The 144,179-nt window shown below is 41.5% G+C and overlaps 1 long non-coding RNA gene across 3 annotated transcripts; it reads left to right on the plus strand.

Moving 5' to 3' along the window:
* The first annotated feature begins 7,324 nt into the window (after positions 1 to 7,324).
* On the plus strand, positions 7,325 to 94,872 carry LOC126428453 (uncharacterized). 3 transcript variants are annotated; one of them, XR_007576835.1, is made up of 5 exons: positions 7,325 to 8,433; positions 20,500 to 20,624; positions 30,882 to 31,116; positions 40,098 to 40,320; positions 93,715 to 94,872. It is a non-coding gene; the product is annotated as an uncharacterized LOC126428453 (long non-coding RNA). The 3 variants fall into 3 exon arrangements; XR_007576833.1 differs by lacking the exon at positions 93,715 to 94,872 and having other exon boundaries at positions 40,098 to 41,089; XR_007576834.1 differs by lacking the exons at positions 7,325 to 8,433; positions 93,715 to 94,872 and adding an exon at positions 8,531 to 8,664 and having other exon boundaries at positions 40,098 to 41,089.
* Positions 94,873 to 144,179: the final 49,307 nt, after the last annotated feature.

Raw genomic sequence — 144,179 nt, forward strand, 5'->3', positions numbered from 1 at the left:
GTGCCTTGTTAGTCACCTGCACGATCACACGGATCTTATTAGTGACCTGCTGCTTTCGCCTCCCGTTCAGAAGAAGTACGAATTTGCTAAAGCTTGTATCGTTGAACGCCTATCCCGTCCTCCTGCTGAGTTGATCCAGCGCATTATCCACAAGGAACACATCGATGACTGTACCCTGTCACAGCTGTGGCGCCACTTACGCGCCCTTCTGGACACAGACTTTCTACCAGATGTTGCACTTTGACTACTTAAACTTCCTTCTGAGCTACAACTGCAGCTACAGTCCCATGTCTCTGAGCCCCTCGAAGCACACCTACGCATCGCCGACCATGCCTATAGCATCATTCAACACCGGTACCTCCAGCATTCGCGTCCGGTATCTGCCGCTCCCATGCATTATGCAGTAACAGAAGCCACGCCTACCCGCGGCCGTGGCAAGACACGCGTCTCGCTGTCAGCGCAAGCAATGGCCCCGCCACCCCGTGGTCGTCCGACTGCACTACCTACTTTTACGTTGCCACCACAAAGGTCACCGGAGACGGCCGAGCGAGCACCTGAGTACACTCTGGCCGCAGATCTGGCCTCCTCACTGCCCAGCCATGCTCCTGCACCGCAAGCTGGCTTTCCTTATTGCTGGTTCCACGCTAACTTTGGTGACGCGGCTCGCAACTGCAAACCCCCGTGCACTTTCCCAAACGCTTATGGCGGGCACGTCTAGGCTCCACGTCCTGCTGCGCTGCTACACGGCACCTACCGGCATCTCATCTGATGCCTGCTGCACTGTCATCTGCTTTCCACCTCTTCGTCGAGGACACCAACACCGAACATCGTTTTCTAGTGGACACTGGAGCCGACGTTAGTGTTATCCCACCCTCCCTCGCCCCTAACATAGATCCCTTATCTGCACTGTCACTGATAGTTGCTAACAATTCCCCGATTCTGGTGCTAGGTTCCTCACATCTCCTGCTCAAATTTGCCCCGGTTCAGGTTTTCCCCTGGACATTTTACGTCGCGGAAGTTGAGGCACCTGTACTGGTCCTCAGTACCCTCTCCCCTAATCTGCAAGCCAGTCGTCTGACTCACGCCTCTGGTTCGAGTGTTCCTGGTGAGTCACACCATTCCCCCCCTCAGCTCGAAGTTTCTACTGACTGTTCACTCTCTGCCCTTTCAGAATGTATCTCACATGCTGCAAACCTTTCCTCTGCTCTCTCTGCTTTCTTGCGCCAGCGTTCAGACGTCGATACGTTGCGCACTCAGAATGTCGACCTGTGTGTTCCCATTGACGAAGTCTATGCACAATTGTTGCAGACACAACAGCAGCTTCTGCAACTCTGCACACCCACTCTTGCAATCGTGGACACGCCTCCTCAGCCTGGACATTGTTCTGCAGCTGCGACCTCATTAATGGTTCGGCCAGCCTCTGCCCCTCTCCCCTCTGCCCCTCCCCCAGAGGACTTCACTGAACTTCGCCGTTTTCTAGGCATGGTGAACTTCTACAGGTGCCACCTGCCCCATGCTGCGTCTATCCAGATCCCTCTGACCAACACTCTGGCGGGTAAGGATACTAAAGGCAAACGCAAACTCGGTTTGACACTGGAGATGGCCGATTCATTCAAAAGCCTCAAAACCGCCCACTCTAAAGCTGTCACACTCGCTCACTCTGCTCCTGACGCACTGATTTCTATTACAGCTGATGCAAGCGACAATGCAATTGGCGCGGTCCTTCAGCAACATGTATAGGTTACCCCCCAAACCCTCTGTTTCTTCTCCAAGAAATTAACCAAATCTCAGTGCAAATGGTCCGCCTTCGACCGTGAACTCCTCGCCCTGTACGAGGCGGTCAAATATTTTAGAGCCCTTGGCAGACGCAATCCGTAACCCCTCACGCAATCTCCCCCCACGATGCTTCTGCCATATGGATTTCATATTCCAATATTCCACTGATGCACAATATATCCGAGGTGCTGACACTGTAGTCGCTGACTACCAGTCTCGTGTCAACATCATCACTACCCCACTTAACCTTACTGACCTGGCCCACAGGCAAACTGAAGACACCGATATTCGTGCCTTGCAACAAGACACAACCTCTTCCCTCCAACTGGAACAACATGCTTTCCCCGACACCACAGAACCGGTCTGGTGCGATGTTTCCACTGGTAGCCCCCGCCCTCTCGTACCCGCAGCTCTCCGCCGCTCTGTTTTTGATGCACTCCAGGACCTAGCTCAACTAGACATTAAAGCCTCCACCAGATTGGTCACGGAAAGGTACGTCTGGCCCAGTGTTAAACATGATTGCAGGATGTGGGCTCGCGCCTGCGTATCGTGTCAGAGAGCTAGAGTGGGCCGCCATGAACTATATCTGCCAGGCACTTTCGACATATCTAAAGGACGTCTACGACATGCCAATATTGATATTGTAGGTCCCCTCCCTCCCTCCAAGGGCTTTCGATATATCCTGTCCGTTATTGATAGGGTCACTAGATGGGTCGAGGCAGTCCCTTTGGAAGATATTTCAGCTGAGTCTATGGCTCGAGCCTTCGTTGCCACTTGGATTTCCCGATTCGGAAGCCCTACCTCACTGACCACCGACCAAGTTAGGCAGTTTGAATCACAGTTGTTCACCTCCCTCTGTTCATACTGTGGCATCAGGAAGTTTCAAACAATCGCTTATCACCCCCTGGCCAATGGACTTGTGGAGCGCTGGCACCGCATGCTTAAAGCCACACTTATGTGCCACAGTGGCTAGTGGTCTGATGCTCTCCCCCTAGGCCTCCGCACCGCATACAAAGAGGACTTCCAAGACTCCCTCGCCGAGATCCTTTACGGGGAACCCCTGGCTTTACCAGCCGAATTTGTCGAGGATACGCCGCTACCAAGCTCTTCCGAACTCCCAGCACTCGTCGAGAGCATCCGTGGGCACATCGCGCGCATCGAACCTCCCCTGCCATCTGCCCACTGTAGGCCTCGTGTGTTCATGCATAAGGAACTGGCCACATGCGAATTTATCATGTTACATGATGACACAGTACGGACAACCCTACAGCCTTCCTACACTGGCCCGTTTAAAGTCCTGTACCGAGGCCCTTCCACATTGTCGATACTTAACAATGGCAAACCTGTAACTGTTTCACTCCACCGGGTGAAACCTTCGTGGACCTTGAAGGAGCACTCTGCAAGTGACCCTGACATACACAACACCTGCTCTCCTTCCCAGGAACCCTATCATGATTTGGACGGGCCCACCACCCCTCATCCCCCTTCCTCCCCCCTTGCATCCTACAGCACGGGTTGGACCGCCACCCCGTTAGCACAGTGATTATGTCCTAGCTTCAGTCGAGCTTGCTACACCTACTCCCAAGTGTTATGCGTGTGATTTCACCATGGACAAGTGCTTTTGTTATCATCAAGTGTTCCACCCCCATCAGGCTGGCACAGGACTTGACGCACCACGGTTTCCGCACTACAAGGATTCTGTAGCGACTATCGACTCTACGAGTGATATATCTTTGCCATATCAGACTCTCTGACCCATGCGGACCTGCTGTGCGCCGCCATTTTGCTTCCCGTTCGGTTTTGTGCCGCGATTGTGTATGACTTTGTAAATATTCACGCATAATAAAGTTGTCTTCATGTATTCTGTTGTGTTATTTAATGATCGCCGCCACTCCGCGTATCAGGAGTAGCCACAAACGAATTTGAAAGCAATATTTTATCTTCAGATTCTAAAAAAAAAACCAAAAATTTTTTATCATACTTAAAATCTATGAACACTACAAATAATTCAATACCTTCTCTTGCTGACAGTATGGGTAATGTAACTGATGATGATAAACAGAAGTCCGAAATTCAAAACCTAGCTTTCAAAAACTCGGTTACGGTAGAGGACTGCAACACCATTTCCCCTTTCAAGTATCGAAGAAACACAAGGATGGCTGACATAGTGTTTAGTATATCTGGGATTGTAAAACAGTTAAGATCCTTAGATGCCAGGAAGGCATCTGGCCCAGACGGTATCCCCGTAAGATTACATGTTGACTATGCTACAAATATAGCACCATTCTTATCCATCATCTATCAGAGATTATTTGAAAAGTGGAAAGTTCCATGGGACTGGAAGAAGGCCCAGGTCATAGCAGTCTATAAAAAGGGGAGAAAATCGCATGCACATAATTACCGGCCAATTTCGCTGACATCGATTTGTTGTAGAATATTATCCATCATCTGTCGGAGATTATTTGAACCGTGGAAAGTTCCATGGGACTGGAAGAAGGTCCAGGTCATAGCAATCTATAAAAAGGGGAGAAAATCGCATGCACATAATTACCGGCCAATTTCACTGACATCGATTTGTTGTAGAATGATGGAACATATTTTGTGTTCAGACATAATGACCTTTCTAGATTCTGAGAAGCTCATCTGTCGAAACCAGCACGGTTTTAGGAAACAGCGGTCATGCGAGATACAGCTGGCCCTCTTTGTGCATGATATACAACAGGCTCTAGATACCGGCTCCCAGGTTGATGCCATGTTGCCGACCGCGGTGGTCTCGCGGTTCTAGGCGCGCAGTCCGGGACCGTGCGACTGCTACAGCTGCAGGTTCGAATCCTGTCTCGGGCATGGATGTGTGTGATGTCCTTAGGTTAGTTAGGTTTAAGTAGTTCTAAGTTCTAGGGGACTGATGACCACAGCAGTTGAGTCCCATAGTGCTCAGAGCCATTTTGATGCCATGTTTCTCGAATGTCAAAAGGCATTCGACTCAGTTCCGCACTGTTGCTTGCTCGAAAAAGTGCGCACTTACGGTCTATCCTATGACATATGTGGTTGGATAGAAAGTTTTCTAACAAGCAAGGAGCAGTATGTCGTCCTGAACGGGGTGACTTCAACAGAAACAAGCGTAACTTCAGGTGTGCCCCAGGGTAGTGTAATAGGTCCTCTGCTTTTTACGTTTGACGTAAATGAGCTGGTTGATGGTATTGGCAGCGGCATTAGACTGTTTGCTGATGATGCTGTAGTCTACAGGAAAGTAGTATCACACGAAAATTGTGAACAAATCAATGAGGATTTGCAGAAAATAAATGTGTGGTGTAATGACTAGCAGTTATCTCACAATATTAGTAAGTGTAACCTACTGCATATAACAAGGCGAAAATCCCCATTAATGTACGAGTACAAAATAAATGCCCAGTCTTTGGCAATGGTAAGATCTGTCAAGTATCTGGGTGTGACTATTCGAAATGATCTCAAATGGAATTATCAGATTACACAAGTAACGGGTAAGGCGAACTCTAGATTACGGTTTATTGGTAGAATCCTGCAGTCCTTCAGCAAAGGAAATAGCTTACAATACGTTATTTCGTCCAGTCTTAGAGTATTGCTCATCTGTATGGGACCCTTACCAGTTGTGCCTGATTCAAGATATTGAAAAGGTCCAAAGAAGAGCGGCAAGATTCGTGACTGGTACATTTAGCCACGGCGAGAGCGTTACAAGTCTCATAGAAAGTTTGAAGTGCGACACACTTGCAGATAGACGACGCGCTAAACGGAAGGGGCTGCTCACTAAATTCCGAGCATGTAGAGCATATACTATTAATACCTACTTTCAAATCGCGCAATGATCACCACTCAAAGATAAGGGAAATTAGAGGTGTTCAGACAGTCGGTTTTCCCTCGCACGATCCGCCAGTGGAACAGAGGGGCGGGGGGGGGGGGGGGGGCTGGGGAACTATGACTTTGGCGCGAATTGTGCCTTCTGCCACATACCACTTGGTGGCTCGCAGAGTATATATGTAGATGTAAGATAATTACTAGGCAGAACACCATTATGCTGCAATAAACAAACAGCACTGCCACAGGTTTTATGTCAGTTGCAGCAGTAAGATTTAGACACAGGCTCCACAAAGACTACTGCCGACAGAACGTCTTCCTTTGCAACAACATTTGAATGTACCATCCATACTTACAGGCTTGACCTTACTTGTTGACACTGTCTCATGTGTCAGCATACTCCCAGCCTGGTGTGCACTACCTATAAAGCAGATGAACATTTGTGCCTCAAAGCAGTAGACAACTCAGCGATCTGAAACTTCCTAGCAGATTAAAAATGTGTTCTGGACTGATAGTTGATCTTGGGACCTTTGCCTTGGAAGGTATAAGACGAGGCATTGGAGGATGTAAAACTGTGAGGATAGGTCATGAGTTGTACTTGGGTGTCTCAGTCGGTAGAGCACCCACCCACAAGAGGCAAAGATCCTGAGTCAAAGTCTCGCTCTGGTACACAGTTTTAATGTTCCAGGAAATCTCAAATCAGCAGACATTCCACTGCAGAGGGAAAATTTCATTCTGGAAACATCCCCCCAGGCTGTGGCTAAGCCACGTCTCTACATTATTTTTTCTTCTAGGAGTTCTAGTCTTGCAAGTTTCACAGGAGAGCTTCTGTGAAGTTCGGAAGTTTGGAGATGGTAGTGGCGGAAGTAAATCTGTGAGGATGGGTTGCTGTTCTTGTAGTTTTTGAAGCTGCGAAAGTGTACCTGCCGATCAGTGTTTTCACTTTTTTCGTAAGTAAAATAAAAAAACTACTGTAATCGAATGGAATGCAGTAGCAATTACACCACGATAACTGCGATAGAACGCTCGTGTTTCTAAATACTGCCACTTGGGAGCAGTGGCGGTTGGGAAGTGCATCAAGGAAGTACAACCAAGCTGAACTTTTTGTGGCGTGACAAAAGTTACGTCTCTTAAGTTGCGCCACTAAAAACTGGGAGTTCACACATGCAAACTGCAGTATGCCAGTGGCTGTGGCGGCACTTTTGTTGCGTGTATGGACCCGGCTTTTTGAACAACGGTAATTCATAGTAATAAATATTGAATGCAAAGGGACTACTGCGGGAAAGTGGGAGCTTTGAGTGGGGACAAACCAAAATCTAATGCAACAACCACAAAATTAAATAAATAGTAACGTATAGGAAACTTAAAAAGGACTTTTAAGGGAAGTACAGAGAAAGCAACATGGAAATCCTAAAAGAAAAGGCGCTACACAAGTATCGAAGATTCACGTAAAAACTATAATCTTGAATCGGTAACTAAACCTGAGGTATATAGTGCAGTACTAGTACAGACCGATTCCAGGGTTCTCTGTTTTCAGAGTTCTCGTAGCAGATGCGTGCAGTTCTTCGTTGTAAGATTTCTGTTTCTGGTGTTGCTTTCTGTACTACTATGAAAAATAGTAAATCTTGGGGATTGGTAAGAACAGAGTGGGATCTGTGAGGTAAGAATTGATCCAGTAGCCGACTGTAGTGAGTGTTATCGCTGGTACAAAGTTTAACTCTGAAGTTACTCTCAGTGTCTTGCTCTCGGGTACAGTGTGAAAAGAAGATTAGAATGCGAGTATTTTTGCATGAGTTATAAAAGTAATTATGTACATTTAAATGTTGTGTACGGCATTGTAAGTGAGGTACAAGCTTTACCCATATTTTTGTTCTGTACGTGCGTCTGCGAAGTGTTTGTATACCGCCATAATGAGGGAGATCAATAAGTTCGGAAGAGCAACAGAAAGAAAAACATCCCGGTTCTAGTCGCACCGGGACTGCATTTCGCGATCGTTTTAAAGACGATGAGTTGGATTGGCATTGATAGTCTCTGCTTCCTACATCGGGCAGACGCTTCTTCAGACGCGATACTCAATAGCAGAAATGCCGTCATTCTTCTGTCCAGCATACTATTTACCGGCGTTTTGTATAAAGTCATGAACGAACGCTTGTCAACTTGGATTGCCGGTGAAATACACACGCTTATCTGACCGCTGTTGAATCGGAATTCGTTGCTAAATTATCGGATGAAGATGAAAGGTCGGAAAATGGCAGTCCCTTTGGTACGGCCCACAACAAGTATTTTTCAGACAGCTCATGGCCTACGGTATTTTAGCAAACGTAAAGCTGAACGCCGTATTGAACACATAGTTTTGAACAGAGATTGTCGCATTACCGTCGTGTGTACATTTTTGTTCCAAGAATAGATAGGACGACAGAAACGCGTTCAATTATGATCCTGACAGTGAAGCCGGCGAACAAGAATATCAGGAATTATGCAACTGGTGTATGTGCACAGCCAAAATAAGACACCAGCTACCTGTTAATCAACCTTGTATGTAAATGGGAGCCGTCGAAGTGGTCAATTTCGGCCTCATAACTACAGTTCAAGGAAGCTGTAGCACTTGTCATAACAATGAGTAGATAGACATTGTGGACACAGAGAATATTTGTTTGAGAAATTGTTATTAGAAAATCTTTGGAGGGACTGCAACAAAGGCTTCAGAAGGATAAGAAAAGAACTGGTGTCTTCATCAGCACTAACATACTGACACGCATTCAACACAATGAACTTGGAGATCAGTTCAGAGTTATTTTTTTAGACAAATACACGGTTGTTAACCAGGTACGTATGACTAAACACTTATATATAGCAATATCTGATGAGATGTAATCAGGCATTGTAGTAGATGTTAATTTTGTGTGTGTCCACCTTTCCATTGTCATGATGGCTTAACTCTACTGGGGTTACTTTCATTGCCGTGTCTGAATATCATTGGAGGAGTGGTAGTCCATTCTACCTCAGGAGAGAAAACCAGAGAAGACATAGGTGTTTGATGCTGGATAGGGAATGAAGGTAATATTCTGACTCATCCCCATATATATCATTGGGTTGAGATTGGGACTCTGGGCAGGCCAGCTCATTTCAGAAATATGTTAATGTCCACAAACCATTGCCTCATATAAACTGCTTTATGACAGGGTACAATTTCGTGCTGTAACATTCATTTTCTCTGAGCTGCTCCCGCATCCAATCATCCTGATTTAGGTTTTCCGTGATATCCCTAAATTGCTCCAGGCAAATGGTGTGACAGTTCCTTTGAAAGGGCATGGCCGACCCTTCCCTGCCCTTCCCCAATCCGATGAGACCGATGACCTCGCTGTTTGGTCTCTTCCCCCAAACAATCGAACCCATCTTCAAGCTCTTCTTGTACTGTGCACAGTGCTGTGAAATGTGTTCATATCCTTATTCATTTAGTGTTGTCTAATGCACACTAAGGGTGACATCCTAACCATGAAAAAACACCATCTCCTTCGTATTTCACTGTTGGCATCAGACCTTAGTCCAACCATCGGATTGGTGAAGTAGTTAGAACACTGAACTCGTATTTGGGAGGGTGACAGTTTAGACCCTCAATCTGCAATCCAGATGTAGATTTTCCATGATTTCCCTAAATTTCTCCAGGCAAATGGCTGGATGGTTCCTTTGAAAGGGCACAGCCAATTTCCTTTACCATCCTTGACCCAATCCAAGCTTGGGCTCTATCTCTAATGAACTTGCTGTCAATGAGACATTAAACCCAATCATCCTTCTTCGTTACCATCAGATTGCCATCGGGTATAACATAGTTAATCACTGCTAATCGCTCCTTTCTACTCATCACTGTCCAATGGCATACATTGCCTCAAGTGTTGCATATCATTGACTACAGGAATATGTGGTTTATGAGGAGCTGTGGAGCTAATGAGTGATCACTTCTGCTGATTTGACCTAATTTTTTACACCCATTCTCCACAATAATTGATGATCCGTGCTTGTCAGTACATAAGGTCTTCCTGGTCTCGGTTTAGCTGTGGCCGTTCCGTTGGATTTCCATTTCATGGTTGTATCACCAGTAATTGGCTTAGGCAATTTTAGAAGTCCTGGTGGATTTGTCACTTAGATGACATCCAATACTAGTCAACATTTAAAGTAACTGATCGCTGCTGATCAACTTATTCTGCTGTTACTGCTTGTCCACTGACAACACTGTACTCCCTACCTTCGCTTACACTGCCGAGTCTGCGTTTTGTGACATCTAGGGGACAGTTCCACTTCACGTAGCACTGGGTGTCTGGATACTTTTGATCAGATAATGCATTTCCTGCCAGTTTTTTTAGAATAAGCTGGTCAAGAAGTACCTTTACATGATTGCTTTCTTATGAACATTGTTACATGGATGCTTCCTAAGTAAATAATAAACAACTGTTTAGTCTAGCACTTGTTGCTTGTAGTGTCTTGAAATTTTGCCATTCCATTATATGTGTATTCTAGTTGAGATGTTCTCTAATAATCAAATGTGTGAGTTAATTGTGTATCGTGTGTTGAAAAACTGTTCCATAACCTTAGGTCAGTTGTAGGATGTAAGCAGTTTAAAGATATGTAAATGAAAACTTTGTCATGACTCGGAATACTACTATAGTTTAGGGTTGAAATAAGACTTCTTTCTAATAAAAACAGAGGCATAAGAAATTGTTTTATATTTTTTAATGTTTTGATATTGACTAGTTGTTTCTATGTTCAGCATATTTTGGTGTTGTTCCAAATATATGGTTTCATGATAAATATCTGAGAGTTCATATTGCTTTCAAACTAGGCCTATATGCTTTTTGTTTAAGAAACAGTGATTGAGAGACCTCGTAGCTAGAATATTATGATCATGGAATGCTTAAGTTACATAAAGCAGCTTGAAGCATCAGAATGTAAAGCATATTCCTTTTGGTGATCAAGATGTCGGGAAGTTACATTACATTTTTTAGCTTACTGTTTAAGTAACTCATCATACAAGCAACTGATCCACAGTACCTTTATTCCCATAAAAAGTTGTTAACAACTATTTATAGGCCAACTGTTGCATGGAATTTGAGGAGTTACGAAGCCAGTTAGGTACTCCACCTCCTTTTTGCGTAATTTAACAGGTTTTTAGGTATTAAAAATAAATTTTTATTGTTGGAACCTTCTCTCTCTCTCTCTCTCTCTCTCTCTCTCTCTCTCTCTCTCTCTCTCTCTCTCCCCCTCTCTCTATCTTTTCCCCCCACCTATGGCAACTCTACTTGTAGCGCTAGGTCTGTGTGTGTGTGTGTGTGTGTGTGTGTGTGTGTGTGTGTGTGTGTGTGTGTGTGAATCTGTTTAAATAGATGTTATGTGTAGGGGTAGTATAATTAACTATAAATTGGATCCATCCATTGTTGGTTATGTCATTGTTTAGGTATGTTGTCCACATTCTACTTTATGAAAGGCTGCAGTGGCGTGCTTATACAATCATTTTCTCTGAACTCTTCTTCTACTGTATGTAGTGCACAATGTTGTAAAATATGTTCATAGCCGTATGCATTTGCTCGAGTATCATGTCGTTTTTGGAAACCCAGAATCTACTATGTAGGAATCAACATGGATTCCGGAAACAGCGATTGTGTGAGACCCAACTCGGTTTATTTGTTCATGAGACCCAGAAAATATTAGATACAGGCTCCCAGGTAGATGCTATTTTTCTTGAGTTCGGAAGGCGTTCGATACAGTCTGCACTGTCGCCTGATAAACAAAGTAAGAGCCTACGGAATATCAGACCAGCTGTGTGGCTGGATTGAAGAGTTTTTAGCAAACAGAACACAGCATGTTGTTATCAATGGAGAGACGTCTACAGACGTTAAAGTAACCTCTGGCGTGCCACAGGGGAGTGTTATGGGACCATTGATTTTCACAATATATATAAATGACCTAGTAGATAGTGTCGGAAGTTCCATGCGGCTTTTCGCGGATGATGCTGTAGTATACAGAGAAGTTGCAGCATTAGAAAATTGTAGCGAAATGCAGGAAGATCTGCAGCGGATAGGCACTTGGTGCATGGAGTGGCCACTGACCCTTAACATAGACAAATGTAATGTATTGCGAATACATAGAAAGAAGGATTCTTTATTGTATGATTATATGATAGCGGAACAAACACTGGTAGCAGTTACTTCTGTAAAATAGCTGGGAGTATGCGTGCGGAACGATTTGAAGTGGAATGATCATATAAAATTAATTGTTGGTAAGGCGGGTACCAGGTTGAGATTCATTGGGAGAGTCCTTAGAAAATGTAGTCCATCAACAAAGGAGGTGGCTTACAAAACACTCGTTCGACCTATACTTGAGTATTGCTCATCAGTGTGGGATCCGTACCAGATCGGTCTGACGTAGGAGATAGAGAAGATCCAAAGAAGAGCGGCGCGTTTCGTCACAGGGTTATTTGGTAACCGTGATAGCGTTATGGAGATGTTTAACAAACTCAAGTGGCAGACTCTGCAAGAGAGGCGCTCTGCATTGCGGTGTAGCTTGCTCGCCAGGTTTCGAGAGGGTGCGTTTCTGGATGAGGTATCGAATATATTGCTTCCCCATACTTATACCTCCCAAGGAGATCACAAATGGAAAATTAGAGAGATTAGAGTGTGCACAGAGGCTTTCAGACAGTCGTTCTTCCCGCGAACCATACGCGACTGGAACAGGAAAGGGAGGTAATGACAGTGGCACATAAAGTGCCCTCCGCCACACACCGTTGGGTGGCTTGCGGAGTATAAATGTAGATCTAGAGTAGATCTAGATCATTTAGTGTTCTCTTAAGCGTGATAAGGACACCATACCATAACCATGTAAAACACAGTCACTGCCATAATTCACCGTTGGCATAAGACCCCAATTCTGCCATCAGACTGTCACAGGACGTAGCATAGTTAATCACTGGAAATCGCTCATTTCCAGTCATCCATTGTCGAGTGACGTATGTTACCTCAAGTGTTGTTTGGCTTATGAGGAGTTGCTTTACCATTGTACCCCATTCTTTTTAACTCACTACACACAATTTTATAGTTCGACTGCTGGTAGCACTGTGGAGCTTATACAAGGGGGTACCCAAAAGAAAACGAACATTTTTCATTGCACAGAGGTTTTGTAGTGCCATATTTTGCCACTGGGAGTGCGTAGAGTGAACATTCCTGTCAGTAAGTTGAGTGCCGCTTCGGAAGGAGGCCAAGACTAGTTGTGGCAGAATTTTTAGTGATAACTGTTTAGTGTGATTGTTGTTTTTGCAGTGGCTGATTTTTGTGAACAGCGTGCAATGGTGAACTTGTGCTGTTTGCTAGGAAAAAGTGCAAGAGAAGCCCTTGAAATAAAAGGGTGTCTGCCAAGTTTGTGCCATGACTGATGAACAAAAATGAGGTCATGTGGAAGCATGCTGTGCTTTGAAAGAAGAACCCTGAAATGTTCCAAACTTGTTTTCAAAAATTATCACAGGTGATGAACCTGGGTGATATGCTTATGATCCTGAATCAAAGTAATAGTCAAGCTAGTGGAAGACTTAGTTTGCCTCAACCCAAGAAAGTTTTTCAACTGAAATCAAACATTAAGACAATGCTGGTTTGTTTGTTTGTTGTATGTGAGAGGAGTTGTCCACTCAGAGTTTGTTCTGCAGGATCAGACAGTTAACCAGGCTTTCTGCTTGGAAGTTATGAAATGATTGTGCAACACTGTGCTGTGCAAGTGACCTTATTTATGGGAGTTGGATGACTGATTTTTCCATCATGACAAAGCCCCTGCTCGCACAGCTCTGTCTGTGAAGGATCCTGAACTTTGAACACTTTTACAAGAAACATGTGAGGATATAGTTTATCCCCATATCTAAGAACACAAAGAATTCAACACAAATGGTCTCCGTTGACGTTCGAAAGAAACACATAACAAGCTTTGTATCTCTTTCCTAACAGTGAAATAAGTTCACAACTAAGGCAAGTACTTCTGAAATTTTCCAGTGATTTTTGGGTTTGCAGCTGGATCCCGTCAACATTCTGCCATGATATTTTGGCCCAGAGACGTCCGGCCATCCTCAGGTGAGTAGATGAAGTACTTAGTCTACTCACCTGAGAATGCTTCGTTTACTCACCTGAGGATGGCCGGATGTCTCTGGGCCGAAATATCATGGCAGAATGTTGATGGGATCCAGCTGCAAACCCGAAAATTACTGGAAGAATTAAGGCAAGCAGTTGAAACAACAAAAGGAAGGCTTCCACAGTCAGAGTACGTTTCCTACTTGCAGACTATCAAATGGTTAAGTCCTTGCTCTCCTTGGGCAGAGCACATTGGAACAGATAAACACTTAAGTTGCAGTCTGCACAAGTTCACAGTTTCTACAGTCTTGCCAAGTGAGTCTGACTGAATATCAACAGGCTCACGAGCAAGTTCCGAGGTCCCTTGGCAGTGTGCGGTCAGTGGTGCTGGATGTGTCGTAACTGCTGTGATTGTCGCAAACACAGTCCTAAACACCCGTACAGCCATGACATTGGCAGATGCAGCTAAAGGTTAGTGGTATGAGCGGCCTCCCTTCCTGATTTACATGCTCTCTGTACTGTGATCCGGTGTACGTAGAGAACCTCTGTAGGTTGCACTGCAAATGACAGTCGGAACGTCCTGTAGTTGCAGGGACTGAGCTGGCAACTAACCTGAAGGCTGTGTTTTGCCATTTGGCATGGGCACTTGACGGCTTTTGCAACACACCAGTCTGTATGGCAGTTCTTGCCAAAAAGTGATATGACCCCTGTTCCTCACCCACATACTTACTGGCTGCCCTGTTTGGTTGATGAGACTGGGAAGTCTTGTACCATCCACCGTACTCCCCAGACTTAAGTCCTCGTGTCTCTGATTTGATTCTGAAGATGAAGGAACCACTTGGTGGCATTCACTTCAGAACTGTTCCAGAGATTTGACAGGCAGTAGACTGCTCCATTCGCACCATCAGCAGGACGGGCTCTGCTAACAGTATACTACGCCTTCAACATCACTGGCAACAGATTCTACATAATGCTGGTGATTACTTTGAAGGACAGTTACAGGTGCAAACATGTAACTCTTTTGTATCGGGTGTGACTAAATAGTTGCCACTATTTAAGTTCCAACCTTTATACTTACCACCCTTTCTAAAGGGGTCTTCCATTGCCCACCCAACCTCCACATCATCTTAACCCAACTGTATGGCACTCCCAATCCCAACCCCTTGCTACGTGGATCTTATCCCTGTGTAAGACCCAAGTTCAAGACCTGCCCAGTCCAGTCACCCAGCACTTCCTATTCTAGTCCTGTCATCCATCTTATCCCAGCAAAGGCCGGGTCACCAGTGAAAGCAGCCGTATTGTACACCAGCTCTGCTGCAATCAGTGCACAGCTTTTTATAGTGGTATGAATAAACTAGCTGTCACCAGGATGAACAGCCACTGGCAGTCTGTGGCTAAGAGCAAGGTAGACCAACCTGTGGCATGACATGCAGTAGAACATAACATGCTCAATTTCGATGGCCTTTTGACCCTACTCGTGTACCATCAGCATTTCTGAACTGCTCCTGAAATTATCCCTGCTTCAACCTGCTGTCCCGTACCCTCCACCAACAGTTTCCGACCCCTCATCCTGTCACCTCCTCCCATTTTGCATTCCCTCGCCTTGTTTGTGTGCCATCCTCTGCCATTGTACCCACCCATCCTGTCCCCTTCCCCGCTCTTCTCCTTTTCCACTCCCTGTACCTGGCAGTCTGTAGTCCATGCGCACCCATCCAGACAGCATTCTTCTCTTGACACTCATACCTTGCTATCCCCCCCCCCCCCCCTCCCTTTTCCCTGCCTCACTCCAGATTGCTATTCATGTGACAGTTGCATTCCAGTCATAGCTGCAGTTGTCTTGTGACAGCCAGAGCGAGAGCACCAGCAGCAGCGAGTACTGTTTGTATAAAGCGTTTATTTTGCATTTTGTTTACGACCTTCCACTAAGGAAGGGATTCTATTTGTATTTATCTGCTCTGCATAGTAACTAACAGTTCTTGATAAAACTTTATGTAGTTTTCGTGTTAGATTTCTTAGTGTTTTCTTGATCGTTTAGAACAGAAAGCGCCCTAAAACCGTCTTTTGTTTGTTTCGCGGCCGTTAGCCACTAGTCACTTGAATCAGCAGTTGTCTTGTGACAGCCAGAGCGAGAGCACCAGCAGCAGCGAGTACTGTTTGTATAAAGCGTTTTTGTACTTATTTGCTGCGCTTAGCTTTTAAATAGTTTTTCTGGGAAAACCTAGCGTAGTTTTCGCGTCTCGTATTTCAGTGAGCGTTTCTTGATTATCAGAGTAGCTCATCAGAAGATTATCTTGGGAATTTGTCACCGTATAGAGTAGGGTAAACATAGTCATGTGTAGGGACTGTGGTTGTTGTGAGCGGACGCAAGGAGAATTGGCCACTCTTCGGGGGCAGGTGGAGGCTTTGTCTGTTAGGCTCATTGAGCTCGAGGCGCAGGCGTCGGCTCGTAGTGGCGTTGGGGCAACTGTGGTGAGACCTATGCCTACTTCGGTGGCCTTGGAATCACATGGAACCCCTGATGTCGCTGCGTCTTCCGGCAGTGAGCATCTTACCGGTCAGCCATCACTCCAGGGTGAATGGCGGACAGTGGTGGGCTCGCGCGTGCCTGGCCGAAAGGCGAAGGTGGGATCTGGCCGCGTGGCAGCTGCCTTACCCCTTTCCAACAGGTACGGGGTGCTTCCTAGTGGTGATGACATCGTTTCCGAGCCACCACAGGATGCCTCGCCTGTTGGGCCAGTGGCCGATTCTCCGGCAAGGTCCCGACAGTCACAGAGGGCGGGCCTATTAGTTATAGGGAGCTCCAACGTTAGGCGGGTTATGGAGCCCCTTAGGAAAATAGCGGGTAGGTCGGGGAAGAATGCCAGTGTGCACTCGGTGTGCTTGCCGGGGGGTCTCGTCTGTAATGTGGAGGAGGCCCTTCCGGCAGCTATTGAACGCACTGGGTGTGACCGGCTGCAGATAGTAGCACATGTCGGAACGAATGACGCCTGCCGCTTGGGTTCTGAGGCCATCCTTGGTTCCTTCCGGCGGCTGGCTGATTTGGTGAAGACAACCAGCATCGCACGCGGAGTGCAAGCTGAGCTTAATATCTGCAGCATAGTGCCCAGAGTCGATCGCGGTCCTCTGGTTTGGAGCCGTGTGGAGGGTCTAAACCAGAGGCTCAGACGACTCTGCGACTATAATGGTTGCAAATTCATCGACCTCCGTTATTGGGTGGAGAACTGTAGGGCCCCCCTAGACAGGTCAGGCGTGCACTACACACCGGAAGCAGCTACTAGGGTAGCAGAGTACGTGTGGCGTGCACACGGGGTCTTTTTTAGGTTAGAGGGACCCCCCTTGGGCGAAACGATAAAATACCTGACGGCTTACCAGAGAGGACATTATCATCGTTGATAAAGAACGTCCGTCCTCAGAGACCAAAAACAGGAAAAGTTAACGTAATATTGGTAAACTGCAGGAGTATCCAGGGCAAGGTTCCTGAATTAGTATCTCTTATTGAAGGAAATAGTGCGCATATAGTATTAGGAACGGAAAGTTGGTTAAAACCGGAAGTGAACAGTAACGAAATCCTAGACACAGAATGGAATATATACCGCAAGGATAGGATAAACGCCAATGGTGGAGGAGTATTTATAGCAGTAAAGAATTCAATAATATCCAGTGAAGTTATTAGCGAATGCGAATGTGAAATAATCTGGGTTAAGTTAAGTATCAAAGGTGGGTCAGATATGATAGTCGGATGCTTCTATAGACCACCTGCATCAGCAACCGTAGTAGTTGAGCGCCTCAGAGAGAACCTGCAGAACGTCGTGAAGAAGTTTCGTGATCATACTATTGTAATAGGGGGAGACTTCAATCTACCAGGTATAGAATGGGATAGTCACACAATCAGAACTGGAGCCAGGGACAGAGACTCTTGTGACATTATCCTGACTGCCTTGTCCGAGAATTACTTCGAGCAGATAGTTAGAGAACCAACTCGTGAAGCTAACGTTTTAGACCTCATAGCAACAAATAGACCGGAACTTTTCGACTCCGTGAATGTAGAAGAGGGTATCAGTGATCATAAGTCAGTGGTTGCATCAATGACTACAAGTGTAATAAGAAATGCCAAGAAAGGAAGGAAAATATATTTGCTTAACAAGAGTGATAGGGCACAAATCGCAGAATATCTGAGTGACCACCATCAAACGTTCATTTCTGAGGAAGAGGATGTGGAACAAAAATGGAAAAAATTCAGAAACATCGTCCAGTACGCCTTAGATAAGTTCGTACCGACTAAGGTCCAAAGCGAGGGGAAAGATCCACCGTGGTATAACAATCATGTACGAAAGGTACTACGGAAACAAAGAAAGCTTCATCATAGGTTTGAGTAGTCGAATCATAGCTGATAAGGAAAAGCTGAACGAAGCGAAAAAGAGCGTAAAGTGAGCAATGAGAGAAGCATTCAACGAATTTGAACATAAAACATTGGCAAACAATCTAAACAAGAACCCTAAAAAGTTTTGGTCATATGTAAAATCGGTAAGCGGATCTAAATCCCCTATTCAGTCACTCGTTGACCACGATGGCACCGAAACAGAGGACGACCGAAGAAAGGCAGAAATACTGAATTCAGTGTTCCGAAACTGTTTCACTGCGGAAAATCGTAACACGGTCCCCGACTTCAGCCGTCGCACGGACGCCAAAATGGAAAATATTGAAATAAACGATATCGGAATTGAAAAACAACTGCTATCACTTAGTAGCGGAAAAGCATCCGGACCAGACGAGATACCCTTAAGATTCTACAGTGATTATGCTAAAGAACTTGCCCCCTTTCTATCAGCAATTTATCGTAGATCGCTGGAAGAACGTAAAGTACCTAGCGACTGGAAGAAAGCGCAGGTCGTTCCCATTTTCAAGAAGGGTCATAAATCAGATGCGAATAATTATAGGCCTATTTCGCTTACGTCAATCTGTTGTAGAATAATGGAACATGTTTTGTGTTCTCGTATTATGACGTTCTTAGATAATACAAATCTCCTTCATCATAACCAACATGGATTCCGCAAACAGAGATCATGTGAAACTCAGCTCGCCCTATTTGCCCAAGAAATTCACAGTGCCGTAGACACTGGCGAGCAGATTGATGCCGTATTCCTGGACTTCAGGAAGGCATTTGATACGGTTCCGCACTTACGTTTAGTGAAAAAAATACGAGCTTACGGAATATCGGACCAGGTTTGTGATTGGATTCAGGATTTCCTAGAAGAAAGAACACAACATGTCATTCTTAACGGTTCAAAATCTGCAGATGTAGAGGTAATTTCGGGAGTACCGCAGGGAAGCGTGATAGGACCTTTATTGTTTACAATATACATAAATGACTTAGTTGACAACATCGGTAGCTCCGTGAGGCTATTTGCAGATGACACGGTTGTCTACAAGAAAGTAGCAACATCAGAAGACTCGTACGTACTCCAGGAGGACCTGCAGAGGATTAATGCATGGTGCGACAGCTGGCAGCTTTCCCTAAACGTAGATAAATGTAATATAATGCGCATACATAGGGGCAGAAATCCATTCCAGTACGATTATGCCATAGGTGGTAAATCATTGGAAGCTGTAACGACCGTAAAACACTTAGGAGTTACTATCCGGTGTGATCTGAAGTGGAATGATCACATAAAACAAATAGTGGGAAAAGCAGGCGCCAGGTTGAGATTCATAGGAAGAATTCTAAGAAAATGTGACTCATCGACGAAAGAAGTAGCTTACAAAACGCTTGTTCGTCCGATTCTTGAGTATTGCTCATCAGTATGGGACCCTTACCAGGTTGGATTAATAGAAGAGATAGACATGATCCAGCGAAAAGCAGCGCGATTCGTCATGGGGACATTTAGTCAGCGCGAGAGCGTTACGGAGATGCTGAACAAGCTCCAGTGGCGGACACTTCAAGAAAGGCGTTACGCAATACGGAGAGGTTTATTATCGAAATTACGAGAGAGCACATTCCGGGAAGAGATGGGCAACATATTACTACCGCCCACATATATCTCGCGTAATGATCACAACGAAAAGATCCGAGAAATTAGAGCAAATACGGAGACTTACAAGCAGTCGTTCTTCCCACGCACAATTCGTGAATGGAACAGGGAAGGGGGGATCAGATAGTGGTACAATAAGTACCCTCCGCCACACACCGTAAGGTGGCTCGCGGAGTATAGATATAGATGTAGATGTAGCGGTCATGTGCGTTTGAGGATGAGGTGTGCTTGCTGTGTGAATATGTGTGCGTTTTCTTTGCTGAAGAAGGCGTTGGCCAAAAGCTATAAGGTGTTAAAGTCTTTTTGCTGTGCTTCTCTGCAGCTCAACTGGTCGTCTGTACGGTGAGTAGCAATGTATTTTCTAAATATTGTTGATATGCTAACCAGGAGTTTCCACTCGTGTTGGTTTTGGAGGGACCTCCCCATAAAAATTCTGCCATAACTTATTGTAAAATTAATTAGTTTGTAATATGTTATTTTCATAATACCCATGTCTTGTATGTGATTTATGTATAAAATGAAAAGCTGTAGCCAAGTGTGGATCCCTGTGGGATAGAAAGTGTGGAATTCTTGCTTCAGGTCTTGTTCTCTCTCCTGACATTTCTTCAGTTTCTGTATATTGGCTCCTGTTTTTCAGGAATGATAGAATCCTGTCTCCAGTCTTCCATTTTATACTATATATATGTGACAAGTGTTGCTGCAGATGGGTAAAAACTTCGTAATGTGTGTGAAAAAAAGTGAATGCCATGTACCGGTTGTTGCAGGTGAGACAGACGATGTTATCTGGGTGGGAGCAGATGATTTGGCACACCCTGGAGGGTCTTCACTGACAGTGCCAGTGGTTGTGGCCAGGGGCTACAAAAATGCGGGCGAAACTTCTCTCGTAAAGGTAGGATGTCTGTTTACTGTACTTTTCAGACAGTACAATTTTTCTCATGCAAGTTGTGCAGGCTGCAGTCTAAATAACTCCAACATTTTCAGGGGGGGAGGAATACAAAACTGACCCCCCCACTCTCTCTCTCTCTCTCTCTCTCTCTCTCTCTCTCTCTCTCTCTCTCTCTGTCTGTGTGTGTGTGTGTGTGTGTGTGTGTGTAACACTCCAGCTCTCAGTATAGAAAAAAATTGTAAAAATTAGCTCAAAATTTTTAATTATACGTCTTACTCTTCTCAAATAATAAAATGAGATTACTAAACCATCTTAAAATGTGTGGAGCAGGGAATGTAACATTATTTTTGTATACTTAAGTTGAATATCTGCTGATGATGATTGTTGATCATGATTATTTATCAATCTTCTACCTTGAGAAAGTCTTAGATTTTTCTTTTTGGTCTGTTTTTATTATCTGTGTCTGATGACACAGGTCATAACTTTGTTTCATGATGCATTTAGTGAATCAGACATCCCTTTGCACCTGTATGTGACTTAGGTCACATTATCCAACATCAAAGTCACTGAGTCTATGAAGCGTGAAAAGCGTAATTGTTTGTTTATTAAAGTGTAAAAGTTATTATGGTGGTTAATCGTAAACAGTTGATGTTCCTGAGTCATATATGTTGAATATATCACCTGCACCTGAGTTATAGGCAGGATTAACCTCATATTGCTCATTGATAAGGTGCTATTCCAGTATTGGAGAGTTGTGGCAATACTGATGCGAGTTTAGGAGGAGGCATAGCAATGGACTGAGGCACAAATTGGAATTTGTATTAGGGAGACACACCAGGGTAATCCGTGCAGGTGTGGTAGCGCAGTGCCAGTGCAGTGTAGTGATTAGTGCATCTGCCTAGTAAGCAGAAGACCTGGGTTCGTATCCTGTCACTGGTACAAATTTTAATTCATTGCTTCAGCCTACATCATTATCATACATATATAAGATGTCATTTTAAAAAATTGTAACGTGAAACTGTTAGAAACAGAGCATTGTGGTTTGTTGTAAAATGTTTAGCAGCTCTCAGCGGTTTTTTTTTTTTCCCCCTCAGATAGAATTTCATTGTCTCCCCCCCCTCCCCTCCCCCCCCCCCCCCCCCACTCATCGCATGTTAAACATTTAGGGTGATTTTAGAGTTCCCCCCCATGTACAGATTAGTATTTCAGCATAAACAGTTCTGATGGCATCATGGGTTGGTGCATTTGACTCAATACCTCACCTACACTTATTGTCAAAAGTATGATCGTATGGGATGGTAAGTGAAATTTGTGTCTGGATTGAGGACTTCAATGAGGTATGGAGGACACCGCATGTTATCTACGATGGAGAGTCATTGTTGGATGTAGAAGTAACTTCGGGCGTGCCCCAGAGAAATGTGTTGGGCCCCAGAGAAATGTGTTGGGGCCCCTTGCTGTTCATATTGTACATTAATGACCTTGAAGATAATATTAATAGTAAAATCAGGCTTTTTGCAGGTGATGCAGTTATCTAATGGAGTACTATCTGAAGGAAGTAAAGGAGGTCAATAAATACTCAGTCAGATCTTGACAAGACTTCGAGGTGCAGAGATTGGCAGCTTGCTCTAAATGTTCAGAAATGTAAGCTTTTGCACTTCACAGAATGGAAAAAAAAACATAGTATCCTATGACTATAATGTCAATGAGTCGTTTGAATTGGGCCACTCGTACAAAAAACCTGATGTAACACTTTGTAGGAATATGAAATGGAATGGTCACATAGGTTCAGTTGTGGGTAAAGCAGGTGGTAGGCTTTGGTTTACTGGTAGTATACTGGGGAAGTGCAATCAGACTACAAAGGAGATTACTTACAAGTCACTCATGTGACCTTTTCTAGAATATTGCTCAAGTGTGTGGGATCCATACCAAATAAGACTAACAGGGGACATTGAATGTATACAGAGAGTGGCAGCACAAATGGTCACAGGTTTGTTTAATCTGTGGGAGGGTGTTACAGACATACTGAAGGACTCTTGAAACCAGGCTTAAACTATCCCAAAAAAGTCTATTAACACACAGTTTCAAGAACTGGCTTCAAATGATTACTCTAGGAATATACTACAACGCCATATGTATCATTTACGTGGGGATTGTGAGGACGAGATTAGAATAATTACTGTATGCACAGAAGCATCCAAACTACCATTCTTCTCGTGTTCCATACATGAATGGAACATGAAGAAACCCTAATAACTGGTACAATGGGACACACCCTTTGCCATGCACCCCACAGTGGTTTGCAGAGTTAAAATTCATAAGGGTAGCAGTGTTATTGACTACTGTTGCGTACATGAGATCCGTGATATAACCCAAAAAAAGAAGTCTAATGACTTGATATTAGGAGAGTGTGGAGGGCTTGGGGCCATCACGACTCATCTACCTCTCAAGAAGTGCACCATTCAGCACATTCAGACTCCAAAGGGGGGAGGGAGGAAGGGGTGCGCCATCGTGCTGCAAGATGATGGAAGGCTGCTGCAACTCTTTGATCTGTGGTAGCAAGAACTGTTAGAGCATACAAAGGTAAACATTTCATGTTATGGTTTTCTCTGCAAACATAAATGCTCGGATGACCGTATAGTGCATTAGGCAATGTCTAGCATTAAGCTTCGGGCTATTAAGGATGTGTTCAGGTGTGTTGTGAGTCATTCCGTGTCACCTCACCTTGGCCTCCCTGCTTGACCATCTCAGATTTTGTTGAAATTTTATGTGAACGTACGCACATGTCCTGAATGAACATTGGTAAAGTTAAACGTTCGTCAAAGCAATACTGGCCAAGATTAGTCACTTGTTTGACTCCCAGTGCGACTTTGTGCAGAAAGAGTGTGAATTTCTGGTGCCTTTGAGCTGTTATATTTTGGGCAAAATTTTGTTACCACAAATGAAATTTAGCTATGTTGTACATTTTGTACATTCTCTTAAGCATAACAATGAAAAGAATTTTATGAATGATACTTAGCCAAAAAGTTTTAGGCAAAATTGCTTGAAAAACCTGGCAAAAAAAAATATCAGCACCAGAAAAAACTTCAAATTCTGGATTCTTACATCTCAGGGCCTAAAAGTATGAAGAATATGACACTTGGCATGTAGTAACCTAACAGCAAAAGGTTCTCAAATTTAAAGTTTCATTTATGTACCACTTTCCTATACTGAATAAATTAAGCGCAAATTTGAAGATGTTGGGAAAAGGCCAAAAGTATGGTACTGTCAACTTTGTTGCAAAAGAACTATATTATAAAACTCCAAACTTGGCTCGTTGGAAAGACCATGATTTGAATAATAAAACAGAGTATATTTGACAGAGTATATTTGATTATCCAACACGGACTAACAGGGCTACATAATCTGAATGAAAATTGTGCTTGAAAATTGTAGCATGAAGAAAATGTTGAATGCCTGCTGAATATGAAACTTAATAAGCATACCTCTGTAGTGCAAGGATGTGGAACACAAAAATCCATTCATCTACTATTTTCCAATAATCTACTAATTTGTCAAAGTCATGTTGATTTTTGTGAAAATAGTGTATATTCAACATCCTTTTTACAAATACTGTTTTCTATTAAAGCTTCAAAACCAGTCTCATTCTAAACAACAGGTTTAACCCCCCTCCCAGAAAAATGGGTGTAATTTCCAATATATGTAAGAATGCTTCATAAATTGACGTAAGTAGCTGCAAAAATAGTACATGTGAAACTTGTACACAATAACTTGGAAACATAAGGTTTATCAGGATAAAATATCATTCAAGCACTGCTTTCCAAATTTCTACAAAATGAGTTCAAACCCAATTTTCATAAAAATTACAAGAATAGATCACATTAAGTTCGAGCTTAGAAAATTTGTTTTCCACAATTGATTTCAAACTAGTCACAGTTGGAAAGTGCACATTTTCAAGAATCCAGAAAATCGCGTTCGATTTTCCAGTGTGCACTAACAGTACCTGAAAATGATAAACAAGTGTGAGGGAATGTACCACCATGACAATTGACTACGTTGAAGCAACCTGTTGTCCATGTTCTGTGCATGTGGTTTTTATTTTTAGATCGACAAGTAATATCTCACTATATTGTGTTGGTGTATGGTGACTTTGTCACTATCTATTCAAGGATTTGATCCGGCAACCCCATCACCATAGTGTTCACACAATACATGCCAGGTTCCCAAGCCTGTAATTGGTTTCTTAATTTATGTTCCAAAGACTGTGCTGATAATTATTGGTTTGTTGTTAAAGATGCTGCTCAGAGGTTTCATTGGGAAGATTTGCAAGCTTCATTAAATCTTTTGTAGGTCATGTCAACAAAGACATGTTCAATCTGTCAGTTGCTGCGTTATGCCAGCAGCAACAAAGGCCTGCACGTGGCCACAAAAGATAATGTTATGCCTCTGGTGGTACCGTGATGATGTGGTGCACTACAGATTGCTTCCCCACTGTAACAATCACTATACCCGGGCCGCTGAAACATTGCACTTGACGTTTGCGCATGAAGTTGGCAGCGTAACAGAGTAACAAGTGAAGAACGATAGGCGCTAGGCGTTCAGCGTGGGGCGCCAGCCAATCACAGCGCAGTGAGCACAGCTGTTACTCACGTGCTGTGACGTCAAAGTTCCCGCGTTGCCGGCTTTGTTTAGTGATTGTATATACAACGTGAATTGTATGTTGTTTACCGCGTGTTTTCGTTGTACTGTGTGCTATATCGTTGTGACTTTTGTTACGTTGTGAGTGTACATACTTGGAAAATGCCACCGAAAAGACTTCGTTCACTTAGTGACAATCCTTTGCGTCGAGGGGTGCCGCTAAACAGCCAGGCACTGGAGTTGTTACGCAGAACTCGTGAGTTTTACGAGCAGGATAAAAACTACGTAAGCATTCATGGACAGCCATCAATTCCTGCCGACAAAGTGGTGGAACGTACGTCGAAAACTCTTGGTATTAGTGCAAGAACCGTAGTAAGTAAGGGAGTATTACTACAAAACTTGGAAGATACTGAAGTGAGCCGTAATGATTCCGAGCTGTCTGGATCAAATAATACATTTTTATCAACCCCGGGAAAGAGGAAAAAGCGGCCTAGTCCTATCACAGATTCAGATTCTTTCCAGACTGATGCAATTCGTAGGCATGTTTATGCTTACTACAGCAGAAAAGAGTAGCCGACTGTAGCTAAGTTATTAATCTCTTTAAAAGAAAGTGAACTCTTCAGGGGTGGTAAAACATCACTAAAAATTGTGCTAAAAAAATTGGTTTCCGTTACAAAACGCTAGACGGACGCAAAGTACTGTTAGAGAGGGCACATTTTGTTACCGCTCGTAGTATTTTCTTGCACAAACTTGTGGGCAGAGACATTCATTCCATAATTTGGCTAGACGAAACGTGGGTTAATGCCGGGGAAGCTGTCAGTAAATGTTGGACGGATAACACACCCAGCAGTAGCGGCCATCAGCCGACGGGAAGAGGAGCTAGATTAACTGTGGTCCATGCAGGCTCCTCCAGTGGTTTTGTCCCTGACGCACTTGTAGTTTTTAGATCGAAAAAGACTGGTGATTACCATGAAGATATGGATCACACACGATTTGTTGAGTGGTTCAGGAACCTTTTAAAACAATTTCCTGTCCCTACAACAATTTTAATGGACAATGCTCCATATCATTCGGTGATACAGAACAAGGCCCCAACCACAAATGATCGGAAAGTTATGGTGCAGTGGTTACAGGCTCGAAATATTGCAGCGGATATGAGTATGACAAAGGTTCTGTTGTATTCTCTTGTTAAAGAAAATAAGCCTACGACACCTACATATGTAGTAGACGAAATTGCCAAGGAGCAGGGTCATACTGTAATAAGGCTGCCACCATATCACTGCCATTTCAACCCTATTGAGTTAATATGGAGTGATGTAAAAATGTATGTAAGGAACAACAACAAGTCCTTTACAATAACAGAGGTGGAAAAGCTGTTGCGTGAAGCTCTTGTGACTGTGGATGCAGCCTCATGGAGAAAAAAAGTAGACCACGTCGAGAAGCTTATACGAGCAGCACAGACAATAGAAGGAATTATCAGTTGCCATGAACAGTTAATGATTTGTCTTGCTGATGACGACGATGAAGACGGTTTTGGCGATGAGTCGGACAACAGTGACGATGGCGAGCTGGATGGAATTGCGCCATTATCGCTGTAAATTGGTGAGTGAAAAATTACTAATATTGGTTATTTATTGCAATCTCGGTTATTATTTATTTTGTAAACTACGTACATTATTGATTTGAAAGTACCAGTCGTCAGATGCTTGTTTTTTGTATTTCTTTGCTCCGTTATCGAAAGGGTGCGCATTGTTATGCTTTTACATGTATTGTTATACGGTTGTTTACTTCCTGTCATTGTAGTACAACTAAAAACGAGTTTTTATATACACTGTAATTGCTCAATCGCTTGCATTTACGAGACGGGACGGAAAACTGTATCGTCTGCTGTGTGTATAGAGGCTGCTGTTGCAACATCGCTATTACAGTGTAGCCAACCTAAATAGACAAAAAGCGAACTGTCAAGTGCAATGTTTCGCCGGCGGGGGTATAGTGACGTTTATTGTCAACAGTACTACTCCACTATAATGCCTACCCGCATTCTGCTAAACTGACAAAAACACTATACAGGAGTTGGGTAGGGAAGTTATTCTGCACCTACCTTATTCACCTGATTTTGTGCTCTCAGATTTTCACCTTTTCCACTCTCTATTGAAAAATCTTCAAGGAACTTCCTTTCCAGGTGAAAATGCACCCTGAACATTACTCAATGAATTCTTCACTTCAAAACCATGTGATTTCTGCATTTGCAGAATTGAGAAGTTACCCCAGCATTCGCAGGCTGTTGTGAATAGTGAAGGAGAATATATTAGTGATGACCAAAGTCTCTTTCAGTTCCCAATCATGATTTCATTCACAATGACAATAAACAAGGCTCAAGGTCAGTAAGAGGAGTTAGATGATGGGGGGGGGGGGATGTATGTGCAGAAGTGGGAGGAGGTGAGGGACAGAGACAGGGGGAGGAGGAGGAGGAGGACAGACAGAAAGGGGGGGGGGGGGGGCGGAGAGAAATTTATGATGTATATCCAATTCCAAAACATATTTAGCAATTGTGAAGCATTGCTGGGTTTGCTAATATAGTACATTATCTTAACAATCTTACTACTAGCTGTTAGCAGTATGTGTCATTACTTGAATAGGTACAAGAATGTTCCCACTTTACAGTTTATGTACCACAAGAGAAAAAATGTTGAGAAGGTGCCTTGTAAGAGTAATTTTAAAGTGCATAATTTTTTGTATTGCTTTAAATTGGTCAGGTTATTTCTTGTGAAGCTTTACCCCTGCTTATCATGACTGATTTTTCTTCATTTTTGTGTGTGCATACTCTCTTCACAGTAGCAGATTTTTGTGTGGTATTCTGTGGATGAACATCCTGGTCTCTATGAACAAGCTGGACTTGGTTCAAAATGATGTGATCTTCAAGACATAAGTAAGGCAGTGCAAGGAGTTTTTTTAAAACAGCAGCTTATATGAGTTTCTTTGCAGGTGTATTTGTGTATTTACGGTGGTTCTAGTAATTCTTCATAACACTAAAAAGCATCTTTTACTTGCAAGAGTGTGTCCTCAAATATAATTACATATCTATCTCTGTGTAAGATCTAGCAATCATTATTTGACAGTCTTAGATCACAAATATTTTGTGAAGTGTAGAAACTAAAAGTATAAGGTATCTAGATTGAACATTGTAATAAAATGGAGAAGTGCTGATACACAGAAAATTCATTAGCTAGCAGGCAAAGACAAAATTCCCTTCTTTAGAGCTAGAATTCCCTATCTCTGCATCTACATACGTACTCTGCAAGCCACCGTATGGTGCGTGGTGGAGGGTACCCTATACCACAAGAAGTCATTTACTTTCCTGTTCCACTTTCAGACAGAGCAAGGGAAAAACAACTGTCTATATGCATCTGTACGAGTTCTAATCTCTGTAATCTTATCTTCATGGTTGTTACATGCATGGCGACAGGAGAATCATTGTGCAGTCAGTCTCAAATGCCGATTCTTTAAATTTTTTCAAAAGTGTTCCTTAAAAAGAATGACACTTTCCGTCCAGTGATTCCCATTTGAGTTTCCGAAGCAACTCCGTAACACTTGCAAGTTGTTCGATCCTACCAGTAACAAATCTAACAGTCCACCTCTGAATTGCTTCAATGTCTTCCTTTAATCTGACTCGATGTGAATCCCAAACACTCGAACAGTATTCAAGAATGGGTCACACTATGGTCCTCTTTGTGGTCTCCTTTACAGATGAATCACACTTTCCTTAAAAATTCACCCAATAAATAAAAATTAACCATTCACCTTCTCTACCACAATCTTCACATGCAGAGTGGAAATTTATGTCACGTACTAAGGTGTCTAGTCCCTTTGTCGAGTTCAAAATAGAAGGTTCTAAATCATTACAATCGACAAGTACAGCGATTTCTGTTAGATATTTTGGTAACTGATAACTCACTTATCGGTCATTGTAGGCGCTTCCCACTTGATCTTGGAGCGTAATATTTGGCAAGAGATGAGGATTAGCAGCAATAGTTATGACAAAACTCGAATAGTGTTTATTTGTAGTTAAATCTTATGAAAAAGTGCCTTCTTTGTCATTTGTATATCATGTATCATAATGTTCGACCATTACATATCACGTCTTCTCTGACAACTGAGTGGTGCTATCGAGTGGAAATTTGTCACGTACGAAGGTGTCTGGCCCCTTCATTCTGTACAAACTAGAAGCTTCCAAAAGTCATTGCAATTGACAATTACAACAATTTCTGTTAGATAGTTTGGTAATCGATAACTCACTTATAGGTCATTGTGGGCACTTCACATTTGACCTAGAAGTGTAACATTTGGCAAGAGACAACAATTAGCAGCAATGTTTATGACAAAACGCCACAAAGTGTTGATTTGTAGTTAAATATTATGAAAAATTACTTCTTTGTTATTTGTATATCGACTATCGTAATGTTCGACCATTACATATACGATTTTTGGTCATTTTTGTTCCATTTTATGTTGCTTTGCAATGTTATGCCCAGATATTTAAACAATGGCACTGTGTCAAGTAGGATATGACAAATGCTGTATCCGAACATTACTGGTTTGTTTCTCCTACTTATCCATGTTAACTTTCATTTTTCTATATTTAGAACCGGTTGGCATTCATCACACCAACTAGGAATTTTGTCGTACCATCCTACAGTCACTCATCAGCAACATCTTTCCATAAACCACAGTATTGTCAGCAAACAACTGCAAATTGCTGCCTTCCTGTCCACCAGATCATTTAAGCATATAGTTAATAATAGTGGTCAAGTTACACTGCCCTCAGACACTGCTAACGATATCATTATCTCTGATGAAAACTCTCTATCGAGCACAACATTCCGAGTTCTATTAATTAAGAATTCTTTGAACCACTCATCTGAGAACCTATTCCGTATGTTTGTGCGTTCATTAACTGTCTGCAGTGGGGGATCGTGTCAGTGCTTTTTGGAAATCTGGAAATATGGTATCTACCAATTGCCCGTTGTCCATAATTTGCAGTATATCACGTGAGAATAGGGCAAGTTTCACATGAGCGATGCTTTCTAAAACTGTGGTGGTGTGTGGACATCAGTGTTTCAGTCAATAAGAAATTTATTGCATTTGAACTCAGAATATGTTCTAGAATCATACAGCCAACTTATGTCAATGGTATTGGTCTTTAATTTTACTGGTCCATTCTTTTACTCTTCTTAAATACAGCTGTCACCTGCTCTATTTTCAGTCATGTGGGACTTGCTACTGGTTGGGCGATTCACAATAAATTTAAGCAAAGTGTGTGCTGTAGAGTATTATCTGTAAAACTGAATTGGGATTCTGTCTGACCCTGACAACTTATTTGTTTTCAACTCTTTCAGTTATTTCTCTATGCCAGGGATCCTTATTACATCATCTCTCTCTCTCTCTCTCTCTCTCTCTCTCTCTCTCTCTCTCTCTCTCTCTCTCGTTCCTCATGCTGCTACCTGACTGAGGTCCACTTTTCTTTGTCAGTTCCTGTATTTGACTTTTCTTGTTCGTTATAAATAATGTTAAAGTGTTGAGTTTCGTGGATGTGTTACGAAGTATGTGTTGAATATCATGTTGCAGGTGCTGGACATTGGTACAGTACATTTCTATGGATATGCCAAAGCAGCTGCTATAGCCATTTCACACTACGCTGGAGGATGCAATGTTGGTAGATATATTCCATGTCCGATACGTCAGCTGTCGTGACTCAGAGGGCGGACTGTCACTTTGGACAAGACACTTAAGTCACCAAGTCTCTTAATCTCAGTCCAGAGCTGCTCAAAAAGTCACAGTAGTGAAGAATGAGATTCACTTGGTAAGAACTGTTTTCTCCTCCTAAGGTTAAGTTGTATGAATTCTTGCATAGCAGTTTGTCTAACGCATCAGTAACTTTTGTTATTTCGTGACATTAGGATCAAAGTAGATTGCATCAGAACAGCATTCACAGTAACGCAACATTGTCATGTAATATTAAGAGCTCATACTGAATTCTCTTGTAATGTTAAGGTGATGCATAAGTTTGTAATGTTTTTGTTTCATGTGGTGGGATTGTGGTTGCTGTGGGTTTATTTATCAATTGCCATTTTTTATTTGTAGTTCATTGTCTGTATTTGAGTTTTTGTGTTGTTATTTCATCGTTTGGAGATAGCAAGTGGAGACATGGATGCTAGAAAATGGAATGCCAAGCAGAGATGTAGGAACATTACAGATATATTCTTCTGTTCGAGTTCAGTAGAGGGTGCCAGCAGCGGAGGCAGCCAGAAATATATGCCCCGTGTATGGGGTATTGCCATTGGACAGGGCACAGCAGGAAAATGGTTTTCTCGTTTTAAGGAGGAATGTTTTGATGTTGGTGACTCTCCACATCCAGTAAGACCTTAAGATTTGATGAACATCGTTTAAACACATTAACCCACAACTATTCACATCAGTGTACTCGAGAACTGGCAAATGTGATGAACTGTGGTCATTCCACCATTGTGCAACATGCAACGGGTAAGGTTCAAAAATTGGGTGAGTGGGTACTGCGTGCTCTAAGCCAAAATCACAAAAATCTGTGGGTGGCCATATATGCATCTCTGCTTGCTGTCATCAGTTGGCTCTTGAATGGCACTGACCATTCTTGTCCTATATTGTCACTGGTGAGAAGAAATGATGTATTTGTGCTAACATAAGAAAAAGAAAAGAATGGTTGAGCCCAAACAAAGCAGCAACTCCCTGTACAAAGACCTGCATGCGTCCACAAATAATAACATTATGAATCTGGTAGACCGACGACGGTATGGTGTACTACAAATTGCTTTCCCAAGATGCAATGATCACTGCTGACATTTATTGTCGACAGCTGAAATGTCACTGAGATCAGTCCAAGAACAACAACCAGGAAGACCGCATGAAGTGATACTGCTTCGCAATAATGCCTGCCCGAATTCTGCTAGACTGACAAAAACACTGTAAAGGAATTGGTTTGGAAATCGTTCTGCAGCTACCTTATTCACCTAATCTTGCGCCCTGAGATTTTCCTGTTTTCTGCTATCTATTGAACAATTTTCAAGGAACTTCCTTTCTGGATGAAAATGCGCTGCAAATGTGGCTCGGTGAATTTTTCACCTCAAACCCACGATTTCTATAGATGTGGATTTTAAAACTGACCCCACCATTGTAAGACTGTTGTAAATATTGAAGGAGAATATATTATTCATGACTAAAGTCTCTGTTATGTATATCTGTTGTTCTTATTTATGGATTCTGCTGTAGCTTCTTGATAGAACAATTCCATATTGAGGGTTGAATAACACTTGCGCACTTTTTTGCTCTACTGATTTTTATTTGTGTGAACTAGTTTTCGGCTATTTGACCATCTTCAGATAACTACTGGCTATTGTTTACAAGGAGCTTGTGTTCTTATGAACCAAACATTCTGGACTAAGATACAAGGCACTTATATACGATCTTTAGTTGTGGTGTTGTCTTTGGAATTGTCAAACGGGTCTTTTGACATTTTGTTCTGTAAAACTGTTCTTTAACATAAAAATCACTTTTTGTGGTTTGTCAGTACCATGTATGACAACAATTAGAATTATATCTAAAAACAAAGATGATGTGACATACCAAATGAAAGTGCTGGCAGGTCGACAGACACACAAACACACACAAACATACACACAAAATTCAAGCTTTCGCAACAAACCGTTGCCTCATCAGGAAAGAGGGAAGGAGAGGGAAAAACGAAAGGATGTGGGTTTTAGGGAGAGGGTAAGGAGTCATTCCAATCCCGGGAGCGGAAAGACTTACCTTAGGGGGGAAAAAAGGACGGGTATACACTCGCGCGCGCGCACACACACACACACACACATATCCATCCATACATATACAGACACAAGCAGACATATTTAAAGACAAAGAGTTTGGGCAGAGATGTCAGTCGAGGCAGAAGTGCAGAGGCAAAGATGTTGTTGAATGACAGGTGAGGTATGAGTGGCGGCAACTTGAAATTAGCGGAGATTGAGGCCTGGTGGATAACGGGAAGAGAAGATATACTGAAGAGCGAAATTAGCGGAGATTGAGGCCTGGTGGATAACGGGAAGAGAGGATATACTGAAGAGCAAGTTCCCATCTCCGGAGTTCAGATAGGTTGGTGTTAGTGGGAAGTATCCAGATAATCCGGACGGTGTAACACTGTGCCAAGATGTGCTGGCCGTGCACCAAGGCATTTTTAGCCACAGGGTGATCCTCATTACCAACAAACACTGTCTGCCTGTGTCCATTCATGCGAATGGACAGTTTGTTGCTGGTCATTCCCACATAGAATGCGTCACAGTGTAGGCAGGTCAGTTGGTAGATCACATGAGTGCTTTCACACGTGGCTCTGCCTTTGATCGTGTAAACCTTCCGGGTTACAGGACTGGAGTAGGTGGTGGTGGGAGGGTGCATGGGACAGGTTTTACACCGGGGGCGGTTACAAGGGTAGGAGCCAGAGGGTAGGGAAGGTGGTTTGGGGATTTCATAGGGATGAACTAAGAGGTTACGAAGGTTAGGTGGACGGCGGAATGACACTCTTGGTGGAATGGGGAGGATTTCATGAAGGATGGATCTCATTTCAGGGCAGGATTTGAGGAAGTCGTATCCCTGCTGGAGAGCCACATTCAGAATCTGATCCAGTCCCGGAAAGTATCCTGTCACAAGTGGGGCACTTTTGTGGTTCTTCTGTGGGAGGTTCTGGGTTTGAGAGGATGAGGAAGTGGCTCTGGTTATTTGCTTCTGTACCAGGTTGGGAGGGTAGTTGCGGGATGCGAAAGCTGTTGTCAGGTTGTTGGTGTAATGCTTCAGGGATTCCGGACTGGAGCAGATTCGTTTGCCACGAAGACCTAGGCTGTAGGGAAGGGACCGTTTGATGTGGAATGGGTGGCAGCTGTCGTAATGGAGGTACTGTTGCTTGTTGGTGGGTTTGATGTGGACGGACGTGTGAAGCTGGCCATTGGACAGGTGGAGGTCAACATCAAGGAAAGTGGCATGGGATTTGGAGTAGGACCAGGTGAATCTGATGGAACCAAAGGAGTTGAGGTTGGAGAGGAAATTCTGGAGTTCTTCTTCACTGTGAGTCCAGATCATGAAGATGTCATCAATAAATCTGTACCAAACTTTGGGTTGGCAGGCCTGGGTAACCAAGAAGGCTCCCTCTAAGCGACCCATGAATAGGTTGGCGTACGAAGGGGCCATCCTGGTACCCATGGCTGTTCCCTTTAATTGTTGGTATGTCTGGCCTTCAAAAGTGAAGAAGTTGTGGGTCAGGATGATGCTGGCTAAGGTAATGAGGAAAGAGGTTTTAGGTAGGGTGGCAGGTGATCGGCGTGAAAGGAAGTGCTCCATCGCAGCGAGGCCCTGGACGTGCGGGATATTTGTGTATAAGGAAGTGGCATCAATGGTTACAAGGATGGTGTCTTTGATGAAGGATGGGAGACTGCACGTAATGGGCTGGAGGTGTTGATCTACATAGGCAGAGATACATTCTGTGGGGGCTTGGTAACCAGCTACAATGGGACGGCCGGGTTGATTGGGTTTGTGAATTTTACGTAGAAGGTAGGGGTGCGGGGTGTCGGTGGGGTCAGGAGGTTGATGGAGTCAGGTGAAAGGTTTTGTAGGGGGCCTAAGGTTCTGAGGATTCCTTGAAGCTCCGCCTGGACATCAGGAATGGGATTACCTTGGCAAACTTTGTATGTGTTGTTGTCTGAAAGCTGACTCAGTCCCTCAGCCACATACTCCCGACGATCAAGTACCACGGTCGTGGAACCCTTGTCCGCCGGAAGAATGACGATGGACCGGTCAGCCTTCAGATCACGGATAGCCTGGGCGTCAGCAGTGGTGATGTTGGGAGTAGGATTAAGGTTTTTTAAGAAGGATTGAGAGGCAAGGCTGGAAGTCAGAAATTCCTGGAAGGTTTGGAGAGGGTGATTTTGAGGAAGAGGAGGTGGGTCCCGCTGTGACGGAGGACGGAACTGTTCCAGGCAGGGTTCAATTTGGATAGTGTCTTGGGGAGTTGGATCATTAGGGGTAGGATTAGGATCATTTTTCTTCGTGGCAAAGTGATACTTCCTGCAGAGAGTACGAGTGTAGGACAGTAAATTTGTGACGAGGGCTGTTTGGTTGAATCTGGGAGTGGGGCTGAAGGTGAGGCCTTTGGATAGGACAGAAGTTTCGGATTGGGAGAGAGGTTTGGAGGAAAGGTTAACTGCTGAATTAGGGTGTTGTGGTGCCAGATTGTGTTGATTGGAATTTTGAGGTTTTGGAGGGAGTGGAGCTGGAAGTGGGAGACTGAGTAGATGGCAGAGACTGGGTTTGTGTGCAATGAGAGGTGGTTGAGGTTTGCTGGAAAGGTTGTGAAGGGTGAGTGAGTTGCCTTTCCGGAGGTGGGAAACCAGGAGATTGGATAGTTTTTTGAGGTGAAGGGTGGCATGCTGTTCTAATTTGCGGTTGGCCTGTAGGAGGATGCTCTGAATAGCCGGTGTGGATGTGGGAGAGGAAAGATTGAGGACTTTTATTAAGGATAGGAGTTGACGGATGTGTTCATTGGCTGAGTTGATGTGTAGGTGAAGGATTAGGTGGGTGAGGGCAATGGATTGTTCAGTTTGGAACTGGTATAGGGACTGATGGAAAGAAGGGTTGCAGCCAGAGATGGGAACTTTAAGTGTGAGCCCTTTGGGGGTTATGCCAAATGTCAGACAAGCCTGAGAAAATAAAATATGCGAGCGTAATCTGGATAGGGTGAAGGCATGTTTGCGAAGGGAATGTAAATAAAACTTAATGGGGTCGTTGTGGGGGTGTTGTGAGGGTGACATGGTATTAGAAGGTGGAAAGTGTAACATGAGGTTTACATGAAAATGAAAGATAAAAATATATGGGGAGAGATAAGGGTGAACTAGAAAGTAACTGGAGATCTGGTATGAAAAAAGGCGAAAAAGTGTTGGTTAAGTTGATCCTGTGGTGAACTTGGGTTGGTAGACAGCGATGTGCATGAAGGTTAGGTGGTTGTGTTGCCGCTAAAACACGTTAAAGGACGGAGAAATTCGGGAAAATTTCGAAAAAACGTGTGAATGTATTAAAAGGAGTGGTGTTGTGGTGAAAGATTACGAAAATGGGGCTAACAATTGTCTGACGAAGAAATAATGACGTTAAAACCTGTGGGGAGCGGCTAAAAATGATCAGTGATGTGCGAAAAACGGAAGTGGAAATAAAGTGAAAGTTATTAGAACTAGCCGAAATGGTTGTTTAATACGTGAAAGCAGCTGTTATTGAACTAGAAACGGTGGATTTTATAGCAGCGGTAGTGTTGAAAGCGGAAAATAAAAATTGTTTGGTTATGGTTTGGAAGTGGGTTACGTATTATTGAGTATATATAGGCGGGATAAAATTGTATTACGGTAAAAAGGGGAAGGTGAATACAAAGTGAGACTACTGGTAAAAACAGAAAGAGAAAAGAAAGAGAAAATAAGACGACAGGAAAGATTTAGAAATGCAACAGCGACAATAACAAACGTAATTGTTGGGTTCAAATTAATGATATGGTTATAATAGAGGGAAACATTCCACGTAGGAAAAATATATCTAAAAACAAAGATGATGTGACTTACCAAATGAAAGTGCTGGCAGGTCGACAGACACACAAACAAACACAAACATACACACAAAATTCAAGCTTTCGCAACAAACTGTTGCCTCATCAGGAAAGAGGGAAGGAGAGGGAAAGACGAAAGGATGTGGGTTTTAAGGGAGAGGGTAAGGAGTCATTCCAATCCCGGGAGCGGAAAGACTTACCTTAGGGGGAAAAAAGGACGGGTATACACACACACACACACACACACACACACACACACACACACACACACACATCCATCCACACATATACAGACACAAGCAGACATATTTAAAGACAAAGAGTTTGGGCAGAGATGTCAGTCGAGGCAGAAGTGCAGAGGCAAAGATGTTGTTGAATGACAGGTGAGGTATGAGTGGCGGCAACTTGAAATTAGCGGAGATTGAGGCCTGGTGGATAACGGGAAGAGAGGATATATTGAAGAGCAAGTTCCCATCTCTGGAGTTCGGATAGGTGGTGTTAGTGGAAAGTATCCAGATAACCCGGACAGTGTAACACTGTGCCAAGATGTGCTGGCCGTGCACCAAGGCATGTTTAGCCACAGGGTGATCCTCATTACCAACAAACACTGTCTGCCTGTGTCCATTAATGCGAATGGACAGTTTGTTGCTGGACATTCCCACATAGAATGCGTCACAGTGTAGGCAGGTCAGTTGGTAGATCACGTGGGTGCTTTCACACGTGGCTCTGCCTTTGATGGTGTACACCTTCCGGGTTACAGGACTGGAGTAGGTGGTGGTGGGAGGGTGCATGGGACAGGTTTTACACCGGGGGCGGTTACAGGGGTAGGAGCCAGAGGGTAGGGAAGGTGGTTTGGGGATTTCATAGGGATGAACTAAGAGGTTACGAAGGTTAGGTGGACGGCAGAATGACACTCTTGGTGGAGTGGGGAGGATTTCATGAAGGATGGATCTCATTTCAGGGCAGGATTTGAGGAAGTCCACATCCTTTCGTCTTTCCCTCTCCTTCCCTCTTTCCTGATGAGGCAACAGTTTGTTGCGAAAGCTTGAATTTTGTGCGTATGTTTGTGTTTGTTTGTGTGTCTGTCGACCTGCCAGCACTTTCATTTGGTAAGTCACCTCATCTTTGTTTTTAGATATATTTTTCCTACGTGGAATGTTTCCCTCTATTATAACAATTAGAATTATTTAGAATACACATTATTACAAATTTACAATTTTTTGGTATTTGTTGTGAACAGTTGCAACTGTCTGCAGCTTGCAACCAGTACTGAAAAATACTATCAGTTGAGTAATTTATAGACTTTTATGACAAATTTGGTACCCCTTGCATCTCTACACTTCTTCCTTATCCAGGACGTCATCTGTCATGGCTTGGAAGACAGGCTGTCAGTGTGGTCAAGACACTCAAATCTGTTGGTCTCAGTCCTGAGTTGCTCCAAAACGTTGTAGTAGGGACAAATAAGATTGACTTGGTCAGAAGCTCTTTTGTTTGTTGCTGTGGTTAAGCTGTATGAATCCTTACCAAACTCTTGTTTAAGACATCATTAATTTGCATTATTTCGTGACACAGGGTCAAAGTAGATTGAGCCAGAACAGCATTCAGAATAACACAACACTGACATGTAGTAATAAGAGATCATACTAAATACTCTAGCAGTATGTTGTGCATTACATAAAATTTTAAACTTGAGCTGAAAGGAGACTCTGTCTCATATATGGGGTCCCAACAACTGATGTTGCATCCACTATCTGTCGCCATAAGTTTACATCTAACCATGCTTTCCCCTCTTCTTGCACAGTGAAACTCTGCTTTTACATTTTTCATGGAACTTTAAAAAGCAGTGTAAAATGTGGGAAATAATGTTTAAAGTGGTGAAAGTTACAAATATGATACTCCCTTCGCATTTTCATAGCTTATGTGTGATATAGGTACACATTAGGCATCAAAATACTCATCAGGGACCTGTTTATTATCCAGTACTCTCTTTAGCCGCTGATGTAAGTGGAATGGGTAACTGTCTGGGAAGTAGAAACATTTGACTTATAATCACTATCGATGTTTTTTGAAAGTCTGCAACTGTGTCATTCATTACTTAAGAATGAAACACTCTACCATTCATGTAGTTTTTCATGCTTAGCTCGACACTTTTCGAGAATTTATTCTCATTGTCAAGTGCAAATATTTATGTAAGTGTTTTGTGTGAGGTTTGCATTTTAAGTGTTTTTTGTCTCTTGCACTTTAGTTGTTTTTTTAAGGTTATAAGGTATTGTTCCTCCTCCATTACGCAGAAAACCACATACACATGTAAACCATCACTTACATTGTTTGTGTGTGAAACCTCACAAAAAATACTTCCAGAAGTATTTGCCCTTGACAATGAGAACAAATCCACGAAATGTGTTTTACTAACCATGAAAAGATTGGTAACAGGTGCAGTGTTTCGTTGTTTAAACAAGAAACATTTGAGCAGCGCAAAAAGGTCTGAACTAGTGCTACACGTGGCCAGACAATGAAAATATGAAATATGCTGTTGCCTGCTAGGCAACAAATGTGTGTCCGAGGTATTATTCTGATCACGAAGTTGTGAATGTGCATTAGAGGCAGTTTGTAAACTGTTGTGATCGGTCATTATTCGAACGAACCTATTAGTTATTAGTTATTCCCATCAGCTACGACATCAAGGAGAGCTTGGTGGCAACAGGAGATAAACCACAAATTTTCTGGCATTTATCAGTTCAGATCTGTTGAGTAGAGCACTCTGGTGTCAAGTAACATCATTGCTTAACATTTGAAAACATTACTTGAAGGCCAGTGTCATTTTAGCCAATTTAATCGGTTTTCTTTACATGAACATTGTTTCATAAATTGTAAATTGGGGGAAAATTATACATATGTTCACGCAAAATAGGGAGCAAATTAACATTGTGAACGTAAGAAATTTGATGGGAGAGATAAAAAAAAATTTAAACAGTGGGAGAAACATTAATTCCGGGAATGTAAAAGTGGGGTTACACTGTATTTCTCTTTGTCTCCTTTACTCCGTGTAACCAGGCAACCTTCAGTCTTCCTCTTATTTTTCTTCCCAGAGGATGGTACATCAAAACCTCCTTCGTTCATCTGTCATTTGCATTATATGTCTCGCTTGTATATGATTAGTACCTGGATCTGTCTTCTGTCACCAGTTACACACAGAAATGGCCAGTGAGTGCGGGAGTGTCTGTCTGCCGGTCTATGCCACACACACAGCTGGGTTGGATGCTCTCTGAAAGAAGATCGAGGGGCTGTTATGCGCGCAGTGGCTAGGACCTCGATGGCCGTCAGTGTGTCCTCCAGAGGGTAGGAATCCCACCAGCTGTATGAGGAGGTGGCCGTCGTCGGTGTGAACACCGTCCCGCAGTAGGAGCGGTAAGTCTACATCGAGGTCGTCATCTCCAAAGAGCAGCTCGACCAGTTCGAGGGGAGGTTTCTGTGTGGTAGGCCGTACTGCTTTGAGTGACCAGTATGTGAGAAACCACTGTACTGGAGGTACTGAAATGTAGCACCTGACATTTGCTGTTGTGCCTCCCATATATTATGTAAAATGGACTATGGTACAGATTGTTTTTGCTGATATTGTTACCATCACCTGCAGTGATACATGGAGGGAAATTGGCTGTTACTGTTAATAAGTTAATGTTGTTGCAGGTATTATCCATTTTGAAATTTTATGCTTATATTAGGTGTCAAAATGAGGATTCGAATTGTTTCTATAATGACAGTAATATTTATCTAACATGACTTGCTTTGTATTGTGGTATGTTTATAACAAGCTTCACTCTTACGCTAATCAGTTAGACAATAAGCCCAGAGCATATTGTTTTCATGATTGGTAACTGGAGTTGTGAAACTACCATAGGCTACCAGCAGCATGCGTAGTCTGTGTGGCAGTTTTCCTAGCTTTGGTCAGGTAAGGTTGTACCCACATTAACTGTACGTCATGTGTGTTACATACCTATCGGGTGTTACCTCGTAACGGTCACTTCTTTACATATGCAAATGGTGTCTTGCTGCCCCATAAACTGGAAGCGGTTTTCCATCTAGAAATTGACTGAGGATATGTTAATGGATAGGTAACATATGGAACATGTTTTTTCTATGTGGTTATCCTCCTGTCTGCTACATAAGAATAAACAGTATCGACAAAAAAACTTACATCAATTTTTAATTCAGATTTTATCTGAAAATTGTTGATTTGTAACATAAAATAGAGGGATGTTGGAGTAAAACTGAAGAAAACCATACAGATTTATCATATAACACTAGAAAACACAATTACCTCAACAAAAAGATGAAAAGGCTGACATTGGCAGTGTTTAATTCAGATGTTATTTGAAAATTGTAGATCTGTAACGTAAAAGCAGAGGGATACTGTAGTAAAACTAAAGAAAACCATACAGATTTACCATATAGGCCTAGGAAACACAATTTCCATAACAAAAAGTGTATCACTTTGTTTCAGTACTTCATTGAACTTGAACGTGACATGTTTCCATTAGTTTCAGAAATGATTATCACATTTATCTGTAATAACAGAAAACACTTGCATTTGAGCATGATGAAGAACATTTTGTTGAGCACAAAATGCCAATATCTACGTAATTTTTATGTTTCTGCATATGAACTCTACTTTCATCAAAAGTAATTGCTGTGGTTACAGAAAAGCGCAGAAGTTACGCGATCCGCTACAGTAAAATCCCAATTCTACACTTTTCAAGGGACTTGAAAAAATGGCATGAATTGCAGGAAAATGTAAAATGTGGGAAATGACTTTTTTAAGTTTTACTGGTTATGTATAGGGCCCGTTTATGATATATGTAGATAATAGGCAACAAAATACTCATCAGGGAATGATCAGGGAATGTTTATTGTTTACTAAAGGTTATCTGAATTTAGTGCTGTGTTTAGCAGGTGACATGACATTCACCGATGCTTTAGCACAACAAATCGCATTAAAAATAACACAAACCAAGCAGTTGCCTTGTTGGTTTATGTGTTTGCAAAGCTAAAGTGATGCAATTGGCAGTTTTAGTTTCTATACTTGATGCTTACGAAAAGTGCAGGTCAAGTGTATACTGCATTAAAGCTCTCTCTAAACTGCATTATTCTTAGTGTAACTTTCCTCCGAAAGTGACATGAGCAGATGTATACAGTACCAGCCAATTATCTAGCCGTTTGTGATTTTTTAAATATAGGTGCGTGAAATATTGTAAAGTGTGTTAAATGTGGCACTACACTACAGATCAATCTGTTGCTGTAGTCTTTATTTCACATTTACTGGCTTTGTCAGTTCATAGCCAAATTATCACTTTCAAATCAACGTAGACATCGGGGTTATGATAGAGATCGGTCTGTATCCAGAATCAAGATTAAAGGGAAGGGAACCATACTACATTTCAGCGTTTCAAGCACACATATACAAAGCATTGATAAGCCATTTTTATTTATTATACTAACCTTCAATTTCAATGGTCTATAAATCATGAGAAAATGGATACGGTAGTTACTACTTTTGGGCAAAAAAAATCCAAAATTGTGAGTTGTTTTAATTTTTTCTGATGAATTTTTTCAGTGAGGTTTTTGAGCTCGTAAAGACAATGTAAAACTTTGTCATCAACATCTGGAGCTGAAATATATTTTTTAATTCTTTCCACTGCTACATTAACAACTGCAAATGAGGGATTCTCATTGTCCTCTTCACTATCACTTTCTGCATTTACTTGTGTGTGAAAGTCGATCACATTATCAACAGAAACACTTTCCAGAGCGACAACATCATTATCAATGTGTATGAAATTATGAATGGGATGCTGCAGCTGCAGCTTTTCCCATGGTGAAACAAGCAGTTTTTCACGATTGTCACTAACACTCAGGTCTGGTGCGTTACATCCATTTCTGTTGTCGGCTTCAAGGAATCCTGCTTTTCGGAAGCAATTGGAGAGGGTGGCACACAATATAATGCAAACCATCTAAAATTGACACTCTAAAGGAGGCTGGGTCTTTCCCAACCTCCATCAAAGTTAATGCCTTCTGCACAATCGTCTTCCTATAGTGTGTTTTGAAGACATGGATAGTACCCAAATCCAAAGGCTGTAATTTGCTTGTGCAGTTTGGTGGCAGAAACTCTAATTGCACATTACGTAGACACACATTTCTGGGATGCGCAGGGTAACAGTCCACTAACAAGAGAATTTAAATGATTAACGGAAAATCTCACTTACCTCAGCTCAGTACAGCCGATAGATACACAAAACAGAACAGAAAATTTACGTATCCTAGATTTTGGAACTTTGTTCCTTCGTCAGGGAGAAGAGAGGGGTAAAAAAGGGGAAGAAGGGAAAGTGGATTCAGTTACTCACGTCCCAGGTTATGAAGCTACAGGGGAAAGGTAAACAGGGAGGGTAGCAAAGATGGAGGCATGGGTGCCAGAGGGAAGCCGAAGATATTCTACTGTAAGTACTGTGCCAGCTTCAAACCAAAGAGGATGCATACAGAACTAAAGAGGTATATAGTATAAAGATAAACACAACTATGTAGGATGAAAAGATGCGTGAATGGCTAAAGAGGAAAGGGAAAGAGGAGAAGACTGTAGAGTAAATGGGAGTGAGTTTGGTTAACGTAGGTTCAGTCCAGGGGGATGACGGGATGAAAGGATGTGTTGGAGTGCAAGTTCCCATCTCCGCAGTTCCGAGGGACTGGTGTTGGGTGGGAGAAGCCAAATGGCACGTAGGGTGTAGCGGGTTCCTAGGTCCCTAGAATTATGCTGGAGGGCATGCTCTGCTACTGGGCATTGGACATCTCCTAGGTGGACAGTTCGTCTGTGCCTGTTCATGCGCTCAGCCAGTTTAGTTGTCGTCATCCCAATGTAAAAGGCTGTGCAGTGCAGGCATGTCAGATGATAAATGACGTGTTTTCACATGTGACCCTGCCTTGAATTGTGAATTGTGTGTGTTTTACCAGTAGCGGGGCTGGAGGGCTGGAGTAGGTGGTTGTGGGGGGGTGGGGGGGGATGCATGGGGCAGGTTTTGCAGCGGGGTCGGTTACAGGGCTAGGAACTGCTGGGTAGAGACGGTGGTCTGGGAATATTGTAGGGTTTGACAAGGATGTTACGGAGGTTCTCAGTAATACACAAAATGTACGACAGTGTGCAATCGAGTCTCACAGCCGAAACGCCCCAACATATGTTTGAAGAGGTTGCCATTAGCTTGGGAACACTGCTGTGCATGCTCCATCGTGGATCCACTTATGGCTGTCAGTGTTTGTAGTGTTATTGCAGCACATGCAGCAGTAATACGGACTTTTGTGTCACTCATTTTTGTTGCGACATGCTGATACACATCTTTCACGTGTCCCCAGAAAAAAAAGTCCATGGGGGTGAGGTCCTGCAACCGTGCTGGAAATCTCTGAATGGGACTGCCCCGTCAAATCCATCAGTGTGCGAATTGACGGTTTAATGCCTGTCGTGCCACCGTGGTATTACGTGCAGGGCATCCATCGTGTTGGTACAACAATATTTGACACAAATGAAGGGGTAGGTCTTCCATCAGTCCAGGTAAGGTGCACCTCAGGAACTGCTCGTACTGTCACCTGTTAAGAGTCCGTCAATGAAATATGGGCCACTGACGTGGTGTCCTACAATACCGCACGACACATTGACACTCCACTGACGTTGATGTTCAAACTGGGGAATCAAGTGTGGGTTTTCTTGTAACCACTACTGCATATTATGTAAGTTAACATTCCAATGGTTTGTAAATGTGGCCTCATCGGTAAACAGTACCTCACGCATACAGTTGTGGCCTTGCTGCAGAACCCACTGACAGTATTCCAGTTGACTGTGAATGTCGTTGCCGCAGAAGTCTTGATGTAGTGCCACAAGATAGGGGCGGTATCTGCCTGTGCAGGATAGCATGACGTTTGTTCGAGGGATTCTTATCTGTCTCTCCATTTCACGAATACCTGTATGAGGGTGTATTATAGCAGCTGCCAGAACAGCTACCTCTACTGCTTCATGTTTAAAGCCTCTGCTCCAGATCCGCGTTCTCGGAGACAACCGCCCTGTCGTGTGAAGCCTTTTAACAATATTCAACAAATTAGGGTGGGTCGGGCGATGTCTACTAGGTTACTGCTGGCCGTAGACCTGTGCCGCACATGTGGTAGTTTGGTGACATTCTCTGTACAGTAAGAACACCTCAACTATTTCCTCATTTGTGAATACCATGTCGAATCCCTAGAAAATCGCAATAATGACACCATATACGGTGTACAATACACCGGTGCCATGTACCAGTACGTACTTCCACACAAAAGAACCTGCTTCATAGCGAGCCGTTCCCACACACAGCACCGATTGTGACTCGTTCCTGTACTCGGCTGCAGAGGCGAAGGGTTGGAGCGGTGTGCACTGGCCTGTACTGATCCGTAGTCTCCATGTAGATAAATACAGCACACAAGAGGGACGCTATTATTTACATGTCAGTGTTTGTGTGACAGGTATCCTTATTATTACTTTCAGCCCTCATGATAACAGTGAAAGTAAGAACACATACATCAACCACATCGCGATTACGAGCAACATGTGGGTCACGCTTGCATCGCTGGAAGTGCAATAACAGCTCATTTCATTCATTTCGTGTATCAGTTTCGCATTCCAATTTCTTAGTATGTAATTGATGTATTGCGATGCAATCAGTGCCATTATTATTGTGATTTCTCATGTTAATTGCCTATCAAATAATATGAAGTGTCCATTAAAAAACACAAGTTTGTGGTGAAACCAATATTTGCACACAGTTAGAAATGTCTCGCAGTATTTACTTTTTGCGAGTCCCCACCATACATTCGTACCTGTGAAAGCTGTTTTCAATATCTATTGTGGTTCCAGAGATATTGGTGGAGAAAAGTTTAGGTGGGACACTGTGTGTGTGTGTGTGTGTGTGTGTGTGTGTGTGTGTGTGTGTGAGAGAGAGAGAGAGAGAGAGAGAGAGAGAGAGAGAGAGAGAGAGAGACCAAAGGAATCGGAGACAGTTTTAAAGCAGTTGGCTGTTGTAGAACTGCATTGCAGGTTAAAAGGGCGTTACTGTCTGACGACTTGTATTTATTGGTTTCTCTTTGGTGGCTACCCATGCCATTTTCTTCAGCTGTAGATTTGTTTCTCCTGCACTGCCACAAATTGCTGATTGTCAACCAGCCCCAACTTCAGGTGATATGCTTATTTCAGGATGCCCCTATGTGTATCTGACATAATTCTGGGAAAAGTGGAAAAAAAAAACTGTTTTAATATTTTATGGGGCATTTCCTTAATTGTTTGCAATGACCATGTGAGAGATACCACTATAAACAATTATTCTGGCGTACTATATACTCAAATATTGGTTCTATTTATTGACCGGAGCTGAATATTTCTCTTGGACATAGTACTTTTTCTGAAATAGTGAGAAATAAAAATCTTAAAACCTTTACATCACTCAAGCAAACTGTTTAATGAACACGTTAAGTGCAAGGGGGGTATGAAAAGTTCTCGGAATGGAATAGAAAAAATGTACTTGCATCACTGAAACTTTTTTATTTTTCAATTTAGTCTCCTTGTAGATTAATGCACTTGGTCCTGTGATGTTCCAGTGCCTTGATCCCATCTCAAAAATGAGTTTCCTCCAGACCTGCAAAATAGTTGTCAACTCCGGTATCAATTCTTCGTTTGGAGTGAATCTTCATCCACCAAGAAAAATATCCAGTTTTGTGAAGAGACGGAAGTGTGATGGAGCCGTATCAGGTGGATAAGGGGGGTGTGGCAACAATTCATACCTTAGTTCGTGTAATTTTGCCATGGTGATGGCACATGTGCAGGTGCGCATTGTCTTGATGGAAGATGACTTCCTTCCTTGCTAAACCTGGCCTTTTTTCACGTATCAAGTTGAAATTTGTCCACGTGGTTAACATACTATTCTCCAGCAATTGTTTGCCCAGTGGGGAGATAATCTACAAACAGAATCCCCTTCACATCCCAGAACACTGCTGCCATGACCTTTCCTGCTGAAGGAATTGTCTTTGCTTTCTTCAATGGCAGAAAATCAGCTTTGATTGTTGTTTTGTCTCTGGGGTATAGTAGTGCATCCAAGTTTCATCTGTAGTCACAAACCGGCGCAAAAAGTCTTGTTCGTTTCTCATAAATCAGGCCAAACATTGTTCCGATATGTCCATTCTCATGCGTTTCTGATCCAGCATTGAGAGTTGCGGCACCTATCATACAGATATTTTTTCATTTCTAATTATTCAGTTAAAATATGATATACCCTTTCAGATGACATCTGGCAAGTGTGAGCAATTTCACATGCTTTCAATTGGTGCTTCTCCATGAACATTTTGTGCAATTTTGCAATGATTTCTGGAGGGGTGACACATCTTCGCCAACCACTGCGTGGATCATCATCTAAGCTCTCCCGACCACATTTAAATTCATTTGTCCATTTGCCAACAGTTGAATATGAAGGAGCAGAGTCCCCCCAGTATATTCTGGAACTTGGCTGAATGTCCTTTGCTTTCATACCTTTCATTACGAAGTACTTCATCACTGCTTTAATCTCAATTTTTTCTCCATTTTCACAAATCACTACACAGGAACAACAGAGCCATGTCACCACCACAGCTCTCTTCCAAGAGTACTGACGTGGAATGTGTTTACAGGCAACAGTTCAATGAATATCACATGAACAGTGCGGTGCACTAGCGTCGACCTCTCATTGTTATTCTGAGAACTTTTCAAACCCCCTCATAAATGTTGGAGACAATATTTAAAGAATTTGCAGTTCATGAAAACAAACTGTTTATCAAATGGCAAAGCACACATCTTGTGTGTCCAGTGCTCCTGCAGCAGTTGGCCTGTGACAAAAGGTATTACAGGATTCTAGGATTCATCTTTACTATTAAGATCTAGAAAATGTGTGAGAATTGATAACTGATCATCTTGACTAATGGATTCAAAACTCTTAGAACTGCATGTACGTGGGTGTCCGACAGATTTTGCTGATAAAAGGCTATCTCGGTAATTGATATGTACCAATTCGTTTAGTTTAGCGATTTTAATTATATTTTGCTCGTACTGCTCAGGATGACATAACCTATCCTCTTCCTTTTTGTGTGGATGGGTTCAAATTCACAATTGATTCACTTGTATTGATAGCATATAAGATACGATGAGGAGGACACATCATCACATCCTACTGCTTGCTCTACAACAACAAGACTTTTATACAAACCAGAGATGTATTATTTTTGTCATTCTTCCACCTTTTCTGACAATCACAGCAGCTCAATAAAGTATGTGGAGTTACGGTTCAGAATCGTTGAGAGCAAAAGTGCCCTATGTCCTGGACATTGGGTTCATTTGAAATCAACGAGAATTTCTCTGCTGTTCATTTCGACTATTCAATAAAACGCAGAGGTCCTTTCCACACTCAATGAGGATTTGACCCCTAAAGGAATGTTCATAGCTTGAAGTGTCATAAATGTGGACTTAGCGCCCTTCTGAAATAAGTGATTCAAATGCATTTGACAAGCAATATTTAATATAAATTTCAACATTTTACTTTCTTGGGTATGTAAGGTTTGAATCTCCAATTTTTTTTTTTTTTTTTTTTTTTTTTTTTTTTTTTTTTTTTTTTTTTTTTTTTTTTTTTTTTAAATCAATATGTACAGGTAATGTGGCATGAAGTATTGATTTCATGTGAGGTTACTCGAAAATCTGTGTATTATAACTAATTGAGAGAGTGTCCCAGCAGGTGTACAACAGCTTCTTTACTGTCTTTCTGAAAACCAAATAATTGTTCATCACAGTTTATAATTACAAATTAACTCCACGTCCTCTATGGTTCGAACCAACTTCTTGGCATTATATTGTCATTCTGGATGGCATGTCGATAAGAGCTTAAGTCAGGGACTGCAGTCAGTCAGCGCACTAACGGGAACTATCCGCAGTGATCACTGGGTTTCCTTAAATAGCTATTTTCCAGGATTAGACGTGCTGCCCCCTAGTAAATCGTGACTGGATGTAGGCATGGTTCTGTGATGCAGCCACCGACCTCTTGCTGTTGCCTTGTGAGGTACCTGGTGGTCTGTAGCTTATCAGTGTGCCTCCTGGCTGTCTGAGGCTATACTTGAAATTCTCATGTGGGTGTTACAGACCTTGTGGGTGTTGCTTTCAGTGACTTGTGGTTTATAGCCATCATTCATGTTGCTGCTGGTGCCCCCAGGCACCATAACGTTTACTAAATGGTAGAATGGTAGTTTCTTTTGAGCCTCTGCTTTAACAATAGGCAGAGCTTTATCTCTTGTCAGTGATGTTTCTTAGCCACTGAGTGGAATTATAAAAACCTCTAGTTGGTAATATCTTGTCTTTGTTACCTTGTCTGTTAAGAGGCATTGGAGGTAAAGAGGGTGTTTAGAATCTGACAGTTTGTATTTATTGGTTCTTATTTTATATTTATTCTATCACACCATGTGCCTACGTCTGCTAATTCCTGTGCTGTAGATTCCATTCTTCTTCACTGTCACTAATTGCTTACACCACTTCATATTTCAGTTCCTGTCTGTCGTAGAATTTCATTAAAGGTTATGAGGCTGTTTACAATCTGATGACTCCTTTTTATTGGTTTTTCTTTGATGTCTATTTCACCATACAGTTTGTCTGCTTCTGCCAGTTCTTGGGCTGAAGATTAGTTTCACCTGCACTGCCTCAAATTGCTGACTCCACATCATATTTCATCTCCTCTTTGTCATAGAATTGCATTGCAGGTGAAGAGGGTGTTTATAATCTGATGACTTCTATTTATTGGTTCTTTTTTTATGTCTATTTCAGTGCATGGTGTGTCTGCCTCTGTCAATTCATGGGCTGTAGATTCCTTTCTCCTTCACTGCCACTAATTGCTGACTCCACTTCATGTTTCAGTTCCTCTTTGTCATACAGGGTAGGCCAGAAGGCAGAGTAGGATCAAACATGTAAATAACTTTGTTAGTTGTGAACCAATTGTATTGATATTCCATACACTCAATGTTTAACGTATGGATATTATGTATGGAAGACAGCATCCTTCGGATGACCTCCACATGCAGCCTCACAAAGTCATCCTCTTTAGACTGCATTGCTCATAACAATAGTAATGGTCTCTGGGGTTAATGCTCAAATTCCTGCATGGATATTCTCCTTGAGCTGCTAAAATATACGGAGATTATTCATGTACACATGTTCCTTAAGATATCCCCACAGGAAGTAATTGGGGGTGATGAGGTTTGGGGAACGTGATGACCAATTAATATGGGAATTTGTTGAAATTATCCACTCACTGAGCAGTTGCCTTAGAACGTTCATTGTGGATCTGGCTGTATGGAAGGGGGGTTCTCCATCCAGAAACCATGTTTTGGAATGGGAGTCGAAGCTCCTGTGCTAATCTCACATGGTTCCTCCAGATGCTCCTGTCTTGTGCTGTCTCTTGCCAATTATTTATTCCCAATCTTTCGCACATGCAGTCAATTTCATTACGCCATGTACTCCTGGTTCTCCCCCTTGGTCTTTTGCCACATGACTTCTCCCTGAATATTTGGTCTTCTTTCATTCTCATCAGATGTCCAGCCCATTGCAATCTTCTAACATTTATTATGTTTACTATAGTTGGTTGTTGTGATAGCTCATGGATTTCTATGTGTATCTTCTCTTCCAGCATTGTGATTCATTGTCATAAAATGGACCCAAGATTTTTCTACAAACTTTATTCTCTAACATTTGTAAATGGTGGTGTTCTGTTTTCATTAGGCTCCATGTTTCTGCCCCATAGATTGGAACTGGTCTGATGATTGTATTATATAACTTTATTTTAGTTTTTCTAGTCAGCAGTTTGGACACTAAGAGATTTTGTATTGCATAATAGGCTCGATTAGCATTTTACAGTCTCGCTTTTATTTCTACCTGTCTCTGATTTTGTTCATCTGTCACTGATCCCAGAAATATGAACTGTTCAACACGCTCGAATTTGTGTTCACCAACTACTAGGTGTGATTGGTACCCCATTGATCTCTACATCTTTGAACTATCATGTATTTTGTTTTCTCGTCATTTACTTTCAGGCCAAGTCTTGATGCTTCTTTTGCAAGCTCCACAAATAATTGCCTAATGTGTTTCACTGTTTCCAATGAGCACTATGTCATCTGCATATGCTAACATGTTAATTTTGATTTTTTGTAGGATCCCAGCAGGTACCAGTTTGTTTCCTCACAACTCTTTCTAAAGCTATCTCCTTGTCTTAATCCAGTTTTATTTTTAAAATGGTCAGACTTTAATCCATTTAGTAAAACCCTGCTTGTATTTTCATCCATGCATACCTTGCATAGAGTTATCAATTTAATTGGGAAACCAAATTCAGTCATTATATTCCACAAACTTTGTCTATGGATGGAGTCGTAAGCTTTCATGAAATCGATGAAAGCTTATCACTCCATCCATAGACTGATTTTCAACTGGAGAACATAAAAAAATTATCAATCAATCCCGATCTCTCTCATCAGTAATTGACAGAACGTCAGCATTATCAGTTTTGAAGAACTAGGGCCCAATAACAACTTCCTGTTAGGTCATCCCACACCAAACCGTGCACTTTATAGGGTTCAGTTGGCACTGATGAATTATCTTTGGATTTGCTGTACCCCAGAACTGACAGTTCTATTTATTGACGAAGTCATTCAGATGGAAATGAGCTTTGCCTGACATAATAAGTTGAAAAAATTCACTGTTTTCTTTGGCTAATTCTCGGATGTGAATCACCAAATTTTAGCTCAGTTTGTGGTCCATGGGTTTCAGTTCCTGCACTAACTGTATTTTGTGTGGAAACATCTTTAAATCATGTTTTAGAATCCTCCTTAAGGATGTTTGAGACATCTCTAATTCCCTAGAATGTCTTCTCATTGAAGTTTCTCGTTCTTCTTTGACACTGGTCCTAACTCTTTCAGTGTTCCATTCCTTGCGAGCCGAATGTGGTCTGCCAGTAGATGGAAGGTTCGTCACAAAACCCTTTTCCATGGAGCGTGACATTAGTTTCTGAATCATCATTGCCGAGGCTCTGTGTCTGATTTGCAAATGTTTGCCATAACCTCTTTGCATCAGAATAATAGATCTGTTATTTTGAAAATAAAATCCCAGTATTTTTAGCTGTTCTCCTCAGTGTAATTCATCATGCACTATCTCCAAATCATCAGTTATGATACGCAGCTGTAACAAAAGAAGCAGAACCATTAGCAAACAAGATATATACAGGACGAGTCAGAAGTCGCAGTACACCCTGTTATGTTAAGAACCTTACAGGAATGAGGAAACCTGAATATTCCGGTACGGTATGGGTGAAGTGGTCTCTCTTTTACAGTGTATACTGAACATGGGTGCCATCTTAAACTTGGCCATCTTGAATGTATGACTTTTTTTTGAAAGAGGGTCGTGTGATGTATCACATAACGTCTGCATTTTCTGAGAAGTTCATTCCTGTAAACAGTTTACAAGTGGCAGTTACGGTTCAAACACATTTTCATTGGAATTACAGGCTGGACTGTTCTCCATCACGGACAGTCATTTAATGTTTTCAACATAGTGTCCCTCTTGACCAACGCAAGTTTGAAGGTGCTGAATCCAATCGTCGTGCACTCAGAGAAGGATTTCTGCAGAAATGCTTGCACATGCTTCTTCATTGTTTTGCTACAGATGGTGTCTGTTTCTTATTTTTCTCTATAGATAAGAGTTGCTTCAAATGACCTCACAGATAAGAGTCAAATGGTGAGAGATCAGGTGATCTGTGTGGCCATTCCACAGAACCACATTGGCCAATCCAGTGACCAGGAAATTGACCATCTAATCACAAATGAACAACTGCTCTGTAGTGTGGTGGAGCCCCATCCTGTTGAAAGTAAGAAGGAAAGCTGCCATTTTCATTCAGAACTAAGGGAAACACCAATTCTTGCAGCATTTCCAGGTGGTGTTGAGCATTTAGGTTCTCATCAATGAAAATGGGTCCAGTTACATGGGTACATCATATTCCACACCACACAGTAACCTTCATGTCAGCAACTCTCTTGGAAGGTTCCATCCAGTGTGGATTGTGGTCACTCCAGTGTCTGTGGTTGTGACAGTTGACATCACCACAGACAAAATGGTCTGCCTCATTACTGAACAAGATACCTTGGTGAGAAAGGTGGATCTTGTGGAACTTACTCTAGGGTCCACATGCAAAACTGCATATGTCTCTGCTAGGTGCTGGAGTAGCTGAATCTTGAATGGATGTCATTGATAAGCTTGAAGGATTCGTATGATTGATGACGACTTGATTCCATATTTTGCTGACGGACATCATGTGCTGCAGTGTGAGCTCTTCACAAAGGCTGCCAAAACCATTGTTGAAGTGGTCTTATCAGTAGTGGATAACCACTCCATGCCATGTCAGCCTTAGTCGCAGTTTCTCAGAATGTGGAAATTCAGCACCTGACAATTTTGTGTGAAACTGGAGGACTTTCTGGGTGCCGGTTGTTAAAATCTGCTGCTACGATATGGAAACTCTGTTCTCCAGACATCAAAGTGATATCAGTTCTCTTCTCCTTGGTCAAAGCCATCTTCAGTTACCTGCAACAAAAAGAGTGTTGTAACTTTTGAACCATAACTACTACTTCGAAACTCTTTACAGGAGTGAACTTGTCAGAAAATGCTAATGTTATCTGATACAACAAGGTAAACAATCAATTTTTGATAAAATTATTTAATTGGATAGATAAAATTATTTAATTGGATAGGTAAAAAATCTACTCACCAAGCGGTGGCAGAACACACACGTAAAAGACTATTGTGATTGGCAAGCATTCGGAGACAGTGGCTCCTTCTTCAGGCAGAAGGGTTGATAGGGAAGGAAGAAAGGTGAAGGAAAAGGACTGGAGAGGTCTTGGGAAAGGGTAGATTTTGGGAAAGTCATCCAGAACCATGGGTCAGGGGAGACTTAGTGTACGGGATGAGAAGGAAAGACTGATTGGGGACTACATCGGACGAGATTTGAAAACCTGAGAGCTTAAAGATACGAGGCACTTAGCTTCTCACTCTCATTAACTTGTCCACGATGTTTTAGTAGCAATCTTTGTCTTGCATATTACCCTGTCTTCAGACTTTAAGCTCTCAGGTTTTCAAATCTCGTCTGATGCGGGCCCCAATAGTCAGTCTTTCTTTCTCATCCCGTACTGTAAGTCTCCCCTGACTCATTGTTCTGGGTAACTTTCCCAAAGTCTACCCTTTTCTCAAGGCCTCTCCAGTCCTTTTCCTTCACCCTTCTTCCTTCCCTTTCAACCTTTCTGCCTGAAGAGGGAGCCACTGGCTTCGAAAGCTTGCCAATCACAACAGTCTTTTATGTGTGTGTTCTGCCACTGCTTGATGAGTAGATTTTTTTATCCATCCAATTAAATAATGTTTATCTGATATATCAAATGACCCCTTTTCATTTAAAAAATTGAGTTTGATTCAAGATATTCTATTACAGGATGGCACCCATGTTTGGTACATACTGTAAAAGATGGACCACATCACCCATACCTTACTGGAATATTCAAGTTTCCCCATTCCTGCAGGGTTTTTGACATAACAGGGTGTATTGCAACTTTTGACTGGTCCTGTACACATTAAATCCGTCTCTGCCTTCTGGCCCACTCTATAGGTAGGCCACATGGTACCACTTAACCCATTATGTCCGAAATTAATTTTAAAAAAATACAAAAAATGTTCATAACCATAACTAGAGAGATGCCTGTAACTAAAAACTATCAGTACTTTTCTTTTCACACTCCTCACTTTCTTCCAACAATGCATTGCCATATATCAGTGCTGGTTCATACAGAGGAAAATAATACTCCAACGCACTTTTCATCCCATACTAGCTTTTATTGCTTACATGACATGAGAAATTTCATTATTTGCATGAAATATGAACATACAATAATATTTTACATGTGTTTATATCTTTTTTTAATTTTTAAATGGTAATTTTGAAAACATTTTATGCATAGTTCAGTTTCACACTTCGAGCATGCAGTTTGACCAATTGTGGAGCTGTTTTCACCAGCACATCTACTTTTTCTTCACTTAAAACTTCCGGGCTGATAGGCCGTGGTCGAAGTATGAAACTATCTCCTGACGTTTCGTCTCCGACTGCGGGAGACATCGTCGGAGGTAAAGCGATGAACTGTGAAGAGAACTCGACGAAGCGCTGATTATATAAGCAGTACAGAGGGCGCCACAGTCGATCACGTGGCGTAGGCTATGAGATTGTCTCTGGTAATGCCAACATTCTCGATTGAAAGTAATCGATCGTCACGCTTGCGGTGCAACGCTGACATCCAAATCTTATCCAGTTTAACACCTTCGTCTTTCCTGTTAAAATTATTACGATGTTTATCAATCTCGATAGCCTCTCTATACAAGCGTGCATAATAATGTGATTTTTGATATGACGCTCGTCTCGCTGAATTTTATTTCATGATCACCTTCCTGGTAAACATGTTCCGCTACGGCCGATTTATCCATGTGACCCAGGTGGCAATTCCTCTTATGTTCAACAAGACGGGTGTTCACACTTCTCTTTGTGGTGCCGATGTAAACCTGTCCACAACTACAAGGAATTTTATATACCCCCGGTGTAGCCAAAGGGTCTCGTGCATCTTTTGCCGACCTTAAAAATTCTTTTATTTTTCTGGTGGGTCTGAAAATAGTTTCTACCCCATACTTGCCTAAAACTTTCCCCAATGCTGTCTGTGACCTTACTAATGAACGGAAGAAAAACTTTGCCCTTGGACGACTGTTGTTCGTCATTACTCCTGATTCTCTGCCTAGAGTGAAGTGCTCGATCTATATCCTTGCTAGAATAGCCATTCTTCACGAACGTTGACCGTAGATGTTCAATCTCATCTTTTAAATAAACAGGTTCACAAAGTTTGTACGCCCTGTCTACCAAAGTTTTCATTACACCTCTTTTTTGTCTAGGGTGGTGGTTCGATTCTTTGTGTAGATAACGATCAGTATGTGTGGGCTTTCTATGCACCTTATGGCCCAACGTTCCGTCCCGTCGTTTAATCACAGACGCATCCAGGAAGTTCAATTGCCCATTCCTTTCCGTCTCCATAGTGAATTGGATTTTTGGATTAATGCTGTTTGAATGTGTTAGGAAGGCATCCAACTCCTCTGCTCCGTGTGTCCATACTACGAACGTGTCATCGACGTAGCGATACTATCTGGCTGGTCTCTTACTGGCAGTCTGCAACGCCTGTTGTTCAAAAGTCTCCATAAATAAGTTAGCCACAGCAGGACTGAGAGGACTGCCCATAGCCACCCCGTCAATCTGTTCATAAAAGTTATTATTGTATTGAAAGTAAGGTGTGGTGAGGCAGTGTCGGAGCCACAATATCGGTAGGAAAAATATCTGCTATGCATAAGATAGCTTCGTTTATCGGAATCATGGTAAATAACGACATGGGTCAAAACTGACGAGGATATCATCCGGGCCCACACTCATTTCCTTTAACTTGTCAATGAAATGAGCTGAATTTGTAATATGACTGTCCGTCCTACCACCATAAGGCTGCAGCATTGAGGCAAGGTGTCTAGCTAACTCGTGTGTTGGTCCGCCTATAGTGCTGACAATTGGCCTCAACGGAATCCCAGGTTTATGAACTTTATGGCTTACCCAAAGTCTAGGTGGATATGCTTCTGTTTCACAAAGCAGCTTCTTATCGTCGGAGCCAAATGAAGACGCTTTCACCAGTCGATTTGTCATTCTTAAAATCTTCATAGTCGGATCTTTCTGGAGTTTTTTGTAATTGGAGGGAACCAAAATATCATTGATTTTTCCATGATAGTCCTCACTGTTCAGTATGACAGTGGCATTACCCTTATCTGCATTAAGAACAATAATCTTTTATCTTGTAATGCACACTTGCATCCTGGGCCTTTGGATTTTTCTCCATAGTGATTGCAGTAGTAGATGACAATGTAGCGGTGAAATTCTAAGTGAGATATGGTAGGATGGACAATTCTATGTAGCTGCCATGCATTATGCATGCACACATCAACCAACCATTTTTTACCACAATTCCCGATTCGATAAAGGTTTACATTCAGGTCCATTCGGTCCACGCCTCCCATTGATGTGCTGTATTCTTTGATAACACAGGGCCGGCTAACATTGATTTTCTTTTTGTGTTCTCTGGAATAACGCTGCACCAATGAAACAGGATTCTTTTCATATGATGTCCATGCAACACTTACAACAATATTATCTAACCATTTGGTGTCAGATACACATTAGAAGTAACAGATTAGAAGTAACATATCCTCTTGGCCTTTTCTTTAGAACTGCTTTGCTTTAAAGTGGGCAGTTTTTCAGAATTCTGGTCTCATGGATAGTTCCTGTTCCAGAGAACCCATGAGATCTGTTCCGCTAACAATGGAAATCCAGTAAATAAATTATCAAAATAAAATGAGAAAGGGAGCTGCTGGATATCTGTTTCAGACTCGTCAATCACAGTCACAAGTGGAGCTGCCGATTTTCCAAATCTTTCTTCATACTCTTGAACTGTTTGTGGAATTTTACCCTGATATATTTCAAAATTTATTAGATAACCTGCTTGTGTGCATAAAGACCAAACCTTGTATTCAAACCGCAGTGGTTTTCCCTTTATAAACTGCTTACAGCCATCACGTCCAAAGTACGCTATTGTACTTTCATCGTATGAAAGATTCTGCTCGGGTTGGAAATGTTTTATTTGCTTCCAGATGGTCTGTAATGGGATGTAATTTCCACATTTTATCCCCATCACTTTCTTTTTTCTGACTGTTCTCAAAGTGAAGAAACTGCAGTATCTGTTGAAAGCGGTTTCTTCACATAGCATCCGAGACCATTTCATTCTTTAGATCACCATCATTGCTCCAAAATGATCGTACACATGGGTGATAGTTGTATCCAGTTACAAGTAAAATGCCAATAATAAAGACTTTAAACTCTTCCATGGTAATGTTTGGATTGGGCTTCCCAAGAAATATAGCGTACTTCCCTGACTCATCACAAATATGTTGTAATAGAGCGTCATCGAAAAATTTCTCAAATTGTTCATTGGGTGGCATTCCAAAACAATCCTGGTAATTGGCTGGAGGAAATAATGCAGTAGTTGGTTCAGATTCATCTTCCACCCATTTGAAATCTGCGTTCTTGTTGAATGATGGAATTCTACATGTAGACCTTGTTGACTGAACATGTTGTAACTTCACTGAAGGCTTAAGATTGTTTGTTTATAATATCTTCATTATTAGTACTCACAGTTTGTTGAGAACATTCTAAAACTTCAGTCAAAATCTTGTCATCTATTCCAGTTGCTGATTCCACATTTTGTTGTGATCTCATTTGCTCAATAGTCTCAATATGGCTGCCACTTTTCACAACTATTTCACAATTGGCTTTTAACTGTCCACAGCACAAATTATCTGGTAACCCACCTTCTTCACCTTCTTCATCTTCTTCTCCACTAACAGCTCCATCTTCGGTTTCAGGGGGTTGTAAATACAATGCTGTTGGCTTGTCATCTTCATCCATAATTTCCGCTAAGTAATCAAGGGCGTCTTTAAGTGAAATGGACCTAAAATAATGTGAAAACAGAGAGAAAGTTATCCATCTATTGTAATCAAGCTTCAGTTCTAAATGAAACTATTAGCGTACCAAAAATGTCAACAATAGGGAAAAGTGCTGTATGACCTATCATTGCCATATGACAGCAAAAATACAATATACCATAAAACTACTTTTAAAACACAATTCTTTTGGAAAACGTCAATACTAAAATAAAGATACGTATTTCAACAAGAATCTCCAATAGGTATCATTACTGCATTGAATAAGTAAATAATTCAAAAGTAACTTTTACCTTGTCATATATGAGGGATCATCTTTCTCAGACGTTGTGCTGACTTTCCAAGTCTTATCTCACTGATGGCAAAGCAAGAACTGATCCAAGCTTGTACCAGACGCGTGCTCGAGTTTCCAACAATGAAATTCTGATGCGATTGTCTGTGGTGCAAGTGTGTAGCGCCAATTCGCGGAAATGATGACGCTTGCACTGCATTGCCATATGGCAACGTTGGGATGATATGGGTTAATGAACTGAAATGAAGTGATGGCATATCTCACTGCATAGGCTTTCCTCATTATATGCCATTGTCTAAGTAAGTATGTGTAGATTGTCATAAAGCAAGTAGATACTTCATAAAATTCACCGCCTATGTGACTGTGTGTTGTGGCTATAAGAACTCAAAGGTAATAACAAACAAAACACATTATTACTTAAAGAATACTGGTAAGGGAAGACACTTGGCACAGAGTGGCTGTACCGCTAGTTGGGGCACATAGGCTGAAAGTCCACATGTTACTCAGAATCAGGTTGGCTGGGGCCGACTCTGTAAGCCGTTGCTCAGCCCATAGAGTCCCATAATAGAATACCAATAGCTGTTATTTAGGTGTTTTTTAGGCTACCAGTTTCGACTTCAGGCCTGCTTAAATCGAGTAACCTTTGTGTTATAAAACACAGCAGCACTGGAACTGGTCTCGTAAATATTATTTCACACGGGCATGTGTGCTCCTTGGACAGCTGTCAGCAACTGTCAAACCATCCTCACACCCACAAAGCGTATGGAGGAGAGGCTGAATGTGCATCTGAGCGTGGAAGCCTCTGTCGGTGCTATCATCTTGTGACTTCTGTGGCGTCCTGTACAGCTGTGTACTCAGATTGCGGGAATGGAATCTTACGCGAGACACTACAACGTGCTTTAAAAGACATCGTTAACTCGACATGAGCACACAGCGAGCTTATTAAGCTAGAGAGGTAGAACTGCCATTTGTCGCACATCCGACCTGTTCCAACACTTGACGTGTTCTCCAAAAACAGTGGCTTGTTGCCACCTCTGTAAACTTTTTGTGGGCATTGAATATTCCACTTTAGGAATATTCTTCCTCCCATTAATGTAAGGGGCAGTCAAATGAGAACGTAGCTAGTGGAAAGAAGAAATTAAGTAAGCTGTTTACTGCTTTGGAAATAATTAAGAATCTGTTAATACATTTTTCTCACTGTGAAGCAAGCTGGTGAATGACTCCATGGAAAAAGTTTGTGGTTGCCTGTAAAAGCATGATTGTACCCAGGTGTGCACTTCTTCATCCAAAACAAATTGACAGCTATGAATGTCAAAAAGAACGGTACAACTTTGGAATGGTATAGAAATTTATTGAGATAATTTACAGAATTGGTTGATGTGTCATTTTGTAAAAAAACAACCTCAAGTTTCGCATTAAAAGTGCCAGGTGTCATTTTGGTTCAATATGACTACCGTTTGTGATGCCACAAAATCTGTTCTGTAATCAATTTCTTTCTACACTCGTCGCAGCAAATTGGGCATAATTTGTACAGTGGCAGCATAGATTCAATTTTTCAGATTGGCTAAACTATTTGGTAGGGGAAGAAAATCCACATGGTCTTTAATGAAACCCTCAGAGAAAGAAAGCCAGTGGTGTCAATTCTGGGAAGCGAGGTAGGTGCTCATTGACTGGCCCTTCGTGGCCACTCCACCAAACTGGGAAGCGATTATCGAGGAAATGGGTGGTGCACCATCTTGCCGGTAGTAAACCATGCCATCTCAGTCATCTCCATCCATCTGTATAATTGAAAAGAGCATCCAGATACACAATACCAGTGACAACTTTCTCCCTGAAGAAGAAAGGTCTGTACACCTTCAACTCGCTAAGGGCACAAAACACATTAACTCTGGAGCTGTCATGAATGTATTCCAGGGTTGCATGTGGATTTTTGCTGCTCCATATTCTGCAGTTGTAGGTGTTTGCCATGCCACTGATATGAAATGTTGACTCATCGCTGAAGATTATTGTGTTCTGGAATGTCTCATCGTCCTCTATCCGATGCATCACTTCCGCACAGAGGTCCCCACGAGCAACCTTATCTGCATCACTAATGTGCTGTGTCATTGTGAATCTGTATGGTTTCAACTGTAAATATCTTCGCAGTACTCGCCAAACAGTCTTTTGTGGAGTGACAGTCCTGCGGGATCCACGTCGTGTTGAGTTCAGTAAACTGCAGGCAAAACTCTTCCTAACTTGTTCTACATGATCAACAACATATGTGCAATTTGGAGATCTATCGTGTTGCAGTGAACAACCAGTCTCATTAAAGTTCTTGCCCAAGAGTAAATTTTAGGCCTACTAGGAGGTTCTTAACATATTCAGTGCGAAATTAACGCCAAACAGTTGTTCCAGAGTTCATTTCTTGAAACCAAAAGACACAGCAATCACACTTCACACCACTGAAAGTAGTAATCTTAATTGTGCACTGTGCTGGTGTTCTTGGTGGCAGACTGGGGTACTGATTTTTTAAATTTTATTTTAGACGTCTACATAGGACCAAACTGAGGAGATAATCTCATAGGTCGTATAATGTGCCAGTACATGAAATTGCAACATAAAAGTAATAACAGATAAAATGTTTATGAATCTGAAAAAACAAGCCATAAGTTTATGTAAACACAATCAACAATGTAACACAGGAATCAGCTTAATTTTTCAAGGAACTCCTCAACAGAATGGGAGTGACCCATGAGAAAACCCTACTGTTTAGATTTGAAAGCATGTGGATTACTGCTAAGGTCTTTTGAATTTTTGTGATGGATTATTGAAAATGGATGCAACAGTATACTGCACGCTTCTCTGCACAAGAGTCAAGGAAGTGCGGTCCATATGCATATTGGATTTATGCTTAGTATTAACACGTTCACTGCCACTGTAATTGGCCTTGCTTTGCCACGTAACCAATATTTTTCTTAATAGAATCTGAAAATATATTGCTAAAAGTAATATAACATGTATTTATTTTATAAGTACACAATCAAATTTACTCTCGTGAATCAAAGTTGTTTTGGGGCGCACTAAGGCGTCAGTGGCATATCAGGCCATATTCTGTAGCGGGTGGCCGTGGACGCGCCAATGCGTCTAGTGTATTGTTCCTGGTTAGTGTGACAGTTTAGGTTACTACAATTTCATTTTATATTCATAAATGAAACGAAACATCCTACTGACAAACGACATATTTATTGGACAAAAAATATAGTAGAAACATTCAAATACAAACACAAGATCTCGAAGAAACTTCTGAAATAAAATGTATGTCAAATCTAAGAAAAATACAATCTAGAGCTTTATCCATTACACTCTCAAACAAATAAAATAAATACAAAGTTTACGAATAGTACCGACACATAACTGTCGAAAAATAAATGAGCAACGAAAGTGCTATCTGCCTTTAGAGGTGGTGAATAACACAACAATTCAAACAATATCCTGCTTTATTTGGGCAATCTAGGCACTCGTAAATCGTGTCTGTTCGTTGTCCACGGCTGGCGCATGATCTGCACTTTTTTCGCGGTGTTTTTGATTTTCCATTTGATTCTCGTTTTACCACAACATGTTGGGGATTTCGGACTGGCCGTTCTACCTGCTTTCGTGGCAATAGTGCTCTTATAATACTGAGTCTAAATTCTTGGAGGGGCATTTTTGTGCCACAATATTTATTGTGTAGGGCATGTGCGTTTGTCAGTATCATTTCCACAACGTGGATAAAAAGTTTCTTGTACCAGCGTATGGTTTTGCGTTCCGAGAGGTAATATGATAACATCTGATCGTGCCGATCAACTCCCGCCATAAATTTATTGTAGTTTACAATGGCCAAGGGCTTAGATTTCTTCTCCTTTCTTTTGGTTTCAACCTCAACCATTTCATTTGTAAATGCATTAGAAATGTAGCAAACCTCCCTCTTATCACGCCACTTACCTATCATAACTCCTTCCGCAAATCTGGCAACGGCTTCACCTTTTCGTAGTTTTGCTTCCTGTATTTCCTTGGGTGTATCCTTCCTATTCGCCCTCAGAGTTCCCGTGCAGTGGGTCTTCTTATCCAGGAGCAGCTTTGCCAATGCGAAGCTGTTACAGTAATTGTCCATGTACACATGGTGACCAGCATTCAACTTTTCATCTAGTAAATGAAGAACAATTTTTTGCGCATGGCCTCTTCCTCCTAAATCGTCCAGCATGCCAGTGTATACCGCGAATTTTAGGACCATTCCAGTGGGAGTTGTCAAAATATATAGCTTTATGCCATATTTGTGCTTTTTGTTTTTGATGTATTGGCGGAAAAGTAATCGTCCACGCCAAAGGATCATTGATTCGTCCAGAGACAGTTCCCGTCCAGGGTAGTAAACTTGGCACATCCTTTCATTGAAAAAATTGATAACGGGACGTATTTTATACAACCTGTCGGATGGTGTTGGTTTGCCCTGTTTTGGATTTTCAGAAAAGTGTAATGCACGTAGTATTAGCAGAAAACGATTTCGTGAAATACTATCGGCAATTCCTTTCACGTTGAATAAAGCGTCCTTTTTCCAATAGTCCTGCAAATTCCTCATCTTTACATTTCCCATGTGCAGGAAAACTCCCAAGAACACTAACAATTCGCCAACAGTCACATCTTTCCAACAGTTTATTCGTGATTGTCCTTTGGTTCCCGCAGAAAGGAATAATTCAATCGCGTTTCGATTTGTTTCTTCTACAACTGTCAATAGAAATTCGTCCGTCAGCAAAAGACGAAAATAATCTAAGGGAGTGTTTTCCGTCGGTTGAATAAGCAGTCCCTCATTTTTTATAAATGGGCAATTTATCATTCCAACTGGCTCTCTTTCCCACGCAACAGTTGTATCAGCTGCGTTATCTCTTGTTACCACTCCTTCTGCCATTTCCCTGTCGCTAGGATTCACAGCCATTTCTACAGTCTCATCTAAAACAAACTCGGCTCCGTCAGACTCTTCACTGGATTCCACGCCGTCCTCCTCACTGGCCAGTTCCGTTTCCGAATCGCTTTCTTCTAATATTCGTAATAATTCCGCATCCGTTAGTTTTTGTACGTTTCTTGTGTCCTGTGTTTTACGTTTCTTAGGTTCTGAAGGGCCCGCCGTGTCACGATTGTCTTCCATTTTCAGTCCCACAACAGAGAAAAACTGTAGGGAAAACACACGAACCGCACCCGCAAAAATTGAAAACAATACGTTCTTAGAGTGCCTGCGCAATGAACCACACCGAATGGCTGTGCCCGACTAAACTGTGGCGCTGAGAAACAGCTGAGTGTCTCGCCGCGCAGGCGCGTCGACGGCATATGCACTAGTATCGGCCGGACGCGCTGGTGCGCCGATGGCAGTGAACGTGTTAACTGAGTGAAAGCTGCTATTTCTCAGGAATGAGCTGATATTGTTAACAAGAAATGGCATTAAAGAATATATATTGAGAGGCCAATGTTAGAATACCCAAACTAATGAACAGCGGTCGACAGGAGGCTCATGAACTTAGACCACTTCTTGCCTTAACACTCTGTGCCAGCCCTGTTCTATGTATCCGGCTCCAGAAACCAGACAATTTTATCAATATTTAGAGACCTGCTGTGGTGGCATTTGTAAATATATTTTGACAAATTGCCCAGCATTTAAATTCTACTTCCTTCTAGAAGAAGAATGAATTTCACACTCCCATAAGCAGCAGTTGAAAATCCAATTTCCTCCACCATTTTACTGTTGTGTGTCGAAATACATTGTACTGTAAGCGTCAGTCTGCAAGGTTGACCCCAGCCTTGTTGCAATTGTAATCTAGAACTTGAAGTGGCTTTAGTACAAATCTACCATTCCTTTTTGTGTGTGTACCAAATGATGCCGTATGTCTAGTTGATAATGAATACACATCCGTCTTGTTCTTCCATTTCATTGCCAACACATTACCTCTACGACTATATGTCATTTCTCCCTTCTGTAGTTTAGTTGCTACTAAATCTTTGTGCATCGACCTCCTTGACTTGCTCACAGTGCCTACAGCACCAGTTCCTGCTTGAGCCAACTGCTGAAACAGATCTGGACTCTAGTAAAATCTGTCTAAGTACACAGTGTGGCCTTTATGCAACAGATTGTCTTCAGACAGGAGCCTCAAACAAACTGCTAATGACGCGTTGTCGAGTGTCTGCTTTCCAGCATACACTTCAAAATTGAGGACGTAACCAATGCTTGCGTCTGCAACAGTGTAGAGAGTCAAGCCGTATTTGTGAGGTCTGTATGTACACTCGAAAACTTATACGACCTCGAAATGGGCATAAACCTTCATCTATTGTAAGTTTTTCTAATGGACGATATGCTTGAATACAACATTCCCTCAGCCTGTTGTAGTAAGGAAGGGTTTTGAAGAGTGGATGAAATCCTTCTTCTCCTGGCTTTTTTTGCTTATGATTATCAGTGAGATGTAAGCAATCTGATCATACCACCAACTACTCATTGTATGCGGACATAAATTGCAACTTACAACTGGATTAGAGCACCAGTGATCTGCCATTCTTGACCGTCTGGAAACGCTCATATGGAAGACAATGCACAAGAAACACCTTATTTCATCCAACGTAACTGGCTTCCACGAACTCAATAATTAATGAGGTTTCAGTTCATTTTTACTATTTTTCTTTATAATTGTTTGTGCTGCATATAGATTTGTTTGTGCCTTCAGGTCTTTGATATCTTCATCTGTTAGAAATACTTTAGCACAGTCATATACCGAACTTGTAGAATAGATGTCTGAAAGTATTTTCCTCAGCATTGTGTTGATAGGCAAAGACAGTAAAAAATCCAGACGTCAGTTTCAGCAACAGAAACATCAAGCAATGTGTACTGAAATTCATCATCGCTTCCAGCTCCTCCTGACGAGCTACTTTCATTCAGATCGTCAACTGGAAAGAATAATAAAGCCCGTGACAGTGTGGTTGCAACAAGCCTAACAAAATGCATAACATGGTGTAAGTTTTTTTGTGTAAATAGTAACAACACCATGAAATGTATAAGTAATAATTCATGTTGTTGTTGTTGTGGTCTTCAGTCCTGAGACTGGTTTGATGCAGCTCTCCATGCTACTCTATCCTGTGCAAGCTTCTTCATCTCCCACTACCTACTGCAACCTACATCCTTCTGAATCTGCTTAGTGTACTCATCTCTTGGTCTCCCTCTACAATTTTTACCCTCCACGCTGCCCTCCAATGCTAAATTTGTGATCCCTTGATGCCTCAAAACATGTCCTACCAACCGATCCCTTCTTCTAGTCAAGTTGTGCCACAAACTTCTCTTCTCCCCAATCCTATTCAATACCTCCTCATTAGTTACGTGATCTACCCACCTTATCTTCAGCATTCTTCTGTAGCACCAAATTTCGAAAGCTTCTATTCTCTTCTTGTCCAAACTAGTTATCGTCCATGTTTCACTTCCATACATGGCTACACTCCATAGAAATACTTTCAGAAACGACTTCCTGACACTTGAATCTATACTCGACGTTAACAAATTTCTCTTCTTCAGAAACGATTTCCTTGCCATTGCCAGTCTACATTTTATATCCTCTCTACTTCGACCATCATCAGTTATTTTACTCCCTAAATAGCAAAACTCCTTTACTACTTTAAGTGTCTCATTTCGTAATTTAATTCCCTCAGCATCACCCGATTTAATTTGACTACATTCCATTATCCTCGTTTTGCTTTTGTTGATGTTCATCTTATATCCTCCTTTCTAGACACTGTCCATTCCGTTCAACTGCTCTTCCAAGTCCTTTGCCGTCTCTGACAGAATTACAATGTCATCGGCGAACCTCAAAGTTTTTACTTCTTCTCCATGAATTTTAGTACCTACAAGTAATAATTCATGTACCTTCAAAAATGCCATTCTGTTCCTCATCTTCTTCTGCACACTCGGTATCATCTAAAAACTCTTCCTGAATAAGTCACTTATTTCCCAATCAGATAGTAGTACTCTCCGTGCCATTTCGAACAAAGTTCACAACCTACAATTCACCGTGTGCTGGCGTTGGCGTGAATAAAGTGCTGCGTGCCAAAGTTGGTGTGAAGATATACAGGGTGTCCCAAAAAGAATGACCCGATTTTAAATAGAATTATTCATTAGGAAGAAGGTCTTAACACTGACAAATTGCATACTAAATTACTCAGAAAAGACAGAAGTTTATAGAAATCCATCATAAATGTTCAATATGCTCTCCATTGGCTGCACGGACGACATCTAGCCGTTAGCCAAATTCATCCCAAACTGAGCGTAAGGTGTCTTCTGTCACTGAAGCTACAGCAGCTGATATTCTGGTTTTTAGTTCATCAGTGTCACGAGGTAAGGGAGGAACGTAAACACATTGTTTAACATATCCTCACAGGAAGAAATCACATGGTGTTAAGTCAGGGGACATAGGAGGCCAAGAGCGTAAAGCCTGGTCTCGCGGTCTTGTACACCCTATCCGATATTGAGGTACATTGGCATTGAGGAAACTGCACATGTTGTTGTGCCAGTGCAGTGGTGCTCCATCTTGCTGATAGATGAAATTGTCAGAGTCAAGTTACGGGAATAACCAGTTCCGTAACATTGCAAGATAAGTGTCCTGTTACGGCTTCTTCCTCAAAGTAGAGTTCATGAACCTTACTTTGCAAAACAGCACAAAAAACATTCACATTTGGTGAATAACGTTTGTGTTCAATTGTTTCATGAGGATTTTTGTGCCCCCATATATGCACATTATGATGACAGTGAACCTTACCACTAATGTGGAAAGTTGCCTCATCGCTGAATATCAACCATGACATAAAAGTGTCATCTTCCAGGTCCTCAAGAATAGCATTGCTAAAGTCACTCACTTTCAGTATCTCGAAGAGCTTGTACCAGTTGTAATTGGTATGGTTTGAGGGCTAAACGATGCTGTAACACACGTAACACTGTCATGCGCGGTAACGCAAGTTCTCGGCTAGCACTACGCGTAGTCTTTCAGGGGCTCCGCTCAAATGCTCGTTGCATTTGTTCCACTGTTTGTTCAGGAACCAATGGCCAGCCAGAACTTTTGCCTTTACAGAGACACCCTGTTTCTTCAAACTGTTTATACCACCGTTGAATGTTCTTTGGTGATAGTGGTTTAGCACAAAATCGAATATGAAATGCCCGCTGAACTGTGATCACTGATTGAGTACGACTAAATTCAATAACACAATGTGCCTTCTGTTGCGCAGACGCCATATTGCGCGAGACTGGTTGCTCCAGGTCAGTGCTCGTAGTGACATCTAGCGGATTTTTCTGAAACTCTAGACCATGCCGATTACATCTAGCACTGTTTCAGTTACCTAGTGATGTTTGTCTCAATATTATTACAAGTTAAAATCGGCACACTTTTGATGCAGTGACTCAAAGAATTTTGAATTCCCTAACGATTTCTGTAATGGAATGTCCCATGTTTCTAGCCCCATCTACCATTCTGTATTCAAAATCTGTTAATTCCCGTCGCACAGCCATAAGCACATTGGAAACCGTTTCACATGAATCACATGAGTACAAATGACAGTTCCACCAATGCACCGCCTCTTATATCTTGTGTACGCGATAACACTGTCATCTGTATATGTGCATATTGCCATATATATCTTTTGTCACCTCAGTATACGTACATGAACAAAAATATTAACATTCAACTTTTTATTTGGTCTGAACAATTGTCACTCCATACAGCAAGATTCATTTTTCTGCTCACAAGTAAACCAGACTTTGAAGCCTGCGAAATTAGAGATGCCATCTCATTCCGTCCTCTACCTCTGTGCCCCCTTGTGCCACACGCACATTATGCCATCATTCGTATTGATAATGTGAATGTTGTAGCTATAGTAAGAGAGCTTATGCAGGTAATGCATATTACTGTGTCAATTTAGGCAAAGAGAAAATATTTGCTAAATCCATAACAACAGTGCAGTGTTGGCTGCAACTTAATGTGCTGGATAGTATGTCATTTTTCAATGTAGAAAAGGTACTCTCAGCTTATCTGTGGTGTAACTTGAGTGCCTTTTTGGCTTTGGCTGATTGTATGGGATCATTGGCCCTGCACACTTACCGTGAGAAACAGAGCACTAGGTTTGTAATTAACCAGTTATTAATTTTTCTGATCTGACTATTAACGTCAAACGTACTGAAAAATGAGATTTATGCTGTGAGAAAACATATCTTAAATAGGCCAGGCAGTGTACGGAGAAAGAACAAAAGTGATAAAAAATTGTACCCCAGTATTGCAGCAATATTTATTTTGTGTGAGATGGACTGAATTCTTCAGAGGAACTTCATTTGGAATTATTTAACTGATAAGGCGTAATTAAAATTTCAAATCTTATGATGGTATAATTTTGTTACATTGCTACTTAAGTGGTAAACTACACACTACAAACTTGCAGTGTAATCCGCCTGTGCTTCATTTCTATGGTGGTAATGGAAAAACACCACTGACATCACTCATCACTATGACAGATGCTTGAAGTGTCACTGTCATTGTAGTTATTTAATGAAATAATCATCCCCTCCACAGAATTGTTCAAAACAGCTTCACTCTGCCATGCTGAAGCCTGTTGTGGGCCCTCTCAAGTGTTTCTGGATTCTGGAATGGTGTCGTTAACCACGGTGCAATACCGTACCCTTCATCTCCAGAAATTAAAGTATTACACCAGTTCTCTCTTTGTATCAGGCATACATCAGAGTTTCTTCGTGTCCTGTGGTCATGTAAAGACCCAGGCCATGAAGCATAAATATTAGTAAACATTTCAGTGTATCACATGTCGACTGCATGTTGATACTGGGGAAGTCCTTTTGGTTAATACACTCCTGGAAAATGAGAAATGATCACCATGAATTTGTCGACCCAGCAGAGGAAAATTTTATTGACACACTCTTGGGGATGTATACAACACATAATCACAAAGACAGAGCCATACCCACACGAGTAAAGTCAACAGAGCGTGCGCAGTGTCGGCGCTACTACTGTGTATACCCTCCTTTTGCAGAAATGCAGGCTGCAATTCTCCCATGAAGACGATCGTAGAAGTGCCGAACGTAGTCTTGAGGAACGGCTTGCCATGCAGTGTCCATCTAGTGCCTCAGCTGGGCCAGATTCTGTGCCGGTCGTGCAGATGGCACAAGATGACGTTTCATCCGGTCCCAAACTTGCTCAGTGGGGGACAGATCTGGGAATCGTGCTGGCCAGGGTAGTTGGCGTACACCTTGAAGAACACATCGGGTGGCACGGAAGACATGTGGATATGCATTGTTCTGTTGGAAAAGCATGTCGCCTTGTTGGTGCGTGAACGGTAGCAAGACCAGTTGACTAATGGTTTCAGTGTACCGTTCACTGTTCAGTGTTCCCTCTACTATCACCAGTGGAGGATATGGCTCCCCACACCGTGATTCCGGGTGTTGGTCCTGTGTGCCTCTGTCGTACACGCACTGGATTTTGGTGCTCCCCTGCACTCTGCCACACACACATTTGACCATCATTGGCAACAAGGCAGAAGCGACTGTCATCACTGAAGACGACACGTCTCCATTCGTCCTTCCATAAACTCCTGTCGTGACACCACTCCAGGCGGGCTGAGCGATGTTGGGGCACGAGCGGAAGATGCCCAATGGCACGCAGTATCGCAGCCCTCCTTCACAGAGCTGGTTGTGAATGATTCTCAATGATACCCCTGGAGCAACAGTGTCCCTAATTTGTTGTGAAGTGACGGTGTGGTCCTGTACGGCACTTTGTAAGAAGCGACAGTCTTGGCGTGCACGTGTGCGTCGCCGCTGTCTGGACCCAGGTCGATGGTCATGTGCACCTTCTGCTGGCCACTGGCGACAATATCAGTGGACTGCGGAGACCTCTCGCCGCACGTGTTGCGCAGTTTTGCGGTATGTTCATCTGGCCTCCCGCAGGCCCACTATACACCCTCGCTCAAACTCCGTCATTTGCACAAACGGTTCACGTACACACTGTTGCGGCATGCTGACAATGTTGAAGACACACAAGGAGCTCCGTATGCCACGGTGTACTAGCTGCCACTGGCTCTGACGGTGAACAATCACTGAGCAGCTTGCAACATTCTACGGCTGATAATGCAGTTCCTGGTGTGTCCACAGTGTGGCGTGTTTGATCATCGCATGCACTGCCCTCTCATAGTGTCCCGTGCAAGTATAACAGGTCTCATTCACTTGTGTCAGTGTGTTCGTTTTTCATTTTCCAAGAGTGTATGTTCATCTCCGTGTAGAGAAGGTGTCGTGACTGGTATGTGCATGCAATTGAGGGTCCTAACTGCGCATGGAGACCAATACCTTCATTGCCATTTAATTTTTACTGTTTCTAATTCTCCTATGTTTCTGGGAAATTGTATCCACAAGAGTGGTGTTTTTTTTTTTTTTTTTTTTTTTTTAACATGATGAACAACATCTGAAAAAGTTTGTGACACAGTTTTCTAGTGTATACATAAGACTGTTCCTGCACCAGTCTGGAAACCTGGGTCTCCTAAATAGCACAAAAATGTTTGCATTTTTGCTTCGTTTGAAAGGACGTCCCATCTTGTACTGTTCTATGGTTTCTTGTGCACAGTTGCCCATTCAAGTAGTAGCCAAGCCTAATATTGCTTATGTTCAATAATCGGGCAGGAACCAGTGTTGCCCATGCAGCAATGCCGTTGGCTTCTTGTATCACGATTTTTGAGAAGTAAGTGATTTGCCAGCCATATAATGCTTTCATCTTTAAACCTCTATAAGATCCTACAGTTTCTCTTCAGTATTTCTTTGGGCTATGTATATCTTTTTTAGCCTTCAGAGCAACATAAAAGTCTCCCTTTTTTTACTAAAAAAACCTTCAGAATAATTACCCTCGAAAGAACTTAGCTCAAAGTGTGCTACAGACCTTACTTCAGATAATAGAGAATGTTCTCCACTTGTGAGAAACTTCCCTGGTTTTGTTGATATTAAATTGGAGAATGTTTTTCACCTTGAGCAACTTCTTGCAGCCTTTTACTCAAGCTGGAGTGTATTTTCAGGGTCGCTTTATTCAAGCGAACCTGAGAATGTTCTTTGAAATTTGGAAAATAAAGTACATTCTCCATTTTATTCATACGACAGAATGTCATTTACCACTCTCAGGATTGAGGCTGTCAGAATGATGCATACTGGTGGTGAGGATTAAAGCTTTCCTGGGAACATGAGAGAGCAGTGACATCTCTTCTGTGGAGCTGTAAACACCAGTCTTTTCCGGTGTTCCCCTTTTAGGAAGAAAGTTGTAAAGTTGTTAGGGATTTCTGGCTTAATCTTCTTTAGAGTGCCCACGAATGTCAGTGGTCACATGAGTTATAGGGATATGTCATATATTAACTAAAAAAAGGTGCCATTGACATTTGAATAACAAGTGTATGGAGTGTGTTGTGTTGCAGACAGTAATTTTAATTAAAATTTATCAACAGTACTAAAAATTCCAAAAAGAAAAACGACAATCTCTTGCAGAAGGCATAATTGCTTTTTAATCCATTCCTCCATATAGGAAGGACATAATGCAATGCAGACATCTCTGCCTGCAGTGGCAGAATTGAAGTGTGTATGTGTCCACTCTTATGGAAAGGACATGAGCAATGCAGATTGTAAGTGCACATTGTAAATGATTATGTACAGGGTATCCCAATTAGCTTGACCACCCTAAATAACTGTTTGTCCAGATGCAAATTACAAAATGTTTCAAGCAAATGTTCTTTAGCTGTCAGGGGGACATCAATCAGGATGATTGCCTTTGTTGTATCTCTGTTTTTTTTTTTTTTTTTTTTTTTTACAATGATATGAACAGCGGTATGACTTTTTTAAATGGCATCCTGTATTTTTTATTTAGTAATTCATTTCCTCTCCTAAAGACCTATTCAAAAGTGTATCATAGTGTACCATTCGCTGAATTACATAACACAACATTGACTTTGAGCCTGTGGTCACAAACTGGTCCACTTGCTGGAGTTGTCAGAAAACAAATGAAAACCAACTAAAAAATATCACAAAATTGACTTTGACTCTCCTGTACCGTTGCTCTGGAGTAGAATATTTAAAGGTGCTCAAAATGGTGACCCTGGGCACCGTTACACTGGTGCAGTCGTTGAATGAAAGAATTATTTACTGCTTCCAGTGTCGCATGCTGAAGAGTATTACAAGCAAGCACGACACATTCCTGCTTGTCCTCTGGAGTTGTTGGAATATTGTGATAGACATATTTAATGCATCCCCAAAGAAAAAAGTCCAGAGGATTTAAATCAGGAGTCTTAGCAGGTCAAGCAACTGTTCCTTATCGACCAATCTATCTGGCAGGATACCTTCAGTTCAGAACACGACATGCATGCAAGGCATTACGTGCTGGACATCCATCGTATTGATACCACATAAGCATTCTGTTTCTTAACGGCACTTCATCCAGAAGAGGAGGAAGAATTCGTCTGAGAAAGTTGACAGTGCAGTTTAGACTACCATTGATGAAATAAAGGCCAATAATTGTAGTACCAAGCATCCCACACCAGACATTAACTCTCCATTGATGCTGATGTTCCACCTGTCTAAGCCGTCGTGGGTTGATGCTGGACCAGTAATGCATGTTCCTTGTATTTACCTATCCTTTGTTTGAGAAGGAACATTCATTGGTAAATAGAACATTGGAGAAGTAGTTCAGGTTGGCGAGGATTTGCTGCTCTGTGCATTGACAGAACTGTACACGATTCTGGAAATCATTCCCATGCAATTCTTGATGTAGGTGTACATGGTAAGGATGGAACTGGTGACGTGTAAGAATACGGTGTACATTGGTTTTAGGAATGCCAATCTTGTGTTCAAGCTGTCATGTGCTCACATGTGGATTCATAGTAACGGAAGCGAGAACAGTAACTTAGGCAGCTTTGTCTGTGTGAGTGTTACGACGATTGAGTTGTCGTGGGTTGAAACTTCCCGTTTCCTGAAGCATCACAACAAGACGAGAAAACATCCGTCGGGAAGGTGGGTTCTTGTCAGGATATCACTCTCTGTACAGTTCCGCTGCCTGTGTAGCATTTCGCCTACCTTCAACAACAACAATAATAAAAGAAACGTTATGTCGATGCAGTTTGTAAGGAGGACAGCCTTTACTGTATGCTTACTCTACACAGCAGTATTTAAAAGGACTAAACTACTGTACTAAATGTACCCATACATAAAAAAACAGTATTGCAATTACTGTTCTGCTAACTTACATTCCCCATAGATGAGTAGCATTTCTACCTTCTCTTTGTTGGTGTACATTCTAGTCACACAACTCTTCGACTGACAATGGTTGACAGAATGATGGGTGTGCATTCTACTTATGTTGACATTTGTCTTCTGCCAATGTCAGCATGTGGATGTGTTCCATTACCTTGAGTACCTCCACTAAGCACTGGGAGCGTCAACGTCGATGTTGTGTTATGTAATTAATAACATTGTGTTTCTGTGATACATTTTTGAATAGGTCTTTAGGAGAGGAAATAAATTACTGAATAATAAATTACAGGGTACCATTTAAAAAAAGTCACACCGCTGTTCATATCTTTGTGAAAAAACAAAGCTACAACAAAGGCAATCATGCTGATTGATGTCCCCCTGACGGCTAAAGAACATTTGCTTGAAACATTTTGTAATTAGCGTCAGGACAAACAGTTATTTAGGGTGGTCAAGATAAATGGGACACCGTGTATACATATGACAGGATTGAATGAAAGAAAAGTGCTGACTTGAGCTTAACAAACAAATTTATTGCTCATTAAAATATATGGCACATAGTGGTTCTTTTCTTACAGAAATGTGTCCCACATGTTGGACTATTTCATTTGTTTCAAATTAACATGTTTATGTTCTGAACACAGACAACAACAAAAAAAAATATTGAAAATAAATTGCAGATACCATGTTTTCTTACAAAAAAATACTGGAATATTTCACATAATTCTCAGCATAGATAAACAATATGCCTCACATGTACAAAAGCAACTTTTACCTTTCGTTATGGCCAGCAGCAGAGAACCTTAACCTACTATAGAGATAATACAACACACAAAGTACTCACATAATCCCCCCCCCCCCCTCTCTCTCTCTCTCTCTCTCTCTCTCTCTCTCTCTCTCTCTCTCTCTCTCTCTCGTGTGCGCCCTCATAGATACATATACACCCCTAACTATAGTATGACAGGCAAGTTGCAAGCCCCCCCCCCCCCCCCCCCCCCCTACACACACACACATTATTTCACCATACATACAACATGTATAGTGTGTATACAGTAAGGATTAGATCCAACCAGCACAAATGACTCACTTGTCACATTGAGTCCGACCAATTTTCAGTTGCAGTACAGTTTGCACCTCATGTCTTCGTCACTGAACTGCTGTACCATGTCAGTGCGGGGGCAGAGCAGCATCAACATCGCCGCTCAGGCACTTCAAGTAGTCTGCAACTCTGGGAGGAGTTGCCACACCCACATTTTTTTCAGCTTATATACAACACACACATGCACACATTCTATTGCCAAAATGAATAGAGTGTGTACGGTAGATTGTCGGATTCTGTAAGCACAAATGACTCACTTGTCGTCATGCTGTGTCACACCAATTCTCAGTTGCAATACAGTGTGCATCTCACGTCTTGGTGACTGAATACTCAGTTGCCATACTGTGGGCGGAGCAGGAAATGGTGCAGCGCGAACACCCCTGCACAGGCATTTTGAGTAGTCTGCAACCACTTGCAGAGGTGCCACAGGCACATTTTTCGCCATATGAGCAACATACACGTTAACACAACCTATTGCCGTAGTGAATAGTGTGTATATGGTTGGATTTTGATAGAGTCAGCGGAAATGACTCGCTTGTCGTCATGCCAATTGCGATATAGTGTGCACCTCATGTCTTCGTGACTGAATACTGAACTGCCCTACCAGTGTGGAGCAGGGGATGCAGCAGAGCCAACACCACCACACAGGCACTTTATGTAGTATTCAGCCACAAGAGTCACTTACACAACATTCCGCGCATGCTCTGCCAGTTAAAGTTGGCACTTGTATCTGTATAGTGTAATGCACCTCTTTCTCCGGGGGACAATTATTAATTATTATCAGTAGTAGTATATTAAGCTACAAATTATCATTTTAAACCTGTGTGTGGTCTCCCTGGTGTGCCTAGTCGACCACAAGTCCCTGTCACGCTGTTCACTCTAACAGCAGAGTACGTACAGGGTTGAAGACATGGAGAAAGAAAGGTATCATCACAATTTGAATTTAGAGTAATATAACTTTCTTACCTTTGTTGGTCGTTGTTGCACGCTCGTAGTCCAGTGATGAATCTCGCCATCCACTGTTTGTTAAATCAATTTGAGGTCCAGGGTGTGTATTCTGCTGTGTAAGAACTGACACATATTTAAACTTCCAACTTTTATTTTATAAATGCAGATCGTGACGATATTCAATAATTTTCAATGTAACAGCTTTTCCAATACATCATTTCGTTCCCTCTATCCTTGACCTTCTCAAAGCAAGCGTATTACAAGACGTCTCAACACCAACTGCCCATTGTCTCTACACCCGCCAACTACTGGCTCCTGTTCACAGAGCTTACAAACCGTGCAGTACTGTCAGCCTTGGTTGTATAGCGATATTTTACACATCGCACATATACATATATGAAAAACGTAGTATGAAAAATGAAAAGTGTTTATAATATAGTTCTGTGGCAATATACCTCATGATTGTCCTCATATTAACAGTTTTGTAACAAAACAATAACATTTCAGTTTATTTTTACGTAGTTAAAGTTCACTTGCTCCTTCGAGTTGATTGACGGCACCGCACACCTCGCCAGCCGGTGATATCGGTAGTTTCAGTAGTCCGTTACATTACAATAGTATGCATCATTTTTTACCTTAGACTTACAAACTTCACAACAGGCATCTCATTCACCTTGTCTTTCATGAGACCAACAACCTTTTTTCTGGCAAGTGTAATGCTGTAAGGATTGTTGGCTGCATACCAAGTCATATTGGATGTGTCAGGGTGGCACCTTATCATATGCCTCATAGCCCTTCACCCAATAGATGAAGGCGTCGGTTTCTATATAAAGTGATTTTGGATTTGTGAAATGAGTTTGAGAAAACTCGTAACGGAACTGGTACATGTGGAGTTTGGATAGGTCCAGTAAGTACGTATGTGCATAAGCAGGTTTCTTGAACTCTACTGAAACCTTAGTTATAACCAGAGCAAGGAAATCCTTGTTGGTGATTGTGGCCCATTTAAAATTTGGTCTGGTGATATAATCTGCTCCATATAATGACCCTTCCAGTGGGTAACTAAATGAACTCCACAATGTTCTTTGACATTTTGAATAATTCTGCCAAAAATTGCACTGTTCCCAAGTCTATAAAAATCTTCCTCAAATATACATGACATGAGACATATACCTTTTTGGTGTTTAAATGGGTACATTCCTTCAACCAGGGATGCTGCTTGAAGGAAATACTGCGGATGAGTTTATCCAGTTTCAACCCCAACTTAAATCATTGGAGGATGTTACAATAATTTAATATACACCTTGTTTTTCCCTCTGACATTGTCGGCTTGAGGTGGCAACCATTTTCCAGAACTATGTGCTCTGGACACAGTCGTAAATCACTGTACTTGTCATGCATACGTACAGGGTACATTAAATCTATCATTAAAATATACCCTGTTTCAGAAACTGCCCACTTAAGTTCGATGTTTTTACCCAGTCTCTTGCATTGGTTATCAGACAGCCACCAAACTCCAACGTCTATGTTCGAAAGCACGGTCCGTGTGTAGACGGCTTAATGCGTCAGCAAACTGGCCGTGCATCTGAATGTTGAGCATTGAACATGCCAAGTTTCTGGCTTCATAGCATGGAAAAAGCACATTGAGGGGTCTTTCTGAATTTGCAAAGCAATACCAAGCATGCCAGATATTCTGAATATTAACCTTTCGGTTAATATATTCATATCCATGTACTGAAGATGTCGTGACTCGTATGTGTGTGCAATTGAGGTTCCTTACCGTGCGTAGGAACTGATACCTTCATTGCCATTTAACTTTTACTGTTTCTAGCTCTCCTATGTTTTCGGGAAATCGTATCCATAAGGGTGTTTTTTGGGTAACATGGTGAACAACAGCGGAAATCGCCAGCGACACAGCTTTCTAATGTATACACAAGACTGCTCCTACACCAGTCTGGAAACCTGGGTCTCCTAAATAGCACAAAAATGTTTACATTTTTGCTTCATTTGAAAGGACGCCCCCTCTTGTACTGTTTTATGGTTTCTTGTGGACAGTTGCCTATTCAAGTACTAGCCAAGCCTAATATTGCTCAAGTTCAATGATCGGGCAGGAACCAGTGTCGCCAACGAAGCAATGCCGTTGGCTTCTTCTATTGTGATTTTTGAGAAGTAAGTGATTCACGAGCCAAATAATGCTTTCATTGTTAAACCTCTATAGGCTTCTACAGTTTCTCTTCAGTATTTCTTTGGGATAGGAAATCATTTTTAACCTTCAAAGCAACATAAAAGTCTCCTTTTTTTGCTAAAAACCCTTGGGAATACTTAACCTCAAAAGAATTAAGCTTAAAGTGTGCTGCAGATCTCACTTCAGATAATGGAGAATGTTCTCCATCTGTGAGAGACTTCCCTGGTTTTGTTCATATTAAATTGGAGAATGTTTCACCGTGAGCAACTTCTTGCAGCTGAGAACATCCTCAGCTGAAGTGTATTCTCAGAGATGCTTTATGCACACGAACCAGGGAAATTCAGAGAAAGTACATTCTCCATTTTATTCATACGACTGAATCTGTTATGTACCATTCTCGATATTGAGGCTGTCAGAATGATTCATACTGGTGGCAAGGATTATAGGGGGAGGGGTGGGGTGGAGCTGCACCAACACCACTGCACAGGCACTTTATGTAGTCTTCAGCCATGAGAGCCACTTACACCACATTCCGCGTATGCTCTGCCACTTAAAGTTGGCATTTGTATCTGTATGGCATGCATCATTTTTGAGCTTAGACTTACAAACTCCACAACAGGCATCTCATTCATATTGTCTTTCATGAGACCAACAACTTTTTGGTTGCCAAGTATTACACTGTAAGGATTGTTGGCTGCCTACTGAGTCATTGAATAATGTGTCAGGGTGGCACCTTATCATATGCCTCATAGCCCTTCACCCAATAGATGAAGGCACCAGTTTCTGTATAAAGTGATTTTGGATTTGCGAAATGAGTTTGAGAAAACTCTTAACGGAACTGGTACATGTGGAGTTTGGATAGATCCAGTACACAAATATGTACGTAAACAGGTTTCATGAACTCTGTCAAAACCTTAGCCATAACCCCAGAGCAAGGAAATCCTTGTTGAAGATTGTGGCCCAATTAAAATCCTACCTGGTGATATAACCTGCTCCATATAATACTCCTTCCAGTGGGTAACTAAATGAATTCCACAATGTTTTATTATAATATATTGATAATTTTTACTTTTTTGACCGTCTGACTACAACTGAATGAAACACAATTTTCATGCCATATGCGTTTTGCCTTTATTCTCTACAAGGCATCTTCAGTGGTCTGGAATATCTACATATTTTACTGTTTAGTTTACATTTTGGGGCAGTGTACCAATAGGTTATAAACAGGTCTGGTGGTTGGTTTTTGTTATGATGTAGTAAAATTTTAAATTCTACTTACAAGTTGCGTAGATGATTTTCTACATATGTTTCTTTTCCATTTTTGGTGCTGCTTCTCTTCCACAATGTACTTTGATATTATGCATAATTTTGCTGAAAATTGCATTGTTCATAAGTTTATATAAATCGTCCTCCAACGTACATGACATGAGACGTACCTTTTTTGGTGTTTAAATGGGTGCATTCCTTGAGCCAGGGATGCTGCTTGAAGGAAATACTGCAGATTACTTTATCCTGTTTCAACCCAAACTTGAACCATTGATGGAGGTTACAGTAATGTAATATGTACCTTGTCTTTCCCTCCAGCAGTGTCAGCTTGAGGTGGGAACCATTTTCCAGAACTATGTGCTCTGGACACAGTTGTAAATCACTGTGCTTGTCAGGCAGACTTATAGGGTGCGCTAAATCTATCTTTAAAATATAGCATGTTTCAGAATCTGCCCACATAAATTTGCTGTTTTTACTCAATTTGTTGCATTGGTTATCAGACAGCCACCAAAACCCAAAGTTTACGTGTCTGTATATATGTGTGTGTGTGTGTGTGTGTGTGTGTGTGTGTGTGTGTGTGTGTGTGTGTGTGTGTGTGTGCGCGCGCGCGCGAGTGTATACCCGTCCTTTTTTCCCCCTAAGGTAAGTCTTTCCGCTCCCGGGATTGGAGTGACTCCTTACCCTCTCCCTTAAAACCCACTTCCTTTCGTCTTTCCCTCTCCTTCCCTCTTTCCTGATGAGGCAACAGTTTGTTGCGAAAGCTTGAATTTTGTGTGTATGTATGTGTCTGTTTGTGTTTCTATCGACCTGCCAGCACTTTCGTATGGTAAGTCACATCATCTTTGGTTTTACAAATATAAGAAATGTTACATATAGTTAGTATAATTAGGCATGTGTCAAATTTGCGACAACAGGCATTTGAGAAATAAAACACTTACAACTCCTCATTGAGGGGAATTTTTTTTATTGAACTTTTTCATAATATTCAGTGGAAAAAAATAATGAACATGTGTTTGAATTGCAATTATGGTTACTTATAAATCCAGGGCAGGGCATTAACATTGCTTTACTCATGAAATTGCGTAAAACAATTCAAGTTTTTGTTTAGGCAAAGGCGAAGTTTGCATTTGGCACACACAATGACTGTCTGCCCTTTGCAGCTGGATCTGTTGCATCTTTGCCTTCCCATTTCACAAGGTCAATGACCTACTCCATCAGTACGGGTAGATTTATCAGGGACTGGTTTCGTTGAATCCCAGCGCTTCTTACATTGAATATTTTATAACACCATTTATTGGGCTTCTTGGGAAAATACTGCTTCAGTGCAGACTGCCCCGTGAATGGAACCCTCTGCTCATAAACACACATCGTCTGAGTTTGAGGTATGGCTTGAATTTTGGAAACAGTGAATCAATTACTGGACGTATTTTGAACAGTCTATCCCTGTTTGGGTCGTCAGTGCTCAGCATTTTGTCATTATCCTTGAAATGTATATTTCTCTTGATGTCTTTCCACATATCATGTGACATAACATTGGCTACATGGGGTTGTCGACTCGCCATTGCCCAATACATATGGGTGCGAGGTAGACGATAAATTGAAATATATAAAACTGCCCAGAAACTGCTCAAGTTCGCCTTTTGTAAGTTCTACTGGCTTATTTACGTTATTCTGCACAGAAATTATATTACTCTGTTCAACTGCGAAAGAATCTATGGGAGCTTTTACATCATCTGCTTCTGGCAAGGAATTATTCAAAACAGGTGTAACTCTTTTCGCTACAAGTAGCTGGTACTGTCTTCCAAAAGAGAGGTCTCCTCACAGTACTGTTAGCACTTTCAGTTCTGGGGACAGCTCAGGGATCTTGAAAAATGTTTCCTGCCTCATTTTCAGTATCAGCATCTGAAGCAACAAAAGAGTATGAAATATAGGAGACACAAATGTAAAAAGCAAATCAAGCTTTACAGCTTTACCTGAAACGTCTGAACTGTGTCTTCTACACAGGTTGGATTATATTCGTCATTTTCATCAGAGTCACTTAGACAACTATCATCACTTTCGTCTGCAAGTGGCACACGTGTTTTCAAACATATTTACTTTCATTGTAGCATAAAAGGACTTCGGGACCATTGTTAAAAGAAGCAGTAGAGTGACAATAATTCATTAGAACTTCTGCAGCACACCAGTAGTGGAAGTGTAAGCAAAGAAAATTTCATTGAAAAATTTTTTTGCCACCTAAATCAATTGATCATTGTTATAAATAAAGGTGCAAAAAGGCAAATCAAAAAACAATCTGGCATTGAAGCATGTTAGCACTAAAGATGAATGGAAATTACCGTCCTTTCTTTGTTTTATTTTATCACTTGCTTGTTCCCATAAAGGTGCCTAAGTGCCTGATGATGCATATTTTACACAAACCGTATTTACGTATTCACTGAAAGTTTTATCTGCTTTATCGCATCTAAATATGAATTACAACACCGAAAAGATATTAGCAAAACAAAATATAATTTTCAAAATGAAGCTTACCCCTGTATTTTATGGAACAAGGAACACAACCTCAGGTCTTGGTTAGCAACACGCTCACAGTACATATGTCTAGCTACCTTGCTCAGAATACACAAACGTCGTCATAGAAGTACAGTCAACATTCAGTAGATGGCAGCATGTGTCACACACTGTGGCCGTTTGTGTAGAATCTGCTACAACCAGCACTGGTGTCCGAAAACTCTTTTTCTTCCATGCATAAGGGTCACAACGGTATGATGTGAATTTGCGACAACCAGCATTAAGTGATCCTCACTTGGAAAACAGCCAGCCTTGTAAGGTAAAATTATTTATTATATAAATGTTCCAGAGTTTGTATGCTTGACAAAGACTTAAGACTAGATTTTCCACTCAGCTGCACAATAAAAGCAATGCACATGCAAACAGGAGCACTCTTTGGCAGCCACAGTGCAGTCCAATAAGATTTCTTTACATATAAATAAAGTGGTTAGTCATAAGCAGCAACATACATAATACAACACTCGTCTGTTGTTGGATAGAACTTCAATACATCAGGTCTTGAAAGGATGTAGATAATGGAATTAAAACAAAATTGCTTTGGTTTACAATCATTGTATTGTAGCATGCATTTCATCATGACCCATAGGTTTTCATTACACTTTAACATTATTTGAACATTTGTCTTTTACAAACTCACGCAGTTTCTCAGACTTCAATGTCCACGTCGGTACTCTTTATCGTCTTCCTGCATCGACACACTGTATTGGAATAATTCCTGAATGGATCCCTAATACTCACTGCATTTACTGTTAGATTTCTTCCATTTTGATGTTGAATGCATTCCATATCAGATATCAATGTGCTGTTGCCTATTTCAGGTGGAATGTAACACTGGGATTTTTGTTCTAAAATAAAATTGTGCAGACAACAACAAACTCTTGTGACATTGTCCACCTCCTCTGGTGAAAGTCGAATTGGACTGAGTAGACTCCCAAACTTACTTGAGATTGTGCGAATTGCATTATCAACCCCTTTTGCAGCCCTGCTTAGTATACAATTAAGAACCCTTTTTTCTTTTGTGAGGTCTCTCTTGGGATATCCCTTCATCATGTACTCTTTCACTGCAAACATACCATCAGCAACAAATACATGTGGCAGTTCTGTACCACTGAAACAGTGTTAGCTTCTCTGGTGCTGACAAATTCAGTTTCTTACTATTCAAGGTTTCAGCCGATTTACTGTTGTTGAAAATTGCCTCAGCATTGGCCCTACTATTTGCACCAATAGAAATGACAAGGAGCACAATGCTGTTCTTCCCTTTATAATCTCTGAAGTATGCACCTTCAAGTAACTTTTTTCCCCATCAGTGGCACCAATCAAGAATTGCCACGACAGTGAGGGTATGGACCATCGAGTGTAGGAAAATAAATAAAAACACATCTGTACTTGTGTGTTTTTTTATTATTATTATTACCTAAATATATTTATTTACTATTTTTCCAAGAATACTTTTTGTTACTACAAGTTGCTTTCAACAATGTAGTGTCATTTTTGTAGGTACTAACAAATTCTGAACATGTTATGTCCATATTAAGCGAAATTTGCAACTTTGCTTTTATTAAGTCCACAGAGCAACGGTTACGAATATTTGTCCATTTCATGGTCATGAAAGAAAAATCTGTAGTCTTCAAATAGTTCATTGGTTGAAAATCCCTCATCTCAGTGGAATCCTATAACAGAAGCAGAATCCCAAAGTTCTGTAAACGTCAATTCACAACCGAGTGACAATGGTTCCAGCTTTTTAATAGATTTGATTCATTAAAAGCAAAGTGGCTTTCGAGATAAGCAAGTGCATTTTGATAAAATAATTTAAAATCTATAACAGATGCTTTGTAAGCTTTCTCATTGACGTGGTTTTGTGCAATTTGTAAATGCGATCCAAAAAAATTTTCATTAATTCTTGTCTGCAGCTGCCACATTTTCTAAAATTCCATGTAATTAGATCGAAGCGGTTGTTGTGTCCTGCAATGCCAAGCTAGCTTTTTAAACATTGTGCATACATTGGCATAAAAATGTAAGTATAAAGTCGTCTTTCTAAACATATGCGATTCCACATCGCTTTCATCGCCTGTTGTAGTGGATAACTTTGTGTTAATGGCTTTGGGACAGTCATTACCAGTCGATATGAAATAGGAAATTATTGCTGGGTAAACTTGCAAAATCTTTTATATAGCTGGACCCTAAGAAAGCCACCTTGCAGTCATATTTATTTAGCTCCGTACATTACAGTTGCGCAGAGACTACAAACTACTTCAAATGTTCCCTTCTTATAGTGGAAAATGAGAATTGACTGTAAATTTTGAAAATCACAGATTCCACACAGAGTTCCAATTGGTTCATAGCATGTTTGAATGTATTGTTCAAAACATGAGTCAGGCATCCAACTTTAAAAGTATTTGGATGTTTATCTTTCAGTTGGGTAAATGCAGAACTATGTTTTCAAAACTGGCATTTGTACTACCTGCACTGAATGCCAAGATACACGTGATATCCAAATCAAACTTTGTAAGCATGGCTACAACAGCATCGCTTATAGCATCAGCCGTTTTGAATGGACACTCAAAAAAATCGAATAATTTTGTTTAACATCCGTCTTCGTGTGAAAATTGTTGATTACAAATGAGTCTCTTGGTTCCAAAATGTCCTTTATCCAATCAGCTTAAATTTCGGTAATTAGTAAAAAATGTATTTAACAATTTCTGTTGTATGTATAAACTTGAAATTGTTTCTGCATGTTTCTCAGTTATGTGTTTTTGTTATTAACATCATCATAACTTATTTCAGAATTTTGTTATAAATAAAAAGCTCTTGGATAAGGGACATTTTGGAACCAAAATATGGAGAAGAGACGTTTTGAAAGTAAAAACTTTGGATAAGAGACAGTTTGAAAAAAAAAATAGGGGAAAAATTATAAACAGTGTTTGTTTAGTAAATGTATATAATTTAATTTTTGTGGAAACAATGTCTGTAGGTATTTTTAAAACAACTGAAATAATTTCTGCTTAAGTTAGAGCAACAGATAGAAACATACATTTACCAGAAAATTATTAAAAAATAACGTTACATTAAACCTACACACGTTACAGAAAACATAATTTTAAAAGTGCCTTAAGGGTAGTCATTTACTTATTTGAATCTGGATTTGTCCTATTAACTGCTGTGAAGTAATTAAAAGCCATTTTTATCGTCCATGTTTCCACCAGCGTTTTCATCATCAGATTGTTCTTCAGGTCTATTCTGTACTGGATTGAATATAATATTTTTGTAGAAGGCCAGGTCTTCATTTTGAACCCAGTTTTCCCCAAAGGGAAGAGTGAGAATCTTGTTGACATCTTTCACTTTCCTTTACTGTTACTGTAGGTAGTACTGATGGTGGTTCAAAGTTTTGAACTTTAAATCCAGCTTTGAGTACTTTTTTCACCTTTCCGAGATTGGTGTTATACCAAGGTTCACCTGCAACAAGTACTTCACAGGTTGGCACATTGCCTAGTGCTATAATAAATCTTTGAAAATTTAAAGCGCTAGTTTCCAGGCTTCTTTTGGTAATTTTCACATACTGTAAACTGAGGTTACTTGGACCCAAGAAGTAAAATTTTTTGTATATTTAGTACCACATGATAGTCTAAAACCATTAATTATGCCGATATCCTAAATTCTTTTATAATTGTGATATTTTTCTAGCAGTTTACATCTGTTTCAGACCAAATTTTATTTTTTGTATGTGAGAAAAAAATTAGTGAAATTTGGGTCGAAGTAACTCCAGGGTTTGGCTAACATGAACTCACGCATTATTTTCCTTGTAAAAAGCAGTTTAAAGGTGCATCCGGCCCAAGTAGGACCTGGGCTCTGAAAATAAAGACATTTACAGATATTTTGGTGTGAAGAATGTTCATTTAATTTGACATTTAATTGCAAAATATCCAAAAAATACATAATTAACTGTATTCACTGGTTTACGCTGTTGTAAATATTCATAATAATAAATTATGGTGCACAATAAAGTTAGTTTATGGTAACTGAAAACAAACCCCTTCTAATGAAAGTGGGTGGGTTAATTTTTCTTTTAATGTCACACCACTTTTAGAATAAAATGTCCTTTTCTGAAGGCCATGCCCAGGCTTTCCTTGTCTGTGTCATGCAGTCAACAATGGCACCGTTGTTGCAGACGGTCATTACTTGACCTGGAAATAAAACATTATTCCAAGCCACAAGAACAAAATCCTGCTCTTGTAAGAAACCTTTTAGCATTTCTTCGTCTTCTTTATTTTCGTTCTCTGGAAGATTACTGCGAAGGGATGGCATACAAATTTTGTTTTCAGAAGAAAGTAAGTCGCTTTCTCTGGAGTCCCTGAGACTGTAAGCTTCCTCGTCCTCAGATGTTGACTCACCACATGATTTTTTCGTGGAGTTTCCTTTTTTCTTCGAAGACACTTTTTTCTCTGCAGCTGCTTTTATTGTACGTTCATTTTCTCTTCGCGTTTTAGAAGATGAAGTTTCTGCTTCTTTAGGCTGACTATCAGAGACACGAATGCTTTTCCCTGGTGAAACTTGGATTTTTCTTATCCTAGCCTGGGGCTTTACAAACTCTCACCACTTTTCTTGAAGGTGAGCTAAGAACGCGTCTCCACCAAGGTATAAGTTTACTGATGTATCTTGTTTCGGAAAAAGAGATAAAAGCTCATCCTTATTTGTGGGGAAAATGTCAGGTTTCTTAAAACCTGCTTTCAAATTGCTTGGCAACTTAGGCTCCATCTTGTTTAATACAGTTTTTAGTAACATGGGGAATTAATCTTTTGGCAAAGATGCTGATTTCTTTCCAGTGTCAGACTGTTTCCATTTGGTTAAAATCTCTCTCCATTTAGCTTTCAAAGGCTTAAAGTAGGCTACATCAAGGGTCTGTGTCATATGTGAGGAGTTCGGTGGCAGGCACACAAATCTTATAGACGAAGGAGAGGATAGGTGTTAGAAGGTGGGCTGGGGCTTCCTGAAGGTGTATACGTCTTATGTCATGTAGTCCTGGGGCTGTGTTACGTCCTGAGTAAATGGCATTAATTATTTCTGCGTTAGTGATCTCTGCTGTTAGCGTGTTTTTGTCTTCTGTTGCTGTCGTTGGGGTGTTTAGGATTATAGTTAGTTGTTGCTCGATGTGTTGTCTGAAGTTGTCATCAAATTTTGCGTCTTGTGGGAAAGAGTATACTTGCTGCAGTACTTGTCGAAATGCCTCGGCTTGTTCTGCTTTGTCTTTTGTTGGTTCGTTATACACTAGTAATGTAGTGTTTGTTGGCTGTCGTTGTCCCGTGAGTGTTTTAAAGCGTTGCCAGAATTTCCACCCCCTTCCCTGTAGTTAAGTCTTCTGCATGTGTCGTCCCAGTGTCTTTGTCGGTATCCAGATATGATTCTTTTAATTCTGGCATTCAGTCTATTCCATTGTCTTTGTAGGTCTGGCTTGTTGTTGCGTCTGACTTGTCTATAGAGTTTTTTGTTGAATTAGGTTGAGGGTTTCCTGCAGTATGGCTTGTTTCCAATTTTCGACTACTATGGTGGGTATGGCTTCAGCTATTGCTTGATGTATGGCAGTCTTGGCATGTTGGAGGTCGTCATCGTGTTATCGTCAGTAGTATTGATAGTTGTTCCGTGAGTACGTCTTTGTATTTGTCCCAGTCCGCATTTGGGTATTTGCGGATTGTTCGTCTTCTGGGTATATGGTCTGGGGGCAGGGTGGCGCTGGTCGAAAAAAGGATTGGCAGGTGGTCGCTCGTTATAGAGGTGCCCATGACAGCATCTGACATTGTGTCGCTGATGATGTGTCCATATTAGCACGTGGTGTGGCTTCGAGTGGCCTCGGTGCCATATGAAAGTCGGTCGATTGACTGGTAGACTGGCAGCCGGTCCATCGGTTCTGTCGTCAGGAAGTCAAATAGACTCCGCCCGTTCCCGTTATCGGCTGTGTCCCCTAGCACATGGTGTCATGTGTTAAAGTCTCCTAGTATTATGTATTTATTGTCAGTCATCATGTGTCGTAGGAAGTGCAGTGGTAGGGGCGTTCTAGATGGGTTGTACAGACAGGCTATTGTGAGTGTGTGTCTGTTCTGGTCTCTTATCTGTACTATGACTGCTTCTACGTTATTGAGTGGTGCCGGGAGAGGAATCTCCTTTGCTGCAATCGTGTTCTGTACGAGTAGAGCTACTCCTTCTCTTCCATACTGCCTGTCCTTTCGGAATGTGTTGTACCTGGGAACGTTAAAGGCGTGTGTGTTCCTTAGCCATGTTTCGGTGATGCCTGCAACGTGGACACCTTCCTGTTGTGTGGTGTGTGTTACTAGTGAGCGCTTCGGTTTGACGCCTTGGGCGTTTACCGATAGGAAACGTAGTGTGTCGGCAGTCGCGGAGGTGCCTGGCAGGGAGGGGGTTGGAGTTAGGGGGTGGGTCCCTGTTTAATTCGTGTTCTGTTGTGGTGTGTGCTGGGGTGTGTGTTGTGGCGTGTGCTGGGGTGTGTGTTGTGGCGTGTGTCTGAAGCGTGTTTCTGGATGCCAGTGGTCACTTATTGTTACATGTATTTTGTTTCCTGCTTGCGTCATCTCAAAGTCTTTTTCGAGAATCTGCTTAGTGGCTTGTTTCAGTGACTTTTTGATGGCTTCCCTGTGGTCTTGGAACAAGTCCAGCAGAGTTGCAGCGAGCTCCTGTTTGAGGTTGTCACTGTTGTTTGGGATTGGTGCTGGTTCATTGATGATTTTGATGGGTGCGTGTGTTTCTTCACTTGTCACCTCCTTGGGATGCTTGGGACACTTGTATGAGAGTGTGGAGTGGTCGCCCTTGCCGTTTGCGCACATCTCTTTCTCTTTTAGGTTACAGCGAGAGAGATCGTGCGGTCCACTGCGTCTTGGGCACTTTGTTTCTCTTGTGCAGTTGGCTGTGGTGTGCTCGAAGGTTAAGCACCTGCCACATTGTGCCGGTTGAGGGGGAGGGTCCCGTGGGGGCTTTGCATGTCTTACAGGGAAGCTCCCTCAGTCAGGAGCGTGTCAACAGTTTGCTGGCAGTACGTTATTACCCTGAATTTCTGAGTAAACGCATTGCGCTTTCAGTCTTTTATACGCCACGCTTTCACTACGTCGAAACCGTGTTGGCGAAGTTGTTCGGTCACAGTCTCGTCCGTTGTTCCGTGGGGGATGTACTTTAAGATGACACTCATTGAGGGGTTCTTCCTGTGTCTTCCTACGGATCCTCGTGGTTCCCTTGTTTGTCTGGTGTTGTGGGTGACCTTAGGGTACCCACATCTCCTAAGTTTGGACACGGTTTCCCCCTCGGCGCCACCCATCTGACTCCAGATGTATGCTGCCGTCCCTTCACGGTTTGTTTTGAAATCTGTGATGCTCCTCAGAAAGTCTTGTTTTAGGTATTTTCTCATATCTGAGGCTAGCGTAGGTTGCTCGGTGCCTCTGGGGAGGTTTTTGTTAAGTTTGTATTTTGGAGGCCTTTGGAGGCCAAGGGTTGCTAATTTATTGCCTGTTTTCCTGGGAGGATGTTTCACTCGGTGACCTGCTCCTGTTTGGTGATGGCGGGGGCTGGGGGGCTCACTGCCACGTTGGTGTAGGTCGGTGGTGGGGGGTGTCGTCGGTCACTGTCGCTGCTCGTGTTGCTGGGTCAGCGAATGCCTTATTGCGAGTGTGGTCGTGCTTTGGGGTGCCGATTACACACTTCATTGGCACCTTGCGTTGGCTACTGCCTCTGTCTGAAGGTCTCTGTGTGCTAATACAGCCCTAATCGACACGTGCGCGGGTTACGGGGTGGCGCCACTGGCCCTGGCACGGAATGTTCCCTATTCTTTGGGAGGAGGCAGAAGAATTCTGCCTCATGACACTGTGTGCCACATGACAATTTTGCCGCTACCAAAGTTTGGTAGTTGTACGACAATGATTTTTGCTTTCTTCAAAACAGCGGCGCAGTGAACTAGCGCTGTGTGCAGGATGTCGTCCACGTTCTTCCGTTCAGCACAGGTGGTAGTGCTGAAGTTGGCGGCTGGTCTCGGCATGGTCGTCGGTGGGATCTTCTTCCTCCGCTAGCCCGCCTTCGCGGCTGCCTTAACGCGTAGCGAAGATCTCGCAACAGCTGCTCGCGCTCTGCCAGACGTCTTCACTGCTCCGCTGCACCACCTCGTCTGAGTACAGTCTTCAAAATATAACCATGCCTCTTCAGTTCTTCAGGAGACAATTTTTTCATCACGACAACTGGCCGCATTATTGTATCAGTTCTTTCAATAGCTCAAATTACAATTAATCATACTAGATGAGTCTTATGGTTGATAATTTGGTCGTCAGTTTTCCTTTATTCAAATGAATCAACCTATTGCCCAACTTGTCTCACAAATAGTGCCTAAATGTGTGGGTGGCCACATCCAGTCACTTGGGCTTCTTTCCCTTCAAATATATGTGTTTCATCACACATGCATTCTTTCTAAATGCATGTTGGTGTTCGGAGTGTTGTGCTGTCGGTAACTTTATGCCCAATTTGTAGATGTGGCCTTGTAGGTTTCTTCAAAATACATCCCAAATTCCGAAAGGTCCGGTTCTGTTTTTATGTAGTGTATAGCCTCTTCTAAAATTCCCTGAAAACTTTCTCGGTTGTTGTGCTCCATTAATGTTCCAATTAGCTTATACGCTTGCACTTGATTTTCGTGTCCCTTAACCCTACACAGATTTTTTCTCCACGCTCTGTCAACATGCCATGAACAGAACAATGTGTGCTTGGGTGGAGTCATTATTTTGCACCAGGCATTGAAAAATACATCTATCATGTCAGACATCAACACATTTGTATGTACTGGGACTTGCAGTGTGTTTCTTATGACACTTAAAAAATCTTCCATAATTGGAAGATATCTTCTCTTAGAAAATGTGAACGAACATGGAAATCCGTGCCATAATTCGTCTAACACCAATAAAGTTGTCAATTCGAACCCGTAGTCATTTAAACCATGGATGCTGTCAATACAAACACAGTTACCTACAAATTTCACCAACGTATCTTTTTGAGCTTCGTTCATTATTATTAAAATGAAATCTTCATTTTGCAGATTGTATTCTTGTGATGCAACACCCTGTGGTTTGTAGTACTGGACAACTGATCCTGTTTCGTGCATCTCCCACACCCACGATTCCACACTAGTACACTCGTTTTTATGTCTTATAGCCTCGAACTTCAGGTTGTAGCTTTGTACTACATTGTGGATATCGTTTCTTGACAGCAAGTTATAATGCTGCAAACCACTATCGTGAATTGGATATCTAAGGGAGTCAAGAATGTGATCAAATGGAATTTTCATAGCAATTTTCTTTGCTATTTCCTCTCTTTCAAATTTCGAAAGCCTAAACCGGCCCATCTCCTGCTGATGACCCACATGCGTGCTACAAAAGATAACTTTTACTTGGCCTGATTGATAAAGTGTCACATCCACTCTAGATGGGCAGTGACCACCAATTACTGCCCATTAGTTTTAAGTGACGCTCAATGCTGCCACGGGGTTTGTAATTTCCATCACGGTGGCACTTAAAATATAACTTACTGCTTCCACCCGCACTTTTATTACATTGTCCTCACGCATGTACAAATTCACTCACAGTATATTTTTCTAATTCACGTTTCCATTCATAAAATTTACTTTGATCATAAAATTCATGATTTTCTTCACAGATAACTAGCTCATGGAGCAATGAATAACGTTGAAGCATTCCGTTTCTATTTGAGCTGCCAAAGTCACACAAAGCACACAGTACTATATTTTTGCGTTCTGTTTTATGTACAGCGTTATCATGACGCTTTAGAGAATCTGCTCTGGGAGTGGAATACCCGCACAAAACGCACGTAAATTTTTCACCAACAGCAACCGAGTGCTTGTAGCGGATCTGGCGATATAAGTTTCTATTGTTGCTGTATGTTACAGGCACAAATTGCAATTGTATTGCTCCATATTTCTGATGAGAACCGGACCTAACAATAATAACAACACGGTAAAAACAACAAAAACAAGAGCAAAGTAATGAACAGTACACACAAGACGCAGCCAAAAATAACAGCCCACCAGAAGGGCTACGGCTATGTACACATGATAGCATTGCATCGCGCGTTGCAATGCGCATCAGAGAAACTGGCGGTGTTGACGCCGCGTTGAACTCCAGTTTAGCCATGGAAGTTGAAGAGGCAGCATTGGATTATGCACCACAGGTTTAAAGAATGGAGACGAAGGCAAAGACAGTACTGGGTGCATCCGATTTTACGTGACGAATTAACTCGCGGATCCTTTGTAACTCTGTACCCAAATCTAAGAAAACATGCGCCAAAGTTTTTTAATTACTAAAGAATGTCGATTGCGTCCTTTGACGAGTTATTGAACATAGTTCATGATGACGTGGCACCTAGTGGGAACTACGATAGGGGTAGTGTTTTACCAGAAGAGAAACTCGTAATCACATTGAGGTAAGTTTATTTATAAACTGATAATACATGTACGGTATAAATTATTGTATATAAAATAACAAATTGACAAGACATCAATTTAAAATTTTTGTTCTTTCTTAAAGTAAAGAAAATCCTTCAGTTTTAGTACAAATCCAATATTTCAGAACTTTGTAGAGAAGTGCAACTATCTGCTGGTGAGGCGGCCTCTTGTGGTCGTCGTGGGGTCTGAGTTGCATGTGTTGGAGAAGCTCCCGAGTGTACCTGGCCATACAGTATGTTGATGTTCAGACCCTGCTTGTGAGGTGGCCGGTACTTGTGGAGACTGAGAAGCTTGGGCTGGAAAAGCACCTGGGTATACTTGGCCATGTTGCATACTGGAGAATGGTTGGTAGTGCACAGGTCCACGTGCCTCATTAATCACAGTTGCGTTGTAGAAATCTAGGGCTCTTGTATTGTTTCAAGTAACTGAATTTTCGTTCTAATTTTACCGTGATCAGGCACTTTCTTCAGTTTCTTGTACAGAGAGAGATAAAAGAGTTTGTCCTCATCTTCGTTATTTTTTTCCATTTCTCTTTGTTCTCTTAGCAAAATACTTTTGTTCAAAATGTCCGAAAAATGTTTATCGATTTAACGTAATTTTTTTCTTACTCACTGGATTTTCGGTACTTTGTTCAGGCCTGTTCAAATCGTCAGTAGCTGCTTCCTCCTCCTCCAAGATGACTTGTGTCCTGGCCATGGTCATCAAGATTACTGGTAGTCTCCTTATTACTTACTGTATTTTTTAAAAATTGGAGCCGTGAGAAATATATATAAGGAGTTGAGCTGCTTGCTCCAGATCCTGATATCTTGGTCTTCCTTCTTTTTAATTCTCTGGCAAAATTGTCAGCACACTCTTCCATCTCTTTTGCAAAGTTGTTCCTAAAAAAAGTTTGTAAACTTAGTAGTCAATTAACACAGTAAAACTTTAACATGTTTTTTCCAGGTATCTGGCAACAGGATGTTCTTTTGCTGAACTTCATTACAATTACAGAGTAGGAAAGTCAACCACAGGGAACATAATCCGTCAAGTTTGTGCAGTAATAAGGAACAAATTGAAAACAATTTGTATACTGCCTATGACAGAAGACAAGTGGGAACAAGTTAGTAACAAGTTAGTAACAACTTTCTAAAGTATGACAACTTTCCTAACTGCCTTGGAGCACTGGACTGTAAACATGTTCGTATTGTGCAACCCAATGATTCAGGGTCCCTTTTTCACAACTGCAAACATTTTCATTCAATTGTACTACTAGCTGTTTGTGATGCTAACTACCGTTTTTTGTTTGTGGATGTTGGTTTCTATGGCAAAAGTAAGGATTCATCAGTTTTCCAGGAATCAATATTTTACAAAAAACTCATATAAGGTACATTGAATATTCCACAGGCAAAACCAATTTCAAATGTGGACATTACACTATTGCCTCATGTTTTTGTATCAGATGATGCGTTCGGTCTGTCGAAACACATCATGTGTCCATACGTTGGAAAATTATTGTCTCATATTAAAAGAGTTTTAAACTACCGATTGTCAAGATCTCGCAGGTATATTGAATGTACTTACGGTATTATGGCAAACAAATGGAGAATATTTCATAGGCCTCTAAATGTCAGTTTAGAACTTGCAGAAAGTATAGTTTAGGCATGTTGTGTGTTGCATAACTATGTACGACAACGAGATGGGTACAGGTATGAAGATACATTTTATAAGGCGCCATTCGTTGACTTGTCTGGAGTAACTTCTCCACGGCCCAACATGTATGCAAAAGAAGTAAGAGACAGATTTGCTCGTTACTTCATCAGTGAAGGCAAGCTACCGTGGCAAGATAAAATGGTGTAAACAAGAGTGCAATTGCGAACAGTTATGAGACAAGTATATGTTAATAATACAACATTACATTGCCCATTAGAACAATACAGTGTAATTATGAACAATTAAATATTTTTCTGTCATGCATTTCTCTGTAGATATTGATTACATATTATACACTATTTGTAATAGACATCATGTTAACAACTTTCTGTAAATAAAATTAAGAAAGCATAAATAAATAGGTGAAATAAATAGCTTTAGTTACCTTTGACAGATATTACATCCAAATAGGCTTCGTCAGTAGTTACATATACAAATGTTTATTTGTATGTTAATTATTCAATTTTACACATAATTATTTGAACTATGCTCTATTATAAGTAATGCTATTAAATAGTAACTGCTTTAACTTACGACTAAATTTAAAGTCACAAGGTAAAACAGTTACTTATGTGTAACTGTACTAATCTACTATGTAGTTTAACCTTAATATTAAAGTTGCCTCTTACCAAGAACTTTCTTCTGTTCCTCTGAACAACCCTCTTCAGGAAACAAATCAACCAATTGCTGCCACGCTGATTTTTTTAATACTCTGTTCTTGTAGTCCGCACTTCCCATATCACAGGACGACTTTTCACTTCTTCAATGAAGATCTCAGTGTCAAACGTGCGTTCCTCCGTGATGAGAGCACCAAAGCGCGCGCTAGACTGAATGCATGTGTACACCCAAACCCACTACTAGGAACTCGAGGCGCGCGGCGGACGCGCGATCCTTGAGGAACCTTCGAGACGTGTGTCATGACGCGGCGTCATTTCGAAGCGCGCGTTGCATGTGTACACAGTCAACGGTTTATTGTTTTTCAACAGCGCGCATTGTAACGCGCTGCCCATAATGTGCGTTGCAACGCTATCATGTGTACAAGGGCTACGAGTGGAGCAGACCCGAAGTCAGCCGAACCGAAGTTAGCAGAGTCCACCCGAACGGCTCCACAAGTTGCAGTCCCCAGACGTAAGTAGGCTTCTCGCCTGGGCCGGGTGATCGCCCCCCGCCCCCCCCCCCCCCTCCCCCGCCTCTTGGAATGGAACAGCTTTATTTCTTTTTTATTTTATTTTGCGTATGGCAATACAGTGACAATATTTTATGTAAGTACAATAATATGTAAACGAAAAGTATAAAACAAAACAATGTGTAAATAGTACTAAACAAGCAATAGCACAAAAGGATAAAGTACAAACGCTCAAGACAAAATGACTACACGTTATAAAAAGCCTGACTAGAAACTCATTCTATTTTCTACTTTGTCATGGACAAGTTTGAATTCTTCGCACAAATCGTCTATAACCTTCCTAGCAACATTAAGTTCAGAAAAAGCAAGCGTAGAAATGTTTCCGGAGATTATACTCTGTGTGACTCCTCGATTTTTAATTGTTTCAAATGGTTCCGTCAAACTACTTACGTTTATATGTCAAAGTTGCCTATTTCTCCTTTAAAACTTCGTCCTATATTATCTACTCGCGAACTAACAACATGTGTAGTAACACCTGGGATTTTCGGTCGAATAATCGACATTAGTTCCTTAGGTCGATTTGTGCTCTCCTTCAATGTATTTGTTTCCTGTCTTATGGCATTAAATTTAACATCACATACATTTTTACAAAATTTTAATTTTTCACTCAATTCAGATTCTACATTATTATATTTATCTTCAATGTCAAATTCTAATTTTTTAGTTAAATCTTGAAGTTGCTCATCCTGTCTCTGGTTAAATACAGTAAATAGTTGATTAACGTAAATATTCAAAGAACTAGTGAGTTCACTCTTTAAATCTAACTTCAGAGTTTCTACCTTATTATTTAAAGAGTCAGATTCAGTCTTTAATAAAACTATATTTGCTGCTTGACTGTTCAAGGTTTGAATCTAACTTAAGACTTTGACAATTTAAACTACACGCTGTGCTTCTAAATTTTTACTTAAATTCACACTCAGTTCATCTCTCAATGAAGCATTTTGAGCATTTGACTCTGTTCTCTGGTCATTTAACTTAGCATCTAATCTAGGACGTACTGAGCCTATCTTCTTTCTTAAAGCAGCAATTTGAGCGTTTACAGCTGCTGAATCTGCTCGCTGGGCTTTAATTTAAATTCACGAATTCAGCCAAGTCTAGCATTTTCCTAGTCACCTAAATAGCTGTGACGGGTTCTGCTAGGTGCTGTTCTTGATCCATATTCATTTTACTCTTGGCTCTGGTGGGCCATTAAAAAAAAAAAAAAATTACCTCGGAGTATAATAACTAGAGATCTGTGCGGATAAGAAAAGTGGAATCCGCAAGGTCCTAATCCGCAGCAATTAATCCGCATCCGCAAGTTCCTTATCCGCATCCGCATATATTTAAGTTTTGAATGAGTGATTAATATCAATAGACAGTAGTACTTAGAATTATGGTATGTGATGACATAGTTATTGTTATGGTGCCATTTCTGCGACAACTTAACTACTTATGACTTATTAAATCACAGGAAACGCTCTATACCTACTCTAAGGCAGACCATTCCAAACAGGAAAGCATTGGCGCTCCAGAGCACACACAGTATCGGCTCGGATCTCGTGAGATCAGAAATGCTATTTAAAAAAATAAAATTCAATGTAATAGTATTAAATGATGAAAATACGTATATAGAAACAATTATATTTCGCTGCTCTTGTGCCAAGGCAGCTGAAAATGACGATGGTTTTAAACTGTTACTAGCACATTACGTCATTTACCGACAGTTTTTTGTACTCGCTGCTTGGATGTGTCAAATTTTGAAGCCATTCATGTCAGCTGATGATTATATTATAGCTTACACGTTCAGTCCTCGTCATTTCCAGGTGAAAATATTTATAGTATTAGGCCTACACCGCAAAACATTGGCACACCTGTGAAAAAGTTAAACTGCCAGCAATAATTGACGTTGTCTGGAAGAAATAACTCGTCTTCCGAAGAGTGAAAACAAAATCAGTGGTTATAGAAATTAGGAGTCCATTTAGCTAGCTAAAAATACAATTGATATCTCAAACCTCACCTTTTGGCTGATTTATCGAATTAAGACCTAGCGATAAATGGAATGTCTGTTTCATTCTCAACTAAACAAAGTTTTTCACACTTTAAAACACCCTCAACATTGGTCTAAATTACTAAGACAAAATTTGCAGTAGGTTTCGCAGTTAATATATTCAATGTTAAAAAATATTTTTTTTTTTTTTTCAGAGTTTAATGGAACTGCAAATGATTTCAAGATGTCTATATAAAAACCACTGTCCCATAACTTCAAATGTTAGGCACTGTTCCCTGTTAAGCAATACCGAGTTACAGTTAAAATGTTCAATTTTGTTACGAATTTCAGCCCTTATCTTTACTAATTGGCTGGTAAATTAAAAGACACATTATTATTTTGGATCATATGAATATTTTGTAAGTTTTCAATGTGATCAGAATAATCTTTCACGGGCCATCGCAGTTACAGCTTGTTGGTGGTCGTGAGCCGTAGTTTGAAGTCCCACTTGTAATTAATTACAAGGCCCGCCGTGCCACCGCTCCGGCCGGGCTGTTTCACTGTTCACAAAGAGTGACAATGCTCGGAGGTTGCAAATGTTATTGCAGTGCATGCTAAAATTTAGGTAGGCACTTATGAGATAATCATTACCTAGTTTAATAATATTGACGTCTTAGCTGTTGAATGTTCTTGTTGCGAAGAGTAAAAACTTAAAATTGAGCTCTTTAATATGAAAATTACAACAAAACAAATTGCTTGTTAAATATTTCCTTCTTTTACCTAATGCTATTTAAATGTTCTTTTTGGGAATAGTAAAAATACTAACAATATGACGAGGAAATTCTTTACTATAAATATTACAATAAAAACTTACAGGCTTCAGATTAAATATTTTTATCTTCTGCTTGCTTCTGATTCAAATTCTGTAAAATAATCAGATGAAAAAAAAATGTAACTAATTCAGATAAGCCCAAAAAAATACAGTGAAGTAAGAGAAGCTGTACAAGTACCTTTTTACTTTGGAAGATTACTATGCAGGAACATGATGTCATCAATCGTCTGTGGCTTCAAAGACGTGCATCTGTCCTGCATTATTTGTCCCGCAGTAGAGAAGCTTCTCTCGGGTGGCGTGCTGGACGCTGGAATGCAGTGCACGAAGTATGCGAGTTTGGAGAGACGTGGATAGACGTTTTCATGTTCATGCCACCAAGCTATCAGGTCGATGCCTTTCGAAAATTGGACTTTATCATTCGTATATCTGAGAATTTCATCTAACGCAAAGTCAAGATCTCTCATCGATTCATCTGCTGAGAAATCTTCAAATTCATTAAAAAGTACGTCAGACTTCTGTTTTTTTTTTTTTTTTTTTTTTTTTTTTTTTGCAGGAATTCCAGATGTTGTTTCCTCCTTATCTTTTAACTGTGGACAATTTCTTGCAACATGATTTTTCGCCTTTACAACTTCATCTTTTTCAGCACTGCTAAGAAATTTTGGGTTTTTATATTTTGGATTCAAAAACGTTGCAAGTTTATGGGTTACTGTTATGTCCCATTTGCTGATTAAAATAGATTTTGCTGTACTCTTTAAATCTATCAGAAATGGGCTGTCGCCATAATTTTTTTTTTTCAAGGAAGGAGAGAAGTTTTAACTTCCACAACACACATAAATAAAGCGTAGGAGTTTTGGAGGCTTCGAGATCACAAGAAGCTATTTTAAATGGTGTCAGAAAGGTTATTATATCTTCCAACATCCTCTTGTCTATAGAATCAATCAAATTATCTTGATTTTTCTCTGACAAAATTGACAGAACTTTAAACCATTGTGAATTAATAGACTCAAACATATCCAATTTACTGTTCCATCATGTGTCTATATCTCCTTTCAGTGACTTCTGAAGGCGATTATGAAGACGAGATCTTTTAAAGAAAGTTGTGATAGCTCGACAGGAATTTATTTGTCGCTGCACGTCACTCTTCTCATCATTCGCGTCTCCTAGAGTCGTGTGCTCCAGCACCGTATTAAGAATGTGTGCTGAGCACGAGAGCCTCTTGTATTGGCGAAGTGTTGCCACAATATTTGGACCTCTATCCGTAACGAACACGATGTTATTCACAGCACGGAATAAATCGAAGGCCAATCACTTTGCCTCCTACCTCTCTGATATCTCTACCCTCCCTGACGATCCCCAGTTCGATTACTCCCTCTCCCCCCGATGTCCGCGATCGAACTGACACCTGGACAACATTATACACAACAAACTTAATACCCCATCACTACTCAGGATATCATCATTACACTCCGCACGAAACACAACACCGCTCCTGGTCACGATCGTGTTACCTATTGCACTTCTGGGAGTAGGTAGGGTGCGGGAGATTGCAGGTGTTGCAGGGAAGGAGGCACTTGGATGTCGGGTGTGCGTCATAACTCAGGCACCTCTGGCAGCGGAGGGAGCCTGTTTCCCTTTCTTCTGGCTATTTAACATGGCGGCTCCAGTCTTCCTCCGCTGATTCTGGAGTGATGATTGGCGGCCATTGGTGATCCCTGACTGGTGGATGGTAATATCATAGTGTGACCATCCGCGCCGGGAAAAGGCTCATGCAGGCGCGTAGTTTGTGGCTGATGGAATGTTTGGCGGGAACGCCTCTAGCGCCAGTTGGCGGAATGCACCGGCACTTAAGCTGCAGACGCCGCTTAACTCTGCCGCGGTAGCTGATCATTGCGTTTGTGTGGCTGTGCGCGCCACAGCAGTAAGTGTGGAGGATGAATGTTGGACAGAACAGGGAGCCACTGGGTTGGTGTTTACTTGATGGTTCCCGATATGAGCCTCATAGTACGAGGGCAGTTCAATAAGTAATGCAACACATTTTTTTTCTGAAACAGGGGTTGTTTTATTCAGCATTGAAATACCCCAATCTTTTAGCTACACAACACTATTTTTCAACGTAATCTCCATTCAATGCTACGGCCTTACGCCACCTTGAAATGAGGGCCAGTATACCTGCACGGTACCATTCCACTGGTCGATGTCGGAGCCAACGTCGTACTGCATCAATAACTTCTTCATCATCCGCATAGTGCCTCCCACGGATTGCGTCCTTCATTGGGCCAAACATATGGAAATCCGACGGTGCGAGATCGGGGCTGTAGGGTGCATGAGGAAGAACAGTCCACTGAAGTTTTGTGAGCTCCTCTCGGGTGCGAAGACTTGTGTGAGGTCTTGCGTTGTCATGAAGAAGGAGAAGTTCGTTCAGATTTTTGTGCCTATGAACACGCTGAAGTCGTTTCTTCAATTTCTGAAGAGTAGCACAGTACATTTCAGAGTTGATCGTTTGACCATGGGGAAGGACATCGAACAGAATAACCCCTTCAGTGTCCCAGAAGACTGTAACCATGACTTTACCGGCTGAGGGTATGGCTTTAAACTTTTTCTTGGTAGGGGAGTGGGTGTGGCGCCACTCCATTGATTGCCGTTTTGTTTCAGGTTCGATGTGATGAACCCATGTTTCATCGCCTGTAACAATCTTTGACAAGAAATTGTCACCCTCAGCCACATGACGAGCAAGCAGTTCCGCACAGATGGTTCTCCTTTGCTCTTTATGGTGTTCGGTTAGACAACGAGGGACCCAGTGGGAACAAACCTTTGAATATCCCAACTGGTGAACAATTGTGACAGCACTACCAACAGAGATGTCAAGTTGAGCACTGAGTTGTTTGATGGTGATCCGTTGATCATCTCGAACGAGTGTGTTCGCACGCTCCGCCATTGCAGGAGTCACAGCTTTGCACGGCCGGCCCGCACGCGGGAGATCAGTCTTGCTTGACCTTGCGGCGATGATGACACACGCTTTGCCCAACGACTCACCGTGCTTTTGTCCACTGCCAGATCACCGTAGACATTCTGCAAGCGCCTATGAATATCTGAGATGCCCTGGTTTTCCGCCAAAAGAAACTCGATCACTGCCCGTTGTTTGCAACGCACATCCGTTACAGACGCCATTTTAACAGCTCCGTACAGCGCTGCCATCTGTTGGAAGTCAATGAAACTATACGAGATGAAGCGGGAATGTTTGAAAATATTCCACAAGAAATTTCCGGTTTTTTCAACCAAAATTGGCCGAGAAAAAAAATGTGTTGCATTACTTATTGAACTGCCCTCGTATTATTGAGTTGATTGTCTACTGCTTTTGTGTGGGCGCCATTTAACCGTGTAGAGCTGCAGTATTCTGCTGCTGAATAGACAAGTGCAAGAGCCGATGTTCTGAAGATTATGAAATTCGTTCCCCAGCCATTTCCTGTTAGTTTTTGGATTATGTAACTTCTAGTTATTATTTTGCATGCTGTCTTCTCCAGATGGGTGCTGAAGGTGAGAGTGCGGTGAAGCATTTCTCCCAGGTATTTTCGTTGAGGGTTGTATCTCAACATTTGGTTTCTGAAAGCGATTGTGGGTGCGTAGTGTGCCTGCTTGTTGTTTAGGTATTCATGGAGTTGGGTTTAAGACGCCATTCCTGGAAATATTCATCCATCTTTTTCAGGTCGCTTTTTAAAGAGTAGTTTCTGATGCCTCGAAGTCAACAGATTAGCTAATTAAAAATATGCCGTCGGCGTAAATGAGCTTTTTAGAGTGGGTGTTGGTAGGTCAGATATGTATGTATTGAAGAGCAGAGGCGAAAGAACTGATCCCTGGGGAAGGCTGTCATTGAATTGGTAGTTGCGGCTTTTCTTGCCATTAAGGTGAACTTCGATGTGCCTATTTGTCAGCACGTTGTTAAGTAGTGTGACCAGTTTTTTTACAATGTACGATGTGTAGGAATTTCAACAGCATTCCTTGTCTCCATACTGTCATACGCAGACAATAGATAAATAAATACAGTTGTGGATTCTTTCTTTTCTTCAAAGCCCCATTCCATATGTTTGGTTACTTCTAGTACCTGGTCGCTGCAGCACCTTTTAGGTCTAAAGTCATCCTGTTCAGCTGGTATCTTCTCCTCAACAGTGGGTTTTATTCTGTTAAAAATGAGCCTCTCAAACCATTTATAGCAGATGCTCATGAGAGTTATGGGTCTCTACTCTTCGGGTGCTTTCCTGTCTTTTCCGGTTTTAGTATTGCTATGCTGTTGGTTCTCTTAAAAAGGCTGGCAGCCTTCCAGTCTGTAATATGTTGTTGAATTCTGTCATCCATCGTAGAGCATTGGGGCTGCAATGATCAAAAAATTCTGGGTATACGCCGTCAATGCCTGTATGCAGTATTCATGTTGCACAATAATATTTATGTAAGACAGCAGTTCGGTATTAACCGGCTATCGTCTTCCTAGGCCATCGTCAGATAACTTGATACTAAGCAGGTATTCCACACAACTTCAGCTAGAATTCATAGTTGTAAAAATATTATTTTCTGAAGATACGTTGAATTTACAGCTATGCTGATACAAAAACACAAGTGTAATGCAATATCCAAAGAAGCCCTGAACAAATAAATCTTATTTACAGCTTATTCAAAGACTAAACAGGTATGAATGTATTAGCGAAATATGTTGTACAAGTGAGTAATGGCAGAGACTACTATCTTACGTGGATAAACTGGTGAATGTGTTAAACAGGCCAAAAAAGGGAGTCTGTGGACTGTAGTCCTGGAACAGTTATAAAAAGCATATTATCTGATGGGGAGAAATATATCTGGTTGCTCCTGCTGTAGTAAGGATGAGTAATGGAACTGTGTTTGATCATTAAAGGCCAGGTCAGGATTCTTTGATGACCTTTATTAATGACCAGAATTTTGATTGATGTTAGTTGCATGCCGTTAGTCCCTCCGTGAACAATATCACATTTAGTATCATAAGATTGACATTCATTCAGAGCATGTTCTGCAAAGATGGAATCATTATTTTTAAGTCTCCAACTCCTTCCATGCTCAGTCAGTTTAACAGTTATAGCCGTATCTATTTGACCTACATATAATTTTCCTTGCACAATGCAGAAAATGCTATAAACTTCACTCTGTTCCAGGGGTAGAATCTTATCTTTACTGTTGAACATAATGTGAGCAACAGTATTCCTAGTGTAAAAACATGGAGTATATTTGCACGACTTTAGTTTCCTGGAAAATACCTGTCAAGGCCTCTCTCATATAGCATGGGGACTCATTTGTTATCTGTGTGGTTTTGTGCTGCCTGAGAAGGATAAAGAAGTGCTATTATTCTCTATCTCTTCTTTCTGCTGAGAATGTTGCGAATTAGGGCAGGACTGTATCCACTGCCATGTGCTGTTTCTTAAGTACCACTACTAGTCATTCCATCCTGTTCAACTCACAAATAGAGCGAGGGAGAAACCACTGTCTGTGTGCCTCCGTATTAGCCATAATTGCTCATATCTTGTCTTCGCAGTCCTTACGTGCGATGTATGTTGGCAGAAGTAAGAGAGAAAGTATTCATTGCACAAAAGTGTGTAATAATAGCTGGAGCCCACCCAAGATCACCTTGCAGACATTTATTTTAGGAATTCGTGATATTCACCGTACCTTCGCAATACATATATTCACGTATGAAATTTGTCATTAATAACCCATCCCAGTTAAAAAATAACAGCGAAGTTCATAGCTACAACATTAGAAGAAAGGATGATATTCACTATTCTGGATTAAATCTCACTTTGGCACAGAAATTGGTGGATTATGCTGCCACAAAAATCTTTCGTCATTTGCTAAATAGTATTAAAAGTCTGACAGGTAGCCAACCAACATTTAAAAGCAAATTAAAAGAATTTCTGAATGACAACTCCTTATACACAATTGATGAATTCTTAGATATGAAGTAGTAACTGAAAAAAAAAGAAAAAAAAAAATTGTGTAAAGAAAACATTTGGTAAAGTGACACGTTCCATATCATTACCAAATGTCATATTCATGATCTATGGAACAAGGATTTATGTGTGTAATAGAATCATTTGTCAGTCAGCTTCAAATGTCGGTTCTCTAAATTTTCTCAATAGTGTTCCTCAAATAGAACGTCACCTTCCCTAGAGGGATTCCCATTTGAGTTCCCAAAGCATCTCCATAACACTCATGTGTTCTTCGAACCTACCAGTAACAAATCTAGCTGCCTGCCTATGAATTGCTTCGATGTTTTCCCTCAATCTGACCTCGTACGGATCTCGAACATTCGAGCAGTACTCAAGAATAGGATGCAGCAGAGTCTTGCGTTCAGTCCCCTTTGCATGTGAACCACACTTTCCCAGAATTCTTCTATGAACAACTGTTGTAATTAGTCTATGGTTCATCAGTTAATGTGTCACATATTTTATCTTAGTTAAATATCTTACATCGCATTTACATTGAAACAATCCCTCTTGTTTTATTGTACCACAGTTTTATCGTTGTTGGTACAGATGGATCACAGCAAGAGAATGTCCTCGGTTGTTCTGCTGTTTTCCATGATAGGGTTTTCTAATTGCACCTTCTGGAACAATTTACAAATTATAGTGAGGAGTTCCATGGCATTATGATGGCACTGGAGTTGATTCACAGACCTCACCTTACTTATTGTACTACAAGCACTTCACTAAATGCATCCAGCAAACCAGTTGATTACAGCAACTTCAGCATAGTGGCAAGGAGGTGATATTATGCTGGGTATCTTTCCACATTGGGATACAGGGAAATAACATGGCTGACAAAGTGGCCAAAGAAGCATGTCGAGATGGTGTTGTACATCGATGTCCCATCCCGTTGCACACCACCATATCGTTTTCCGACAAACATCATGTGCCAGTGGTACACTGAATGGTTGAACAAACTGCAGTTGCTCTATTTGACCACACAAGCATGGGGGACTTCATGTCAGCCTAACCATTGGAAAGAGGTTCTGCTTACCAGGCTGTGCATCGGACATAGCTGTTTAACACATGGCTTCCTCTTCCAATGAGAGGTTCGACCACCTTGAGAGATTTGTGGTGTGCCGCTTTTAGTTCAGCCACGTTTTGGCAACATGTGTCTTACATACTGATCTCTGGCAGCCATCAGTCTCGATGAGACCTGTCCATTGTCCTCGGTGATGGTGATTCCAGTGCTACAAGAGTGGTGAAATCCTGTGAACTGTCAGACCTGACCTCATACCTAAATTAAGGGGGAAGGAAGGCAGACATTAATGCATCATGAAATGCTTCACTTATGGGGACAACCTTTGTCTCCATCCATTGGCTTCGCATTCTGATTTTTCATCTGGGTGCTGATGACCATGATGTTTTTGCCACTCGCCTAAAATCATCACCATCATCTTGTTTTAAATATTATTCGTGTCTAGAAATGGAAATACACTGAAGAAGCAGTTGTTTAAAATGAGTGTTTCAACAAAATTTCACTGCCCCACACATTTATGTTTGTATCTGATGGAGTGTAACAGGCAAAAACCAGTTTATGAAACAAATAATAAATATTGTAAAATATTACTAAGGTGTTGTGTGTGTTTCCTTTCATAATCCTTCACTTAAATCACATAACACTTAAAAAGAAACATTTCAATATCTGGTAGGCCTTCCAAGTGCTGATTATTGCCTTACGTCATTGAGGCATGCTTCTAGTAAGTCGGCAAACATTTTCTTGTGGGACGTTTTCCCACTCCTCAATATGTGCCCCTCACGTAAAATAATAATCATCATCATCATCATCTTGATTTAAATATTTTTCATGTCTGGAAATCGAAACTGAAGAAGCAGTTGTTTAAAATGAGTGTTCCAACAAAATTTCATTGCTACCCACACATTTATGTTTCTATCTGATGGAGTGTAACAGGCAAAAACCAGTTTATGAAACAAATAATAAATACTGTAGAATATTACTAAGGTGTTGTGTGTGTTTCTTTTCATAGTCCTTCACTTAAATCACATAACACTTAAAAAGAAGCATTTCAATATCTTTTAGGCCTTCCATGTGCTGATTATTGCCTTAAATCATTGACGCATGCTCCTGGTAAGTCAGCAAACATTTTCTTGTGGGACGTTTTCCCACTCCTCAGTATGTGCCCCTCACCTAAAATCATCATCATCATCATCATCTTGATTTAAATATTTTTCATGTCTGGAAATCGAAATACTCTGAAGAAGTTATTTAAAATGAGTATTCCAACAAAATTTCATTGCTACCCACACATTTATGTTTGTATCTGATGGAGTGTAACAGGCAAAAACCAGTTTATGAAACAAATAATAAATATTGTAGAATATTACTAAGGTGTTGTGTGTGTTTCTTTTCATAGTCCTTCACTTAAATCACACAACGCATAAAAAGAAACATTTCAATATCTATTGGGCCTTCCATGTGCTGATTATTGCCTTAAATCATTGAGGCATGCTTCTAGTAAGTCGGCAAACATTTTCTTGTGGGACGTTTTCCCACTCCTCAGTATGTGCCCCTCACCTAAAATCATCATCATTATCATCATCATCATCATCATCATGATTTAAATATTTTTCATGTCTGGAAATCGAAATACTCTGAAGAAGCAGTTGTTTAAAATGTGTGGTCCAACAAAATTTCACTGCCCCCACACATTTATGTTTGTATCTGATGGAGTGTAACAGGCAAAAACCAGTTTATGAAACAAATAATAAATACTGTAGAATATTACTAAGGTGTTGTGTGTGTTTCTTTTCATAGTCCTTCACTTAAATCACATAACGCATAAAAAGAAACATTTCAATATCTATTAGGCCTTCCAGGTGCTGATTATTGCCTTAAATCATTGACGCATGCTCCTGGTAAGTCGGCAAACATTTTCTTGTGGGACGTTTTCCTACTCCTCGGTATGGACCTCTGCAAATATTTCAAGAGTTTGAGTTGCTACAGGACGCTCTTCTAGTTGTGTGTCCACCATATTCCATAAATGCTCAAAACGACTGAGGTCAGGTGTCAGAGCAGGTGAGTCTCATGTTTGAATCACAAAGTCCTGTAACGTTTCGAGGGTGGCTGCTGCTTTATTCACTGTTGCATTGCCATTTGCCATATAAACTGGGGAGCTATTACAACTGTAATGGATGTAACATGACAGAGTACAATCTTGTCGATGTACCTTTGAGCATCAAGTTGCCCTGTGGGTATCTGAAGGTCCGATCAGCCATTACTTCTGACGCTGCCCCCCACCACGATTGAGCCGCAGCCAAATGCGTCCATTTCTTGGTATGCTGCTTCATTATAATGTTCACCACAGGGACGATATACACTCAGGTGACAAAAGTCATGGAGTACCTCCTCATATCACGTCAGACGTCCTGTTGCCCAGTGTGGGTTCAGCAATTCAACATGGGTATGGATGCAACAAGTTGTTGGAAGTCTTCTGCAGAAATACTGAGGCCTGCTGCCTCTGTAGCTGTACATAATTGCGAAAGTGTTGCCAGTTCAGGGATTCGTGAACAGATGGACCTCTTATTTATATCCCACAAATGTTCGATGGAATTATGTCGCGCGATATGGGTGGCCTAATCACTCGCTCGAATTTTCTGTTCTTCATACCAATTGCGAACAATTGTGACCTGGTGTACTGTCATCCATAAAAATTCTATCGTTGTTTGGGAACATGAAATCCATGAATTTGATACAGATGGTCTCCAAGTAGCCAAACATAACCATTTCTAGTCAATGATCAGTTCAGTTCGACCAGAGGATATGGTTCATTCCATGTAATCACAGTCCGCACCATTATGGAGCCACCATCATCCTGCACCGTTTCTTGTTGACCACTTGGGTCCTTAGCTTCGTTGGGTCTGCGCAATTCCATCAGCTCTTACCAAGTGAAGTCGGGACTCGTATTACTAGTCCACGGTTTTCCATGTGTCTAGCATCCAATCGATATGGTCACGAGTCCAGGAGAGGCGCTGGAGGCGATTTCATGCTGTTAGCAAAGGGATTTGCATCAGTCGTCTGCTGCCATAGCCCATTAACGCCATTTTGTCGCACTCCCCTGATACGTTCGTTGTACATCTGACACTGATTTTTTCAGTGTTGCTTGACTGTGAGCACTGACAACTGTATGGAAATGTAACTGGTCTTGGGCAAGTGAAGACCGGCGGCCATTGCATTGTCCGTGGTGAGAGGTAATGCCTGAAATCTGGTATTCTCGCGCACTCTCTTGACGCTGTGGATATCAGGATATTGAATTCCCTAAAAGGATTTCTGAAATTGAAGGTCCCATGCGTCCAAAGTTTGTGAACACTTTCGCACCTGAGCCCAATGCTGACCCATGTACCCAGCTAAGTGAGCATTTTTCATGGTTTAAAATTCATTAACTTTTTAAGCTGTAATGCTAGAATTAAAAACTTTTTATGTTTTTGCAGACTGATGTGTCATCTTTTTGAAGAAATAAGTTGTGGCAGGTGAAAAGAAAGAAACACATTTTTGATGTCAAAAAATATTACTATATATTTTCAGATTTTGAAAAAGTCAAACATTTAATGTAAGACACATAATTTGTTTTTGTGTGGTATTCTCTGAAGCATTCTGGCATACATAAAGCGACATTACACTCTTGACACCACCAACATGTCTCTTTTCTTTCTGACTTGCTATATCTGTGCTTTGCTCCTTTCTGAACAAACTTCACAAACTCGTGTGGGGTTTACTTTCTTCTCCCTCTCTGGGATCTTCTGTACAAAATGCCTTCCCTTCAGTTTGTTATTGATTGGACTATTTACAGGCTCAATTTCCTTGTGTGCTCTTTTCGCAAGAGACTCGCCAACCTGAAGAAGAAATATCTTCAGACTACATTTTTTCCTGTCTTCAGCATTTCTTGTCTCCTCGTACAATACATACTGTATGCATTTGTGAGACACATCAGAAAAATGTGAAAAAACAACATTTTCTGCTATTTGAACTGTTTCCTGCCAAATGGGTAGTAAACAACCATTTGATCAGAACAATCCACTCCTGTTTTATGAGTACAGGGTGTCCCAAAAAGAATGACCCAATTTTAAATAGAATTATTTATTAGGAAGAAGGGCTTAAAACCGACAAATTGCATACTAAATTACTCAGAAAAGACAGAAGTTTATAAAAATCCATCATAAATGTTAAATATGTCCTCCACTGGCCGCACAGACAACATCTAGCAGATAGCTGAATTCATCCCAAACTGAGCATAAGGTGTCTTCTGTCACTGAAGCTACAGCAGCTGATATTCTGGTTTTTAGTTCATTAATGTCACGAGGTAAGGGAGGAATGTAAACACACTGTTTAACATATCCCCACAGGAAGAAATCACATGGTTTTAAGTCAGGGGACCTAGGAGGCAAAGAATGTAAAGCCTGGTCTCACAGTCCTGTACACCCTATCCAGTGTTGAGGTACATTGGCATTTAGTAAACTGCGCACGTTGTTGTGCCAGTGCGGTGGTCCTCCATCTTGCTGACAGATGAAATTGTCAGTCAAATTGTGGGAATAACCACTTCCGTACCATTGCAAGATATGATTGTCCTGTTAAGGTTTCTTCCTCAAAAAAGTAGGGTTCATAAACCTTGCTATGCGAACCATCACAAAAAAATTCAGTTTTGCTGAATCAAGTTCGTGTTCAATTGTTTCATGAGGGTTTTCGAGCCCCCGTATATGCACATTGTGACGATGAACCTTACCGCTAATATGGAAAGTTGCCTCATCCCTGAATATCAACCGTGACATAAAAGTGTCATCTTCCATGTCCTCTAGAATAGCATTGCTAAAGTCCACTCGCTTCACTTTGTCAGTATCAAGAAGAACTTTACCAGTTGTAATTGGTATGGTTTGAGGGCTAAACGATGCAGTAACACACACCACAGTATCATGCGCAGTAACCCAAGTTCTCAGTTATCACGACGCGTAGACTTATGGGGGCTCCGATCAAATGCTCGTCAGACTTGTTCCACTGTTTGTTCACGAACATGTGGCCGGCCAGGACTTTTACTTTACAGAGGCACCCTGTTTCTTCAAACCGTTTATACCACTGTCGAATGTTCTTTGGTGGTGGTGGTTTAGCACGAAATCTAATATGAAACGCTCGCTGAACTGTGATCACTGTACGACTAAATTCAATAACACAGTACGCCTTCTGTTGCGCGGACGCCATATTGCGCGAGACTGGCTGCACGCTCAAAGGTCAGCGCTCGTAGCGACATCTAGTGGATTTTTTCTGAAACTCTAGACCATGCCGATTAAATCTAGTGCTGTTTGTTACCTAATGACATTTGTCTCAATATTATCAAAAGTTAAAATCAGGCCATTCTTTTTGGGACACTACATCTGGTTTCATTTTGTTGATGCAGCCCTGTTTAGTACCCAGGATACGAACTGCATCATTGTCAAGTCCGGTGCATGTCGCAGGTTGTACTTTGCGGATTGGGATGGAACCTTGTGCAAAGTGAGAGTTATTCTCAAATAGCGACAAGTCTAAATTTGGAACCGGGGTGGTGAAGCCATCAATTCCATCCGTCTCAATCTTGTACCCAAGCATCACTGAAAAGTTCAGAATACTGCTGTTTCGGACGTAGGGTTGCAGGTGAAAAATATCTGGCTTGATGTTTTTGTTCACGTTAAAAGGGACACTTTTAACGCAAGCGTCAGCAGCAGTTTTCTTACCTTTTTCGGTAAGATACATGTCTGCCTGGATGCCTGCACCTTCAGTTGCAGCAGGTAGCTTTCCTGAGAAGTCGGAGTCTGCGGTCATAAATTTAATTGTCTGAGCGAAAGCTCTGGCTGAGATATGATGGACCTCATCAGCTTTGTGACAAGTTAATCTATGCCATGTTGGCAACGTTGGTCTCTCAATTGAATGGCTGGGATTTGCTAATCCAGCTGCACTCTCAACGAGATGGAAAAGTGTTGAACTTTTCGGTTCGTGTTCAGAGTAGAAAGTCGAAAATGCGTCAATGAAATTGATCATTTTGGAGGCGTTGTCTGGAGAGTAGCATGTAAGGAACTCGTACGGATTGAAGTTTTCTGGCGTCCATTCCGGACGAGTCAATCTGATGCTGGCGAAGGTTGGTCTATTGACCAGTGCTTGTCCAACAACTCAATATGTCGTGGCTTTGTGACCAGTTGGAAAGCATCAACACAACATAAATGACTGTAATTCTGGTTGTAATTCAGTTACAGTAATGAAAATAATACAATTGGAAAGCTTACAAATAGACCTTTACATTGATATGCTACATGGCAAGTTTATGAGAATTTTCATACTAAAGGTCATTGACCTTGACCTTTGATCTTGAATATCTCAAAACACCCCATCTTCAATTTTTTTGAAAAGAATATATTTAATTGCTCCATTATGTTAGTATAAATATGGTAAATATCAATATGACACACCAAAAGCATCATGCACAAAAAGTTATTTTTTCAGCATCAATACACTACCGAAATGAAGAAGGTAACACACATATATTAAACACAAATTATGATAAAGTACAATCCATAAGTAATATTGTAGAAAAATATGGTTTACATTATTTACATTACAGTTGTAATGAAAAGGCAATGAAAAGTTATTAGATCCCTCCTCACAGTTCTCCAACTAAATTGTCAATGTTCGCCAGATCTGATGCAGGGAGATTGTATGTCCTTCCAGTTGGTGTCACTGGACCAACTCTTGTGATAATGTCACATTTTCTGGTGACACAAGTGTCTGATTTGGCAGGAAACACAAATGATGGAGATGGTCCATGTGTATGCAAGAAGTTGAGCTTTACTTCATCTGTTTCGTCACATTTGTAAGACATATGCAACCCACCAATGACTGTCATACATACAGGCAACAAATCCATGTTTATTCGTTAACAGCATTTCATTTACCATAGCAATCCCTGACTCTTCTCTACTCACTGAAGAAGCAGAATATGTCTTTGTCTTTACTGAACCTTTGTTAACAGGTATTACACAATGAAGCTTATGGGTACCTGGAATCGGCCTTGTATTTTTGAAATGTTGTTTCAGTTTGGCCGTATCTTCATCATGATGGGAAACCGATGTATAATGGAAGACACATGAAGTAATATTTTCGTTGCACCTCTCGAACAACTGTCGTAATGTCAAAATATGATTTTTGTAAGGTCGCTTGAGGCTGGCAAGTCTTGCTAATCTCTTTACAGTTCCTGCTACCGCATCACAAGGTCATTTACCATGCACTGTAGCAAACAGATGCCATTCTGCTGTGACATCAAAATCTTCTTGATAGTAGGGCAGATTCATAAAGCTCTTTCTGTTTTTGTATTGGGCAGCACATCCATCCGATAAGTAATAGATGTGCTTTGGATTTGAAAACTTGACATTTTAAGAAATTGATGAAATTTGTCTGGAAAGAATAAACACACACTGTATCATGCTGGAGGCAGTCAGATATTTCCACGTGTGATACATGTAGTATTTCATTAGTGCTTGAGTCTCTGTAGTAAGCTACAAATGGGTGAATTGTAGCCTGTGAATTATTTCAGTGGAATCCGTGTACCTCATCCTGAATGGTGAAGGAGTAATTTTCTGCAAAGTCACAAAGAACAAGAAACTCATTTACTTTGAGACCTTCTTTAGTGATTTTTCAGAAATGTGACTGCTGCTGGGAGGTAAACGAGTGCGGTAGGAGCTGTTGTAACCTCGATGCAAACACCTCAGTCAAATCATCTGTTGACTTTATTATAGCCTCTAGAACTACTCTGCCTGTAGTTAACCAACACTTATATACAGTTTTGTCAATACGGTTGTTACCAAACAGACCACACAGATAATCAGTTAGTCTTGTCACACCTGGACAATAGTGACATGAACCTAAGAAACATGCTGGTAGTGCAGGATTACATGTAACAAATGCTACACAGTGCTTGTATGATGGTAATGTGTACTCTGCACGCTTGAAATTTTGGTGCAAGACACACACAAACAACATGGGTTCAACTGGCATTGGGAAGAACACAGTGCTTTGGCCACAACTCACAAAATTTGGAGAATCCAATATTTGTAGCTAGATATTTCTCTTTGAAATATGCATACAGTTCCTTAAGGTTGAGTAACACTGGCTGCTTTTGTTTACGTACTGAAATTCCATTTTCTTGCACAGAGACAGTCTTTTTCTTCCTGGCATCATAAGGCTCACATCCTAATAACAGTAAAAATCACACACACACTGAACAGTTTTCTCACGTAATGTCTTACCTGGCTTTGGATTTGGTGTCACTAATATACCATGTTCGACTACTAACTGTTTTGCTCTCCGTACCATGTAATCTGAAGCAGAAAATTCTTTCATAGTTTTTCTCATACTCCCAACTCTTTGGAAGTACAGTTAGAATTTGTGTTTGGTCACACATACAGTCTGAATTGAGAAACTTATATTTTAGCTGCGTAATAAAATTTCATGTCCTCCATTTTCACTTTCTTCATTTTCCAGTTGTGCTTTATAAGTATGCTCTAACACAGAGGCTTTTTTCAGTTTTTGCTTTGCGTACTTCTTCTCACTCTGAAGCCTCTTTTTCTTCACGGGAGATATACTGAAGGCTACTATTTAAAGCATCAAGTGCCAGATTTGATGCTACTTCATCTTCATTTAAATCTTCTCTGGAAGTACCTGACAAAATTGAGGCAACATCTGTAGTGATTTTTGTGTTTTGCGATATGTGTTTTCTTCCTTCAAATGCAAATTTTTCCACCTAACAATACATTAGGATATTTGTTTATCATCCACTCCTGAACACTCCTTAAATTCTTCTGTACTCTTGCATGACCTCCTTCCCTAAACAGATTCCAACAACACAATTTTCACTTGAAACTTATTTTTCATTAAATATTACTTCGACACATTTACACTGTAAAGGTTTTTTTTAATTACCACTACCAGTCACAAACTTGGTCAACTATTGTATTACTTATTTATTTAACGACATGTTTCGAGGTAAACCTCATCTTCAGCCTAAATGGCATTACAAAAATAACTTTAAAATAATACCATACTGATGTTACATAGTCTTTTCGTAAATGTTGTGGTAGTCCTGTGGAAGAAGAGAAAACTTAGTGAGGGGTGCTGTCACTTTGGAAGCTGGACTGATGTTTGCACGTAAATGTTTTGTAATGGTCACTAACTTTTTTTCTTCTGGAGTGGCAGTCTCGTAGTGATGCGCTGGGGTGCCTCCATTTCCGTGCCTCTCCTGGCTACTGTTCGCAAATTGTCACTAACTAGGAAACACGATCACAAACAGTTCTGTAGTGTAGTGGACAAGATGGCGGTCGAAATACGGCTGGTTTCGATTTGGCTATAGATTTGTCGATCTATGTCATTTCAGATGTTTACATGTTAATGTAATTATGGCATGACCTAGTCGGTTCTAAGTCATTTACAAAGAGTAGAAACAGAACTGGTCCTAGAATGGAGCCTTGTGGTACACCATACTTGGTGCTCTGCTTTTCTGAGCAGTAGGACTTTATCTTGTTCCCTTCTTGGATAGCCAGCTCAACTAATTGCTCTCTGTTTTAGAGATATGATTTTATCCATTCATACGCCGGGCCCCTAATACCTACTAATTCAAGTTTCTGAAGCAAGATGTTGTGATTGATGACATCGAATGCTTTAGAGAGGGCTAGAAATATGGCTGAGGTATGTTCTTTATTGTCTATGGGATTTAAGGCTTCATTTAGGAATGCAAAGATAGCTGTCTTAGCAGAGTTAGATTTTCGGAATCCATGTTGAGTATTCGAAAAATAATTATTTTTTCCTATGAAACTGATTAGTCTTCTATAGTAGATTTTTCAGTTATTTTGGAAAAACCAGATAATAGTGAGATTGGCCCGTAGTTTGATACTTCTGTTTTTATCCCTTTCTTGAACAGGGGTTTTACTTTCGCTATCTTCAATTTTTCTGGGAACACCCCTTCTGATACAGACCAGTTACAGATGTTAACAAAAGGCCTGGCTAGGAGGGAGCACATTTCTTCAAGATATAGTCAGGGATATTGTCAGTACCAGCAGAGAATTTGGGCTTAAGTTCTTTGATTATATTATTTCCTTTTCATTGGTGGGGTGTAGAAAAATAGATTTGTTTTTTATAGTACATCTGGATTGATTTGTAGGAGTACACTGTAAATTTTGATTTATAATATGTTCAGCTATCTGTGTAAAGTAGGAATTAAATTTATTTGCAAGTTTTGTAGGTTCAGTTATCACAGTTGACTTTTCCATTAGGCAGCTAATGTTATGGAAGTCTATCTGTTGTGCTGCAGTTTTTTCCTGAAGATATTCCATGTGGCTTTCGCCTCATTGGTGGAATTTTTTATGTATGTCATTTGGCATTATTTTTGCTTGTTTGACAACATTTATGAATATCTTTTTATAGATTTTGTAATAAGAGTCAAATTCTGTTGATGTGAGATGTTTGGACAATCTGTGTAGTAATCTTTTTTTGTTTGAAGATACTGGAATCCCAGGAGTAATCCATTTATTTTTTGTTTTCCTTACGTATGTTTTGCTCTGGGTTGGAAGGAAGCACAGTTCAAAATAGTAGGAAAAATTGTTAGTAAAGTTATTATATTTTCCATCTGTGTGTTCACAGTTATAAATCTCTTCCCAGCTTTCTTTGATCAAGTAATGGAGAAAATGATTTATATTTTCATTACTGTAGTTTCTACTGGTGGTTGTTAGGTAGTGTTCAAGCTGTAGCTCGGTTTCCATACTCAGAGTTTTTGTGCCGTGTGGTCCCCAAAGCCTGTGTTTAGTGTTTCTGTTGTATAGTTAATTTCTACTTTTACAAAAATCTGATCAATCATTTGTGGTACGAGTTGCTGTTTCTGTGGTAGATTTCATGTTAAAAGTTTGCAAGAGATTCAGCAATTAATTATTTTCTTTGGTGTCCTTTGCAAAGTCAATATTAAAATCACTACATAGAATAACTCTTCTGTTTCGTTGTGTTAGTCTGTTAAGTGAATATTCCAAACTTTTTAGGAGAGTATTTATGTCACCAGTTGGAGCTCTGTATAAACAGAGCACAGCTAGTTTGATGTCTACTATCTCAGCTCCTGATAGCTCTGCACCTTTTTCCTTCAGTATTTAATCATGAAATTTATATTTACAAAGTTTATATTTTTTCTTATGAATATTCAACTGCCACCATGTTTAAGAATTTTTCCACAGAAATAACCACCTAGCACAAAGTTAGGTAGGGACACATAATGTAACTTGTCCTCATCAAGCCAATATTCTGTGAGACACAATAACAAGGTACTTTTTAATTCGTTTTCTAATAGAATTTGGATTTCACTTGTGTTACTAGTTAGTGATGTCACATTTTGGTGAAAAAGAACCAAGTTCATATTTTTGTGTTTTACCTACGAGTTTTTATTTTGTGCCCCTACAGAAAATCCTGGCTGTGAGGCAGAGGTCTGGATTTCATCTGATACATCATTTCTGGTATTTTTTGAATTTTCTTTCCACGGAGATGTTTTACAATGGGAATTCAACATTTCTCTGGAATATATTGCATGCATGTATTTTCACCCCTATTACTGCTTATAAGTTTCCCTTGTTCATTATAATCTGACAAACATCAATGAACATCTTACTAAATATTCTAGAGCCTAGTCTGTTAAGATGCAATCCATCTTTACCAAGACACTTATCAATAAGAAATTTGTTTGGATCAATGAATATTACATCCCGTTTATTACATTCCTATTTAATATTGTCGTTTATTCTGTGTATGTATCTGTCACTTACTGACCTTCTGTACACAATGCCACTGATTATAATTCTCGAGGTGTTGTAGACGTTTCCGGCAGTTCTTATTAGTTTTCTCGTGTTGTTGACTTCTTCTTCACTGCTGCTTCGTAGACAGTTCGTTCCAACGTGAGGGCCAGACATACCAACAATTAAAGGGAACAGCCATGGGCACCAGGATGGCCCCCTCGTACGCCAACCTATTCATGGGTCGCTTAGAGGAAGCCTTCTTGGTTACCCAAGTCTGCCAACCCAAAGTTTGGTACAGATTTATTGATGACATCTTCATGATCTGGACTCACAGTGAAGAAGAACTCCAGAATTTCCTCTCCAACCTCAACTCCTTTGGTTCCATCAGTTTCACCTGGTCCTACTCCAAATCCCATGCCACTTTCCTTGACGTTGACCTCCACCTGTCCAATGGCCAACTTCACACGTCCGTCCACATCAAACCCACCAACAAGCAACAGTACCTCCATTATGACAGCTGCCACCCATTCCACATCAAACGGTCCCTTCCCTACAGCCTAGGTCTTCGTGGCAAACGAATCTGCTCCAGTCCGGAATCCCTGAATCATTACACCAACAACCTGAAAACAGCTTTCGCATTCCGCAACTACCCTCCCGACCTGGTACAGAAGCAAATAACCAGAGCCACTTCCTCGTCCCCTCAAACCCAGAATCCCCCACAGAAGAACCACAAAAGTGCCCCACTTGTGACAGGATACTTTCCGGGACTGGACCAGACTCTGAATGTGGCTCTCCAGCAGGGATACGACTTCCTCAAATCCTGCCCTGAAATGAGATCCATCCTTCATGAAATCCTCCCCACTCCGCCAAGAGTGTCTTTCCGCCGTCCACCTAACCTTCGTAACCTGTTAGTTCATCCCTATGAAATCCCCAAACCACCTTCCCTACCCTCTGGCTCCTATCCTTGTAACCGCCCCCGATGCAAAACCTGTCCCATGCACCCTCCCACCACCACCTACTCCAGTCCTGTAACCCGGAAGGTGTACACGATCAGAGGCAGAGCCACGTGTGAAAGCACCCACGTGATTTACCAACTGACCTGCCTACACTGTGATGCATTCTATGTGGGAATGACCAGCAACAAACTGTCCATTCGCATGAATGGACACAGGCAGACAGTGTTTGTTGGTAATGAGGATCACCCTGTGGCTAAACATGCCTTGGTGCACAGCCAGCACATCTTGGCACAGTGTTACACCGTCCGGGTTATCTGGATACTTCCCACCAACACCAACCTATCCGAACTCCGGAGATGGGAACTTTCCCTTCAGTATATCCTCTCTTCTCGTCATCCGCCAGGCCTCAATCTCCGCTAATTTCAAGTTGCCGCCACTCATACCTCACCTGTCTTTCAACAACTTCTTTGCCTCTACACTTCTGCCTCGACTGACATCTCTGCCCAAACTCTTTGTATTTAAATATGTCTGCTTGTGTCTGTATGTGTGGATGGATATGTGCGTGTGTGCGAGTGTATACCTGTCCTTTTTTCCCCCTAAGGTAAGTCTTTCCGCTCCCGGGATTGGAATGACTCCTTACCCTCTCCCTTAAAACCCACTTCCTTTCGTCTTCCCCTCTCCTTCCCTCTTTCCTGATGAGGCAACAGTTTGTTGCGAAAGCTTGAATTTTGTGTGTATGTTTGTGTTTGTTTGTGTGTCTATCGACCTGCCAGCGCTTTTGTTCGGTAAGTCACCTCATCTTTGTTTTTATATATAATTTTTCCCACGTGGAATGTTTCCTTCCATTATATTAAATACACCTTTGGGATTTCTGTCTCACATCTTAGTAGCGCTTGTTGCAGATTTTAGGATATTGCTGAAATCTTTTTGTAATTGCTTAGTCCTGATTCTAGGGTGAGCGTCTATTTTCGAGTTTGGAACTACGATGTTTTTTAACATGGAGTCGCCTATTATTAAAAACTCGTTTTCTTTTGCAGTACCCAGAACGTTTCGTTTCATTTTCGACATTTGTATCACTTGTCCACTTATATTTGTTTTTTGTATCTGAGGTGTTCGGTCGTAAAACATGGTAACCAACAAATTGAAAATCGGCTGTTAAGTTTTGAGGAAAATATCAAATAGTTTGTTCTAACAAAACTCACATAATTACGTTGCGCAGATATTCTATGTGTACTCAAAAGTAAAATTCGTCTTAGCTGCTCCTCATAACATTTTGTTTGCGAATATAAGAACCAAAATCAGAGGAAAGATGCCCGTAGATACCATATTTTTCATTCACGTATGAGACATTGCTACCTTGTTATCTGCCAGATACCATGTTTCACAACATCTGACGTTAAATGTTGCTTCTGGTATGTGGCAGTTACCACATAGATGGAACCTTACCAGGATGTTTACAGTGCAGTGGTGTAACATGAGAATCACATTGGAAATAAAATAAAGTAGCTAAATGATTAATGGAATATCTCATATAAAGATGTGAAACAAATACTAACAAAGAGAGAGAGGGGCTGGCCAGTACTTACCTCAGCTCAAACGTATCTGCTCCAGTGATGAATCCCTCAACAATTACGCCAATAACCTAACCAGTGCTTTCCTCTCCCGCAACTATCCTGCAGACCTTGTCCACAAACAGATCTCCCGAGCAATACATTCCTCCCCGTCCAACAACAATGTTCCTATCCCCAGACCACACAGAAGCATCCCCCTTGTCACCCAATATTATCCTGGCCTCGAAAACATCAACAAATTACTCTGCCAGGGATATGACTTTCTCAAGTCAACCCCTGAAATGAGATCATCCCTTGACAAAATTCTCCCCACACCACCCAGAGTTGCCTTTCGTCGCCCCCCTAACCTCCGTAACATCCTTGTTAAACCCTACAATATTCCCAGACTACCTTCTTTACCCAGCGGTTCCTACCCCTGTAACCGACCCCGCTGCAAAACCTGCCCCATGCATCCCCCCCCCCCCCCCCCTCCAAAACCACCTACTCCAGCCCCGCTACTGGTAAAACATACACAATTCAAGGCAGGGCCACATGTGAAACTACACATGTCATTTATCAACTGATATGCCTGCACTGCACAGCCTTTTACATCGGTATGACAACAACTAAACTGGCTGAGCGCATAAACGGACACAGACAAACTGTCCGCCTAGGAGATGTCCAATACCCAGTAGTGGAGCATGCCCTCCAGCATAATTCTAGGGACCTAGGAACCTGCTACACTGTATGTGCCATTTGGCTTCTCCCACTCAACACCAGTCCCTCTGAACTGCGGAGATGGGAACTTGCACTCCAACACATCCTTTCATCCCGCCATCCCCCTGGACTGAACTTACGTTAAACCACCTCACTCCCATTTACTCTTCAGTCTTCTCCTCTTTCCCTTTCCTCTTTAGCCATTCATGCATCTTTTCGTCCTACATAGTTGTGTTTATCTTTATACTATATACCTCTTTACTTCTGTATGCATCCTCTTTGGTTTGAAGCTGGCACAGTACTTACAGTAGAATATCTTTGGCTTCCCTCTAACAACCATGCCTCCATCCTTGCTACGCTCCCTGTTTTCCTTTCCCTGTTGCTACATAACCTGGGTTGTGAGTAACTGAATCTACTTTCCCTTCTTCCCTTTCTTTCCCCTCTCTCCTCCCTGATGAAGGAACATTTGTTCTGAAAGCTAGGAACGTAAAAAATTTTTGGTTCTGTTTTTTGTGTATCTATCGGCTGTACTGAGCTGAGGTAAGTACTGGCCAGCCCCTCTATCTCTTTGTTAGCATAAAATAAAGTAGCCAAAAGTTGCATTACCAATTGTTTTATTAGTAGTTTTTAGGCACAATAAATTTACTTTTAATGCTCAGGAACTAAGCTTGTGTAATATCCGTGATATGCCTTTGGAATATACTTGAATAGGCTGAGGACATCGCGCAATTTTTCCTTATTGACTGGTATTGCTGTATTATAGAGCAGTGGAAGAGATGCGTTAAATTTCCCCAGAAAATCTCCTGTAAAAGGACGATCTTTAAGCTTCAATGATATTTCTTCACCAGATCCGAAATATGATTTATAAACAGTCAGAGAATCTGGTTCTTCGCGGACCAACAGAAGTTTGACAGACGCAGAAATTACATTCTTGGGTGCTCTAAACAATGCCTTCAGTGAAGAAACTTGAATGAAATCTCCCTGCTGCATTCTGTACACATTAAATGGAGGTGAATGTTGGGCGTTTTTCAAGATCTGTCCCCATTCCTCCGGGCAGTACATATACCTAATGTGATCCCTCACATACTGCTCTACTGGGCCAAAATCTCTATCTAATGGCAACATAGTATGTCCAACTACTGGAAAAACATGTTCAACATGTTTTACAAGGCCACTTTCCAATAATTTAAGCCAGAGAGCTACTATTGTCCAGTTTTTATTTTGACCACAGCAGTTATCTGATATTACTATCAGTTTCTTGCACTGTATGTCATTCATGGTGAAGTGTTTCAATATGCAACTTGCAGTTTCATCACTTCCTCTCCTAGCAGTAGCCTTGTCCCAGTAATAAAAGTACCCTACATTATTGGAGGAATTGTGAATGCTGAGGTTGTAGCAAATGAATGTTCCTTCTTTTCACATGCCTTCCTTACTGATCAGAACTGTCTCTGAATCCTGCATGTCTCATTTGGTGGGGCTGAAGTTACTGGAAAATGCCTGCCCTCATTTCTTTAATTAATTTGTCAAATGATGCAAGGAGAGAGCCAGCCGTTTTGTTGTTAGCACTTCTTGCTAACTGTTGCACAATAGTCAGCCTGTCTTCCAAAGCAGCTCGGTAGTCAACAATGCTGGCAGCAGCTGAACTATTTGTGTTAACTCCTGCACAGATGACCCTCTGCAGAACATATCTTGCATAGGGAGGGAGCTTTACAGTTCCTTTGCTGATTTCCACTACATGAATGTGTTCATGGAGGTTACCCTTTATCAAATTGTCCGTGCAAGAATACACATAACTGTGCACACAGATCTGAAAAGAAATACAGAATAATACATTATACGCACATGTGGATGAACATCTCTCTAATTGGCACAAATGGTAGTTACACATAGGGATTTAACTGTTGAAAATAAGTGTGCATACCTTGCACTCAGGACAGACAATGGGCATGCAGCATAAGAGTTCTCTGTGTAGGTGACAGTATATGGGAGCCGATCAGAAAGGGTGTATTTGTGCCATCTTCAACGCAGTGTATCTGTTCCTTCTTGATACCACGACCTCTTCTGTGACTCTTACGTATTTCAGCACTGTGTGTAGTTTTCTCTGTCCCCTTACAAAGCGTTATTAATCTTTGAAAAAGTGAGTCCCTCATTCTATGCAACAGGGCCCGGATACATTTATCTTCCCTGTTATTTATTTTCTTCAATAAGTATGAATATTTAAGAGTTTTGTGGTTTGCTTCTAGGAACATATTTCTATTAAGGCCAGGCCCAATTCTGTAGCTGTATGCCCACATATGTGCCCTCCATGCATATCTATCTTTAAAGTACTCAGTTTCTTCCTCCTCTGCGCGCCAAGTAAGAAAGCCACCCAGCAGCTCTGAGAATTTCTCTTTGTCTGTCTGTAAGTGCAAAGTTTTCAGAGCTTTGTATACAGTACTTTTCAGTATTGCATTCCCATTTACTTTTGCACATATATTCCGTCTCCATGACTGATCAATGTGCCACGTACATAATAACCTATGTTCACTGTGGCCCATAACTACACTCCAGGCACTGTAGTAGTTGTCACAATCATCAGACATAAATACCTATAAAAATAAAAATAAAACATATATGCCAATGGTACAGTTACTTTCAGCAAGCAGTGGATCAAACATTTTCTAATGAAAATGTCTTCTTACCTTTGTTTTGATGTCTCCAGTACATTTTTTAATCTGCTCAAAGAAAACTTCCATGGACCTCGTGTCAGTATGCTTACTGAGGCAGTAAGCAACTGGGCATCCAGCACCAAATTCATCCACGGTCAACAGTGTGGTCAGATAAAATTTATACCTGTTAGTGCCATGTGAGCTGTCTGTCTAAACTTTTTCTGCACAGAATTTTTTTGCCACATTCCGCTGATACTCAGTCATAAGGACTATCATAAAGTCACTTTCTGATAATTTGTTTCCATGTCTATTATCCTCAGCACCTTGGGCTTTGTTATAAATCACTGGGGAATCTTTCCCTAGGCGCTCTTGTTGTCTCACCCACAGCTCAACCCTGGTTGCATCATCTTGATGTGCACTACTATCGTCCAGCTTGTATTCTTTCCTAATATTTCTAATATCTTGTTTGCTTAAAAGATCAACTCTTCTGAAGAGTCCAACTTGAATGTTCTCTCTCACTTTCTTCAAGATTGTAGTATCAGAAACACCTTGTGAAACTAATTCAGCAACCATTGCCCTGTCAGCTGTGGTCAGGTGTAGGCTACCAACAGAGAGACTGTGTCCTGTATGTGTCATGTAGAACTTGAATTTGACGACACATTTTTGGCTACCAAACAGGCAGGTCAGGTGCTACCAATTTTGATTGAAGGTTCCCTTAACCATCTGCCTGAAGCTGTTAATCATCGTTGAAAGAGTTTTACACCAGTTCTGACATTGCCTTCCACAACTGTTACCTAGTAATTAACCTCCTGAACCCTTTCCTTTATAGCCTTTCCCTGCACCTGTTCGTGTGCTTTTTGTGTTACCTGAACTTTTCTGCTCAATCTGCAATGCACAGAGGCTACTACAAATGTGCAAACTGAGGATCTCACACTGGTGATATCTCCGTAACATTTTCGCCAATATAGCACGCTTGATTATAAACCAGCCATCTGGTTACTGCAATTGTGTTACATTAAGATTCAAGCAGCATTTATATGGTGACAGAGAGGTAACCAACTTCTCTCCTACCTTTCCAGAAGCGAAATTGTGTCTTTTCATCTGTGTGTTTACGTTGGTTACCAACTAGTTGCAAATATTACATATTTGTTTCCTAGGCTGTGCATATACAGGGTGTTTCAAAAATGACCGGTATATTTGAAACGGCATTACAAACTAAACGAGCAGCGATAGAAATACACCGTTTGTTGCAATATACTTGGGACAACAGTACATTTTCAGGCAGACAAACTTTCGAAATTACAGTAGTTACAATTGTCAACAACAGATGGCGTTGCGGTCTGGGAAACTCTATAGTACGATATTTTCCACATATCCACCATGCGTAGCAATAATATGGCGTAGTCTCTGAATGAAATTACCCGAAACCTTTGACAACGTGTCTGGCGGAATGGCTTCACATGCAGATGAGATGTACTGCTTCAGCTGTTCAATTATTTCTGGATTCTGGCGGTACACCTGGTCTTTCAAGTGTCCCCACAGAAAGAAGTCACAGGGGTTCATGTCTGGCGAATAGGGAGGCCAATCCACGCCGCCTCCTGTATGTTTCGGATAGCCCAAAGCAATCACAGGATCATCGAAATATTCATTCAGGAAATTAAAGACGTCGGCCGTGCGATGTGGCCGGGCACCATCTTGCATAAACCACGAGGTGTTTGCAGTGTCGTCTAAGGCAGTTTGTACCGCCACAAATTCACGAAGAATGTCCAGATAGCGTGATGCAGTAATCGTTTCGGATCTGAAAAATGGGCCAATGATTCCTTTGGAAGAAATGGCGGCCCAGACCAGTACTTTTTGAGGATGCAGGGACGATGGGACTGCAACATGGGGCTTTTCGGTTCCCCATATGCGCCAGTTCTGTTTATTGACGAAGCCGTCCAGGTAAAAATAAGCTTCATCAGTAAACCAAATGCTGCCCACATGCTTATCGCCGTCATCAATCCTGTGCACTATATCGTTAGCGAATGTCTCTCGTGCAGCAATGGTAGCGGCGCTGAGGGGTTGCCGCATTTGAATGTTGTATGGATAGAGGTGTAAACTCTGGCGCATGAGACGATACGTGGACGTTGGCGTCATTTGGACCGCAGCTGCAACACGGCGAACGGAAACCCGGGGCCGCTGTTGGCTCACCTGCTGCACTAGCTGCGTGTTGCCCTCTGTGGTTGCCGTACGCGGTCGCCCTACCTTTCCAGCACGTTCATCCGTCACGTTCCCAGTCCGTTGAAATTTTTCAAACAGATCCTTTATTGTATCGCTTTTCGGTCCTTTGGTTACATTAAACCTCTGTTGAAAACTTCGTCTTGTTGCAACAACACTGTGTTCTAGGCGGTGGAATTCCAACACCAGAAAAATCCTCTGTTCTAAGGAATAAACCATGTTGTCTACAGCACACTTGCACGTTGTGAACAGCACACGCTTACAGCAGAAAGACGACGTACAGAATGGCGCACCCACAGACTGCGTTGTCTTCTATATCTTTCACATCACTTGCAGCGCCATCTGTTGTTGAAAATTGTAACTACTGTAATTTCGAAAGTTTGTTTGCCTGAAAATGTACTGTTGTCCCAAGCATATTGCAACAAACGGTGTATTTCTATCGCTGCTCGTTTAGTTTTTATTGCCGTTTCAAATATACCGGTCATTTTTGAAACACCCTGTATATTCTTGCGATGCGTCACCCTCATATGTCGGTACAAGCTTTTTCTTGTATTAAAATTTGTTCCACACACATCACACAAGCCTGCCACACCGCGAGTCCCTTAAACATCAGCCATGGTGTACCGTACTATGATGAATTAAGAAAAGCACAACACATACACACGCCAAGATAGGTCCCGGGAAAATCATACGAAGCGTTCAAAGATCTACCTCCAGGTAGCTACGTCCCATTGGCTCTTACCGCCAACCGTTGCCAGTTGAAATAGCTACGTATAATGCCTCGTCTAAAGATTAGATGGCCAACAGTTTGTGACTTCGCTTGACAATATGGCCGCACGGCAATACCAAGAATCCCAAATCACACTCGGGCGCCGTCACGAAAGTGTAAATTCTCGTTGTGCGGCCATAATGACGTCGGGAACCTGTTCACATGCATCGCCTGAGTACAAGTGACAGCTCCATCAGTGCGCTGCCGTTTTATACATTGTGTACGCGATACTGCCGCCATCTTTATATGTTGAGATTGCTGTCTGAGACATTGTACCCGTTCACTGCCGTCGCATTGTGTTGGACGAAAGCGGGACCCGTATGAGAACAATACACTGCGTTAGTGACGCAGCCGCCAGTGCTTACGTTCATCAGCAACTCCAAGTCGATCTCTCATGTGCGGTACAGTTAATCGAGGGATGTGATGAGGTCTTCTTGATCTTAAACGGGCCCCTCTTAATCTGTCGCATAATTTTAGGTCAGTGACACTGCAACCACTTGCTGTTCTTATATCATTTTGTAGGTCCCTACATACATACTACATACAGTGGCACACGAAGTATTGGCACATCTGCCATTATACAGGGTGTTCGGAAATTCAGTTCAAACTTCTAGAACTTTTATTAGAGGGGAGTGAGTACATAATATTTTGAATAGGAACCCATGTCCGGGAACGTCATCCAACGAGCGAGCGTCGAAGTTAATAGGACCGGCATCTGTAAAACGTGTGTGTATTTTTTTAGGATGATAGAAAAGCTTGAATATATCAGTTGGATGTACGGGTCCTTGTACCAGGAACGAATGAGTAAAGAGTTACAAGCGGAAACAGTTCTGATACATCTGACAATGAACTGCATGTATTGGTACTATTCTTGCTACGATTGTGGGGTAGGCAACTTTCCGAGGTGGTAGTATGAACCATAACAAAGAAAAATGTGCCGTGAACATGGGCACTGAAATGCACCCCTGTGGAGCAATTAGTACTTGCTCATCTTCGGTACTGTGGAAAACACATCCTCTGTTGAACCATGCCTCTTGAGGTATTCATTTTAGAATCCATGTTCACTAGAGACTTTTTCTTTTTTTGACCCTATTACCATCTCTGAAAGTTGCCCACCCTGCAATCTTAACAACAGAATCGGTACGCGTATGCCACTGTCAGAGGTGTCAGAACGATTTTCTGCTTATAACTTTAGACTGGTTCGTTTCCGGTACAGGGACCCTTACCTTAAATTGATATATTTAATCTTTCCCATCATTCTAGAAAGTTCGCATCATCACGGAATTGCCCCGTACACACACACACACACACACACACACACACACACACACACACACACACACACAATTTACAGGTGCCGGCACATATTAACTTTGACGCATTGTAGCGTCGTTGGATGACGTTTCAGGATATGCGTTCCTATTCGAAATATTATGTGCTCACACCCCTCTACAAGTCGTGGAAGTTTTAATGGAAATTTCTGAACACCCTGCATCTAAATTAGAAACAAGCAAAGGTGATGCCAAGACACTGTTGTATTTATATAAAGATGCAGTAGTAAACGTAAGGTTATCCTGGCATAAATTGTTTCTCACAATAAAAATATTAGTTTTCGAAAAGAAATCAGTTGCCCTACACATCAAAAAAGTATTGGCTGACCTACACAAAAATTAACTTAATCTAATTCACGTAACTCAGTTCTGGTAGCCTGTGTGCATACCGTTAACAATGACGACCTCTTGTGGAACAGAGTTGCGAATAATGCCTGATGTGATCTTCGATCATTCCTCTAACAACACACACTGAAACTCCCGCTTCCCTGTAGAACGATGTCTTTGAACATCCGTATCCAAGAGTAAAAACCCTTGTTGGAGCATCATATAATAACCACTCCCGAGTTCTCAGTCCCATTAGTTTAGGGTTGCTGTCTTGTTGAAAGTAAAAGACACCACAACGACCCAGTTTCTGTGCAGTGCTGCGTAAATTTAAAATTTTAGGAAACATTATCTACACTACTGGCCATTAAAATTGCTACACCAAGAAGAAATGCAGATGATAAACAGGTATTCATTGGACTATATATTATACTAGAAGTGACATGTGATTATATATTCACGCAATTTGGGTGCATAGATCCTGAGAAATCAGTACCCAGAACAACCACCTCTGGCCGTAATAACGGCCTTGATACGCCTGGGCATTGAGTCAAACAGAGCTTGGATGGCGTGTACAGGTACAGCTGCCCATGCAGCTTCAACACGATACCACAGTTCATCAAGAGTAGTGACTGGCGTATTGTGACGAGCCAGTTGCTCTGCCACCATTGACCAGACGTTTTCAATTGGTGAGAGATCTGGAGAATGTGCTGGCCAGGGCAGCAGTCTAACATTTTCTGTATCCAGAAAGGCCCGTACAGGACCTGCAACATGCGATCGTGCATTATCCTGCTGAAATTTAGGGTTTCGCAGGGATCGAATGAAGGGTAGAGCCACGGGAAATAACACATCTGAAATGTAACGTCCACTGTTCAAAGTACTGTCAATGCGAACAAGAGGTGACAGAGACGTGTAACCAATGGCACTCCACACCATCACGCCAGGTGATACGCCAGTACGGCGATGACGAATACACATTTCCAATGTGCGTTCACCGCGATGTTGCCAAACACGGATGCGACCATCATGATGCTGTAAACAGAACCTGCATTCGTCCGAAAAAAATGACGTTTTGCCATTAGTGCACCCAGGTTCGTCGTTGAGTACACCATCGCAGGCGCTCCTGCCTGTGTCCAGCGACAAGGGTAACCGCAGCCGTGGTCTCCGAGCTGATAGTCCATGATGCTGCAAATGTCGTCGAACTGTTCGTGCAGATGGTTGTTGTCTTGCAAACGTCCCCATCTGTTGACTCAGGGATCGAGACGTGGCTGCACAATCCGTTATAGCCAAGCGGATAAGATGCCTGTCACTCGACTGCTAGTGATACGGGGCCGTTGGGAACCAGCACGGCGTTCCGTATTACCCTCCTGAACCCACCGAATCCATATTCTGCTAACAGTCATTGGATCTCGACCAACGCGAGCAGCAATGTCGCGATACGATAAACCGCAATCGCGATAGGCTACAATCCGATCTTTATCAAAGTCGTAAACGTGACGGTACGCATTTCTCCTCCATACACGAGGCATCACAACAACGTTTCACCAGGCAACACCGGTCAACTGCTTTTTGTGTGTGAGAAATCGGTTGGAAACTTTCCTCATGTCAGCACGTTGTAGGTGTCGCCACCGGCGCCAACATTGTGTGAATGCTCTGAAAAGCTAATCAATCATTTGCATATCACAGCATCTTTTTCCTGTCGATTAAATTTCGCGTCTGTAGCACGTCATCTTCGTGGTGTAGCAATTTTGATGGCCAGTAGTGTATTTGGAGCAAAACAGCGATCAGTTTAAAATGCAAAAAAAAAGTCTCAGTCGTGTTTTCAGATTTTTATTTGTTAGCCATTATAGCTGCTGGTGGCGGCAGACGGAGCGAGATCCGTAGAAGAAAGGATGCCACTGTTACGTAAGTGGCCTCGGAACAAATGATATATTTACAGTGATGCACAACACCTTCAATAATTGCTAAGTTACCAATACCAGAAGCTGCCATGCATCCTTTTGAATCCTGCCTTGACTTGGGGGTCCAGGTGGCCTGCCTTCTCGGATCGCTAGACAACATTCAGTCAAATCGTCCCTCTCTTCTGTTTCGTTTCCGACTGACCGGCGGTTGACTTTACGCTGTAACATTTCTCCTTCCCCACGCCCCCCCCCCCCTCCCCCTCCCCAAAGTGACGGACCTTCGTCGCCAGAGAACGACTGGAAGGATACGCGTCCACCTCCTGAGACCCGTAACAAGATGTAGAAGGCGTCGGCTGACGCGACGTGGGCAGTTCCAGCTCCAGGTAGGACGGGAGGAGGCGGCGAAGGTTCCGTCTCCGTGAGGTCATCACGCTGTATCGTGATAGCACGTGCTCGGATTAATATGTACTGAAAAGTATGAATATATGCATGCATCTATGCATTAAAAATCTGATAAATATGCTCTAAAAACTTTAAAATACGCTTAATAAATAAAATTCATGATTTCAACTTTCTCACATCTTTCAATCGTCCTAAAGTAATCTGATTATACAATTATTCTTAAAACATTAATTAACAAAGTTAATATTTATTACTGCCTGTTTGTCTCTTTCTCTTAGTCTATTTTAGCATCAGTTGCTTTTATTGCAGTAAACAATTAAATATTTTTCACAGTTTTCTGGAAGAAATGATTTCCTTCTGTCACTTAAAATGTTTTTGTACGAAGAGAGAGATCTCTCTCTCTCTACATCACATGAACTCACAGGACAGTGCCGAAAAGAGGCTATGTCACTTACAGAATAACCATTAAGCTGTTTTTCAGATTCTCCTTGTAACACCTTATTTACATCCCGAAGAAACATTAAACTTGGATTCCTTGCTTCAGTTTTCTCATTTCTGTTGCGAAGACACTTTACTATTTCACCTGGTATGTCTCCGACGACAGCTATTTCGTAGACCTTAAGGGCAGAAAATAGAGGCATTGCTTTTTCTTGCAAACGTGTGATTGTGGCTGTGAGTTTACTGAAATAGGCCCTAATAAACACTAATTTACTCTGGAGACACTCCTCATTGCAAGCACTAATTGCAGCTGGGATACTTGCTGCTTCGTTTCTGTCCATCACCCTTTTCAAGTCTTCTAAATGCTCACTGTTATACAGAGCTGGTTCTATCCATGTTCCCCACCTCGTGATGATCGGCTGTGGGGGTAAACGAATACCTGGCATCATTTCAGTAAATAATTTTACTCTTAATGGCGCCTTCACAAACACTTTTTTCACAGAGGAAATTAGGGCATTTACATCTGGAAAATACGCTCGAATTTCTTCAGCCAGTCGGTGAAGAGCGTGTGCTAAACAAGTTATGTGAACTGCCTTGGGATAAAATAGCTGCAAAGCTTTAGCAGCCTTAATCATATATGCTGCTGCATCTGTAACTATCACCAGGAGTTTTTCCTCGTTTTCTTTAGCGGGCCACAAAACGCGTAATGCATCACGAACAACCCTAGCAATAGTCGAATGGTTTGTTTTTTCCAGTACTCTGGTGACAATGAGATGAGGTGTTCCTGGTTCAGCTTCCGCTATTTTTCCGACGACAACGTTGGCAATATATCTCCCGCATGAGTCAGTCGTTTCATCTACAGATAACCACACGCTTGAATCCCCAGTATCATCTCTGATCTCTTGTATTACCTGAAAAGAATTATTTTATTGAAAATTTGTAAAGAACAGCCGTGGTAATATGGGTCTTACTTTTTTGTTTGGGGGAGGGGTAGGAGGGAGCACCAGTGTAAAATGGGGGGTGAGAGGAGGATAAGTATAACAAAAATATTAACAATGTTTTTTGATCGTAAACTCGTTGACACTACAGGCCATTCGAAATTATATGTTTCGATTTTAAAAACCTCTTCGTAAACTTTGCCAAGATAGTTTTCCTTATTGTTTGATTCATCATGAACTTTTCGTTTGGTATATTTTTAGAGGAACCCTCGAAATTCTACATTATTTAATTTGTTGAAAGGGATGTTGGCTGGAACTAAAGCTTTGCAGAGATCTTTCGAAAAATTATCATTACCATCATTTCCACTTCTGCTTGCAGAAAATGCTGCTGGTAAGGTTGTCTGGATGTTGGAGATATTTTTATGAGCAGCTGTTTGTAAATGTTGTGTAATCTGGAATTTTTTTAATCACAGTTCACCTATAGCAATGGTATAAAAATAAAGTGAGTTTATTTTCATAAAGTAAAAAACTAACTCGAAAATCACATTGATTTTTAACTTTGAGAAAGGAAAAATAGAACTAACGTGCTTCTCACACGCTTGACACAATACTACATTTCCATCTGTTGTTGGAGTAGGATTTACATCAATCCACTGTCGAAGTAAAGAAGCATTGTGTTTAGGCGCTCTTTTATGTATTTGTAAATATGACAGAGAAGTAATTCTACACAAACAGAGCAATGAAAGAGAAATCTGCTCAGGTCTTACTCTTCTTCTTAAACTATTGTGGTGAAATACTTGTATTTCAAGAATCATTGCTGCAAAAGTAAAATATATGTATAAATATGCAAAAGTTATTTATATATGCAATAACCCGTTAAATATGCACTGTCATGCAAATATGCAAAAATCCTGGCTCTAGTGATGACACTCTCTAGCGGCTGCTATGGCCGCGATGTCCTCGGGTTCCGTGAATCTGGGGAGAAGAGAGACAGAAGAATCGCCGTGCACATGACGGTGGCGGATTTGTTTGTGATGTTGGCGCTGCAATCTGTCTGGGCTTGAAAAGAGGTACATGCATGCGCCAAATCGACGAAGGATCTTGCCTTGCTCCCACCGTCTGCTGCCGCTAAAAACCCTGTGAAGCAATACCATGCAGCGCGAAGCGATACTCGCGGCCTTCCATCGGCGCCGGATGCTGGAGGGGGTGGAGCAGCGTACGATGGCGGCGGCCGGCGATGGCCCATCTCGTGTATGCGAATGGTATGAGGAGGCGAGAAACACTTGCAGTGCGTGATCCCTGGTGTGTGCGTTGCGAAATTTGGCCATCTGCTGCTTGAATGTTCTGACAAAACGTTCCGCTTCGCCGTTTGACTGTGGATGTAACGGTGCACTAGTCAGATGCTGTATGCCATTGTGTTCACAGAACGTTTCAGATTCATTTGACGTGAACTGAGGTTCGTTGACCGATACTGTGACTTCAGGCAAACTTTCGAGGCAAAAAATAAGAGAGCAACGCCTGAATTCTGCTACGCGCCGTTGTTCAGTTCATTGGCTCAGCAAAAGGGAACTTGCTATAAGAGTCTACCACAATCAACCAACGAGTGTTCCAAAAAGGACCCGCAAAGTCAATGTGCACACGTTGCCGTGGCGATTGCAACTGAGGCCAAGCAGAGAATTTTTGTGGCGGAGCTGACTGATCTTCCACACATGCGTGACACTGTGACGTCATCTGTTCTATTTGGGTGTCTATACTCTGCCAAGTACAGCGTCGGCACGGTAACTGTTTCGCACGAACAATCCCCCAGTGTCATTGGTGAAGTAACTGCAGCAGTTCTTTTTGCGAAGCTTTGGGGATCAACATTAGCCACAACATTTCTGGAAATTTACGTCATTGTTACAAAATTTAGATACTGTAAACTGAACGGATTTTATGAGGCTTATATAATCTATGTACCTAAATTAGAGAACATTTAATTGCAATAATTCTATACTATGGGTGCATCATTTATATATATATGGTATAATAGAGTCATATAACACATACATATTCTAGATCCCATTTTGTTTACATTTATAAAAAAAAGTTAACAGCATTAATACTCTAGAAAACAAAATACAGGGTGTAAACGGTATGAGGCGCCAAAATTATACAGATGGTACATCTCGGTGTGCTTGACAAAAAAGTCTAATGACATTTTCTTGTATCATGTATTTTATTTTTGTGTTATTAAAACCTAATGTTCGTAGGATAGGTAATACACGCATTTCTGTTTACGTAGTCAACCGATAGTACACGGCGTACCGAGCTTATTGCCTACAATGACGGGGCGGCCAGAGAAAGGCAACGAGCCGACCAGAGGATTGAAATCATTACACGTGTGCAACGACGTGGTGTGATAATCAGGTGATACCGAAAGAAGGAATGTAAACGGTTTTCGGGTTGTCAAGAATGTGTAATTCGCTTTACGTGAATTGAATACAACCATTCTGTTTCTCAACAAGTCGATAACGAAGGTCGTAGTAGTAATGACAAGCTAATATCAAACACAATATATTTCCATTAGTACAAATTCAATCAATCACCAAGTAGATAGTTGTGCATTAATTACAATCAACTGTTTCACCTTTTTACGGGAATGCCATAACGAATACTAAATTCACATTATTTTCCTTCTGTACAACAACATCGTAACGAAAAGAAAACCCATCACTTCGTTTCCTCTTACACCGATACTACAATAAATGTTCGAAATCACCACCATTCGCTTCTACACATGCTTCATTACGGCGAACCCAGTTTCGTCGCACTGGTTCACACACATGCACATTGGCCTTTATGGTACTGGCAGCATCTAAAATCTTCTGCGTCAATTCGTCCACATTATTTGCTGGCTCAGCATCAACAAGTTCCTTCATATGGCCCCAAACGTAAAAATCCAGTGGATTTAAATCAGGGCTGCGTGCTGGCCATCGACGTGGACCCGAACGCCCGATCCATCGTCCTGGAAATCGACTTTCCAAAAATCTGCGTACTCTGTGACCAATGTGGGCTGGAGCACCATCGTGGAGGAACCACATGTTATGACGTATGCCTAATGGAATGTCTTCTAACAACGTTGGTAACAATGTTTCTAGAGGAAACGTTCGATAATAGTTACCAGTCAAACGTGCAGGTAAAACATAGGGCCCAATAATGTAATTGTCGAGCATACCCGCCCACACATTTACGGAAAATCGTCGCTGAAAATGTGTTGCCACTACGTGGCGAGGATTGTGTACACTCAACGTGTGCATGTTATGGAAATTAATTATTCCGTCGCGATTGAAACACGCTTCATCTGTGACGAGTATTTTGTTGACAAAATCATGCTGTGCACTGTGTAACAAAAACCACTCTGAGAATTCAATTCGTGGAGGGAAATCTTGTTCTTGCAATGCTTGTACGCGTTGAATGTGGTAAGGCCGCAGACGCTCCTCTTGCAAAGTGCGATGAACGACAGTGTGCGATATACCCACGTGGCGGGCGATGCTTCTAGTACTCTGAGAAGGATTCTCCTGGATGCGGTCCAGAATTCTTTCCTCAGCTTCCAGTGTACGATCGGCGCGTTGTGGGCTCTGCATTCTGCGCGGGGCAGTAAAAAGCCAGTATCTCTCAATCTAAGGAAATTAAATATGTACTTGTCAGTTGTATTCTGTCATGATGTAACAAAAACGGAAAGCATATCAGAACAAAAGATACGTTTCGCATACGGACGAAAATTTACAAAGGTGCGGATAAGGACTGTACTTTATTAAAATGTAAATGCATAATAACCGCATACAAGTAGAGAATTAGTTCAGCTATAGTAAATCTCCTTTCCATCCTAACAGTTAACAGAGTTGCAATAACATCTGCACAGGTTACTCGCCTACTGTCGTCGCTCGGTGTATTACAATGACGCAGCCACTCAGGCCGCAGTTGCCTGTGTGTTTACGATTTACGCTCGCGATGTCAGTACGCGCAGCGGGCAATAACAGGAACCGATTGCTTACGTACGTGCACGGCCAAGTATCTACTTTTCCAAAACAATTATCCTGAGAGGAACTTTTTTTTAACAACCGTAGGAAATACGCAAACATGTTACTAGACTTTTTTTGTCAAGCATTGCGAGATGTGCCATCTGTATGATTTTGGCGCCTTATACCGTTTACACCCTGTGTTTAGATAAAACAATGTTGTTAAGAAGTTGACACGTTTTATGAATTTTATCCATAGTGGATGCTGTTGAACTCCGTGACTGTTCTTTTATAGGGTGTAGAAAAATTTCCGCTACCAGTCACAATAAAAGGTTATTTGTCATACAACCGGTTTCGGGCTTGCGCCCATCCTCAGGTGTTTATACATATTTATATTGCTCGAGATCAATAAAGATGAAGCATGATTATCATAGTTACGCTGTGCTGACAGTTTTTCCACTTAGTTGCACACCCACTTAGTTTCACACTTACCATTTTCACGTCCATATTTCAGTTTTATAAAGTTTAGCTGCATATTTAACTATTACAATGTGCACTCGTGAAATGCACTGTGTTTACATACAAACGTGTGGGCTATGGTCTAAGAACTTAAGTTGACCAATTGAACCGTTTGTCACTTCAGATTGCACGTATCTGGTCCGCACAGTAACAAACACCGTACAGTGTGCCAATGCTTTTTTGAGAAGGAGAAAACTTCACTTAATTGATTAATATATTTCAGTTACGTTGGGAAAATATTTTAATACACAAATTATTTCCTTCATTGAGTCAAGTGGTATGCCTATAACGTTCCTGGTATTTATAGATTTTGTGTTAGAGGCGAAAAAGGTGTCTGTGCCTATACTTTTTCGTGTTACTGTGTAGGTCATCTTTAGCCGATGTTTTCAGTTTCCCCCTTGCCCTCACTCTCTTGTACGGACCAGTTTCACGAAATCGTTTCCAACCCTCCCAATAACAGACGAAACTACATTAAGTTCTGTAGACACTGCACGAATAATCCAACTTTCCTTCTGTAATGTCACTACCCGAATTAATTCTGCCTCGGTCAGATGCGTCATGTTGACTGATGAAACGCGCACTCGTCACTTCAGCTTGCTGGATGTGAGAGAGGTGGGGGTGAGGTTGGGGCAGTTCAACAGGAAGTGGGAAGCTTCGCTGTCGGAACAGGTAGGGGGACTCTTGCAAGCGGCAGTGACATTGACGTTATACTTAAGGCAGCGGTGGGATAGGAGGTGGGAACAGGAGAGGTCAACTTTGTGACTTCTATTATGCATAATAAAAATTTATGCAGCGCAGTGAAATAGCAAATATTCTTATCAGGGTGTATACGCGGACAATGAAAAATAATTCCCGATTTTTCCCGTTTAAAAATACACATTCTCCGTGTTAAGTGACAGTTTAGTCTTCCTCAAAACAGTTAACTAATCTATCCTTTGATTATGTACACCAGTCCAGAGCTTTCAGGACCTTTACGAACCGAAACCAAGGGAAAAAACGCGATTTGGAAAGATCTTTGACGCGCAGCAACATCTACGCTACATATTTTCCTATTACGAAAGTATAAATGCGAATTCCAGCAAACATAACACGTTAGTTTCCGAAGCACTGAAATTGAGACTGCCATGCGCTTCTGTTGGCCATTGATAGCTCACGTCACCTTAACTCGCCAACAAATGACAGCAGACGTTCAGAGCGTACAACACGAAATATCAGCCAATAGGGTCATTCCATGCCAAGTGGTCTAAATCTTCCCACCATCATGTCTCCAATTTTCTTCAAATTTTATCTGTAGCACTAGTCAAGTGCTAAATTAAGTTTCTCAAGATTTCAAGCCTCTAGCTGCAATACTTGCTGATCTACACCCCCTTGTCTGAAGGGTAGTAAGTTCGCATGCGCGCGACATCAGACAAAATGCCATTTTTGGGGTCTCATAAAATTGAAACCAATTCATAAGAATGGTTAGTAAGATGAGACCCTGTACAGTTTTTTGTGCTGATTCAAACGAAATTAATTATAAGATTACTGATGCAAAATCCGGTCAAACAAGTCGACTCAAAGTGTACCCCTAATTCTGTCGTGACTTAATGCGACAAATTTTGACCAATATTCAGACTGCAATAATTTCCTTGCAGATAAAGATATGGACTTGAACTTTTTACCAAGTCTTATCTTTGTGCTGGACATAATACAGCTGGATTTCCAACTACCCAGGCTTTATAGTCGCCTTGCAAAATCTCTTCAAATTTGGCAGTGTCAGCGCAAATGGCTTTATTTACCAAAGTTCAAAGCCCATTACTACAAAATAGTCAGCCTGGATTTAATTGTGAATAGTATCATCTGAAAGAGAAACTCTTGCTCTACAAGATGGATATATTTTTCTTTTGCAACGCTTCCATTAAGTGCTTATTTACTCAGGTCAAAGTATCTTATATTTTGTGTGCGCAGTGCCCTGCGTTGGTCCATGATGGCTGAGCCATTACTGGTTATCACAATAAAACCAGCATCCCCATCGCCATAGGGGCCACGCCCGATAGCCATGCAGTAACAGCCACGGGTGGGTATCTTTACTGCAGGTTCCCAAGCCTGATTACAGGGTGTCTTTACCACAGGATCCCAAGCCTGATTGTGGGTTTCTTTATGCAGGTTCCCAAGCCTGTCTTCCTCAGTTACTTCATCATTCTGGAAGCATCGTTGATTTGCAAGAGAATGCTTTCAGGAAAACTGTATTGCCGACCAGATGATGTCACTGATGGAGCTGGAATAACACCAATGATAAGTTGTTCTGGAATCCAGCAAGTATCACGTCTTAAGGGCCAATAAAATGAACTTGCAGGACCATGAGGATGCATAAAGCTTATGAAAGCATCTTTCTGTTCGACTGAGATTTCAACGATGTTTCCAATCCACCATTTCTTTTCATAAATGCAAGCAACATACTGCCCAGGCTGAAGATCCATGACTTGAACTACTACTTCAGCAGCACTAATTTTGGCCAAAAAAGATGTCGCATCATTAGAAACTCTACTGACCTTAATTGTCGTCATATCAATGGGCAAAAAATGGTGGTTTTCTCTTGTGCCAGCTAGAGTGTGCCCTTGCAGGAATCTTTCTTCTTGAGAAGCTTTTTCTTCTTCAACTTCCTCTTTGCTGATGAAAAAGAATTTGATTCCATTGATATTATCATTGCAGAAGTTGAAAAGATCTTTGGGTGTTAGAATCTGGTTTTCATATGGACGTTGCAAACTTGCTCTTGCTGCCAACCGTTTTGTTGTGCCTCCAATGCCATCACAAGGCGACTTTCCATGGCTTGTTCCAAAGAAATTCCATTCTGCTGTTATTTCAAAATCTTCTTTGTGATAGCATAAGTTGAGAAAATTCTTGAAATTCTTATATTGTGCAGCTGAACCATCACTGAAGTAGTGGATGTGGCTTATTTTGGAAAATTGCATCTTCAGGTAATTGATTACTTTTCCAATGTAAACATGGACAGTAATCGTATCGTGTCGAAGGCAGTCACTAATAACACAAAGATTCACACATTGCACCTCTTCGTTTTCACAGTAGTAGACTACAAATGGATGAACTGTTGCTTGACTGTTTTCCCAGTGAAAGCCTTGCACTGCATCTTGAACAATAAATGAATAGTTTTCAGCAAAATCCATTAGTATTATGAATTCGCCTTCTTTCAAATCAGTTTTGAGAGCTTTCAGGTGCTGGCTTTGATGCTTGGCAATGTAGTGATGACAAGACAGGTTCCAAATTTTTGCTGCAATATCTTCAACATACTCTTCTGTTGAAAGCTGCTTTGTTTCTAAAGTATCCCTGTCGGTATGAATCCATTGTTTGTACTCAATCAGTTCTTCAGGGTCATTATCTTCAAAATATGTTGCAATAACTGCTTCTACACCTTCTGGACCAGGGCAGTTTTCACAACGATGAAGCATACAATCCTTGTTTTCCAAGCTGCAAACAGCTTTGCTAAGAATTTCCTTGTAGTCTTCATTGATTGATGCACCAGTGAGCATAAGCTTGACATTTTGGTGTATTGTACAGACACAAACTGAGTGCATTCCAGCAGAGCCAACTGTAACACACCATTTTGGTCTAAGCTCGCAAAACTTTGAGAAGCCAATTTCTGGTCCATTTTGCTTCTGATAAGACACGTACATTTCCTTCAAATTGCAAAGCAACAACCGCTTTTGCTTGTACACCTTTGTTCCTGAAATTCTCACAGGCACACAGTCTTTCTTCCCTGGACAAAGTCTGCTGAATTCGTCATCTTGAAAAAAGTCATGTACTTTCTGGACAACTTCATCTGAAAGCTTCCTTCCTTGCCGATTTGCTGGAAAAGCTAGAACACCTTGCTCATTCTTCAGTTTTCTCGCTTGCTTTACCATTCTTTCTGATACATTAAATGCTGTTGTCGTATCTTTAATTGTCCAGCTTCTTGGAACCAAGGTCAATATTTGAACTTTTGTCCTACGATTTGACACTTTACATTTTTCTTTCAACTCTTCTATAAGATTATCAAGATCTGCACAATTATTGCATGGGCGACTTTTACTTGAACTTGGCTGTTCATCGTAATTGATTCCTACAGCAGCAGCAATTTGATTCCCAATTAAACTTTGTGCATCCAAGATCTTTCTTTTTGCATAGCTTTGCTTATCTCTTTTACTTAGTTGTCTTCTTTTCAATGGTGAAGCACCAATAAATGATAAACTTTTGTTGATGGCTGGTTCAGTTTCATCCGTTGTGAAATCTTGTTCAGATTGGGTTGATAGTGATGATGAATCTTCTAGCTTTTGGTTCAGTGCCGACATGCAGCGAGGGCAAAGCTTCTGACCAGGTTTTATATCAATCACTTCTTTTTTCTTTAACAGGCAAAGTTTGGCAGCTGTTTCATTATCAAGCAGTCTAAGTCCAGCTTTTACATTGTGATTCCTCTTCTTGAATGGATTGCAACATTTCTTTTGCATCGCTTGATATTCATGTAGGAAGAGGGCTTCATGGTGGAAGCAAATGATGGAATTTTCGTCAAGTTTGGCTTCTGAACGCGAAACAAGCAATTTCTGGTCACATTCTGTGAAATCACTAAACGCTTTGAATCCAGTCTTCTTAGCATAGAAGATAACATGGCACTTCGATGCAGCAGCATCTTTTCCAATTGAACAGGGGGCCAACGATTCTTCTTCTTCATTAACTTCTGACATCTCTCACTGGCCAATCACTGAATAAAACACGAATGAAATATCCAATTATATCAGTAATTCTAAGCGACTATTAAGATTCAAATTCCTAGAAATGAAGAAAAATTAGTGCATCGCGCATACAAAATATAACAACTTTGATGTGAGTTAATGAGTACTTAATGGTCGCGTTGCAAAAAAAACAAATGTCAGTCTTGTAGAGCAAGAGTTTCTCTTTTAGGTGATACTATTCACAAGCAGATTCAGGCCAACTATTTTTTAGTAATTGGCTTGAAACTTTGGTAAATTTTACCGTTTGTGCTGACACTGCCTAATTTGAAGAGATACTGCAGGGCGACCATATGGCCTGGATCATTGCAAATCCGGCTGCATTATGTCTAGCACAAGCATGAAGCTTGGCCAAAAGTTCAAGTCCATATCTTCAACTGCAAGGAAATCATTGCAGTCTTAATATTGGTCAAAATTTGTCGCGTTGTGTCACGACAAATTTTGAAGTATACTTTGAGTCGAGTTATTTGACCGGGGTTTGCATGAGTAATGTTATACATAATTTCGTTGGAATCAGCAAAAAAAACTGTACAGGGTCGCATCTTACTAACCATTCTTATGAATTAGTTTCGATTTTATTAGACTCCAAATATGACATTTTTTTTATGTTGCATGCACACGGACTAAGTACACTTCAGACAAGGGGGTCTAGATCAGCAGCTATTGCAGCTAGAGGCCTGAAATCTTGGGAAACTTACTTCAACACTTGACTAAAGCTACAGTTAAAATTTGACGAAAATTGGAGACCATGATGGTGGGAACTTTTTTCAGTTTTAGACCACTTGGTGTGGAATGACCCAATAGCAACATCACTGTTAGTAATGAATCACCATGCTTGTGGTAGTTCTCCAGAAATGTCTACGTTGCCCCCATTCGCCGTTCTTTATGGTGCTCTGTAAGCATTTTGTGCACTCATCGTGCACAAAATTTGTGGTAGCCTAGCTTTTGAGTGACAATTTGAACAACAAAGACCGTGATTCTTGTGGAAAAGAAAGCGAAAGCTCTTTATTGTGAAGCGACGGTTTTCACGAATCGTTTCATAAGCTTTAGCGACAGGATCGTCAGTCACAATGTTCGGGCGTCCACTCTTCTCTTCATCATGAACGTTGGTTCGGCCAGTTTTAAACCTAATGCACCATTTCCGGACGGAACATTCACTCATTACGTTGTTTCCGTACACTTCGCACAGTTCACGATAAATTCCTGTAGGTTTTAGGTTTTTTGCCAACAAAAACCGTATCACAGACTACACCTCACAACTGGCGGGACTTTAGATTACAGCGCACATTTCAGATTCGAATATTGAAAAAAAACCAGACGCGGAGAGTCGTTCGCGCTGTCACGGATGGATGCCGACTGAGCTGCCGGCGGAAGCTTCTGCTGTTGGTGTCGTTGTCCCATGGTGAGTTAGTATTAACCAGTTGTTGGTTTCGCCTACTGATTCTGGGTCGTTTTCGTCAAGTGCTTCTCTTTTTCGTGTGTCTTCACGGTGGGCGACTGCAGAGACAGTGTCTTCTTCATGTGGTCTCCTACCCTTTAGATGTGGAGTAGTGCCACCGGCCTTTCGTGGCGGTACCAGTCTGCGTTGGTTTGTCCAACCTGGTTTGGTAGTGTGAGGTCCTCAGCCGTTCTAATTCTGGGCATTTTAGATCTCCTGGTTCACGTTTTGTGGGCAAATTTTTCTCACCGCGGCGTCGACTATAGTTTCGACGGCTGTCGAGTTGGTGCGTGGGAGTTTCGCGATGATTTGCGTCAGTGCCTGAAGAGTACTTTTTAGGTCGTTGACTCTTCTCTCTTCTGCGTGTGTTGAGCTTCAGCCTGATCCTGACGTTGGCGGCGCTGTCGCAGGACAGGAAAGTCATCGTTCTGGAACGCTGGGTCAGATTCTGTAGCAGTCTCTCTTCTGTTGGAGTTGCCGCCCCAGGCCGATGCAGTCGAACGTCGCGTGGCCCCTGTTGCGGCATGCGGCGCGGATTGTTGCTGTTCTCGTAGCTCCACAAGAGTTCTGATGAGTCGGTCCTGAGCAGGTTGTACAGCCCTTGCAGTTCGCGTGGAGCTTCTCGTCTCTGTAGGCAGTCCTCCGAGTCGTCTGGTGGCGTCTTTGTAGGTGGTGCACCCGTTGTAGCTGGCTGGGGGTGCACCTCCACAGTTTACACATTTAGCCGTTTTATATCTGGCAAGTGTGCATTGTCGGCTATGATGTCCGTCACCACACTTAACGCACCGTGGAGGCATCGTGCAATATCTCGCGACATGATTGATTCGCTGGCATCTGAAGCACATAATGGGCCGTCACCTGGCTCCTAGTTTGTCAACTTTGATCACTAGGTTGTCCAATTTTTCCAGCTGGAACATCTTCTTGTGCTCTTCTGTGTCGCGTAAAATGGCTACAAACTTCGGCTGAGTTCTGTCAGTCCCAGGCAGTTTCATTTTCGAGACAGTCTGGGCAACAAAATCAATCTCTTCTAAATCTTCTTTTAGTTCGTCAGGCGCTGTGTTGGCCGGTAAATACTTGATGGTCGCCTCGATTAGTTTTGGCCTCGTCTGTGGAAAGGTATATTTGGGTATACGCTTTGCTCCCGCCATGGCCATGACCTTCACATACTCTTCTGTGGACGTGACCTGGATCTTCAGGACGTCGCTGTTGACCTGCTTAAACAAGTGTACTGGGCGACTGACAGTTTTCTTTCAGCCTCTTATTGAGTTCTCAATAACTCTGATGGGCGGCAGTTTCTTCTTGGTCGCTGCCGGAGTGTCTGCACGTTGCGAAGCCTCCCCTTCTCCTGGCGCCAGCACAGCTAATGTGTTCCTGGACTCAACCTTTTGAGTGTCATTCGTCGCGTGTCGTTTAGAATGAACGATCCTCTTCTTGGGCGGTTTTCGAAATCCCGCCTCGTCGGTGTCCGCCGATTGCTGAGTTTCGCCGGTAGACGTGTCTCTTCCTCGGCGCTTGTTCGACGGTTGACGTCTCCATTTGCGAAGCCTTGTAGTCGGCTTCTTCTTCCTGGCTGTAGTCCGATTCGTAGTCCATAAGCGCTTGTCCTTCATCCGTAGCGTGGGTCATCATACTCAAGGTTGCTAAATAGTGTTTGTGTAGTCGATGTGGAATTCGTTCCACACTTTCCCATTTTTACCCCCCAAATCAGACACTATACCAACTACGACAAATCCCACTTTCTGCGTCTCTCTGACGATACTGATCAGTGAATCCCGATTCATCGTAGTATCAAAGTCATAATATACGAGCTGCTTCCAGGTTCCACACAAACCACGTGCCATAACAACCTGTACCTGGCTATGTGGTCCGTATATGGTGTCAATTTCTTGGTCGTAGCATATACGACTGTCCACATTCATTTCGTCAAAGCTTAACACACACAGCCTCTCTGCTTGACTTAAGTTCGTTGCTTGCTTATTCATTAAGTATAAT

Source organism: Schistocerca serialis, chromosome 12 (genome assembly GCF_023864345.2).
Source record: "Schistocerca serialis cubense isolate TAMUIC-IGC-003099 chromosome 12, iqSchSeri2.2, whole genome shotgun sequence".
Classification (NCBI taxonomy): domain Eukaryota; kingdom Metazoa; phylum Arthropoda; class Insecta; order Orthoptera; family Acrididae; genus Schistocerca; species Schistocerca serialis.